This window comes from Metopolophium dirhodum, chromosome 4 (assembly GCF_019925205.1).
Source record: "Metopolophium dirhodum isolate CAU chromosome 4, ASM1992520v1, whole genome shotgun sequence".
In the NCBI taxonomy this organism is placed as follows: domain Eukaryota; kingdom Metazoa; phylum Arthropoda; class Insecta; order Hemiptera; family Aphididae; genus Metopolophium; species Metopolophium dirhodum.
In genome coordinates this window covers 22,676,162-22,820,340 of record NC_083563.1, presented here as the reverse complement: position 1 = coordinate 22,820,340, position 144,179 = coordinate 22,676,162, and the positions used below count along the sequence as shown (strand labels likewise).

General features: G+C 29.7%; 6 protein-coding genes across 12 annotated transcripts; 3 read left to right on the top strand and 3 right to left on the bottom strand.

Annotated features, from left to right (window-relative positions):
• Positions 1-46,242: 46,242 nt before the first annotated feature.
• Positions 46,243-83,508, bottom strand: LOC132942551 (atypical protein kinase C). 4 transcript variants are annotated; one of them, XM_061011083.1, is made up of 15 exons: positions 83,317-83,508; positions 77,546-77,596; positions 77,346-77,467; positions 73,991-74,080; positions 71,033-71,083; positions 70,856-70,941; positions 69,911-70,085; positions 69,733-69,843; positions 69,506-69,675; positions 68,361-68,595; positions 66,744-66,924; positions 66,312-66,430; positions 66,077-66,246; positions 65,857-65,972; positions 46,243-48,409 (listed from the first exon to the last, which is right to left on the bottom strand). In XM_061011083.1, exons 2-15 carry the CDS (start codon positions 77,593-77,595, stop codon positions 48,322-48,324), a joined length of 1,764 nt encoding a protein of 587 aa, XP_060867066.1. In that variant the 5' UTR covers position 77,596; positions 83,317-83,508; the 3' UTR covers positions 46,243-48,321. The 4 variants fall into 4 exon arrangements, with proteins under 4 accessions (XP_060867066.1, XP_060867064.1, XP_060867063.1 ...); XM_061011081.1 differs by lacking the exons at positions 73,991-74,080; positions 77,346-77,467; positions 77,546-77,596; positions 83,317-83,508 and adding an exon at positions 72,131-73,955 and having other exon boundaries at positions 69,506-69,672; XM_061011080.1 differs by lacking the exons at positions 73,991-74,080; positions 77,346-77,467; positions 77,546-77,596; positions 83,317-83,508 and adding an exon at positions 72,131-73,952.
• On the bottom strand, positions 80,103-83,284 carry LOC132942554 (5'-AMP-activated protein kinase catalytic subunit alpha-2). The gene has a single exon (XM_061011088.1). The coding sequence runs from the start codon at positions 82,921-82,923 to the stop codon at positions 81,337-81,339; it is 1,587 nt and encodes a 528-aa protein (XP_060867071.1). The 5' UTR covers positions 82,924-83,284; the 3' UTR covers positions 80,103-81,336.
• A 91-nt stretch (positions 83,509-83,599) lies between the features above and the next one.
• Positions 83,600-92,294, top strand: LOC132942552 (xaa-Pro aminopeptidase ApepP-like). Of its 2 annotated transcripts, none has more exons than XM_061011085.1 (13): positions 83,600-83,878; positions 84,305-84,422; positions 84,482-84,650; positions 86,329-86,565; positions 86,659-86,754; positions 89,745-89,941; positions 90,055-90,205; positions 90,272-90,398; positions 90,488-90,637; positions 90,722-90,851; positions 90,915-91,092; positions 91,800-91,972; positions 92,036-92,294. In XM_061011085.1, the coding sequence occupies exons 2-13, from the start codon at positions 84,309-84,311 to the stop codon at positions 92,156-92,158; spliced, it is 1,845 nt and encodes a 614-aa protein (XP_060867068.1). In that variant the 5' UTR covers positions 83,600-83,878; positions 84,305-84,308; the 3' UTR covers positions 92,159-92,294. The 2 variants fall into 2 exon arrangements, with proteins under 2 accessions (XP_060867068.1, XP_060867067.1); XM_061011084.1 differs by lacking the exon at positions 83,600-83,878 and adding an exon at positions 83,904-84,077.
• LOC132942555 (cholesterol 7-desaturase nvd-like) lies at positions 92,148-118,288 on the bottom strand. Of its 2 annotated transcripts, XM_061011089.1 has the most exons (7): positions 118,118-118,288; positions 102,897-103,067; positions 100,902-101,097; positions 96,405-96,596; positions 94,533-94,960; positions 92,525-92,695; positions 92,148-92,447 (listed from the first exon to the last, which is right to left on the bottom strand). In XM_061011089.1, the coding sequence occupies exons 2-7, from the start codon at positions 103,059-103,061 to the stop codon at positions 92,286-92,288; spliced, it is 1,314 nt and encodes a 437-aa protein (XP_060867072.1). In that variant the 5' UTR covers positions 103,062-103,067; positions 118,118-118,288; the 3' UTR covers positions 92,148-92,285. The 2 variants fall into 2 exon arrangements, with proteins under 2 accessions (XP_060867072.1, XP_060867073.1); XM_061011090.1 differs by lacking the exons at positions 96,405-96,596; positions 118,118-118,288 and having other exon boundaries at positions 102,897-103,186.
• On the top strand, positions 111,310-131,793 carry LOC132942553 (cytochrome P450 307a1-like). 2 transcript variants are annotated; one of them, XM_061011087.1, is made up of 4 exons: positions 111,310-111,395; positions 119,023-119,994; positions 128,963-129,814; positions 130,932-131,793. In XM_061011087.1, the coding sequence occupies exons 2-4, from the start codon at positions 119,562-119,564 to the stop codon at positions 131,279-131,281; spliced, it is 1,635 nt and encodes a 544-aa protein (XP_060867070.1). In that variant the 5' UTR covers positions 111,310-111,395; positions 119,023-119,561; the 3' UTR covers positions 131,282-131,793. The 2 variants fall into 2 exon arrangements, with proteins under 2 accessions (XP_060867070.1, XP_060867069.1); XM_061011086.1 differs by lacking the exon at positions 111,310-111,395 and having other exon boundaries at positions 118,761-119,994.
• Positions 131,794-136,475: 4,682 nt separating this feature from the next.
• On the top strand, positions 136,476-143,910 carry LOC132942919 (uncharacterized). The gene is made up of 3 exons (XM_061011633.1): positions 136,476-136,645; positions 139,439-139,678; positions 142,289-143,910. Exons 2-3 carry the CDS (start codon positions 139,442-139,444, stop codon positions 142,547-142,549), a joined length of 498 nt encoding a protein of 165 aa, XP_060867616.1. The 5' UTR covers positions 136,476-136,645; positions 139,439-139,441; the 3' UTR covers positions 142,550-143,910.
• The last annotated feature ends 269 nt before the right edge of the window (positions 143,911-144,179 follow it).

The following is a 144,179-nucleotide window of genomic DNA, read 5'->3' as shown; positions in this document are numbered from 1 at the left end:
ATGAACTAATAACTAAGTAATAAGTAATAATTACCACGATAATATATACTGAACTATTTTTATTATGGGATATACATCCTTTCCACAAGCTGTCGACATTTTTAATTTTTCTTCTATTCAAAGAGATTTCCTGATTAAAAAGAAAATCTTTAAAATTAATTTCAGATTTAAAGAATAATTATTTATGATACATAAACATAACATTATATATATTATGCATAGATTTTGTCCCAACGGATGGATTATTATTATTTCTATAGAGTATATTATATATAATTTATGAATAATAATTATTTAAAATTAAATCAGGTTATACTAAAACTTTTTAATAATAATTTAGTATCCAAAACTTTTAACCCCGTTTTCTCTCTCAATTTACATATTTACAATTTTCTCGCCGTTATTTATAATCTTTTTAATAAAAATTCAAACTTCATAAGTACCAATGTATTTTTTTACCTCTCGTTTTAAAACTATTTTATAATTATTTTTCTATACATTTGTGTGTATATATTATAAATACACCTATTATATCGAATAGAAACTCGAGTAACTTATTGAGTTACAACGAGAACGATAGGAGACGATCCGGTAAGTATTTAGATTTGATATCTATAGGTATACCTACTCGGCGATGAAATAAGTCTAAATATATATATAAGTATATTCTAATAGAATAATGTAGTTATAGTGAATAATAATTATCGAAAAGTAACCACTTCGCGGGTTACCCATATTTAGACTTTCACCAGACATACGCAGACTTACGATGTTTCAGTCTTATACCTATTACCTATAATATAGCTATATGTATCACTCTGTACTCTGTATAGTCTGTATACAATACATGACGTATAGCAATGCTTTCCTTTCAAGGTATATTTTTAAGAGCACAAAGGTACGCAGCTATTCAGTGAATATAAAAAATGTATCGATGTTCATTAACCGAACGAAATCGATAGAATATTCAACGCGCCATCTATAAGTAATAGTTATACTTATATTATGAATGTTTTTGCGATTAATCGATTCGTCGCGACGAAAACGGCCGCGACATAATATCGGCATTGGGGCCATTGACCATTATAATAATAGTACAAGTACCTATGTATAATATAGGTAATATTATTATCATAATCATTGATATCGTCGATATTACCCTTCTTATTATTGTTTGAAACGTATGTCACAAGTGTACTGTATAGGGAACTGGTCAGCATAAATACACCCAAGAGAAAAGTCATGCAATTTAATGCACGCCATAGCTGTTGTAATCTCTGTGACAGTTTATAATCAGAATTTGGAAAAAAAATTTTATCTCGATTAAGTGAATCTCGTAACAAATGAATAGCGATTACAATATATTTATAATCAGTATATGATTCATAATATAGATTTTTAGGGTTAGTAAATGAAACAACTGATAATACAGTTTATACCCTTAAAGGTACTACTGCAGTACTATAGCGGTAGCTAACTACCAGTGCCGGATCTTGAACTCTGAGGGCCCTGGTGCAAAAGAAAATTTAGGGCCCCCTTTGAAAAACAATTTACAGTACTGTACCTTTATATGTATATATTTTTTTTATAGTTGTAAACATAGATAATATAAGAATGGATAGGACATGTCTATACCAGTTTTATATGGGGCTGTGTGCTTTTTTGGGGAAGAGAGAAAGACGATATGGGGCTTTTTTTAAGGTTATGTCCAAAAACTGTTTACAATATTTGTCAATTTCTAATTTGTATTTTGATTGTTGTGCCTGAAAATGGAAATTGGAATACTCAAATTACTCTAAACTTTTCGTACATAATTTATTGTAATTAGAATATAGAATAATATAGATCGTTAATTATTACTAATAAATCATTAATGTTATAAATTATCATATCAATATTTGCCCCATATAACATAAAAAACGTTTCACTAAATTTTCTAGTGATAAGTTCTTATATCTTAACCATTCATATATTATCTATGGTTGTAAACAGGAGTGAACCCTTTGACAAAAGATAGAGACATCATAAATAGACACAAGTTAAATCTGACTGAATACAAAAAATAAATAACATAAAAAAATAATGTTTAAACAAAAAAAAATTAAATTTAGAATAAATTACAATAAGTATATTATATAACATTAAATGAATAAATTATGTAATACAATGTGTTAAGGCATAATAAACATTCCATTTGAAAATTTCACGAGACATAAAGAAAAAATCAACAATATTTTTTACTACAAATCAAATTGTATTATAAATTTATAACCATATTTTAAAATATAGGTAACAAAATATTAAAAAGTAGTCTTAAATAATAAATTATTTATTTAACATAATTATTACATGAATATCTAAGATATTCTATTATAAAAAATATCTTTTCTCAATTATTTACTCAATATTTAGATTTTTAGTTCGTTCTTTTTCTATATTAATTGATATTGCTATACCAGCTGATGAACGCACTCGTCCACATGCGTTTCTTCAGTAATTTTTTATTAGTTTTAGTTTAGAATATTATCGTTCTGCGCTCCTGCCACAGTGATTGCTGCACTATATTTATATTTATATTACTGCATAATACGAAAAATGATGCAAGCTCTTAAAACGTCTGGAAAACTACCTAGGTTTATGAACTCAATAAATCGTTATTTATACTAAAGCTACCCAAATGTCTTATTATTTTTAGTTTTCATCTTTTATAACTGTTTTTCAAGTTAACATTTGTCGTGGAAAGTCAGAAATAATAACATCATTAATTCTTTATATGTTGAACCAAAATCGTATGATGATTTAATACCTAATATTTTCATCCAAACATCATTTTGACGGACGGCGTAGTATTTACCCGTGTGCGTGTTATCTTAAATTAATTTTTCTGTCTTTTATCACGTTTTGAGGCAGAAAAAATGTCACCACTCGGGTAAACTTATACTCTCACGTGGCCAAAACCTTCAATGTATTTTATTGAGATTTTGTACGTAACAAAAAAATTTGTTGGTTAATATTCTTTGTGGGTCCCACGTGAACACGATCATGTTCAGTGGGGCCATTATTCTGTTGAAACAAATAAAATCGTACTCTTTTATACGAAAAATAAGGAACATCATTTTACTGCGATAGAAGAAATAATTTTATTGCATAAAATCTTATGAACGATAGAAAATTAATGATGTTGGTGCTTTGAAATTTTGAACGCCGAAAAAATAAATATATGTTACGTGATACAAAAAAAAGTAGCAAAAAACAAGAAATAATAATTTAAATGAAAAAAAAGACATTGGACAAGACGAGGCGATGTGGGGGGGGGGGGCCCGTACGTAATGGCGAGTGGTGCTGATGATGTTGGTAACTGGTATATGGCCACTGGTCACCTCTACACCGTTCTCACGGCCGGTCCTGCGGGGTGGACGAGAGTCACGGGCGCGTTTGCTCGGGACGCGAAGACGACTATAGCAGCGGACGAAGCCCGGCCATGACGGCTGCTATTTAGAAAAGGTATACAATAATATGTACACTGTACAGTACTGTAGGTCTAGCATTATTATTAATTTTTTTGGATAGAATTAAACGTATTTTTGGAAATGTAATTAAAAAATTATAACAAAAACGATTGTATTAATATTATATAATTTATAGACATCACATAATAGTACGTCACATTTCAATTATATATATATTAATAATATACACAATACAGTAAGTTTATTCATATTAATTAAAACTGCAGCCCTTTGAATAAATGAAAAAATTAATTTATACGTTTTCACTTAAATAATCCTACTCTCGACAGTTGACAGTACCACTATACCAAAATAATATAGCTGGATTATCCAGATTGTACATAAATAAATTGCATAAAAATGATGTTAGGTAGGTACCTATATAAAAAATAGAAATGTATAGTTATCATACACTATATCATAATAAAAGCGAAAGGGGCCCGGTGGTTGGCCTCAGTCACTAACGAATTCTGAGGCCTAGCATCGGCCGGCGTCACTAGTTCCCGGATGGGTGACCGCCTAGGTTTTAATTGACCTCGCCCCACATACACAAGTTTCTCCATCAATCATAACCCCCCTACAAAATGCTCATGTCCATATAGTTGCCGATGCTTAAGATAAAAAAAAAAAGCAGCTAACCTAACGTATAATCTATCGGATACCAATTATTCTATATAATATAATATATGTGCAGAGACTATAATATTATAGAGGTACATCGTACATATTATAAAGACAGAATAAAAATAATCCAGAAACTAGGCCCAGAACTCTCGCTTATTGTAAGTGAATTGTAAAAGGAATTTATCGAATTTCTCGTTTGTTATTACTTACTAGTAAAAACATCATCAGTAAAAAATGAACAAGTGTTAACTCCTATAAGGACAAAATAATCTAAAAAATAAAAACAAAATTTGATTAAAAAAGAAACGTAATGAAATTTTAATGCGCGTCTGACGTGGAAAAATCTTCGTTCAGCCTCTCGACCACTCGAGTGTAAGATGATATTTTTTTAAATCACGCCTTGCGTGATAGGCAATTAGATGATAATATTATGTAGTGCAGCTGGTAATGGACACGGACAGTAAGTTTTCTCACTGCGTGGCGGCTACAGCAGCTACTAATCTTCTACCTTTATAGTCCTCCAAGTCAGAATCAGACGTCGATATAATAATACGTTAAAAAGAAAATTGCGAAAGTGTTTGGAATGTCCATATGGTGTAGGTACATGCAGTATAAATATTATAATACGTTATATACTTATATATACATATTATAATTAATAGTGGTCGATAAAAGAGAGATTGATATTTCGGTTGTTCATTGGTCCATATATTATTTATTTTACCACAAAAAAAAAAATGTTTGTGATTACCGTTGCCGTATAATATTTTTAATAAATAATCCTTGTACAAAGTATTATAGGTATATATAGGTACCTACCAACAATCATCGATCATTTGCACAATCTGCAAAAGCCCCGTAAAAAATCAGTTCAGTGTGGTAAAATTAATCTAAAGCTTAACCTCCCCCTCTTAAGTTAACAATATCCATACAGTTTAACAAAATAAACATCCTTTGTAGGTCCTGTGCAGGTACGAACCGTTTGGCTCACACCCATCGTCCATCTGCCATGCAAGATCACAGGGGTGGATTTATGGGGCGGGCGACGTGGCGATTACAATCCCTTAGGATTATTTTTCAAAAATTGTTTTAATTAGTTAATTTTACGATGTAGATACTACGGTGTAGAAATTTTGATTTCACCAACACATTGAGCATAATAATACTAACATTTCCAAAATAAAATATACCAAAAAATCGGCTGGGAAGTAAGCAACATTCGTTCCTAAGTTTTAATGCGTATAACAGGTTCACAGAATTATTTAAAGAATCGGCCTTCATATTGGCCTTCATTGGCGCTCCTGGTGGCTAATTCCCGCATTAAATTCCGCAATATAAAGACTCAATAATTTATTAATCAAAGATCGGAAGTGACCACGCCGTATTATATACAACGTGAGATTAACTAATTTAAAAAATTAAAAAAACATTTTTTTTGACCGTAAATTACTAATTAAGTTTGAGCGTTTTTATTTGAAAGTACCATTAAATTGAAAAAAAAATCCAACAATCGCTTGAAAGCTGAACTGCATTTATTACAAACATAATGTCTTATACTTTTGGATTTAAAACGCGATATTCTTGTGTACTTATTCAGAAAAGTCAGATTTATAAACTGTAACTAAGATTATTTAATTAATCATATTAATTACAATAATATTGATAATCAATGTTTGTTCAGAGTATTTAAACAGAATTTAGATTCTCATATGAACTCATATAAGTTAATTATTAATTAATATAGAAATATAATTTTTATTGTACTATATGTATCACTCAAAAATATTCCTACACGCCACCTCCTTAAACAAGCTTCAGATACGCCCCTGGAAGATCATATATTAATATAAGCATAATACTACAGTGCACATATATTGTTCGGATTTCTGTATATTATGTGCATTGTAGATGTTCTTGAAAATGTATCGTCAACACGCCAACACACGCACTAAACGCTAGTGGCCGTACGGCTTGTTGTTTTAATTAAAAAAAATTATAATCGAGCACGCGATGGTCTGGTATAGTATGCGTTACTGATGTGGACCAGAAGGGGGTGGACCGGTGGAATGCACAAATAAGTTAAAAACTTGTACAAAACATAATTATATACTCCACCGTTTTTTATTGGCACTAACGGTCGAATATTCCGCTTACTATTATTATTATTAATATTATATACTAGGTAGTTCAGATGTTCCCAAACTTTTCGTGATGGTCGACTCTTTTTTTATCATTTTTTAATTTTTGGCGACTCACAACATATTTATGACTATATAGGGCTTAGATTTAAATGCCCTTAGAAATATCGAAAAATACCATTTTAAAAAAATGCATTTTTACCTAAAAAGTCTAAAAAATGCCCTTAAAATAAGGAAAAATGTATTTATGATCTTAAAACCCAGAAGTTTACCCGGTATATCTTCCAGAAATCAAGATAAATTTGTAAATCGTTTTATTTAAAACCAGATTACCTTAATATGTTGTTTTAGTACAATATGTGTACCTATTTATATATTATATTTTAAAATTTTTTTCGTTATATTACCAGGTGAAAGATGGCCTAAAAATGCAAAAAAATGCACCAAAATGAGTTCGTTGCTAGCGCATAGTGTGTACTTGAAACACATTTGTATCTTGAAAAGCATTGTGTTAAGAATTCTAGAAAATAGATACAAATGCATCGTAATCCGAGCCATAATGGCCTTTTTTTTGCTAATTTATTGTTGCTATATATATTTTGGCATCGTCAAAGTGGAGTATTGCTATACACTCGTAATGATCGCGCGGATAACGATTAATGATAAATGATAAAACTAAATTTGGACATCAACGAAAAGTAATAAAATGTAAAATATATAGTCACGTGGTATATACTGTAAATTTTATACGAAAATAATACGTATAATATAAAAAATATATATTATATTTGATGATATTTTTGTGAATAACGTAATTTAATTACCTATTTACGTGGAACCTTGTTTTAAATTTTCAATCCTTAGCTATAGAAGTTGAACATTTTATACATTTTTAACTACAAAATAATTATTATATTTTAAATTTGATAAATATTGTCAAATATCGAACTATGAATGCTCATAAAAAAAATTGTGATTATTTATTTTTAATACTTTTCAACTGCTATTGTAACAGTATATCAGAAGCCTTGTATTAAATTACCCAACAAATAAAATTTTATTGACAATTATAGAAGAAATAACCGTTTTTCCTAAATTTTTTCTTTGTTTTTCTCTGTGCTTTTAAAAATTACTGTGAACCTCCAATGCACCAATTAGATTCACTTTCCCATCAAACAAGATATTGAAGTTGAAAATAGAAGCACTACTTATCGTGTAAACAGACACAAATAAAAAAAAAAAACCATACATCATTATAAAATCAATAGGTATCGCTCCGCTCAGAATCTAAAAAAGAAGAATCAAACTAAAAATGTCATCGATGGTTGCTGATTTTCACAAAAAAGTCCTGAATACTGTATACTGTATAAGTATACATAATTGTCCCCTTACCATAATATATAAATGTTTAATATTTTAAATACAGTGTAGAAAATAATAAATTAATCGTAATAATAGTTACCTACTGGATAAAATAATTTTAATGAATTTAAAATTTAAATACAAAGGTAATAATCTCAATTTTATATAGATTAAAACTATTTCCACCAAATTATATTCAAAATTGTGTAAACAAATTTAATCGATACATAAATAGATAATTTTTTAGTTCTTACTTATAACGCGTATATTATAATGTACGATGTGCTTATTAATGTATACATACATCAAAAAGGAACCCTGGGAACCGTTGTTTGAGTGTAACAACTAATTATGTAACCTTTGATTCAGTTTAACGATACACATATTATATCTACCTATTGAATTAATACAATTAAGGTTCTAAAATAGGTAAATTATTGTTGTGAAAAATAAAAAATTAAACTACATTCAGAATCATATACTTACCTGTATATGTTGTCAAGTCAATATTGGCAGGGGCTGATCCGGAGGGTGCGATTAGGGTGACACTGTGAACAGTAACAAAATATGAATGTAGGTACCTAAATAAATACTTTAAAAAGGACTACCCTAAATGATAATTATTTTTAAATTAATTTTATCCATATCATGAGTGCCCAGTGGCGTCTTTTCAGTTTTTAATAGAGGGAGCAAAAGGAGTGGCCGAGCGGACTAAGGCGTCGGCCATAGGCGGCATTTTGCTTCGGGCAAGTCACGGTGTCCGGCATAGGCGCAATTTGGAGGGGGTCTAGGGTCAATAAGCCCCCCTAAGTTTCTAAATATATTCATTCTTAAATCCACCTAATTAAAAAATTATGCGGGTCTGTATTAATTTTATAAATTTAGCCCCCCCCCCCCCCCAAATCAACTGTCCAAATTGCGCCAATGGTGTCCGGAGAACAAGTGCCACCATCACCCACCCGGGCATAGCAGATACCTACGGGTGCCCAAATCAAAAATTCTGCCAAAACAAACACACACGTGTTCCTCCCCCTACCAACAAAAAACCTACAAACAAAAAACAAAAATAGCTAATGACCGGAGTTGCCGGGCTCAAGCTCAATAAAAAAAAAAAATAAAATTTATCCTGACTATAATAGTTTATCAATTCTGATATTGTTTTGTATAGTAATAACTAATAAGCATCATGCTTCACTATTTAAGTTAAGCATATTCATATTTCATTACCTAGGTATGTATTTTAATATTTGTACTTAAATATTAAAATATCATAAATACTTTCAACAACGATATTGTTTTGTCTAAAAACTCTTGTTATTAAAATATAAATTAATCTTATATTATGTTAATTACTTCTGTACTGTGTATACTGTAAATTATTAGTAGGTAACATTGAAAAAATAAAGCAAATATTAATTGTTATAATAGTATAATATACTTAAATACGACTTAAGCTCTAAATCTTAAATCCTAATGAGTTTATATTTTTTTTACCTGCATGCAACTTTCATAGTTTCATATTATAATACTTACACAGTATCAGTTCAACATTAAAAATTAATCAAATTATTTCCTTATAAGAAGACATAAATAGATAAGACTATACGAGATTTAGATATAGTCATATAGATGTAGTAATGTAGATGAAGTTTACTTCGTACTCTCATGGAGACATAAAAATAATATCTCAAGGTTCGTGAAAATTGGATAATTTCCAAATGAAAATTTCATGTGAATTATTTTACACTCACGACCCCAAATATATTATAATACATTAATAAAATAGACAGTATTATATATAGCAATTAACTATGTGTATTTTTTTATGCAAGTGATTGTAGGTATAAATTAAAAAAAAATAATACAAAATATACAATTAAAAATACTGTAAACTGGATGTATAAATCAATTTTTATATATAAATGTATATCTTCTGTAAACACCAAGGCACATAATGTTAGTAAAATTAACATATTTAAACGTTAGGAATTTTATATTTGAAACGAAGGAGGAAGTACATTGAACATTATCATATTTATCAGTGACTTATTTACGGAGTGGGAGGAATTTGGGGAGGCGGGATAGATTACCCTTGGCTCTAATAACAATCATTTTAGAGTATATTTTGGTGGTTTTTCAATTTTTGTAAATATAGTAAAAAAAAATTAATAAATTGATAGGTAATAACCAAAAATGTAACTGTTACTGCGCCGCCGCCGCAACCGAAACTCTGTGACAAGCAGGCCTTACTTACAGTCGTAAATTTGTAGTATCAAAACAATATATTTTTAGACTAAAATACCAAAATCACAATATAGGTATATTATTGAATAGTTTTATAGTGGTATATTGCACGTAATCAGTCTCTGTCGGCATTCTTTTTTATTTATTAAAAATAAACATCGGCAACACAGGCTATCATTAGTTACATAGTATATTTTACGCTATAGTATTATGAATACATAAGTATAAAACAAATTTTTTTTTTAAATACAGATAGACAAATTTGTTTGTGTGTGAAAATTGATTACGTATTATCATCTCGTCTAGGTTATGTTCATGATTGGGTCCAAGTGCGGTGTCAAGGTTGTTGATTGTATTTTAGACAGTCTGCGATTATGTGTTTAACGGAAAGTTCGGTTGTTTGGCATATTGGGGTTCAGGGCTCTCTGGGCATCAGGAAACCGTGAATATATCTGGACATTAGGAGTTAATAGTAACATTGAATTATATTGAGTATTTCAGTATTTGACAGTAATGGATCTGTTAAATTAGAATTCATTAAATTATCCCCTCCCAACTACCAACTACAGATCCAATTAGCTACCAGAATCTACCATCAAAGTTTGAGATAGAAACATATTTACTGATCCAAAAGACGATGAGTCATCACTGATGACAGGAACAAAAAAATATATATAAAACACATAAATGTAAAAAGTAAGAATTTTATATTATAAGTTCAACTCAGTCTATAATAATTTTCAATAGTAGAGTACTATAGACACAAATACACTATATATTTAATATATTATGTACTTTTAACTAATTTATAAAAATATATATAAAAATCTATAAATAATATTGTGAAATTATTTTTGTAAGAATAAAAAATCCATTCGTCTATATTTATAACGTAACGACGATACACCATAAATTAACAACACCTGCTTTAATTTTGAGGTACCTACATGAAATTCTTATCTAGTCATAATTAAGGCTCTGCGATACGCTGATGGTATACTCTATTGGCTCCGTGGACATTTCTGAATTAAATAAATTTAAATAAAATAATATTTGGTTTATCATGTTTATTTTATTAATAATAAGTAAGTAATAACACACATATTTTGTTTCGTAGTCGAAAACGATTTTCGGTGCGAGTTGGTTTGAAGGTTATGGTGCTTTTACCTTTTATATCGTTTATGATCCAATTATAAACAAACACATTGATAAAAAAAATCTTTTACGCGTAATTTTTCATGTATATTTTATGAGCATTCCAAATTTTTGGGCCTCTGTATAATTTTCTTAGTAACATAAAGGCTTTGCGAACAAATTAATTTGAGGACCATTATATATTGCTATAGAACATAATATAATATGTAGTAGGAAACTATAGGAAACCTCAAAAGGGTGTTGGGGGCAAAGCCCTTATGCAAAGCCCCCCCACATCCACGTACGTAATTCAATGACTCATCCCCTCCCTTAAACAATTCATAATTACGCCATTGTATAGTACATAATATCTTAAAAGCTAATACATTTCTTGAATAAATAAGAAAACCAAACCTTTTAAACAGGAAAGTTTTGAATATTGTTTTATTAAAAACAAAAAATATTTTTTAGCATTCGTTTTTTTATTAAACCACCCAAAGGCTTTTTTTATTATAGCGATCAATAATCTTTAACAATACATATCAAAGGTGTACACAAATATTAATGAATAAAAGGCATTAATAGCGTTGTTTTTTTTTTAAATTTATATTTCAATAAATTTATACAAAGTTACATAAATCATTAAAAACAACTGAGTAATAATAAAATACTGTACGGTCTCATCTAAACTTCAAAATAATATTATTTTTATTTTTAATCTAGAGTTTATACAATCTGTACATAAAAAAAAGTACAATAAGCATAAATGATTTTTTTGTTAAAATTATAATATACGTAGTAGCTTGAGTATCTTGAGGGAAGAACCAACCAGCGAAGGCACTTCGGTTCAAATAATATAGTTAAATAATATGCGTCAACGCTGTCCTCTGCCAAAGTCAATGTTAAGCACATAGATTATTAGAACGATTATGAAATGTATCTATACCCATACCTACTTATAGTATTTGTTAGAAAATTGAATAAAAATGTTTACAACATTCCGAAGAAGTACGCAAATGTAACTACTAAAATCATAATTTATTGTTATAAGGTTATTAGGATGTGGCGTACTAGTTCAATATAATCAAGCACTGTCCTACGTATTCCTGTATAGTCATATCCAATGGAAATAACCAACAAGTATATAGATACGCATGGTTATCATAATAATCATACAGAATACGAAATATTTCAAAAAATATGTTTTACGACAGTATTGGTCGTGTGCCATGGTGATTCTCAAGTCTCAAGTATAATCATGATTCACGAATTCGTTTTTAATTCATTTTAATGAATAATGGTATTAAGGTTGTTAAATCGCTTTTTTATACTATCGTTAGTACCGTTCATATAATATCCCGACCATAGGCGCAAATAGAGGGGGGGGGTATTTATGGGCTTATCCCCCCACCCAAATCTCAAACGCTATTAGGGCCCATGATCCCGACAGAAAAGGAAGTCGTATAGAAAGATTATTTAATAAAATAATAAAACGTTATTGATAAACATATATTAGATATATATTGTCGTTTTATACGATGAGTAATAATTAACAAAAAAAGGAATTATTGAACTAATATAGTTCCATCAGTGTAATAATAATACATGGCGCTTAAAACATAAACCTGATAGTGAAAATATATGAGCAGACACGTCATGAGAGCGCAGATGGGGTCGACCCTGTCCGCTAACTTAGTTAGGAGTGTGTGGTTTTCATAGAATCATAACAATGTTTGAGAGTAGTTAAAGCTGCTCCTTGAATTTCTATTTTTCGCAACGTACCGATTGGCCGACCAGTCAATTTGCCGACATCCGACATCCGACACACACACACATTATATTTAGTTAAAAATGAATTATACTTAAAAATATAATTTTTTTGTTGTCTTAAATTATTTGTATAAAGCACTAACATTGTTCAAGTCAACTATTAACTATATACACAAATATACCTAACCTTACGAGCTTCTGTTTACTAAATGAAAATCAGAAAATGCAACATTATTGTCAAGTATCCCAAAATACAAATCGTACCACTCTGCAACCTTATAATAATTATAAACGTTGTAAGAAAAAAATATATAATTTTACGTCAGTCAAATGTATAAATGTTATACTGTTCTTTTGCAAATGATAACCTTTCTTCTAAATTTCCATACATACATTTAGTTTTCATCTTTTGTTGCCGATTGCCGTATTTTTTTGGCCTATGAGGTGAAGTTCGAAGTTTGTTTGATGGTTTTTAAACTCTTTGAATAAAATAAAATGTTTGGCTTTAGTCTACCAACAGCTTTATTAAGAGCTGCATGATAAGAGATGCTAATGTGTAGTTTTATATTTTGATTATAGATTGTAATATGCTAGATTTCCACACACAAATTATTTAAATATATATTTTGTGAAATTAGGATTTGGAACTTTTTCCATTTTTCCCGGAGACCGAGTTCCGTGTCGGCGAAACGAGTAGTCGGCTAATTAATTGTGTGTCGGCAAATCGGACCTTAATCCCATTTTTCACCATCGTGCGTCCTTTGTTGGAAATAAAATTTAAAAAAAAATAATTTAAATTAAATTAAATTTTTATTTCGACCTATTTTTACTTTTTATGGTGCTCTAAGTCACTGAAAGTTGTAGCGATGTAGTGATACAGTGACTATACTTGACTACAGTGGCGTTATTTGGCGAGGGGAGGGGTTCAGGGTGTGCATTTGCATCAACCTTTTTTTAAAACGCCTTCTTTGGCCTGCTAACAATAAATATAAGCGCCGATATACTTCAATGTTTTATACATATACTTTTTTATATTTTTTTCAGTATTAAAAAAAAAAATATATTGTCCGAATGTTCAATTTCCAAGAATGTTTGATGTGGTTTAGTGGTCCCACAATATCATCATTGATAAAATTATAACACAAACATTGTGAAGAAGGGTACCCATAAAATAAATTTCTGGTTTTCTTAAGCTATATTATATATTTTGAGTATGCAGGGAGAAAAAATGTGTAGGTTAGGTTCGGTAATTTATTTACTAAGTGTAAATACCACCGTACACTGGTATCCACAATATAAAATAAATACATTAAAAGTACCTACACATACCTATATTCAGTCAAAAATAGTAACAATATAGTGATATTTTCATACTAATATATAAGTGACATATTAAATAAATTATACAAATATTCTACAGTTTGTGTCCCCCCCTTGCCCCCCCCCCAAAAAAAAAAAAAATTGAAATGACGCCCCTGATTGACTATGTGAACGTAGGTAGATTAATGGTTGATTATTATAACGTGTAGCTATGAAGAAACCGGTAAGCCTGGTTCTAAGCCCTAAATTCAATATTGCAATAAAAATATTTGATTATAGGTACTCGTCATAATATGCACAGTGAAACCTAAAAATAATATACTGCTCTAATTCAACAAAATCCCCTAGTTCAAAATCATTGATTTACCCGTCACCACGGAAGTAGAAAACGCTTAGAAATTATGGTCTTGCTCGCCGCAATAAAGTTCCGATTGTAATGAGTCGTTTCATTGTGAAGACTGAAGAGGGTGAAGAAATTAAAATTGATTATATATATATATATTTGAAACTATATTAAAACAATATCTCTTGGGTAGTAATATATCTTATGCGAATATGCGATTAAACTTTCTGAACTATACAACTACAAAGTTTATAACTTCATAAATATGTAAAAACGGTAGAGAATTAAGAAAAAACGAAATTCAAGCATAAATTATGGCAAAAAACCCATAATGAAATTGAACGCTAAATTCTTAAGTGTCTGTGTTACAATTATAAAAAAAAATGTATTCTTTGAATTGGCACGAAACATCGATGAAAATGTTGAAATCAAATATCATGTTCGAATGTTTTACACAAATATACAATACTTGACGTTAAAAAATATTAACTATACCTACAGTATGGCAGTATTACAATGTGTATATACATATAGTATATATCCATAGGCTATAATACATTTATTTTATTATTCAATTAGAAATTATACACATAACACGTGTAACTTGTAAAAAATTAACGTTTGATATACTATTATGCGGGATATTGTTGAATTATTATACATTGGTATGTTGTTTAATACGATATAGCCACCGATGTGTAGGGCATTTCGGATGGTTTATTATACACGCTTTGGACTGAAATAGTTTGGAAATGAGAAGACTGCCTCAGTATATACGACCAGTATAATAAAAGCGGCAACATATTGTTCACATCAGAGAAAAAAAATATCGTCGTCAAGACAAAGGATACTCTATATAATATACTAATCTACAATTAAAATCTAAAGCAGTCTTCTATAACGTATGTGTAATGCTAAAATTATATATTTTTTTTTTTGCTACGACATACGATCATTGAGAGCTCAGAGAAAGTCAAGAGTTCAACCCCTTAAATATGTCTGTTCTCAGGGTCGTTGCGTTCATAAATAAATTATAATTTGATGTGTTAAACATAACAAAATAGACAACAGTGCTATCAAATGTAATTAATAATTATATGATAATTGCGTAGTATAAGAATAATTGCGTTTCACATAATAATTTATAGTGTATATTATATTATAGCTACCTAATTAATGATTTGTCGCTTAATTAATACATATTTTTGTTTAAGCATGAAATTAAAAAAAAAATGGTAAAACAGTCGTATACATATTATATAAATAACATTTATATTTAGGTAGTACAGGGAAAAAAAATCGTCCACGCACAATTTTGAAGTATTTATAAAAAGTCTTCAATATTGCTTATGTTGAAAAACAAATGGCTGATGAGATCACTATTCATTATATATTTATACATAGTATAGGTACGACCAATTAACATTCTTTGTTTGAAATGGAGGATGTTAATGCAGTACAACTATGTATACACTGCAAAACGCACGATAAATAATTATTTTGCTGAATACGTATTATTTACTTATATGATTTCCATCGGCCATCTCCAAGGACATGGCATTATAATGGCATAGGTAGGCAGTACTTACGATAATATTAACTTTAAGTTCTAAATAAATATGAAATGTATACAGGATGATTCACCAAGCACGATCACCCGAATTTTTTAATTTAATGATGAATTTCGAAAGTGTCATCAATGGGTAGCTTTTTTATTCAAATTGTTCATGTTTTCTTTTTATATAGTTCATACTATTGTGCCTGCTGGTACAGATTGTGTATAAATATTAAATAATAATAATAAAAATAATAATAAAAAAATTATGAATTTATTCAAATTATGATTTTTAAAATTTTCAAATATACTTAAAGACCAAATTTTAAAATTCTCAAGATACCAAAATGAGATCGATTTCTCGGATATTTTGGTATGGTATTCACGTGTGTATACTGCAGTTGTTACATCGTATATATAGTGCGGTGTGCAAAACGTTTTAAATTGTACTACGACAAAGTCCGGAAGAATTCATCTTTTAATATCTTACAATATTATATTATAATATAAACGTATATTACAATATTATTGTAGCTCACACAACAATCGAAACGAAAAACAAAACATCTTGAAATAACCGACCTCTTTTTTTTTAGACGCACACGTGATACACCGCGCATTTGTGTACCTAAATATATCTGGCCGCATCACCGACGACGTGCGATACTTAGGTAGAGCGGCGACAGCCGACAGGCGAGAAAATCACTTTGCACAACTTGTATGCGTATAAGTACCTCGTAAATTGTCTTTAGACCGATTCTGACCAGCGTATCATAATTTATAATACATTGTACTACGTCAACCAATCCGAATAATTGCGTATATTATTGTACTCAGAATTCCAGAGGACTGACATAGTGACGTGCGTTCTATAAACCAGACCGGATCGAAGAACAATAGACGAGCGCCATAATAATATAGTGTTCTGTGTAATTATTAATATACATTTAAGTACGTCAATTCTTTATTATAGATAATAATTATTATCTATAATAAAGAATTATTATATACCTAATTATTATATGCGCATTATATACCTACATATTATATATTATTATGTACACAATATAATATAATATATGTTACGTGTGTGTAAATTACGTTTTTCGTTATTCGCCAATTTCTGAGGAAAAAATCATTGTCAATAGAATATTAAAATATACACTTCAGGGTATAGTTGGCATTTTGAGAGTGAGGAATCACAAGGGGGGGGGGGCAGTTATAATAGGCCAGAAATAATATTGAGAGGAACTATTATCATTTTAAATGGGTCAGTAAATTGTGATTAATTTTTGCCCCCCCCCCCCCCACAATTAGAGCTAAGTGCCGCCTATGCACTTGAGCCCTCCCCCTCCCAACACAAATATCTATTAAAAATTATGATTTACGAGCAATTCAAATATTTTGATCTTAAGAGTTTCTTGACAATAGACTTGGTTAATTAATCTTAGTAATCTCCAAGTTGAATTCTGATGGTTTACGATAAAATGGTATAATTATTAAGTCATTTTAGCCGCTTAGGTATACATTTTTGGGTATAAACGAGTTAATTTTAACTTTTTTGAATTTCATTTTCATTTACTTAGTTTTTAACTTTACTGATTTTTATTGATATAAAATTAATAAATAACGAGTTATTTTTGATCAAATCCAAGTTACATTAATTTATAAATAATTACATAATAAATAAAACACAATTATTATTACTTTTTATTATTTTAAATCATATTACTGAATATTTATATATTAAAACATAAAAATAATTAACTTAACTCAAGTTAGAAAGTTAATTGTGATTGTCCTTATAACTTAACTGAGTTAAAATAAAAATTAGGATAACTATTAACTTTAAACTTTTTCAAATCAACTTTCTATCAACTTAACTTTACTCAATTAAAAATTATCATTAACTAGCCCAGGCTTGCATTTTTGCCTCTAATATTTACTCTTCATATTACATCAATGGCATATTTCACGTAGGGGTGATAGAACTGATTCTATGAAACAGTATAATACATATTTTGTTTGACTTTATCTTGATGATAAGCATAGATTAAAATCCAATTACACAATGTTATAAATTTAAAGAACCCAACACACATTTTTAATTACAGTGATCAATGAAGTACAAGGGAAAAACAAGAGTGCCAAAGACTCCGAGTCCACAAGTGGCAATTTTACTGTGGGTTTGGATCATCATCATCGTGGATGCATTAAAAAAATCACAATATCACAATGAGAATCATACATGCAAATTCTTAAAGATTTTATAGAATTTGCCGTTTTTTCGCTCCTACACCCCTTTCCTACCCCTTTGCAAAGAAATGTGTCTAGAGATGCCACTGATTCGTATCGTATTATTTATTCGATGCAAATAGATAACTAGGTGAGGTAAATACTCGAAAACGATTGCGGTTGTGCCTACGTAATATACACTCAGACGCTCTTAATATAATATATTATATGCATTGTAGAAGGGCGCCGTTCGAAACATGTGTGTGGTTTTTCGCTTTTTTGTTCACAAGTCGCAGAAAAACGAACAATGCCTATCCGCGAAAAACTGCCGCAAATGAAATGCGCAAAAAAATGTATAAATAAATATATCGAATCTCGAAGATATACACGTATATTATATGTCTATTGTTATATATGTATATAATGCGTGCATTGTGCATATAGATGAAATACTTTTTGTGATATTCGCTGCACAGATGCCAAGTGCCAAGTGGAGTTGCCATAATTTATAGCGTGCCGCCAACGGAGACTATTCGGAAAAATATAAATAAAAAATAATGTTCTCATCGCGATTTATATTAGTGCATTAATTATATTATACGATATAATATATTATGCCTTCACCACGTGTAACGGAAAAAAAAATTTGAATACAGGAAAGAAAGAAAAAACATCCGATAAGTGCTCGCGACTGCCGACCGCGGTCTGTTATAGTGATCTACGTTGTGTTGTATAATATTATATTATTATATCGACCAGTGCGTATAATACACGCCCACGCGCGTATGGCGTATTATATTATAAAATTATGTAATTACGCTTGCCACGATCGTGAGATCGTCTCGCGACCAGGCGGCGTCACCAGGGACGTGCATTTAGGATGGGTAACATATCTGTTGGTAAATAGTTTGTTAAAGAAATGTATATTATTGAATATAATTTTAGACCTGTATAATATTATAAATTTTGGCCATAACCACATAACTTAGTAAAAATGGTATTCCTAACGTTAACTTTTTGACCGTTGTTCTGGGAACTTACACATGCTCATCACAAACAACGAGCTCGTAAAACATTAGTAATTAAGTACGCACCTCGCGGGGTCTGCTCGCGGGATTGCCCACCTGAAAATATACTGATTGCATAATCACAAGCCAGTCTCGTGGGCAACGCCGGTCAGGATGGCTATAATATGATATATATAAACGAACGTGTCCTGACTGACTCACTGACTGATCAACGTAGAGCCTAATTAATGATAGCTCGAGGCTTGCAATTTTCACGGTATCTTTTATATTATATTAATCTCATAAGTCTAAGATATTTTTCGGCAAGATATTATAGACGGGAAATAGTGATGCACAAATATTTTACACTCGGACGAAGCCGGGCTAATATATATACATATATAAATATAAATGTGAAATGAGTTTTACTAATGGCTAATCTCAGAAGCTACTGAGTACTGAACCAAATTTAATACAATTTATATCAGTAGATTCCTTGATACTCGGGAGGGTATTTTTAACTCCTTATTTCAACACCTTTAGTGGCCCACACGCACAATTCGTTTTGGTACACGAAAATCGAATAATTTTTTGTTTATATATATAAGATTGCAGGCTGCAGCCATTAGTAATATATAAATAAAAGAAAAAAAGACCCCCTCACCATGCGTTGCTGACATTTTTACATAAAAGAAAATAATATTTGATTCATTGTTTGTATAGTTTGTGATTCAAATATACAACAAAAGACAGTATCCTTATGTTTGTATGGATAATCTTATAGACTCAAAAACTACTTGTCCGATTTTGACCAAAGTTTCAGAGATTGTTCTTATACGAGAAACGAGGAAAATGTTGATAGTATAGTTGTTTGAACAATTCGAAAATACATGTTCAAATTTATACGTAGTGCTATATTGTTTATATTATATAATCCACCACAGCCCACAAGCAGATTGCCCACCGGCCCCCGGTAGTCAAATAATTCGAATTAGTTCACAAAGCGAGGTACACCGATGCTGCAGATTTGTCTGTGAACTGGGGTACACAAAAACCGATATAGCACTGTATTTCATGTATGTCATTTTTTTCTCGGGTGAGGTCTGGTATATACAGCTCGAATATATTATTATATTATTATGCAGTAGGTAGCTGAGGTGCCAGGTATTGAACATTTCATGGGAGCGAACTATTTTGTAAACATATGTACTGCAGTTTTACCTAAATCTTACCATAATATATTTCCTATTTTTATTTTCCTTAAATTGTTCGCTAAACAATTATTACTAAAATATAGTTATTTGTTGTTTTATATGTTATAATACAGCGATGGCAAACAGGATTTGTTCAACGTGCCAATTTATGACACAATTCAAAAAAAAATTTCAATTTCATGCCACTTATTATATTTGCTAACACAGAGAATTTGTATAAAATATAAATGAAAAATAAATGATAATAATGTAGAAAAAAATTATTAAAAAAATCAACTTTTATTGATTGTTAGAAACATTTTAGTCATTTTACTTCATATTACTTGAAAGATTCTTTTATGTCTGGTTGCGCCGTTGCGCCGTTGCGCTGTTGCTTTCAAGGTATATAAATATATATTATATAGACACATGAAAGTCTTTCAGGGCCATCGACAATTTCTCTCGTGCCACGCGTGCCACTTATTTGTCATCCCTGTTATAACATTTATAATATGAGAACTATGGGCGGAGCTGAGCTCCGTCTTATCAAGTTCAGGGGAGCCCCAGAGGCCCCTGTACACGGTGCTGGTAGCCGTTAGGTAGTAGAGATCGCGATAGAAACTACATAATGGCGCTAGTATAGCACGGCAGCTATTGTCATAAGCCACCATTTTGCGCGTTATCTTCGCGAATGCAATGATATAATATTATATTAAAATACTGCACATAAAGATTTATTATTATGTATAATATTATTCGAAAAACGTGCCACGTGAAATTTTGGTTTTCAAGGATAACGGGTTTAAAGTAAAATTTGTGGGGAACGAGTTGTGAAAAATAATATATGTATCTAATGATATGTATATGAAAAAAAAATCGTGATTTATAAGAACGTCATTGGGCATTGGCTCTGGAAACATGTCAGTGCATTCGTATGTATACATATATATATATATATTATACAACACATCTATACACAACTCAATGTTATTGTAATACATCGCATACAAAATATGCGTATATTATTGGCCCCTCGATTGTGTTATACATATACGTATTATTTACTAGGCCACCGCATGCGGTTGCAATAATTTACGCTGCACCGGCTCATTAAAATGGCACCGCGAAAGAAAAAGTAAGACAAATAGATATACCCACACACACACACAAAACATACTGTATATAATGTATGTATTATATATATTATTATGCGGGTGTAAATAGTAAATACGATGGGTCGGAAGTTCGAAACCACAATATAAGTATATACCTACCTACATATGTATTATTATATCATACTTGTGTACGCTGCGGCGACGGGGGGACACGTGAGACGTGAATTATAATATATTGTTGCTATTATTATTTTTGCAATCATATTATATACACCGATTGCACCGCCTCTGCACGTATAAATGGTATTTTGCCGATCACGTGGGTATAGGATATGCATCGCGTATAATTACTCGTAAGTACTATATATTATGTACCCAATGCCGGAAGTATGGCGCAGAACTTGTTTATAGACGCGAAAATCACGCCCCTCTTCCATATTCGACGACGTGTATACGGACCTGCAGAGTGCAGACGGTATATTTTGGTATATTTTCGCGTTTACGCTGCACACGATAATAATCTACAGTATAGTATATTAATACACCTTATATATTATGTACACAAATGTTATATGCACTGAGTGATTCTTAAATGTAAATACTCGTTTTCTCTTTCAACGTTCTTGGAAATATTGTTTTTTTTTTATTTATATAATTAAAGTTATAATTTTAAAAATATATTAAATTGCAGTATAGGTAGGTTGATATTATAATATATATTATAAATAATTAATTACTTGTTCGGAAATAGTTTTATTTATGTGTTGACATTTATAGAAAAATATGCCGCATCAGAATACGAATTTAAATATGTATGCTAGCTGTCATTAAAAAAAAAAACTTGAAACTTATAATATGTTAAAAAATAGTAGCTATACCTACACAATATTTTAGAAAAGGTTTTACGACATGCGTGATTATAAGATAAAAAACTTCAAAACAATTAGAAAAGATTAGTGTTTACCTTTAGAAGAACCACCTTGAATATTATAAGTAATAAGTAGCTATATAGCTATATAGCTATATAGCTATTTTAGTATTTTCATAGGTAGTCTATCTATGATACCCACCGCGGAAGTCCTTTCATTGCAATATATATTATTATACTTCCATCTTAAAATGCACCTAAATTTATGCGTTTGCGTGATAAAATGTGTAACGAATTACCAACTGCGCTCTATAATATAGGCAGTAGGTACCTGTACACTGTGCAGTACCAATATATTGTACGAGCGCTTTTTGCCACTTTGCTGCAGTAATGTCCGTCGTGTGCAATGAGCATTACTATTGTATAACACGTATAACAACGTCAAAACAAAATACCTACGTGTATACATAGATTATTATGTCAGTAATTCGTCTGCACAACTTAGGACACACGACAGTGATAATATTCTCGTGTCGAATGTCGATATAGATAATAATACCGCTGATTATATTATATTACACGTATAATACGTACCTATACCTATATGTGATGATACTTAAATACGATTACGCATATTATTATATAAGTACTGTTAACTTAATATTGAACCTATGTCCTAATATATAATCACGTTGATGTGCCGAACGTTAATACGCGTAGGTAATATAGGTTATGAATTATAATAATGTGTAGAATTCAAATGTACATATAATAGGTATATAATGCACGGTCGTACGGACATTGCAGCGCAACCTATATACACGGAAAATTGGCGTGTGTCTTTTTATATTTACGACTTCATCGACTATAATAATTGTAGATATAAGTATACAAGTACATTATGTTATGCGACTAAAATGTATTTTTACTTTTGCTTTTTAAATTTTTTTATTATTTAACAATTTTTAGAATTGATTCATAAAAATAAATTTATAAGGTATTTAAATAACATACGATAATAAACAATAATATTATATGATTTAATTTAAATTTTTTTAAGTATTATTATTAATAAAAACAAATTATTCAAATAAAACAATATGATATAATACATGAAACATAGTAATATTATATTTTATGTGTGATATAAATGTAAGGATTTACTGGGAGTATAAAACAATTAATATTTTTTTATCATATTAATTACCTATTATTATTAATATTAGAGATGTGGCTATAATAATATTTACCTATTTATTTGAACACATGATTTAATAGAATGCTGAATGACATTTTGAATTGCAAAGAAGTCTCGCTCCCTGCATTTTTACTTTGACATTTGTTTGTTTTGGAAAGTTAAGTACAAGTGCAACGATCGTGTATCCCTGTATGACCCTGTCCTTCAAAGCTTGGGGTATGCAAATGCTTTTTCTCGCAATGAAATTGAAGATTCCGGTACATCGTGCATACATTTTTCTTTACACACTGTGAATTGGTTTTTGCTGTATAGTTGTTGCAGTTTTCCCTCAGTCAAACCATTTTCATAGAATTTATCTTTCACTGAAATACAATTCAATATATTTATATAGTTATAAGACGATATTAACCTATTAATAAATTATTATCTAAGAGTATGACGCTAACCAACACACCGTAAGTATAACTTCGTGCTCTATCTACGTCCGGAATTTCAACTTTCACTGACTCCTCGATATTTTCATGATAAAATAGTTTTTTTTAGACATTTCCGCCACTGATTGTAGTTTTTAATTTTTTTTTTAACGTTTCCTGTCTATATTTGCTTAATCAGTTGTTTTTTTTTTTTGATTCTGTATGTTTTTTTTTTTTTGATACCATATTTTCATCAACTTTATTATCATTATATCTACTTTATATTAGATATATAGGTACAATGAAGAAATATTATATAATATTATATATCTTTATTATATTACGTTAAATAGTAGGCTGGCGATACTAATTGTCACAATGATAATAACTCTAAAACTAGATGGTATTTATGTTGGTTATTTAGTTATATGTACCTACTGTACATTATCACAATGAAATTAGGTAATCAATTATTATTTCAGTTTGGTACCTATTCAGCCCGATTGTAATCACATGACGAATTTTAAAACGAAAAAGGTAAATTTTAATTCTGTGAGTAATTTTTATCCGTAAATACATTTAATATTTGCCATTTGTAAACTATATATAGCTAACGTTGTAATTGTTAACTTGAAAAATAACTAGTGTATTAACGTATACCTATTTTGGTGGGTAATTTTCGTTGGTATTGAAAAGTATTTTAACTCATTAAGTTAATTTGTTATCAAAAAGTAGATCGGGGTTCGTTATTGAAAATTAAAAGGGGCTAGTTGTCACATGTATTTAAAAGGTTCAGCCTAAATCATATGTTTACATTTGTTAAATTTATTAACTTATAGTTTTTTATTTATCTACTAGTTGATTTGTATCGAAAAATCCTAAAATTGACACAAATTTGACATTGAAAACTATAAGTTTAATTTTAATGTGGTTTATTGATTTACCTAGGGCAACTAACCCCGCGTGGTAATGATGTGATCACAAACCCGGAATTCTGGGAGTAATTTGTCACAAATTCTTTTTCTTTTATTTTTTTAACAATTTAAAAATGTATTCCAACTTAATATTAGAGTTTGATTTTTTTTTTGTTTATTTTAAAGATAGTATTTTGAATAATGTGACAAACAGCACTTGGAAAAAAAATAGTTTTCTTAAAGAAAAAAATCAAATGGTAAAAACTGTGACAACTGGCCTCGGTCTCCCCTGAGATTTATTGGCTCTATAATGCATCTTGAAGTTCTTCTTCGGTTTTAATTTTGAAAATATGTTTTTAGGAAGTAAAAAATATATTCAATCGATTTTATTATATTTTATAACATTATTAATATTCTTAAAGATAAATTGTTTGTTATTTAATTTTTTTTTTTAATTGAATAAATTATTAATACATTAATTTAGGAATAACTATAAAAATTCTTATATAATAAAAAAATTGTATTAATTGTAAAAAGAAAACATTTTTTTATTCATTGTTCACATTTCTTGATATACCTAATGGTATTATTAACGTAATACGTTTTGTGTGCACCTACCTTTTTTTCTTCAAATTACGTACCGCAATTATACGCATCGGATGACGAAATACGCATATATGTACAACTGTATAAGCCTTGGCATCTTATTGGATTTTTTAAATATTTAAAATTTTAATTTAAACGGGTTGCTATATTTCTACGAAAAAGAAACTCGTCCCATCGTCGTCCGACACGTGTAAAAATGACCATGAAGTAAATTCGATAAAAAAAAAAATCCGTTCGCGTGTTTGAGGCGGCCGCGTATCGAGTAACTGCTCTTATAGATTTTTATCCAATAAAATTCAAAAACAGTGCTGCAAAACATAAAACGATGTACCTACGGATGATATTATTCTATTCTTAATATTAGTCCTCAATATAACTTCTTTGTCCGTTCTAAAAAAGGAAAATACTACTTTTTATGCGGTAACATGATTTTTGTTTGTGTATTTTATAACCTCGTGCCCTGTACCTTAGTCAATACTTTTTGAAGAATTCTTTGTATTTCGGAATGTTTTTAAATCCAACAGTTTATTTTAAATTTTTTTTTTTTATAACTTGTTTTACTGTACTTTACCAATGAATATTGAAATCACCAAGATAATATAATATACCTGAATTATATTTGTATACCGGGTATATCTTATGTCATGGACCATGGTTCACATGGTTTTTTAATAACTGGATCCAAAATGACAAAATATGGAATTTTAAAAAGATGATTTTTATTTTTACTTTTAAAATCGTTGTACAACAGTTTTAAAAATGTTAACACCCATTTGTACCAATAGCAAAATCAACTTTATATTTTATGAATAGTAACAACTATGTTTTTGATGGATTCAGGTATAAAGTGGTCATTTTTCTGCAGAACGTTTTATTGTCAAATCATCGATTTTGGTTCACTTTTTTCCCCAATAATAACTTTGCATATAGGTATCTACTTTAAATAGCTTAAATTTGAATACTTAATTATGTGACTTAGGTAAAAATATTATTTGATAATATACATAAGTGACATATTTAACACGTGCCAATATGTTTATTGCAAATTATTATTTTTATAGAATGTCGGACAGTTGTACCCGAATCATGAAAATCCAAGCAAGTGATATCGGGCGTTGTAGACTTATTGAATGACTTCTCCGAGTTCAAACCACCATCCACCTGATTTATACCGATATACTTTTTTCCTTGAGAATGAATAAAAAATAGTTGCTTATTAAACTCTTAACGACAACATATACCAATGATGGACATATACAAAAAAAAAAACATTATTTGATGAGTTCTGTAAATTGTAATATCATATTAGGATAATTTTATTTAAAAAATATTCGTTTAAGAAATTTAAGACTGCTTATTTTACTACCTAAGAAGTAAATAGTATGCAGTTTGAAAAACTGAATTTAAAAACTAAATAATAATAATTTTACTTTTTATTTGTGTAACCAATACATTGAATTATCATTACTAATTTAATTTAACTATTTTCAAACCATTTATAAATGAAAAAAAAATAACTGAAAAAAAATAGTCAATACCAATATATATATAGGTACCTGTACAATGTGTTAATTACAGATTTCAAAGTGAGTAGATTGGCTACATGGATTACAGAGGTTACATAGTATTGTATTATCGTAAGCTCTTATACTTATATAGGTGTGTTTAGAACTATTTATCACATTTAACCATGTGTAATTTTTTAAGAGATATTATATAAAAATATATAATTAGTTCCTCCGCTAAATAAAAACAACTAAAAAAATCGTTTCCAGTTAATTTAAATTCGCAGGCCTACTCATTGCCAGTAAGTGGCTCAACACGTAAATATGTATAGCAGGATAATATTTAAAATTTTGTAGCCATCTACCCAAAAGATGAATGAAATGTTTTATAAAATGTTTGATTTGAATTTATAAAAAGTTATGAAGTCATATTAAATTAATATAATATAATTTAAAAACAATTTATTTAGTCCTAGTAAATTCAGTTTATTGCAATTATTTCAATTAAACTGTTAATGAACTTACTAAACTTTAGAGGGCCCTAATTGCAGTGAATCAAAATTGACAATTTGACTATAATATGTACAAAAATATTCTGGACAAATATGGCAATCAGGATCCAATAAAAATACTTATTACCATGTATAAAAATATTTAATTTTTATGTTGGTACAAGCGTAAAACAACATAATAATATATACACCCTGTACACACCTCATGTATCGCATATTTGTAGTTATATGTGTAAATGGGCCTTATGCCCCACACGAACATATTTATTAACATTATTAGTAGATAATGGGCTCCATCATTATCTACTTGAAAAAAAAATGAAAAATATATATGTTATAAACACGCCATGGATCTTTATTCTTTACATAGAATAATATATTGACATTTCGAGTCGATAAAACAAAAACACAAAAGTATCTTATACGAGTATACGACATCAGGTTTTACTAGTATTTAAATTGTACTGTTGTAACTAAATCGTTATGCATTGTGCGACACGTGTATAAATAATGTACAATGCACAATATATTATGAAGTTTGTTGCGGTGATCTTTATACGAGAAATATCAACGGAATGAGGCTATTGGTCGTCCAAAAAATACTATATATACGTGGGCTGCGTAAAATTCCGTATATTAAATAGTTTTTGTTTAGTGTTTTCTATGTATTAGATTCTCAAAAGGAGAAAAGAAAAATGCGACATAAATAATAACGAACGTGTCAGTCCGTCCGTCCAAACGTCAATGATGGCGAACCGCTTCGAGGGTGGTGGTGACAGTGTACGCACCACGTAAATCGTTTTCTCCAGAAGGGCTGCAGTGAATGTAATATTTTGACGCAAGAACCCTCGACAGCGCACATACTCCGCAATTTTTTTAGACGAGAAAGACGACGTATCGTGGCGGACGGTCGCATATTATAATATTGTACATGCGATATGTCGACGACGTCCTTAGAGTACCTACTTACCTAAATATATATAATATATATATAAAGGAAAAAAATTGTTTATAAATGTACATTATACCTATATAATAATATATTGTGCGAGTATATTATTATTTTCGCCCCTTTTCCGCTATGCCAACTCGAGACCGGTCGCCTTCAATTTACCGTCGTAATAATAAAACTACCTGTGCAGTATAATAATATAGTATTCGCACGCGTATAATACTTGCGAAGTATAGGGTATAGTGGCGCGGAGTGGCTACCTCAAGTCAAACAGTAGGTACGGTATATTGCGAGACGGATTAATAACGATTTCACGTCATCATCATTCTCATCAAACACAAAAAATACATTATTCGAGAATCGGGATTAATGAAAAATGATTTAGTAATAGGATCCGACGACGTCAGTGGATAGAGACCGATCCCGTCCGATGCCCAATTCCTACTATATACACAGGATGATTCGCCAAGCATGTTCACCCCCATTTTTCTTAAATAGTGCAGTTTTTCAACTTCTGATTTTTGGAAATTTTAAATATAATTAAAAACTATATTTTCAAATGTTTGAGATTTTTTGGTACTACTACGAGAGGGTCTTGTAGAGATTCAAATATGTGGTTTTTTTTCAAATAAGAACCGGAGCCTGTTTGTCAGCCAAAGATATTTTATATTATACAGATATTTGATATTATTACTAATAATACGATGGCTGTAAGTTGAATTATTATTATTTGTATTAAAAAATATACGTCTTGAGAAATCTACGATTCTGATGAGCGAAAACGGTCTGTCAGCCTATATTACTAAGTATATTTTATGATATTATTGCTGTTAAAGTATATAATTAATTTAATATTAGTGATACAGTTATAAGTTAAATTAATTTTTACCGAAAACATTGTATTTGAAAATGTCATTTTGGGTATAAAATAAAATAATATACTATAAAAGATTCAACTATCTACGATTTTTAAATTACAACAAAATAAATAAAATCGTTACCTATTCTTTTTTAAAATAATATCTAATTTATGGTCTAAATTTTAATTTAAAATGCCAATAAAAAAAAATTGTGATAAGAATTTTTTTTAGATTTTATGATTACAGTATGAAATACTTATGATACACCTTGTATTACATTTTCAAGCCTTATAGATATGAATTGAAAATTTCATACATTTTTTACTAATACTAATACCTTCTAAATTTATACGATTTTGAACTTCAAATGCTATAATAAAAATGTGTGCTAATATATCTTTAATATTTTTAAATTCATAAAATAAAACTTAAAGAACTTTGTGTCACATTTTCAAGGCTTTTGACCAACCTAAAAATTATTTATCGACAAAAAAATGAAAAAAACTAATAAAATTCAAAAATTGCTAATACCATTAAATAGCAAAAAAAGACTCAAAATAATTTCGTGTACAGAAAATGCTATTATAAATATGTTTTTAAAAACTACTGAGGATTTTAATTATTTAACCTCTCAATAGTACCTACCAACTAAATCCCCCCCCCCCCCCCCTAAAAGATACTGAAGTTGAAAATCGATGAATTTTTTTACTCGGAAAAATGTTAACAGGCAAAAGAAAAACACACATCATTATAATATCAATACATTCAACAACGCTCCATTCAGAATCTAAAAAATAGATATGAGGATTTTAACATTTTAGAAAATACCCAATTAATGTTAATCTATTAATCTTTATAATATTACAGTAAAGTATAATAAATACTAGATCCAATATATTACACATATTTCATACTTAGGATTATTATTCTTAGCTCGTAAAGACATTTTAATAACTGAGAAACTATACTTAAATTGGTACATCTTGAAATATGTACCTGGTACACCAACATTTTCAAAAAAAATTATGTAATAAATAATTTTTAGTAAAAAAAAGAAAGGGGTTGTTCTCATTTTAAAAACTCCTTTAGTACTAGAAATCTCGAGAATTTTAAAATATGGTCTTCGAGTAGGTAACTACCTAGGTATGTTTAAATATTTAAAAAATCAGAATTTGAATAACTCAAAGGAAAAAATGGTGAAGGGGGGGGGGGGGTGGTTTGAGAGGATGAGCCTGCCTTATGAATCACCCTGTATAACAATAACAACAGCGCAATTAAAACGCAAACACTGCAAATGTATGTTCTGTTATATTTATAACGAAAAAAATGATAAACACACCAAAATTCACATCGAATGCGCCGTATATATGACATAATGTCTATACGAAAACGACACGACCGTCTATAATATGCGTGTAATATACCGTCCGTCCGTCATAACAACGCGATCGATATATGCGTGGTGTATACCTATAAACGTTCACCAATAGTGTCATTACAACAGCCACATAATATCCGTATGGTCTACCGATGTGCGTACTGCACATTGTTTTACGTATATTATGTGATTGTGTGAGTGTGTGTGGCCGGTCAAATTTAATCAAGATATGTAACCTAAATAGCTTTGTCGACGCAGCGTACAGTGTTGTATAATATAATAATATTATAGTTGTCGTGTAGTCCGCATTTGCAAAAACGCATAAATTTATTGCAATTGACAGTAAACACTATATTATTATACATATACGTTGTATATTATTATACATAAACACCTACTGCTGGTGGTGGTGCTGTTTCAAGTATTACAACTGCTGGCGGTAGGTAGTATTTGGAAAAATGAAAAACTCTTTCGAAAATTAGATACCATAAGGCCATAATTTTCTCCTTCATACTACAAAATATAACCTATCGAATATAATGTGTAATGAAATACTATATAATATAATATAGGTCAACGCCGGCATACGCGATCTAGCGGCAGAGACGGAGGTGTTGTCCCTGCTGCCGCGCCCGTATATATTATATTATATTGACGTGAAGCCGTGAACATTGCCCGGACGAATATTATCATTTCGTTTTCATAATCTTTTCTTTCATATTTTTCGTATCGATCGCGTACCCGGATAGCTGTTGATGCCACACTATGCAGTATGCACATAAAATTTCGACGGGATTTTGATGGTATAGGTATACCTATTATAAAATATTATCGTTGCACGCCCACAGCAGTTATTTTGCGCATCGTATACAATCGTTGGATATCGTTGTTTTGAGAAAATAATTTGTATTATAATATTATTATAATTTCACACGGTGTATTAAAGGTAATGTCCTGCCGAGCAATTTTTTGTGTACAAAATAAAGTTTATTATACATTACTCGCATCTTTATTTTTTCTGAAACTATATTAGCACCGCCTTTTCCAGATTATTGAATGTATAGTTGCGTATACTGTATGATGATTTCAGGCTAAAAAATATAGAAGAAGACCGTTAAAAAAAATGGTTCATATTGCATAATATAAGTATACCCCCTGCGCAGTATTCAACATTTCAGCATATGCAGCCGACGACAAGACGACAAGAGATATCGCCGTCGTCGGGACCGGAATTAGACACGCTTTTTTTTTATTCAAATCAATAAACATCCACACCCTATCTGCAACATATATGACAAATCACGCTCTGCACCATGGAACACACGTATATAGTATATTATATACATTATAGAAGAATGCTCAAAATATGAAGCTTGGCGAATGGGTACAAACTACACATACAATATCGTGTAATATTATTCCCGCGGTGTAGGGTGTATCTTATATTTATATTGTATCATATTATATATAAGTACGCGTCATATATAGAGAGGCGCCTGAAAAGAAATGAAATCAATCGCGTAATATTAATCAAGAGCTGCCGTCAGGGGTGGTTTCAGAGACTTGGTTGGGGGGGAGGGCTAATAGTTATAATTTTCACAAAACTTATAAAAACAAATACAAAACAATAATTTCTACAACACAAATTCAAGTCTTTTTTACTTAACTAGTATTCTTGTAGTCCATACAGATAGCAGATACATGCTACAAGTCATACACCGACGTACCTCCAATCAGTGGCGTAATTAGGAATTTGGTTTGGGGGGGGGGATATACGTTTTTAGCAAACATGAATGGTCATTATCAATACTTTGATCAAAATGTTAACGGTAAAATAAAAGTTTGGGGGGGGTCCATCCCCTAATCACCCCTTAATTACGCCCCTGCCTTCAATAATTACATACTTTTACGTGTCTATAATAGTCGATACTATAATATGTTTTTTTGTTAGCAATATACAATTTTTTAGAAATATGGGTTTTGGGACTTGGGGGGGCGGCCCCTAGCCTTCTCCCTGGCCACCATTGACAGATCATTGAAACGGTCAGGGGAAATTTATAAACACAGAATGAGCGAGCGGGATGATACAATTTTTGGACGGATCAAAATGCCGCCACTGAATAATATTTCATGGAATGTATAACGAAGTTTCCTGGTGACATATATTATTATTATTATTATACAAGTACGAGGAACATACTATTCGGTGTGACGGATATACGTATGGACGATTGTAAATTCCATAGATTTATAGGTAGTTGATTTTAGGGTTAGATTTATAACATGTAAATTCCGCAGATATACACGAGTGTATAGGTAAATAATATAATATTATATTATATTATTCAAGTTTTTCTTCCGCAGCACGGTAAGACTACACTCGCCAGTCAAAGAAAGAAATAGCTCATATATAAATATATATAAACGTCAAATGCACAGAGCCCTATTCAATGGGGAGAGGGGGGGGTTCTAAGGAAAGGCAGCCCCGGGCCCCAACATAAATGTAATATAGTCATATACGTTTTATTTATACCAATTAACATTAAATTATTTATTTATATCTTAAAAATAAATTGAATATAAAAAAAGGCGGGCAAGTGGATGTCGCTCTGCTGTACAGTAGGTTACAAGTGGGTCACTGTAATGGATGATGTTAAATTTGAATTCAATGATATAATATTTAAATCATTGTATAAGAAAAACGATTCTGAGCGAAAACGGTCAGTCAGCCTATGATATTACTAAGTATATTTGATGATATTATTGTGAATAAAGTAATTTATATATAACCTATTTTGAAATCTTGTTTTAAATTTTCAATCCTTAGCTATAAAATGTGAACATTTTATAAATTTTTAACTACAAAATAATTATTAAATTTTAAATTTGATAAATTTTTTCAAAATTCGAACTTTAAATGCTTATAAAAAAAGTTGTGCCTATGTATTTTTAATATTTTTCAACTGCTATTGTAACAATATATCAGGAACCTTGCATTAAATTTTCACGCTTTTTTACCCAACATATAAAATTTTATTGATATTTATAGAAAAAAAAACTAAAAAAATTGAAAACTGACTATGTCTGTAAACAACTCAAAAAGAGTCAATTTATTTTATAAATTTTATCGTGTATAGAAAATGCTAATACAAACATTCAGTGAAATTTTCAAGTATCTACAGTCATTTGTTTTTTAATTACAACAAAATAAACGGACCCCCGAAATCCATGCTGCAGGTCGATTAATAATAATACGATAGTTTTTACTTGCTGGCTACTAATAAACGATGTTTGTTTTAAACTATCGGCGACGGCCTAGGACGAAATTCGGAATCGGCTCATTTGCAATTTATTCTGACTACCTACACGCGAACAATATTTACCTGTGAAAATGGCTGAATCGCATAACACCGAACAAACCCAAGAAATCGAGAAAACCGTAAAACACGTCATCAAGTATATCATAAACCACATCGAATATGAAATAATGGAAACAGAACTTGGCGTATTCGACAACTTCCAAGAAGAGCCTACGGTTGAGGATTTGGCGGGCCTGTTGTATTATGCGACCCAGTTCGCGGGCGGCGACTCGTCGGAAACCCTTCAACCGGACGAAGATTCCAGTACTGGACTGGTTGAATTGATCAACGACGACGTGGTCGCTGTGCCAGCGATACAGGCGCCGGTAGAAGCGCCCAGTGACGAGGCGGAGTTCGTCACACCGGTCAGGGGAGCTGAGGTCAAGAACAGCATTGGAGACTTGATCGGCGGGCTGGACCCGGGGGCAACGCTAGAAAAACGCGCAGCTCCGCGCAGACGGACGGCGGCGAGGATCGCGTCCGCTGCGTGGAGAGGTATCACTAAGACCGTACGCGTTTTCTGCTGTTGTTCCCCGAAGTGAAACCGTCCGAAAGTTCCCCCCTGGCCGAGGGCAGCGGATAAGGTGAGGCGATGACATGGGGTCGAGGTTTAGGTACGTGACAGTGCACTTTGGGGTGTTCGGCGGTAAGTCATCGATACACGTTCTCCAGCCACCGGCGGTAGCGTGACGAGATCGCGGACGTCGCGCGCTCGAGGTCGCCGACACGCGAGACCCTCTGGCGGCGCGGCGGGCGCCCGGCTGCTTCGGTCCGAGAGCGACGACGACACGACGGTGGTGGCTAGCGGTACCGACGCGGACATAGACGCCGTCCGACGGTACCAGTGACGACTGCTGCAGTGCTGCACGAAGACGACTCGTGGCGGAGACGACGGAGACCACAGAGCCCACGGTGGGTGAGTGATGGATGACTATAATTACAGGGTGGCCAGGACACGGACGTCAGCATCGCCGGGTTCGAGGAAACGATACGTTTCAGAGTTTAGCGGTGCGTGACTCCAGGGCGAAAACCTTGGAGAGTATTAGGATAGCGGTGCGTTGCTGTCCGCCGATTCTCTCCTCTTTTCGCTCAACGGTCTGATCCCGCCGGCCGATATTATAGTCTCCGTCGCTCGCTCCGAGCTTTGGTCAACGTCGTCGCCGGCACATCAGTCGTCTTCAGCGCCTGCAGTACCGTCAAGCGCACTACATCGCGCACTAACCACTCGTCGCAAATTGTCGTCGTCGCTCTCGCAGCCGTCGTGGCCGGACTTCGCCCGCTGCCATGGTCGTCTTCGCGTCCCGAGCAAACTCGCCCGCGACTCTCGTCCGCCCCGCAGGACCGGCCGTGAGAACGGTGTAGAGGTGACCAGTGGCCATCATCATCTGTATCACCACCCAATCGCCATCACGTACCCCCCCACATCGCCTCGTCTTGTCTGATGCCTTTTTTTTTTGTTAAAATAATTATAATATTTATTGTTTTTTTGCAATTTTTGTTGTATTGTATTTCATTTTTTCGGCATAACTATTATCAAAATTGTAATAATCACTCATTCATTCAATATAAATTGTTTAATAACTTTTCATTAAATTATAATGTAATAAAATTATTCTGTTAACACAGTAAAATGTTGTTTCTTGTTTTTAGCATTAATATGTGTCGATGATGACGACAACATTTAACATTTAAAGAAAAAGAAATTGTAATTAAAAAATACTACTTCTATACGCTAATAACGTATTTTTTTTTTGATTAAGGTATACAAACTTATGGATAATCTTGTATTACATTTTAAAATCTTAGATTTAAAGAGAAAATTTTTCATGAATTCTCAACTCAAACTAATTTGCTAATTTTCGTGATTTTTCCGTATTTTGTCAATATTTTAACTTTAAATGCTTATAAATAAAAACTGTGACTAAGGATTTTTAATATTTTTCAAATATCATAGTAACAATATAGTAGGAGCTTTGTATTAAATTTTCAAGCTTTTTTACCCAACAAATAAAGTTTTATTGACATCCATAGAAAAAAAAAACTAATAAAAATGGAAAATGGAAAATGAAAATGTCAGTAAACAGCTCAAAATAAGTCAAAATATTTGGAAAATGTTATGGTGTATATAGAAAATGCTAATGTAAACATTCAGTCAAAAATTTAATGTACCTACGGTCATTTGTTTTAGAGTTGCAACAAAAACCAAAATTGATTTTCTCGAAAACAGATTTTTCGTAAAAATTCCCGTTTTTCCTTAATTTTTCTTTTGTTTTTCATGTCGCTTTTGAAAATTACTGGGAAGTTTTTACTTTTGACCCCCCAAACTACCAACTAGATTCACTTTCATATCAGAAAAGTTACTGTTGAAGAAAATCCAAGCACTTTTACTGTCCTAAAAGGTGATGACAGATTCAAAAAAAATAAAAAATAAAAAAAAACACACATCATTGTAAAATTAATACATTCATCGCTTCGCTCAGAATCTAAAACTATATAATAGGTACAGGGTGTAACAGAAAGAACAGACTTTTGGGAAAACTTTTGTCTTAATAAATATTTTTAAAATTTTTTTTTATATATTATTTTTTAACCACTTGCATTACACGTGTAATAAAAAAAATTATTTAAATTTTTTAATACTGAAAATAAAAAATTTTAAATTAGAATTAAATTTTTTTGAATAAATTCAAAATATCCAATTTGTGAATCTGATTATAAGAACAATTTGGATGGTAAAAACATTTATCAAAGTTTATTTTTTAGAATTTTTTTAAATATCAATATTAATTGTTTGATTAAATTAATTTGGAACGCAATAACTTTTTTAAAAATATTATTTTTGGAAATTTGCTAACATGGGTTTATTTCTTAAACTATTTACTAATCATATAATTTTATCAATTTTTATCATACATTTAAGTAGCAACATTATTTTTTTTTTTTTTGGTTAATTCTTTCTGTTATACCGTGTTTAGCAAAAAAACCAAATTTATAATTTAAGTTAATGGGCCCCAACAAAAAATTATCCCCAGTTCCAAAATTCCTAAGTAAGGCTCTGAATATGCTTATATAATAATATGAATTGCGTCCGTTAAATAATATATACACATCACGTATACACGTCACATACATAATATTATTATGTACGCCTGCAAACATATTATACAGAATGATTCACCAAGCATGCTCACCCCCATTTCTTCATTTTCTTCATTTGTCAAAATTTTAAATTTAAATGCATATAAAAAATGATCGTGCCTATATCTTTAATACTTTTGACCTTATATTAACGAAACATATAAGAAACCTAGCATATGATTTTCAAGTTTTTTTACTAAGTGAAAATTTTTTGAGAATAATATAAAAAAATGTCTCAGGGCTATAATTACTAGCTCAAAAAGAGTCAAAATATTTCAAAAATGTTACCTTTTATGAAAAATGCTAATATAAATAATATTCCGTAAAGGTTATTAATTTTTGTTAAAACCAAAAAAATAAAATCGATGTTTTCAAAAATTGGTTTTGCGTAAAAATGACCACTTTTTTTTGTTTTTCTTGACGCTTTCTAAAAATACGTGACATTTTTACCTTCCTAAAGTACTAACTAGATTCGAAAATCAAAGCATTTTTACTGCCCAAACAAAAAAAAAACATATATTCTTTCACTCTGCTCAGAATCTAAAATTAAGGACCTTTTAGCCATGTTAAATATAGACTATATATCCTTGGGATAATGTAATTTTCTGATGGTAAAATAATTTTAAAATCGTTCAAGTAATTCCAGAGATTACCCCGAATAAACAATTTATCATCTTTATATATAACCTATATAGTATAGATTAAAATAAATGATATAAGATGCTCAAGGTTTCTAAACCTTCAGTTGTGGTCCTATTAATAATAGGTACCTACTTATTAATTGATAACTAATAAAGTAGGTACACCAAGTTGAATTACTAAAAAACTACTCATTCAAATTTCAATTTTGATACCTACATCAAATTTTCAAAATAGTGATTTGATTCACTGGAAAAAATGACGGTGATTCTCATTTGAAAATACAAATTTATATCGCCAAAAGGCCACAACTAGGACTACATTTCTTGAATGTTATAAAAATGCTAGATGATTGAAAATTGGGTTCTTACCTAAGTATACCAACTTATAATTTATATTTACCGAAAATCATAATTACGATAAATTCTTTATCAAAGGGAAAATTGGGGATGAGTATGCTACGTGAATCACCCTGTATAGTGTATAATAATATTTTATAATATTCGTGAATAAAAACACATCGGGGTCTTCGTGTCTTGAACTATTTATATGTACACACACATATACACATATTACTTATAAATTATAATAATATAAGAGACGTATTGTTCCGATATACATATTATTATATATTATTATATACAATAAGGTATTAGTAAAAAACAAAAAAAAATGATAATAATAATAAACTAGAATAAAAAGAATGTGAAAAGAAAATGAATGAATAAATAAAAAATTACGACTCTGGGCGCATATTATGCATACATAATATAATAATATTTATAACGCGTAGGGTGCTGGCGGATGAGATGAAAAGGATCACGTCGCACGGAATTTTTTTATATTTTTAGTATACTAATATATATATTGGCGGAGAATGTACATATAGGCATTATCGTGCGCGGCTATAATAATATGATATGCGTACCTATATTATAATAATCTACGTTTTAGTTAGGTATATTATGTATCATATCATGTGTATATACGCGCATAGGCCGCGATGATATCCGTAGCCCCCTTATTCGGGCGCACGTAAATTACACTTCCGGCGTGATGTTTATTAGCGTCGTAAACTCGTCTACCCCACGTGCAGCACATTAAAAACACAACAAACCGGTGGAAATAATGTTTGGGAAAATGTTCGCGAATAAAACGTTTCATTATTATTGCTATCATTTTTTTCCCCACTCCTTTGTTCCTCGCGTCTTTTTATTACCACCAACCTACATACACACACACACACACACACACACACATATACATACCAGGACACGCAAAAACTCGGCTTATATAGGTACTTACTCATACCACCCCTACGCTGTATTTGCGAGAGGGTCTCGACTCCTCTATTTTCTATGCAGCAATGGCAGCGCAGTCATTTGAAGTAATTACACACGTGATATAGGTACTGCAGTTAAATACGTCACGATCGGCCAACGCGCCGTCGTCGTCGGGTGTTTTGACGAGATGACGATTTTTATTTGAATACTATAATAAATTATATTTTGTATATATTGTATTTAATGTATACACGTCGCGGTTGCCGGCGGATAGGTAACCATACAACCCCATGGGCCACGTCATTAAACGACCTGTCGACCACCAAAGAAAATATAAAACCCTGTCTGGATCTCGGACACCTTTAATCGGTTGTAGCACATTTCTACCAAAAAGATAAGAAACTACCTTCATCCTGATTTATAGTCAAAATACGCCGATTTAGCATGCAACGTTTTCTCAAAACCCGCCTTTGACGGTTAAGAAAAATTGGTAAAACGTTAGTAGTTTTTGAAATAATATAATAAGGGCCTTACGTTAGATGAATCACTCTGTGTGTACATAAAATGTACGATAGTTAGCGCATAATATTTGTATGAATAAATTTAAAATAATTAATGAATATAATATTACTGGCAGGATAATACTCAATACCATAACAATAAAATATGTAAAATAAGAATCACTAAGATCTTTTATTATTTTTGTATATTTATTTATTTAAATATAAAAAAGTTTTATAAATACAAAGTATTGGGAAAAATATTAGAGTAAATTAGTTAAAAATGTAATTAAATAATATAAAATTTACTAAGGAAAAATTAAAATGAATATAATACTATACTATACTATGTTACAATAAACATTATACACTAAAAAAAATCATAAATATTAATAATAAATAATACAAGTAAACAAATATAACTATAAATCAATCCTCCTAAATTTAAATTATGCATTTGTTTTAAAAATATTCTTCCCTGGTAGTCTGATAGTCTGATTTGCATTACACTAGCTATATAACCCAGATTCACTAATGGAAAAAATAAAAACCGTGAAATTATTAAAATGCATCAACGTGAAACTTTTGAAACTATTGAAACATGGTTTGTATGTCTCCTCCCCCAGACGCACACACACACAGACACACAAACAAACAAACAACGGGGATAAGACGACGAAGATATTTACAGTTATTTTAAGTTATTCAAAATGTTCATCGGAATACATTTTTAAAAACTATAAATAGATATTGTATCGTCAGAAACAATAATGACGTCTCAACATCACGGTCAAGTTAGGTATACCTCCATTGATTACAATTATTTTTAAATACAATGACATTTTTATTAATTATCAACGAAGCTAGTTATTGGAGGCTGAGATAAACAAAATTGAGAGTTAAAGTGCTTATATCATGATTCCGTACAATTTGTACGTTGTAGTAAATACGAGCCGCGAGGTGAATTATAAGGGTTCAGCACAAATTTACCGTGGACATTTACAAACATTAATATTTGAATGATATAACTGGTAGGAATAAGTAATATTATTTGTATTTATAATTATTTAATATGACGTAATCAGAACATTCCGATAAACACGCCGAGTCAAAATTTGAGTTGGGTTGATGGTAAGTACCTACATAAAAAAAATATTAACATACCTACGTAATTTGAGTTAGAAAAAAAAATGTGCAAGTACCTAATCTACAATTAAATGGAATATTACTCCATGGACTATTTATTCTGTGCTTACTGCAGAGAAAACCCTTTGGTAAATATTTTTTTCCCCGATTACTACAACAGTTTATAGTATATCATAACATACTCTTATAACTACTTTCCAGCGGATCGGAATCGTTTAAGGCTGCAGGTAAAACATCTCCTCAGTAAACATTATTACTTTTTATGGAATTCATTTCATCACCCATGACCCATCGACAATTGGTCTTTTTGGAGAAACACTGCAACCGCGAACTTCAAATCATGACATAATTAAAGAATTTAGTGATTATCTCTACCACACAGCAATAAAGAAGTCGAAATTCTGACGGACGAGTAGTAACGAATCGTTTCCAAAATGAATAGAATATAACTGGCTTTACTAGAAGTAAGATGGCCACGGGAAATAAATACGAAAATAATAATAGAATAACTTTCTAGGAAAAAAAGAAATTGAAGGCATAAAAATGGAGTAGAATTACGTAAAATCTATTTCCCAGCAGTAGCCAATAAGAGATTGTATTTACTACGTACTTATAACGGGTCGCATCTTCGATATAATATTATATATATTTTTTTATTATTTATGAATACGGCTTCAACATTAAAGTCATTAGCCGGGAACAAAACATGTTTACAAGTTATTTACAATCATCATAATATTTAAATAAAGGAAATACAGTATAGTAAAAGTATAAGGTGATAATGGTATATGTAACAATAATATATAACTATTTAGATTCTATTATATAGATTGGTTATTTTAAGGAATGTTATTAAATAGTTAAAATTGTATATACTTAAAATATCTCTTAATGTTAGGTGTGGAAACATTTTTCTTTGTTCGGTTAGATTAGGGAATTCTAGGAGTAGGTGTTCGAACACGGCAGAACTTCCCGCCGAATCTACCAAAGTCCAAAGGCTTAACAAGTCACGAGATCGGCGCGGAATGTTCGCGACGAGTCGTTCCCCCTCCATGGTGTCCGCCCGCCGGCCGGCGTCCACGGCTCCCGTGCCGAGGACGGTTTTTTGTCCTTTACCTACGCTCGAACTTGGCGGATCACGCACCGCCGGTTCGCGTTGCTTCGTGTGGCTGTGTTTCGACCTCGTGGTCATTATTATTCATTATTCATTATTTACGATTATAATTGGTGCACGTCTATACCGTCGTAAACTTGGAGACAGTCTAAGTTTGACGGATTGTGTCACCGCGCACCACCGAATTGAGTTATTATACGTGTCAACGCTGGGCCGTCGTTCAACTGCGCCGCAGGGCCGTATTGGTTGTTAACGAGGAAGACGCTGTCGCATTTCCAGCGAGGACCGTGCTGACCAGTGACCTGCCCCCGAGGTGTCGATCAGGTCATGTTGTAAAATTATTATTACTTATTGTTTAAATTATTATTATTGTTTAATTGTTCAAAATATTATTATTATTATTATTGGTGTAGCGCGTGTCAAATTATACACGACGCCTACCTTGATTATTATTGTGTAAAAATATATATATCGCGTCATTACGCATTAATCCAATTCCATAAGACGTGTACGAGGTAATATATTGTGAGTTCGCCCCTTTCCTGTCCACAGCATTGCGCGAGTCGTTGTCGCTAACCGCGATTTTTAAAAGTAGGAGCGGCACGGCGCACAGTAGGTGTGTTATGGAAATCGGGGCGTTGTTGCAGAGTTCGCAGTTTGGTCTCGCCTCTCTTCTCATTAAGTGGACGTGTGTGATGTTTGTGTGTCCAATTTTTATCCGTGTCCATATCACTTGTTGTCTTCTCGTACTTGAGGGAAGATTCGGGTTAGGTGACAAAAAAGGTTTTATTTGGTATAACTTGTTGTTCAGTTCCTGGTCCAAGAGTCGTTGGTGAATCTTTTTGCTACTTTTTAAGGCGTTTCGGGCCCATAAATTATATACTATTATTCACCAAAGTAGGGTAAGAGAGATGATACATTAAATATATTTTACGAAAATTTGAATGGGATATTTGATATAACACAACAGAGATAAAAACAGGAGATTTGATGGTAAATAATCAGGCAGATAATTTGGTGACTAATGGAAAAGAAGTAAGGAAAAAATATAAAAATACTTTGAACATTTTTCAAATAAAGCACCGACTATATCATATGGCGAGACATACTTCCATATGGCCCTAATGTTTATGAGAAGATTCCCTGACCTTACTCTCCTTTACACATTTTAGAGTTCCACAACGCACCTCTCTTTTTATTACGACTTTTCATGTCCCTCTGAATAGCATCAATTACTTGTAAAATGAGCCTATAAGACGTATGATGTCTAATGCCAATACTGAATACGGACCACACTTCTAATATTTAACTACCTCAATTTCATAAGTCAACGTTTCGTTATATTTTTCATTTGTAAACTGTTTGTTTTTGTTGTTATACCTATAAAACTTTATTTTTATTTCTCGATCTTTATTTCTTTGTTTCTTGATATATTTTATTTTTTGTAATTCATATGTTTATACCTATTATTCTTACTTATATTTGTACTAAAGGGTTCTATAGGTCACTTTGTACGTTCGAGCATTAAAAGTGTGAAACACGGACACTTTGTATGGTCGGGTAAAAAGGTACATTTCAGAACGAGGAAACTTTGTACTATTATATACATAAAGCATATATATTGTAAATATAAGTCATATACTTAAGTAGTAAGTATATATAATATTGTAATGTAAATTATTAAAGTGTAAAAATTAAAAATTAAATAAAAAGTCAATTAAAAATGTTTTAAAATATAGAATATTAACAATAGTTAAGATAATCAAAGTATTTTTAATTAACTGGTTAGATAACAGCCAAATATTTCTTGGTGCTATAATATATTTATAAATTCATTTGGGAGCTCGATGACCTAAAAATCTTGAAATTATCAAAATAATCAAATAATCAAATTTGATTATAAATTATAACTGTATTATATTATTATATATTAAAAGTTATGTAAAAAGTAAATAAAAAATATTATCGATAGGTAATATCCCATGATCCCTCCTAATTCCTATTTGGAATACATAAGATACTTAGATTTACCATTATTAAACTTAATAATATAGTCTAGTCATGACTTCTGACATGTTTATATTAAATATATACTTTATGTATATAATGTACAAAGTGTTCGCGTTCTGTAATCTAAAGTTTTACCCAACCGTACAAAGTGACCGTTTACAGTACTAAAGGGGCTCGGCCTATATATATTCTAAACTAAAAAAATATAGTATGGTTGAACTTTATATTGGTAATTCTTAGTAAATAGCTAAGTAAATATGCTTCAATAAAGAAATTACAAATAACAAGACTCCAGGGTTTAATATACAAACAAAATTATCGACGAATTATGAGGAAGAAGTATAAAGTGTGATAAACGTAATATGGGAAAAAGAAAGATTACCAAAATGGAATAGTAAGGATTTTATATCCTATTATATTTAAAAAAGTGATATGTCCGAAATGAAGAATTATAAAGGAATATCCTTTTTAGAAATATGTTATGAGGTAGGTACTATCATAACTTATCCTTTAAAGAACTACTCCGTACACCAAAGATATTATAGGACAGTACTATTCTGTCTATACTACTAAAAAAAAACATGGTAACTACGAATCAGATATTTTGACAAGTTATGAAGAAGCATTATGAATTTGATGAGGAATTATTGTCCCTTGTAATAGTGGATTATAAATAGTGTTAGTAAACAAAGAAGATTTAAGGAGAGCAGTAACAAACGATAGGTACTATAGCATATGATGCGAATAAGTAATTATAGGGAACAACTAATAAGATGTACCACAAAAAAATATCTAACCTCTTTAGAATCGGTGAAAATATGGGAATGAGTTTTAACTAAGAAAAAACTAAACGTATGATTCCCCCCAGAAGCGAAGGTAGTCGACCTAGGTAGTTTACGAGCGGATAATTTTACGTTTGATAAAGTGGAAAAAAAAGCTTTAAATATCTTGGAATTATTATTAAAAGTAAGCCTGAGTTGCATAAGGAAATAGTCGAAACAATATCTAGTGGAAAAAAATGTTACCATAGATCATCGAGCATCAATTAGCTATTAAAATCGAAACTGCTACCGAGTAATTATAAATATAATTTTAAACTATAGTTATGTTGAGGCCAATAATAACATATATTATGAATGAACGATTTGGCCTACAATAAATGGCAATAAGAAACTTGCGATATGTACTTGATACAAAAACCTTTAGAAATATAACTGACCCACTATACAATTACACTTAAAAACAAAATAAAAATAAAAATATGACATATTATATGCGTTAAAGAAAAACAAAATATCCTGTCATAAAAGGAATATACTGGAATGGTAGGAAGCGTATGGAGGAGGAGGAGGGCCGAAAACAATAAACTCAAAAGGGTGGTAATTGAGCAAATAAATAGGTATTCTTTGGATAAGGTGGAAATATGCTGCAAGTAGTTAAAGATATCAATTTGGTAGATCGTTGAGGAAATAATAATATGACATGTATAATGTATATACAATAATATACAGCGCACGTGTACCTATACGGTTATCGGTTTATACCTAAACTAGGTACCGGGCGTCGTTTCAGTGCAGAAACACATCTAATTTATTACTTTTTTTTACGGTTATATCCGCTAAATTATCAAGACCTTTTCCACACATGCACATAATAAAACCACACTGGTATGATAAAATATGACATCTCTCGATGTATGACAATAATAAATTGTCACCATTGTTGTTGCGGTACGGGAGAAGACGTCACTGCGATATTATAATAATATAAATGTCTTCGACGTTTTCGACACGTCAATGAGAACCGTGTGATGTGTGCTTACTACTTCACACGGACGACTGTAAAATAATTCGCTCGCCAGTCGCTGGGTACGAAAAAAAAAAATAAATAATAATAATGGAAATTGGAAAGGAACCTCGGGACCGGAAATCTTGTCGACGTACCTAGGTAATGATTTGTAAATATTAAACGTGTTATATATTTATGCTTTAGTGCACCACGAATACGTAGATCTCAGTCACTGAGGTGACATAATACGTAATATCAGTTGCGGTCAAATGAGTTTGTCAATGGGCGGAGGGGGTATGGCAGATTTTTTAACATTTGATTACTAAAAATATCATTTATGATTGTCAGATCTTAAACATTGAAAAAAATATCACAAGGATATATCTCACTTATCACCACCGTTTGACCGCCACTGGTAAACTATGTTAATACTTGGTTGTATTTCAACGAACAAGGGAATAACATTTAATGGAACGTTACTTCTGAGGTAAAGAAATTAGTACAACGACGAAAAAATAATAAGTTTTATAATTTTCCTAAATAAGATAGCAACCGTATATGTATGTTATATATAATAGTAGTAGTATAATAACTCTCGGAATCGTTTTAGATAATTTAATTATTTATCATTCATAATAATACTATATATTAATACGAGTACAATGAGGTACATATATATATAGTATATATATAATATTATAATTCTAGATATAATAACAATATTTAATATCTGTTAAAATTTGCAATACCGATCAACATCTTAATCAAATATAATAATTTTCGTAAGAATTTCAAATAATTATATCATATTATATTCACAATAATAACGTGCAAACAATTTTTTTTTCTTAAATAAAAACAACAAACATCTGTGTGTGAGGATACAGTTCGACTATATAGAAACGGTATTGTTTATACGTCCATTCGGACGTAATAATATAATATAATATAATATAATAGTAATAATGTATGTATGATAAAAATTCACTACGATTGGCCGGAAAGTCAAGAAAAATACTTATGTAAATAATACTAAAGATTGAGTAAAATAAATAAATAATAGTACAAAAGTAATAATATTTTCTTGTATAAGAACTTAAAAATAACGTACTAAATTTTAGGTTAACATTAATAAAAATTCACGTGCGTTAATGATTAAAGATACCAAATGCATTGTATTAATACAATAATAATATAATATGTGAGTGCGAACCTATGTATAAAATATTTATCATTTATATAAATTGTAAATTTAAATAAGGAATGTAATTAGATCATCTAAATATTTTATTATTATTATTATTACTATTAATCATTGAGCATTGTAGGATACCAATTTGCATAATATTATGCATTGTACCCATCTAAACGCGTCGTCGTGCGTAACAAAAAAAACCGGAACCCTGGTCGTTTATCGTCAATTTTGATTTATGAATTTCGCGGTTCAGGGAGATGGATTTTCACAATATTTAGCAACCGACGACGATAATGAATGGATATTATAATTTATAAAAAATCAAAAACTAAGGGGAGGAGGTGAAAATTTTTTTCCATTCCTCGCTCTTTATCTTTGTATATTATATATTTATACATATAAATCACGATCCACCGCGATGGTGTAGATCAGTCAATATTTGTATGCGTGTGTTATGGATGGGTCGGGTAGGAGGTGGGAGCCAGAAATTTTTACACAAAACTTGTGCACATTAACAAAACTCTTCTGTGGACAATGCTGGCTGGCGGCGGCTGGCGTATACAGCGGGGTACAACACTTTTTTCCGACGAATAGAAACATGTTAAAACACTAATAAATAGTAATAATAATAATAGTAGTGGAAGTAATAATAATAATAATGTTAGTATGTGCTACACGGTTCGTTAAATCGGCGAGTTAATTTTTTTGTCTGGCCGTCGTCGGCGTGTAAGTGGGTGGGTGGGAGAGCTCATATTGTTTTGTCATATCAATAGACAAGTGATAACGATGTTTGTTTTGAATTTATTAAACATACGTGTTATAGACGAACGAGGTTTACGGTAAAAAGTTGTATCCGATACACACACGAGATACGGCAACATATACTACATCTTATATATAATATATATTATATACGTAAATATAACATATGTATATTTTTTTTTGTATACAATGGAAAATTAAGCGAGTAATATGTGTCGAAGAGGAACTAAAACGTTTTAGAATTTGGTTTTGAAAACAAATTTAAGTAAGTTCAAACCGAAAATGATAAATCGTCAGAATAAGTTGAGCCATTGAAAACCGTCGACGCCGACGACGGACACGCGAGTAACTATATAATCAAAGAATTAAATATTTATAATAATAATATATAAAATAAATATGGCCGTCGTCGACGGCGGATTTTTATTATTATAATAATCACATTTTTTTTTTTTTTTATGAGTGAGTGGGGGGGGGGGTACTTATCGGAGCGGTAAGCAGAACCATCCCCTAGACGGTGGCCTGCCGTTGTCTGGGGGCGAGTCGATGGTCGTCGAACAGGGACAGTCGGCTTCGTGATGGTAATGCTGCATATTGTGGGGTGCGGCGTAATCGCCGCAGTCCTCCTCGTGTCACACGTTGTCCTCTTGTGACATCAGCAACGGGTTCACGTATTCAAAACCCTCGAATTCGGACTGATCGATTTTTTCGATGACACGCCTGAAAAAATTCAAAAACAAACAATCATTAACAATTCAATTTGTTTGAGTCTATGACATACCTTATATCTTGTATTCATTTATTATTATAAGTAAATTATATATATATATATGTTTATCTTAATTTTATATTAAGATATTCAGTGGCGGGAAAAGCTTTTGTAGGTCACCCACAAATAGGTTCTATGCAATCGATTAAGTAATACATACTAGGGGATCCGGAGTTAATTAGTATTTATATTTTATCTTTTTAAGTACCTATTATTTATGTTCATAACGTAAGGGAAGAAAACGATATTATATTAATCATTGCATATAATATATCATTGGGGCTTTTACGACTAAATCGTACAAATTTCAAACTTCTATTATAAGATAATAATTTAAAATTGAAATGTAATGTTTTTCAGGACAAACCTGTAACTATTACAATATGATAAAATATAACAGACCACACGTATATATTACGCTTATCACTCCTCAGCTCTACCTTATCAAACGATTCACAAATAAAATTGTATACAATATTATATTATAATATTATTCATTAATATTTAACACTCTATACATCAAGTTTTTCGTTAATATACCCTACACTATAAGATAATATTATGTAAGGAACTTATTAATTCACGTCAACGTCGTAGGATACTATTGTTTTTAGACACTGTAATATTAACCTAACAAAAAAAGCAATACGTGTTCGTAAAGACGTCAAACGTATTTCAATAACTAAATTATTATTTTTATGAGTACAACACTTTTTGAATTCAAAAATAGTCCAGGATCTTGATTCGAAGGGTGATGTATTCACAATATTGATAAAATTTATAAATATATTTTGATTGATTGACCGTTTAGATTTGTTTCAATTTGGCAACACATATTTGTGCATAGATTTCTCATTAAAATAATATTCCATCTATTTCTTAATTTTATTTAAAAAAAACTTCCGTCGTTAAGGTTTTTTGTAAATAATTCTCGTAATTTATTAAAAACATTTAAAATGAGCACAAATGTGGTACCTAACAAACAAATAAATATAATTTAAACATCTAATTAGGTGCGTTTTAAATATTAATATACTTCAGAAAAATAAAATTTGATCTATATGAATTTAGTTTTTACTAAAGATCAATGATACTTTATTCGATTCATCGATCCCTGGAGTATCATTTTCATATTTTCAGAATTTAAATGTTCAATGGATATTGATTTTAATACTTAATGAGAATAATATTACACTGTATAGGTATGTTTAGTGGTTTATATATTTTCTTCACCTTATGAGTTATGACAATAAAGTGTATTTATATTTTATATACTAATTTAGAAAGGCGGACAGTTAATATACGTGATTAACTTGAGTTAGTTAGTTAAGTAAAAGTCAACATAAGAATGTATCAAATTATAAGTTATCAAACAATAAATTTAACTCTTAACGTTTGAAATTGATGTGCCATATTTATTCTAATTTATTAAATATATAGGTGATCCCGCACACTTCGTTGCCCGTAACAAATGGCAACTCTTAAAAAAATTGTGATTGTTCAACTCTTTTTGGTTGTAACTCACTGCAGTAAGTGCAACTCAGTAGGCTCTAGGCCTAATGGCCTAGTACACAACTACAGAATTTAACAACAATTTCCAAATTAAAAGTGCAAGCAGAAGCAACATCATCGTCGGTGGCAGCGGGCTATTAAAATTATAATTTGTCTCGTCGTCGCAACTGCGGATCTAGGTTTTTTTTGTATATCACAGAACAATGAATATTTAGTTGGCAGATTCAGTGGAGCACGTTGCCCTGTACTACATACATAATATATGTGTATATCATATTATAGTTAAATTATAATGAATAATTGAGAATCCTAGTGTACTTGTAACGAGTGGTGTTGTGCTTTTTTTACGGCTATAAAATACACCGTTATTAAATCTTGTAAACCCCAATTCAGTCTCCTTGCCACGCCAAGCCCCAAAAAAGGAAATGTGAAGAGGACGAACTTGAGCTCGGATGGTAATCGAAAAACTTCCCTTTATTTTTTTCTCGCATTTTTCATTGTATTGTACGTAAGAATTACTATATACGTATATATACAGTGCGTGTCTGAACCCTATGGCCAGGGGGTTGATGGATCGTAAAATTTCTCGCGTTTTTAAGGTAATGCTCGGTCATAAAAATACGCTGTTCATCTCCTAAATAGTAATAATAATAATGATAATAATAATAAGGGAGCATACTGTCTCCGCAGAGACTCTTCGTGGCGAACGACGCGCACAGCGCAGTATACGAGTATAGAAGTATAACCTCCTCCTTCTTGTTCTACTCAGAAAGGTTTTACGACTATATTTATGTTTTTCGACTCTTCGTCCTTTTTGGAACGTTCAACGGCGGGCGCTATAACGCTATATATATTATATACTGCCACGCACACGATCGTAAAACCAGATCCTAACTAAAAAAATTCAACGAGATTTTCCGTTACTGTTTGGCAGACCATCATTATTATTACTGAATAATAATAATGGAAAAATCTACCCATACTATAGATAACCTACAATAAGGAAGAACCAACTTAAAAATATATCCCATAATATACTACATTATAATGTGCAGCAGGACTAGTTCCAAGAAATAGGATTAACCGTTTTAACTGTTGTACTTTAACGTGTTATCGTTTATTCGTCATATCGTGGCGGAACTCTGCTCCTACTAATAACGAATTTCAATAGTTATTATACCAGCTCTTGTATAGGCGCACACACTCCTCACATAGTCACATAAGTAGATACTGTGCATTTGGCGGCGTGTACCTATATAGGTTTCTGCGGTGCACTCGACAGGGTATTTTATCCGTGTATTGTACATTATACTACAATTCTGGAATTCTCGACTCTGGTGCGTATGTACGGCGGGGACCGAGATTATTTTTAGAGAACGCGAATATTTGCAGATAATCCGTCAGATTTTGGCTCAAAGCCCTGGAAAATACGTTCAGTTATGACTTATACTAATATATAACGACACCGAGTCAAATCTTTATTATATATAATATTATATACATATATATAGTTTTACTACTTGCATATGTTGTTTCCAACGCCCCTGGGATTCGTCTCTATAAATAAAGTACCAGATACACGCGCAACAAGCAATCATCACAAACACACACACGCGCATCTCGAACCGCGGAGAGCGTGAGATGTCGCCAAAACGCGTTGACCGGTGTGCATATAATATATTATACAGTATACACGACGTGATACATACACACACTTCTCTTATACTATGTATAACAACAATATTTTAGTGGACACGCATCATCATCATCGTCATCGCAAGCGGTGGCGGACAAATGGCCCTCCTCTCCTTTAGAAAATATGAGCGTACATATTTTTCATTCTCTGAATGTTTTTTGTGTGTCCGTGCGTCTATCACGATATGCTAATTCAGGTGCTAAATGAGCCGTAGACAAAACTGTTATAATATATATCATAGAGGAGGGTTCAACAGGCGGAGAAGACCGCCGCGGAGAAACAGGAGAAAAACAAGCGATGAGCGTGAAGGAGAAAAGAAACGGAGAATAAAAAAAAAACCTAGATAATGAACCAATAGGTAGGTGTCAAACGGAGGGAACACCACCACGGCTATCTCACGCCCCGGGGGGATGCATTTAATGGAAATGGACAGGAATAATAGCGTGGACAATGCGGCGAAGAAGAATTTGAATAATTGCGCGTGTCCTGACAAATTACACGACGTGTCCCTTTGACCTTCGCAAACCGTTACACTAAAATATTGACACACACACGCACATACACACGGGTGGTCGCTTTTCAATTTGTAATTTAAAAACCGTAAATATGTCAAAACGGTAGCGCGCGACTAAAATAATATTTTCATAGCCTGCTCGGCCGTGATTACTTAATCTCGGTTTGTATATACATATAAGTATTTACATTACTACACGGATCCTGGATAAAGTGCAAGTGCATTGGGGAAACTAGAATATTGTAAAACAGTTTAGTTAACTAGCTCCGATTGTACATAATACGAGTTATAATACCAATGCGTGAATATTATGATAACAATCAATACACTTTACGAACACAAATATATAATATTATAACACATAAGTAATTTTTTCTATTACCTACCTATACCTAATATATAAACCATAAGTTGTTGAGAATTCTACAGCCAAGTACAATAATGTTATATTTTAAAAAAGTGGACGGCGACAGCGTTAGTACATTAAACAGAGTGTAGTAGGTAGGTTTAAACATTAAAAGGTAGGTAGTGCATTTTAGTTTTTAAAATTATATACATTGTATGTTGTAACACGCCACAGTTCTATATAATATACATATATAATAATATGATTTTACAATTGTCGGTAATCCGCGAAGATGAAAATAATGAGTAATTTGTGTTTTCTTGCAAAATGAAAAACGGTAAATTTAATTTCGAATAACTATAAATTACAATACCATAATAACGTATACACCGAGAGTATAATATTGACAAAACCAAACAAAAACATCATTAGTATGGCACGAGCACAAGAACAACGCTCTATAAAGCGCGAGGGGGTTGTGTCTGTGTGTGTGTTTAAGTGCAGTACACAAATTATTAATTCTTCGTCCTCCGCAGGAAAAGAGGGCATGTAAATACAGCCCAAAATAAGTAGGTTAAGTATTTATTAAATATAAATTCAATTTTGAAAAATGGGTCTTATAATAAAATATCATAATGTTTACCTCTTACAACTCAAATAACTAAATTGTATGCCTATGAGTAAATGCATCGAAGATAACAAACAATTTCTTGTGATTTATTATCTGGTTATTGATCAAGATGTTTAATAAAAATTATATTTAGTTTGAAATAGACGTTTAAAAAAAAATTATTATCATTAATGTTTTACTTTGTTTAATTATATAGTATATATAGGTACATTTTTATCATTATTTTAATACATTTATTTGTTATTATTATAATAGGTACCTTTTTTCAGCCTTCTTTCCCCCAATAAAAATGTATTCCGCTAAAATTACCAAATTTAAAATATTATATTTTAAGGATCTAGTCCACTGAGATAATTTGCGCTTTTTGCACCAATGCCAGTGGCCGGTTCGAGTGGAATAAAACATATATACAGCGGTAGCAATATTATATTAAACCCTTCTAGATTAGAATATTCCCATAACACGGTACGGCGACGATTTTCGGGAAAATATAGATGGTAATATATTACATATATAGTGTACTGCACCGCCGTTATTAAAACGAAGACGCCGGGTCGGAGCCGAGAGCTATTTGCCGTCTTACACACGATGCATATAATACATGGCAAATGTCGATGATTTCCGAGGCTGCTGAGACGACAATATCGGATCCCTAAATCGTCGCCGGAGACAAGAAAGCAAAAGGACAGCATACGTTTTCCATCTGTTATTTTATTGTCGTCGTCATCGTGCATTATTATATTATAACGGGGCGATTGGCCCGCACGAATTAAAAAAAAAAAAATACCACAAAATAAAACGATTTAAGGGGAAGGGGGATTCGTATATTATATCATGAGTCGTCTTCGTTGTCGTTTGGCAATCGTCCCGCGGGTTTATGCGCTGCCGAATATTTCCGATTTTTTGGCACGACGAAACGCGAGATTCCTCCCTCCTACCACGGGCTATTGTCTACGACAACGAGCGAATACAGCCGAGAAAACTTAAAATACGAGCTGGATTTATCATTTGTTTATTTTCCATGTACACTTGATTCCCGCGGCGACATGATCAAGTACACGTGTATGCAATTGTATACTTTATAGTACCTTGTACCTATATTTAAGAACAAATAAATTGTTCATTGAAAAGCGTTTTGCATGCGACCATGCGGGGGCAAGAACTACTCAAGCTATAAATTATATAATGCAGCTAGTTCATAATCCATATTTTTACCAGAAAATAGGAGGACCTATTCTGTGTGCAATATCGATATTATAAATTGGTAATACACATCATCAACATACATACAAAAAAATGTTTTTAATTCATTATTGAAAATTCGTATTTTTATTAAATTATATTTATATAGATATACTTCACTTTGGACGGTCGCGGGATGAACGGCGGGCATAGGTAATTGAGTAAATTATATTATTATTACTATGAAAAAAGCGTCACCGCATGGCTATGTATGTATAACATATTACAGCCTTGCCGCGGTACATGATAATATTTTATTTCCTGTTCTCACAAATTAACAGATACGGATAATGCGTATTTGCATTTTGCAGACTTTCATCATTGTCTCTCCAGCGTTTACCGGCGCTCACGTTGAGTAAGTATATAATATAATATATAGGATGAGAGTAGTTACGTTGTATAGTAGTTATTGCGGCGGAGTCGTCGCAGTGTTGTTATTTTCGTTTTTTACATTGTCGAAATATGGCGGCAATAATTTAGGATCGCACATAGTTTTTTTTTAAACGATATAAATCAAACGCCAGAAATGTTGCTGTTGGATTAAATAATAACGATATTTCAATAGATTGTGCAATGTAAAAGTGAATTATAATACGCATTTGAAAAGAGTTAAGGGAAAAAAAACTAATTTAAGCGAGACCACTCGCTAAAGTATACAGTGCGTGTATGTTTGATTTTACGACTCTCGTGTGGTTCCTATAAAATATTTTTAATTGGCACTTGACGAAAAACAAAAAACAATAACCGAAAAACTCGCAAGAAAGATGTAAAAATACGTATATAACACCAAGGAAGTGGAACATAATTTACAGGAGTAATCTACAATAATACAAAATACATATACTAGGTATAGTATATAAACTATATTATAGTATACTATACTCCTATATTTTCTCCAATTAGTGCATGCAAATGTCACTAAATCAATTTCATTGTTACACGAATTAACATAATTATTAATTAGTATAATATGTATATTTTATTATTAATACTCTATATTCAAAATATAATAATATATTATAATAATAATGGAAAAACGAACTATACGAGTTATATAAAGAATTTATTATTCATTGCTATAAATAACTTTAGCTGTCAAAATATTGATGCCTTAAAAAACTAAATGATATCGTACTACTAATATCGATAACTCGTATTATTGTTGTTGGCATAACTGCAAGCATAAATTAATAAGTTAATAAAATATATTATGTGATTTGAATATAATCTGTGTAGAATATAGTTTGTGATAAAAACCAATATATTTTCAACTTTAAATACATCAACTTAATTTTGTTTTTTAATGTTAAGATAAAAAAGGCGGAGGCTTACACTTAATTATTTTAAAGGTGTTTATACGTATTATCGTTTAAGGTAATTTGTGAAAGGAGGGAGGGGAGAGAGTTACCTCCTTCATTAAATTATAATATTTATAAAATTAGGATTTAAAAGTTTTAAGTCATGAGATATCAACGTAATTATATAATTACAATGACATAGTCGGCCCAACCCCGTATATTTCAATAAATAAATAAATAAATAGTACGTAATGGACTTATTACAGTAAACATAACTACTAAATACCAAATCAATATCATTAGGTATATGAAAAGAAAATTAAGTAAGAAGCAATATAATGTTATGTCGACGTAAAATGTTAAGAAGTATATTGTCGTAAATATTTCCCAAATTTAATTTACATACAACAGTTTTTTTTTACTAAAAAACCTTGAAAAATATATCAAATTAAATAACAAATAATTAATAACTTTATAAATGTATAGGTAGGTACATATTATAATATTAAAATCGGGGGACGGAGTGGCCGATGGACTAAGGCATCGGTTGCGACGCGCACCGACGCCGGTTCAAAACCTCGGCTGCGGGCGGCATTTTCTTCGGGCAAGTCACGATGTTCGGAGAGAAGCGCCGCCATCTCCCACCCGGGCATGGCAGATACCTACGAGTGCCCACTAAAAAATCTGCCAAACACAAACACGTGTTTAAACCTACAGTTCCTTTCCCCCACAGTTAAAAACCACCCAATGACCTAAGTTGCGCGGGTTGATTAATAAAAAAAAAAAAATATTAAAATCCTTTTGGAAAAAATATTTTGTAAGCAAGTTAACGAATATGACAAAATTTAGAATCTTACACAAATAACAGAAACTAAAAGTCCGAAAGTCATGATTTATATTCGAATTATAATATTATGTTGGGCACTGTTGTCTCGATTCACATAGTTCAGAGCAGGATGAGTAATATATTATTATAACTAGAACAGGGATTAAAAATGCAATTTACATTTTATCCTAAGAATAATGGTAGCCAGTGGCGTAAACGGGGTTTTATGACGCCAAGTCGCCATGGTGGAATTTTAAACCACAATAACATAAAACAAAAATTAAAATATTTATAGTCACATAATAATTATACCTACCTATGTACTATATTATGTTATATCAAGGGGATGAAGATTGGGTAAGTACTGAAATATATCCTGGGCATCATGGTTTATAAATGTTCACCACACCGCTTTATGCAATACTCGTTTTGGAACAATTTTTTCGTGACATATTGAGCTATTAAATAGATATGGGTAGATATGGGCGGCTTATTTCATTTTTCAATTTATCATTATAAATTATGGAGGGGGCGATGAATGTTATGATTTTACAATGCTATCTATTCTTTATTTGTATACATGAAGATTGAAGACACTTTTTATAAAAGAAGAAAATACTTACATTTTCAACTTCAATATTTTTTGTGATAGAAAAGTAAATATAGTTAGTACATTTGGGGTAATAAAAGTAAAAAGTTCCTAATACTACTTAATTAATAATATTTGGGAAAAAGAAAAAAAGAGGAATTTTTACGCAAAACCAATATTTGACAAAATCAATTTTTTATTTAGTTGTAATTAAAAAAAAACATATATATTTGAAATTTTTACAATATATTTTTTATAGCATTAATATAATATGTGGTTTAAATTTCAAACTATTATAAGTATCTAACTGTTTTTGAGATATTTATTGACATATGACATTTATGACATTTGTTTCAATAATTATCGATAAAAAATGTTAAGATACAAGGTTCCTAATAATTTGTTATTAAATATATTAAAAATATATTACACGTAGGCACAATTTTTTTTTTTAAACATTTTATGATCAAATTTTGACAAAATTCATTAAAATCATTAAAAATTGGGAATTATTTTGTAGTTAAAAATGTATAAAATGTTCTACTTGTTATATTAAAGTCATTTACTTGATGCGTATAATAATTAATAAATTCTATTATTATAAAAAAATGTGAGTACATTATTTAAATATGCACAAGATCAATTTTGCATTAGAAATACTACTTAAAAGAAAAATCTCAAGAGATTTTTTATAAAAATTGAGTAATAAACATTTTTTGTTTAAAACTTGTTTTAATTTGATCAATACTTTTAGAAATATTGATAAAAAACTATATTGACACTTTTTTAAACTTTATAGAGCTTAAAGAAAAAGCTTCAGTTCCATCCACGGGAACTTAGTATGATGTAAGTTTTTTCTAAGTTGAGATTTTTTTCTCTATTTTGCTTTTACAGACTGGCCAATGCTGCTTATAAAATATTAATATGACTTTCTGGTAAATTTTTTTTTTTTTGAGATAGAAAAACTTATGTTGAATCTTGAATAAAATTTTCAAATCTTAGATATAAAAAGAAAACTATTATTAAGTTTCGACTCAAAATAATTTGCAAATTATTTTCGTCATCTTGACGAATTTTTTCAAAATTCTAACTAAGACACGCTAATAAAACATTATTATGAATTTACTCCCAACTTTTTTTTTATAATTACACTAGTAACAACATATAAAAAATCTTGTATTAAATTTTTAAGTTAGTGACCGAGTGAATAAAAATTCACTTTTAAAACTTGGGCTTAAACGATGGTTTAATGGTCAATTGCAGCTATACTTTATTATTCTATCGTTTATTGTGGGCGTGCATTAACTCAGTCAGTCAGTCCCACGACGAAAATACATAATACAAATCATTTACTCGGATGCTCTTGAAATTTAAGACATTAAAGGGACACAACGCTTTTTGTAATTCTTGCGGTGTAGAAAGATGAGAATTGTCGATATCGGTAAACTACGGATAAAGTATAATGTCACGGAACGCAAATAATAACATCGCATATAGAGCACACAACAGTCTTTCTGGATTGGTATAGATTTTTTCTAATCCTCTCCGTCAGTCCGATCCCATACGAAAATAATGAAAGCAGAGAAAGGAGTGCATTAAAAAGAGGAAAAAACTAAATAAATTCACCCGCCAAAGGAAATAAATATTACGAAACCCGTACTTGTTCACACATATTATATTATGGGTACAAGAACGCGGAGGCAGTGGAGGGAGACGTTTTTTCAGCAGCTTGACCTCGGGTGACCACCGCGACGTTGAGAAATAGAGCTCTGCGTAGTGGAGCAGCTGATTTTTTTTTTTTGACCGGGGTAGCAATTAAAAATGCAGGAAACAGGAGACGTGTCTGAAACGGGACTGAAACAAGGGGGGGGGACAAGTAATTATAATAATTACTCGTCAAAACAATGCAGTGGTACCTATATCCTTATACATAGTTGTGAGCTCCTTAGAACACAAAACTACTACGGCTTGTTATTATTATTCCCCATTTAGGGTCCTCAATCGGTTTAAATATCAGGGTCACCCGTCGGTAAGCGTCGTCATCGGCGCGACGGCCACCGCCGTCGTCATTATAATAATAGCCCTTTTGTCGTGAATTCCAAACAAAACGTTCACGTTATACATAGGTACGATTAGGACAAGGAAAAAAACATCGAGTGTGTTATAGTGAACATGGAATAAGATCGCCGTTCATTTCATAAAAGAATCACGCACTAACGGAGCAAATACCGTCAGCAATACTAAGTTTACATCAGCAGTTTATTTAAATATATATTTTTTTTAAAGATCGCAAAACATGGTTAGACAGAATACGTCACAAGGGCTGGACGAAGAGCTGTGTTTCCTACATAATTATCATAAATTTGAGTTTAAAAAAATAAAGTAAAGATTAAAAATATGTATTTAATTTATATACGAGTGTTTTCAATAAAAGTTATATTAATAGATTTCTTGAGACTCGGAGGGGGTTTATAGCTAATTTTTTCAACCCCTCTAGGTTTCTAATTGCCATAGGGTGGCTACACATGATTTAGTTTTTCACTCACGAATTTTTTGTTTATTTATAAGGTTGTCATTGGTTACATATTATATTACTATTATAATAGTAGAAATATGGTAATATACATATAAAAAAACGCCGGGCAGGACAGCTAGTGCAAATTTCAGTACAATAATTATTACAAAAACCAATATTTTAAATTTTCTCAAAATCTAGATGAAAACGAAATGTTCAATACGATTAACGTTTTAAAATTTTCAACTAATGAGATCTATCAAAAGTTTGGACAAACGTAAATTGCACCCAACGAAGGGAAAATATTGTAAATTGCACCCAATATTTTTCAGGTATAAATTTCTATGTAGTAAATTGAGCCTAATTACGCCCAGAAATATTATTTTTATACCATTCCTCTGGAAATGTCACCACGAGAAGGTGACTATCACTGTCCTCCAAAAATGATTTTTTTGTTTGCTTGAAATAAATAAAATAGTTAATAAAAATGGCAATTTTTTTTTTTAAATAATATAATTTGGGATTAAAAAGTTCTTTAAATTGTTTTTGTTAGGTTAATTTATGCAGTAAATAATAATACAAAAATGTAATAATACAAAATCAGGTAAATTATATAATATTATATATAGTTAATAGTAATTAGTAAAACAATTATGAGTTACTTGGAAACCCAATGGCCCATCATGTTGCTGTGGGTCTTTATATATTATAAAAAAAAAAATTTAAGTTATATAATATCAATAGTATTTAAAATATATATAATATATATCGATTGATTCAAGGGCACTTATATAGATATTTTGGGCGCAATTCACATTACCCATTTTAGAAACGGGAACAATTTACTATGCATATTTTAGAAGCCAAAAACTCCCGAGCGCAATTTACTATAGTATTTTTATTACCTGCACAATGTGGGCCCAATTTACAAGCACCCAAAAGTTTTGTGGTTATATTTTTGTAGACAAAATGTTCTCGTTTCAAATAAAATTTTCAACTTTAACTATAAACTACGTTTTTATGTGTAGGATAGCAAATAAACATGAATTCAATATTGAAACCACAGTTTAATAGTTATGATAAATTTAATTTATTTAATAGATTTAAATAAAAAAATAACATATATTTATGTACATGTACATTGTGCATACTGCCTAATATTTGCCATCTAGTAACATTAAAGCTGTAATTATAAGTTACACAATACTGAATACCTACATAAAATATATATTCTTATATATATAAGAACATAATATTTATATTACAAAATATCAAAAGTAAAGCGTAGAGCCACAATTCACAAATCTAATACACAAAGAAAACACTGCAATAGAGTGAAGAATTTCGAATGAAAATAAATGCAGTGCAACTCCAAAAATTCGAGGCAATAATCGATAGATTTATGGACATAGTAACCGAAAGTTCTTGGCCTGCATGCTTTAAGGACGGATATACATGTGTATAGAACAAATACAAAATACGCAATGCCGTTAAAGAGATTTAAAAGGGAAATCTTATATTATTGGCGTGAATATATGTCGGAAAGATATAATATATATTATAACTTTTGTCATACAAACCACTTATTTTTCATGTTACCAGTACCGTAAAATAGAAAAAATTATATTATTTGATAATGATAAACATAATTCAAATTTGACAGACAAAACAACAAAAAAGACCTTAAATCTAACTTCTTCGTTATTTATAAATATTGTGGAAAAACTTTTTATGTATATCCCCGTATAACAGATATTATAATATTATGCAGTTTTTTTGTTATTGAAATTTGAAATGATTGATTTTGGAATACTGCAATGGTTATAGTACCCCTATTAAAGATATATTGACCATCTTAATAGGCATATTGTAATTTTATAAAATTAATAACAAGAGTGCTTATATATTTTACGAACAAAATGTACACATTTCATTTTTGCCATCCACGAAACTTAGTACAAATAACTAAAACTGTATATATATATTATAGTAGTTATTACAATAGGTACCTAATAAGTATTCGTAATATTTAAGTATATTCTGTGATAAATATGTATTTATATATATATAAAACAATAGTAACTAGTTATTTATATTGCAGAACCGAATACATGTTACTATAACAAGACATAACGATAAGAAATGTGATCCCTAAAAAATACTTCGGGAATCGATTATGCCAGTCAAGTGGACAGATGTTTTATTATAATTTATAATTAATTAATACCAATTGGTTAATTTAAAGTGTGGATTTTGGTATATAATATAAATATACTATATAGTGCAGGATAATAGAAATTCTTACACCACACTATAAAATACTGATCATGTTTAGTGGATCATTTCATAGATATTAGATATATCAAATGTGTGTGAAAAATATCCGAACAGAGTATTCAGACACCAGGTGTTAGACACTCGTTACACTTTATTCACTAGATAGACCATGGTTTTTGACGTATTATTATTATTATTGTAGATGCTATTATTATTAATCATATAAACCATTTGAAAGAAATGATGGTGCATAGAAAATGAGAAAACATTCATGTGTCTACAGTTATTCGTTTTTAAATTACAACAAAATAACAAAATCGCTACATGTGAAATTGAATGAATATCCAATCTTGTAAAAATATGAACTTCAAACGCTCATAAAAATTTAATTTGATTGGCTTGTAGACATTTTTTTTTTTTTTGATAAAGGTAGACAATTTTATGAAGAATCTTGTGTTACATTTTCAAAACTTAAATTTAAAAAGAAAAATTTTTAAGAATTCTTAACTTAAAATAATTCGCTAATTTTTGTGATTTTTCAGTATTTTGTCAAGATTTGAACTTTAAATGCTTATAAAAAAAACTGTGACTAAGGATTTTTAATATTTTTCATCTTCCTTTGAAACAATAACCTAGGAGCCTTCTATTAAATTTTCAAGCTTTTTTACCAACAGATAAAATTGTATTGATATTTAAAGAAAAAAAAAATTTAAAAAATGGAAACTGAAAATGTCTGTAAACAGCTCAAAATATTTGGAAAATGTTATGGTGGTGTATAGGAAATGCTAATATAAAAATTCAGTCAACATTTCATGTACCTACGGGCATTTGTTTTAGAGTTGAACCAAAATCGATTTTTTCAAAAACAGATTTTGCATAAAAATTCCCGTTTTTTCTTAATTTTTCTTTTGTTTTTCATGTCACGTTTGAAAACTGCTGAGAAATTTTTACTTTTGATCACACAGTACGATGCAACATAAGAATAGGTAGGTAGGTACGCCAATAAGGGTACTTATTTAAATATAATAAAATAATATATAATATTATGATGGGCCATAGCCCATAGGGAGCGTTATATAAGCTTGAAGCTAATATGTAATAAGCAGATAAGCTATACACAACACGCACATTTCTTCCGCGAAAACTATGACCAATATTACGATAAATTAGTACTAGGTACATCCACGTATATTATATTATATTAGATTCTGAGCGAAGCGATGAATGTATTGATTCTACAATGATGTGTGTTTTTTTTTTATTTTTTTTTTTATTTTTTTTTTTTATTTTTGTGTCTGTCATCACCTTTTAGGACAGTAAAAGTGCTTGGATTTTCTTCAATAGTAACTTTTCTGATAGGAAAGTGAATCTAGTTGGTACTTTGGGGGGTCAAAAGTAAAAATTTCCCAGTAGTTTTCACAAGCGACGTGAAAAACAAAAGAAAAATTAAGGAAAAACGGGAATTTTTACGCAAAATCTGTTTTCGAGAAAATCGATTTTGGTTTTTGGTGTAACTCTAAAACAAATGACCGTAGGGACATGAAATTTTGACTGAATGTTTATATTAGCATTTTCTATACACCATAAAATTTACAAAATATTTTGACTCTTTTTGAGCTGTTTACGGCCATTGTTAGTTTTCAATTTTTTTAGTTTTTTTTTCTATAAATATCAATAAAATTTTATCTGTTGAGTAAAAAAGCTTGAAAATTTAATAGAAGGCTCCCAGGTTATTGTTTCAAAGGCAGATGAAAAAAATTAAAAATCCTTAGTCACAGTTTTTAATTATAAGCATTTAAAGTTCAAATTTTGACAAAATACGGAAAAATCACGAAAAATAGCAAATTATTTTGAGTTGAGAATTCATAAAAATTTTTCTTTTTAAATCTAAGATTTGAAAATGTAATATAAGATTACTCATAAGTTTATCTACCTTTATCAAAAAAAAAATGTCTAGAAGAAACTTAAATTAAATTTTTATGAGCGTCTGAAATTTATATTTTTACAACATTTGATATTTACTCGATTTCTCATGTAACAATTTTCTTATTTTATTTTAATTAAAAAACGAATGACTGTAGATACTTTAAAATTTCACTGAATGTTTATATTAGCATTTTCTATACACCATAAAATGTTGAAAATATTTTGACTCTTTTTGAGCTGTTTACGGACATTGTCATTTTTCAATTTTTTTAGTTTTTTTTTCTATAAATATCAATAAATTTTTATTTGTTGGGTAAAAAAGCGTGAAAATTTAATATTAGACTCCTGATATATCGTTTTAATAGCAGTTGAAAAATATTAAAAATACATAAGCACAATTTTTTTTTATAAGCATTTAAAGTTCAAATTTTGACAACATTTATCAAATTTATAATTTATTAATTATTTTGTGGTTAAAAATTTATAAAATGTTTAACTTTTATGGCTAAGGATTGAAAATTTAAAACAAGGCTCCACGTTAATAGGTTATATATAAATTTTTTTATTCACAATAATATCATCAAATATACTTGGTAATATCATAGGGTGACTGACCGTTTTCGCTCAGAATCGTTTTTCTTATACAATGATATTATATCATTGAATTCAAATTTAACACCATCCATTACAGTGACCCACGTGTAACCTACTGTACAGCAGAGCGACATCCACTTATCCACCTTTTTTTATTATTATAATATAATAATCATTACCCATTAATTATTTTAAACATTTTTTTTCTTTGTAAGGATTTGGGTTTTAACTACGAGCCTATAAGGAGGAGCTGAAAAGTAAAACCTTTTAGGGGGGCTAAATACTAATACGGGAGGGCTAAGCACCACGTGACAAACCACCAGTCCCTAATAAAATTTACTGCAAATGAGGAACGAGTTGAAAAAAGTAAATAATTATGCTCATTAAACAGAACAGAACGCAATCACTGTATATCTTAAAATGGGCGTGCCCATCTTTCGGCCTATGGGCCAATTTCATCCGGTGGACGTATTCCAACCGGCCCGTGACCATTTAATAAAATAAGAAATTTCTAATAGACATAAGCATAGATAAAATTGAAAATAAAAATTATAATTTTTAAAAAAAATTTTATTGTAATAAGCTTTTTAAAATTACAAAATATTTTACAATTTTTAAGTATACATATTATAGTAGTGAATATTTTATCAAAATTAACCGGTATATACTACCCGCAGTATAAATATAAATGTCAAATGTGGCCAGTCAGTTGAAAAAGGTTGGGCACGCCTCTTTTAGAGCATTAACTCACCAATTAAAACTACACAATGATCCAAATGCTTATGTAATGAACTAAATTTGCAAAATAAAGTGTGGTTCTTATTCGTTTGGTTTACTTAAGCCATAGACTTATAAAATAATATATAAAAGTATATTGGACATTATGTATAGGACCAAGGTGTCCCTAAGGGGGAGGGGGAGCGAAGGAGGCGACCGCCCCCTCGATAAGTCGTGAGATGTTCTGTTTTTGCTAATAGCTAAATACATTTTATACATTTAGTTAATTGTTTAGCAAGCATATAGATTTTAAGTTTTTGTTTAACAATGCGGTATTCAAGACTAAAATGTTTTTGCCCCTCCCATGGAATTGACATGAATACTGTATAGGACCAATATTGTTGTAACCGCTCTAGTCTTATTCATGTATACAACAATTTTTTTTTGAGAACGCTATAGCACTATAGCTCCAATTGCCAACTCCCTCCCTCTTTTACTGGAACCGCCAACGGTTATACAAATATACTATTCAATACCTATTAGGTATGTAGATCACGTTTTTTTTTTTATAAAAGTTAATTTTATCGAATATGTGCCAGTACTAACCACTAAATGGTGTGCCAAGTGTGACAATGTCACCATGAGCTATTTATTATTATTTGAATCAATATGATTTTTTTGATTTATTTTTTAAGGAAATGTTAAGACTACTTACAGGTCATCAGGTGTTAAGTGAACAGGTTCATCCGTAAATTCTGGTGGGAAATTGGCAAGATCACGATCAGAATCTAGTCGTGGTTTATATGGAGGACTAACTTGCTTTTGTTCTAACTAAAATCACATATATTTTTGATTACATTTTATTAGTATTATTGTAATATTAATTATTTAAAATAATAAATGATGATATGAAGTTAGTTATAATGATGATTTACCATTTCCCAATCAATAGATTTAAAGAATGGGTGAGTTATAATATCATAGAAGCCAGTGTCTCGATTGCAACCCAAACGATCTACAGGATTTTTATTCAAAAATCCTTTCAAAACTGATGCTGCTTTAACGGAAAGTGATCTTGGAATACGAATAGTTTTTTCCAAAATAACTACAAAAAAGTTTAAAACAATGAGAAAACTATTTTTAAAATGAACTTTGTTTGTATTATATTACCTTGGAATAGATAGTCTTCAGTATTTTGATCGGGATTTTCTGATGCTCCAGCAATATCAAATGGACTTCTGCCAGCCAACATTTCATACAAAAGAACTCCTAAAGCCCACCAATCCACACTGAAAAACAAAACAGATTGAGCTTAATATCAAGTATTTAATTTAATATATTATAGTATAATAGTAATATTTTTAAATACTCTTTCCGGAAAAAGGAACACACCCAACAAAAATAAGATCTTCTGTGCATCCCCACACAACACTCTACCATAGTGGAACTGGTCTTGATGGCAGTGTTGTGTGGGGATGCACAGAATTGGCTTGTACAGTTACTGGACATAGTAAAGCTTTAAGTATAGAACATAGTCAACAAGAAATCAATAGTTATTATTAACCATGTCTAGATCAAATTTAGTTTTAAAAAAATGTGTACCTAAATCCATAATCTTCTCCTCTTAAAATTTCTGGGGCAATGTAATTTGGAGTACCGCAGAATGTACAAGTTGTATCTCCAGGCCTTATTCCTTCTTTACACATTCCATAATCCGTCAATTTTATATGGCCTTCGTGATCAAGTAGTACATTATCCAATTTTAAATCTCGATATATTATACCTGAAATAACATTGTAATAATGAAATAAAATAGAACATTAAAATATAATATATACATAAATATAACTTATGAATTATAGTTCACTATACAATTTTGCACTAATTGTGAATAAATATACGAAGGGGTATTCACTATAGAAAAATAATAAATAATCATAATAATACTAAGTATTTATTCAGAAAAATTAACTATTATATTATAATATATCCATAAAAAAAAAAAAGTTAACTTAAAACTAGAATTATACAACTTAATTAATTCCTAATATTTTTTTCATATTCAATAAGTATTTATGACTAAATTTAGATACCTATTATATTATAAAACTCTAGAAAGTGGGTAATATTTCAAATATTATTAATTATCTCCTGTAAGTGCCCGCAAATTGATAAAAATAAGTGAAATAAATTGGAAAAAAAAAATCAAATTTGATAATTGAAAATTGTTTTAAATTAAAAAAAAACTATTTATATGCTATTTATAGTTAAAAACACAAACATGAACATTAACGGCCTTCGGGCAGTTTTAAATTATTGCACCAAAACTTGTTAAATGTACACTAAATACTACATGGCAGGGGTATATATAATTGACTTGGTGGGAGGGTGATGACATATATGGTGATAATTTCAAGTATATATAATGTAGATTCTATAGAAATACTGTAGAAATCATATGTTAAAGACTAGTGTAGTTTAAATATTCCCTATTTCCGTATTTTTTTAACATTTATTCCAGGTTATTTTGAACATACTAAACATTTTTCACATTTGATTGATCCTCAAAATCAAAAAAAACTTAAAAACTATATCTTAAAGAAGTTGAATAAGAACTTAAGCAAGTTAAACAAGAACTTAAATACTAGATTCTAGCAGAAACCATTTGAAATATAGAAGCAATTATTTTTTTATTTTCAATTTGATGAAATGCTATATGCTCAAAAATGCTTTAATTTTTTTTCTTTATGTATTCCAAGTAATAATGTAAAACTAGCAATGATCATACTTAATTTCTTATGAAGTAGATAATAAAATAAAAATGCAAATGCATGGATTCACAACCTTTAAAATGAGTATGTATCAAAGCACAAAAACGCATTTGTTCATGAATATAATGGGTCAGTTTGGTAAAAATGAACTATCTGGACAAATACAGATAGTAGGATGTACATCAATTTAAATTATTTTTAATGTTATTTATATACTTAATTATTCATAATAATATACTATGTTCATTGAAAAGTGTATTTGATGATTCTTGTAGTTCTTTTTTTTTAACTATATCAATAGGTGTGGTCTTTTCACATATTATCATGTATACAGATTTGTTAAAAAAAAGTTACTTGATTATAAAATATTAATCATATGACTGTATCAACGATTACAATTAAAAATTAAAAATTATTGTATAAATTATTAAGAAACAATTTAATATACCTTTAGTATGCAAAAAATTCAAAGCTAAACTAATTTCTGCTGCATAAAATCTAGCATGTTCTTCAGGCAGTCGTCTTTGCCTTTGCATATGAAACATTAAGTCACCTCCACGAACAAATTCAATCACAAAAAATAATCGGCTGGCAGTTTGGAAGCAAGAATGGAGACCGACCAAAAATGGATGGTTAGAAGCAGTCTCAAAAACATGTTTTTCTGTTTGTACCCAATCAATATCCTAAAATTAAAAAATATATAGTAAATATGTTATATATACTATCAAACTAACCAGTTATATTATATTTGTGATATCACAATCTTAGTAACATATATTTTTATTATATAAACACTAATAACATGTAAAAAAGTGCTGTTTGGAAGTGTATATTTTAGTTTTAAAATAATGATAAATTATTGATTTCATTATGTACAAATTGATTTATACAAAAATGGTTAGTTTGTAATTATGTTATTATTTATAATTTATAAATAGAATTAAGTAATAAAACATATTTTAGGAGTTATAATAGTTAATAGACATTAACAAACTGAGAAGAAATTTTTTTTATAAAAAGTAATGATGGGCATAATCGATTATGATAAATATAATTGAATAATCGAATAATTTCAATTATGAGTAATATAATAAAAACTCTTGTGTCTTTTATTTAAAACACTTATAAATAATGCGGTATTAATAAATGGTTATTAGTATTCCTAAATTATAATTTAAATAATATTACACCAACAAATGAAAAAAAACAAAATTAGATTATTTACTATGAGTATGTTCATATTTCGAGTAATTTTAACGATTTTTTCGATGAGTATAAATGGTCGACTGTTTTTATCAAATTTTAATTTTGAGTGATTTTTCAAGACATTCTTTCGACTATCAAAATTTCTTGATTAGTAATCATTCGATCATTCCCATCACTAATAAAAGGGGCATATAATGTTAGATGATTGGCTGTTGTTCGACAATCAAACATATGGTAACATACACATTTCTTTAATTTAAAAAAAATATTGGACAATATTATAACAATTCAATGTTTAGTTGTAAATAAATATACTGTGAACTTGTTTATTTATTATCAATATATATTATGATTTTTAGCTATTATAAATTAAAATATATTAATTACTTCATCATCTGTAACAAGTGCTTTTTTTATAACTTTCATAGCATAGATGCATTTTGTTTTTTTGAGTTCAACCATTAACACTTTCGCATAACTTCCACGACCAATAACCCTAATTAGCTCAAAGTCGGCAATAGAATATTGACGTGAAACTCCAACATCTTCATCACCTGCTATAAATATAATTTAACATAAAATTATATTGTAACAATACTATTGTGAAATATTACTTTTAGCTTGTGGATCTTCAATGGGTACAGAATCAGCTGATTGATCAATAACAGAATTTTGATCAGAATATTCTTTTAAATCCGGTAAAGCCGTATCAGAGCTAGGTGTACCTAAACATTAATAGCATGCTTATGAAATAAACGTTATAATTTCAATAAAATATATTTTTATAATTACTTAGAGACGTCTGTGAGTCACCATTGGTGTCTTCATTACCTATAGGATCATTGGTACAAGTTTTTTTACCTAGCTTATGACATTTTTTGTGGATAAGCAATTTGCATTGAATACATTTGAATCCTTGTCGTCCTAATCCCCAAATTCGATCATGACAGTATGCACAAAATGCTCGCTGATTATAAAAAAATAATAATAATTAATTTTATAGGAACATAGCATATTAAATTGAAACAAAGTGTTTAACATCACCATTACTATTACATACTAAATTATTGTCATGTACTTGATATTTAGTAGAACAACTGCAAAATATTCCCATATTTTATAATTTTATCAAAAAACAATGAATAAGTTTTTAAAATAAAGAACGCAGAACATAATGTTCAAACTTATCTTATTTGTTAAGAAACATATATAGCCTTCTAAAATTAATTATTATTACTATTTTTTAATAACTAGTTGATATTTAATTAAACGACAACATACTTTTTATCTTATTTTTATTGTATACAGAATACATATACACTTAATAACTTAATAACCTTAGACCTCTTTCTAATGGAAAATATAGTTAGTATAATTTAAAACTATTAAAATACATTAATTGCTTAATAACATATAAAATAATACAAGTGAATTCAATGTTTTACTGAGAATATTTGTATTTTGTATTATCTTAATTATAATACATTTGTAAACTATATTATACTGATTCAATAACACAAATGTAGTCAGTAGCACCTACTATAATTAGTTATATAGTAAATTACAATATTCTTTAGATGTACCTTGTTTAAAAACTTTAAATATTTTGATAAAATTTAATTATAGAGTAATTCTTACAAGTCTAATTAAAAATAAAAAACCGTTTTAAATTCGCTCATCATCTCAAAATGGAGTTTAGCAACACTGAAATGAATAAAATTTATTTATTACACATACCCTGTTAAATCTTTTAGGTTGAAAAATATGTCCATTCACACGATATAATTTTCTCCACCTTCTGGCCCCACGTCTGTATATACTACCTGCAAATTATCAATTTATTTTTTCATAATAGGATAAAAATCTATATTTTATCTATTTTTTTTTTTTAATATTTTAAATTTATAAACTTACGATCTTCTCCTTGGCAAGGCATTCCTGGTGCTTGTGGTACATTAGGAAAAACTAAAGAAAAATATAAATGATAAATTATTATATGATATTATTATAAGTAATTTAAGAAATGTTATGTATTGCAAATATTAATATCAAATAAATTAGTCTACTATCTCACACATTCCAAATAGAATAAGAGCAATAGTTATAAAATCTGGTCATATTATTTGAATTTCAGGCATGATATTTAAAAGGTACTAAATATTGATAAAAATAGATGAAATTCATACATGTATTATACAAAATAAAGAATTTGATAGTAATGTCTGATTTGTACCTTCTGTAAATGTCCTAAATTTTACAATAGATGTTTTAAATTATAATTCTATGCTTATTATATTAAATATTATATACAGAGCAAAATATATTCAGAAAAATTAGATTTCAAATTTAAACATGAATCTATTTCGTTGCCGTCGTGCAAAAAACTACTAAGTCAAAATGTTTAAGATTTTATTTTTAAGTTGTATTACTCCATAATTATTAAATTATTTCACTTGGTCCATTTTTGCATGTTTAAATTACAACTTAGTTGCCATTATGCAAAAAATCAAAAATTATGTAGTTATACAAATCTCAAATTTTCTTGCACAACGGCAACGATTTATTACTCAATCATAATTTAGTAAATTAATATCAAAATATATTTAGTTATAATTTAATTGTTAACATGCATAGTTTGTGCTTAATGGAACTCAAACTTTAATTCTATGTCCAACAAACCAGCAATTTAAACTATACCAAATTTGTCAAAACAAAAAATTAGGGGCAAAATATTTAATATAATATACTTAAACCATCAAGTTTATAGCTTTTTATTTAAATGAGTTTAATATAATATAATCCAGTATAAGTATATCATATTAAATATTATCACAAGTAAATTTAATTATTGTCAAATAATAATAAAATAGAATTACTACTAATTAAATACTTTACTAACTGTTCACTAATATAGCTACTACTACTACTACTACACATGAATACACGCATACACACCCACACACAACATATCCGTATATTTACAAACGATTATGATTTTTTTGGCAACATTACCATTGTATTTGTTACCTGTGGCGTAAACATGGTCTTCATCATCAGATATAGAAGGAGATGGTGATGGGTCATGAACACTGCAAGGATAATGTTGTACAATAGGAGTAGATTGGTAACCAAAACAATTTATGTTTTGTCGCATAGCCATTGTCGATCCACACGAATCTGGCAAACTTAGCGAAGTAGGTGGAGCATATAAATGACGTGGTGGTGGTGTTCTAGGTCGAGAAGGAGGAATAGCTTGATTTAACAATAAAGATAATGAACCCGGCCCTGTGAATTCTATATCTCCAAGTGAAGGACGACGGTAGAATGTGGATGTATGATGATAATCATCATCTTCTATAGAACCAAAACTACTAGTGCTGTGCAAGGACTGATGTTGGTAGTACGATGTAGATGGAGGAGCTGGGGTGGAAATAGGTACATGATGGTTATAAAAACCCAAAGATGACGATTGTCGTTTTGGTGACTTGCCTCGGTCAGAAACAGTAGATGCACTCCAGTAGCCCCAAGCCATAATAGACTAATTCTTTTTTACTTTTTTTTAGGTTCAAAAAGTTATTATAACACTTGTAAAACTCAAAAAAGATGTGTTCAAAATTAAGTATAATTAGGTTTTGTCGAATTAAAAATGAGGTAAAACGTAAATCTAATGAGTCGGCAAAATTTTTCTAGATTTTAAAATATGGTTATAACAGGTAAGTGAAAATAAAACCGTAATTACTACACCTTAAAAATGTATTATTAATTCGTGAATATATGTTAAAAAAAGAAATATTTGCATATAATTGACTAATGACTCAAGATAAATAAACTAGAATAGACTATTAATAATAATTGATCCGATCATCCATGAATGTCAATTTCATTGACTATAATCAAAAATTGGATGAACATGGGTGGCAAGTTTATTATTATTGATGATGATATATATAATAAATAAATATAGTAGATAAAGTCACTAGATTTCGCTAAGTATTAGTATGTTTTAATTTAAACAAAAATGTAAAACGCGTGTAAAGAATTAACATTAATTAGATAATCTAGATAAGTTATCAACGAATACGTAAACGCACAACCCGTCACAAAAATACGAACGGACACGTTGTACGCGATACGCGAAAATATTCATCAACCCGACGACAAATTGAAAAATCAATAATAATAATAATAATAATAGTAGAAAAAACCTACTCCACCGACGCCCTACGAGAAGCGCGAAACTGTTTGCTTTCAACAATTATTATTATTGTCATCACACCGAACGCATAACGAACGAATTAGTATTTCTACCGTCGACATAATAAACCACAACGCGATGTGTATTGAGCTTTTTGGAGACACAACAAGCACTTCTTGTACCACTGGCGGCCGTACGGAGGTTCCACCCTAAAATCAAAACGCCAGAGCGCCGAATCCGCCGTAACGTACGGTACGTCGGTACTGCCCCCGCTCCACCCGTTCTCTAAGCCATCGTAGGGGTAGGGGCGGTACCCCGCCTGATTCCTAACACCCTCGCCACAACTGTTCACGGGGTACCCGTGACCCATGTACGATGTACCTAACCGGAAAGTGGTGGGGACGGGGGGACACGAGTGCTGAGGGGGTGAGAGCGGCACAAATAATAAGGTTATATTGTAGTTGCAGTTTTGCCGCGTTTGGCTGACGACAACGAGAGACTTAAATTTTGAGTACCATTAGCATGCACATTATTGCTATTATACATAATACCCATACATCAAGATTATTTTCGTTTAAAATAATACCCTATGTGGCTATGTGTCAAGGGACATTGGGAAGAATTTGATTAAATTTGTCGAGTGATTAGTGGAAAGTGGGGGGAGGGGTTGGACTTACCGTGTATCGTTAATTCGGAATCTTTATTGAGTTCGTATAATCGTACGGCTTCGTCTAATTCCATTTGAGTAGATAATATACACGGATCGCCTAAATATAAAAATATATATGACAGTCAAAACAAATTCAATTTTATTTAAACAGGCTTAAGTCTTTTAAAAATACAGTCAACATTGATAAAAAAAACAATTGTGAATTTAAAATTATTAATATTGGATATATAGGTACACAACTTATCTATTTTAATTTGTGATGATCATTATTTTTATCATTAATATTCAATACATGCAAAAAATATATTTATTGCCTATCTGCCCATGTGCTAGAGCAAAAACATTTTTATGGAATTACTTGCTTTATATTTTAATTTTAATGACATTAAATACGTCATAATTTTAACTTAAAAAGTGTAATACTTTCAATTTAATATAAATCAGTTTAGAAATACATTTCGCGACATATAACAATTGTATTGGATTTGATGAATGTTTTGAACTTGTCCATACTATGATTATGATACCTCAATACCTCATACATACCTGATAAGTTGAAAAATTAAAATTAGGAATAACAACAAAAAATATTATCATACAATAATTATAATACATTAAAGGTACTATTCATGGAAAATTAGTAACTAATGAATAATGAGTAGGTAATGTCTAATGAGTAATGACTATTGAGTTATAGTTAGATACAGTTCCTGATTCCTGACATTTTAATAATAACATAAGAGTAATATGTCAATATGGTTTGGTTTATCACTAATAAATAATAATAATAATCAAGTCAATTATATATCTTTTTTTAAATATTCAACAAGATATTACAAATAACTTTAAATCAGTTAGTTTTAGTTGCACAGTGTAAAAACAAGAAAAATAGTTAAGAAATAATATAGAAACTACATGTGGTTTTTTTTTATTATTGGTCTTTTAGGGTCTGCAACAATGGTCATTAGCTTTTTGTGGGGTTAAGGTTGGTTGAGGAACACATATTTTTATGTGGGACAAGAATTTGTTGTCAAGAACCCGGTAGTTGTCGATCCGAGAGCCAGCAATGTCTGTCAGTGCTTGATCCGCAGCACACATTTGTGAGTGTGGGCTACCACCATCCAACACCAGGCCAGGCATGATATGTTTGTTTTTACTTTTTGTTGTTATTTAATAAATTATACCTTAGTATTTATATACATAGAGAAAAATATACCAAAAAAGTAAATTATAATCGGTCAATTTAATATCTAATTAAAATATTTTTTAAAAGAGCCTGGGATGATGATTAATTAGTTTGAAACATATTGGTCTACTATACTTGATGGCTGTTAACAATTTTAGCACCCCCTAAAATGCAGATCCTAGCATATGCAAATTGTAAATATTGTGTGTATAGATTGTTACTCATTTTTCAAAATAAAGGTATTTCTCAACAAAATGACAAACATGATATTTTTAAATATCAACACTTAAATATTTTTAGTGAATAATTATTGTTAATCGATTAAGCAATATACTTATTAATGCCACACTCACATGATTTGGTTCCATCTTATAAATGTATATATGTACAAATTATATTACAACCAATTATATTTGTTAGCTTAAGTAGACGCCACACCCACATACTCGTATTATGTTCTCTCGGTCTTCCATAAATGTGCAATATGGAACATTTTTCGTTCACAATAATCCATTTTACCATTATTTTAAAAATTAGAGAGAATTGACCAACTATACAATTTAAAGGTAAGATTATCTAGGGCAGTGGTCTGAAACTCAAATTATCAATGGGCCATATTTATACATCAAAAGTTTACTTATCTTAATACTAAAACCAAAATAAAAAAAATGAATAAATACAACATTTATTTCTTCTATTTATAAATAGATAATACTAGGTATTACAAAGATGTACATACCTATTTATTTTTTGTTTAATAATTATTTGTTTTTATTTTCAAAATTTTGAAGAAATAAATGTTTCTTGCTAGCCACATGTTACCACTGATCTAAGTTATCTCTGAGGATTTGACTGATATTTTAATTCTGAAGCCAGTTATGAATAATTTTTAATTTTACAAAAAATGTATCAGTTTTCACTCTAATTTTAAAAATAATATTTTTAAATAGATTATTTAAATCGTAACATTTGCTATGTTGTATGTTTTTAACAAGGAGACAATACAAGGCGGGTGTGGCTTCTCTAAGGTAAGAATATTATTTAGATCTAAAAGCCAATAATTTTACAGTTTTTAAATTTTAGGTGAGTTATGAGCATTTTTAAAATGCAATATTTTACATGCTTAAAAATGTATATATTGTAAAAACCAATCTACAAACAAAGATAATTTTAGATTCTGAGCGAAGCGATGAATGTATTGATTTTATAATGATGTGTGTTTTATTTTTATTTTTTATTTTTGTGTCTGTCATCACCTTTTAGGACAGTAAAATGCTTAGATTTTCTTCAACAGTAATTTTTCTGATAGGAAAGTGAATCTAGTTGGTACTTTGGGGGGTCAAAAGTAAAAATGTCTAGTAGTTTTTAAAAGCGCAGTGAAAAACAAAAGAAAAATTAAGGAAAAATGGGAATTTTTACGCAAAATCTGTTTTGAGAACATCGATTTTGGTTTTTGATGTAACTCTAAAACAAATGAACAAATCCATGAATTTCCAATGGTTGTTTATATTTACATTTTCTACACACGATAAAATTTTAAAAATATTTTGATTTGTTTTGAACTGTTTAGGAACATTTTCAGTTTCCAATTTAATTAGTATTTATTTCTATGGATGTCAATAAAACTTTATTTGTTGGGTAAAAAAGCTTGAAAATTTAATACAAGGCTCCTACTATATTGTCACCATGATATTTGAAAAATATTAAAAATCCTTAGTCACAGTTTTTATTTATAAGCATTTAAAGTTCAAATATTGATAAAATACGAAATAATCACAAAAATTAGCAAACTATTTTGAGTTGAGAATTCATAAAAATTTTGCTTTTTAAATTTAAGATTTGAAAATGTAATACAAGATTATCCATAAGTTTGTCTACCTTTATCAAAAAAAAAATGTCAACAAGAAAGTCAAATTAAATTTTTATGAACGTTTGAAATTCATATTTTTACAACATTTGATATTCACTCGATATCTCATGTAACAATTTTCTTATTTTGTTGTAATTAAAAAACGTATGACTGTAGATACTTGAAAATTTCACTGAATGTTTGTATTAGCATTTTCTATACACAATACAATTTTAAAAATAATTTGACTCTTTTTGAGCTGTTTACGGACATTGTCAGTTTAACAATGTCAGATTAACAATATAATATAACACGCAAATGAATTACCTTCTTCATCAACCCATTTCATTGTGAAATCTTGATCAGATGAAAACCGACAAATAACCATCATTTCGTATCGTAGTTGCTCGACAGTTATTTTTGGATCTATATAAGTAATCATAACTTCCCTAAAACAAATATTTTAAATGTTGGTAACAAATTTCTTAGTTAATCAAAAAATATATTATTATAATATATTAACTTACCCATTGAAAGCCGTTTTTACACGGATTTCGGGTACATCCACAGTAGGCATCCTAAACATTTAAATATACAGAAATTATTAAACATATATTAATTTTAAGAAAATAGAAAAATATAATATTATTTATAAACACTAATAATTATTATTGTTTTTATGAAATGTAATCCACCGTAATATCATATATATTATGCATTAAAAATATTATTTATTAGTAAAATAGATTTTTACTCCAATCTGGACTATTTCAATAATTCTTTATCTTAGCCATAGCGTATGTAATATTTTCAACATTATCAATGTGTTAGCTAAAAATGTATTGTAATAAATATTAATAAAAAATATTTGTCGCTTTCAAACAGTTATATTATTATATTTACAGTCCCATTGTTCCATTGTAAACTGCATACTACACAGATTATTATTGGACATTTTGTTACAATAATAATCTTGGTCATAGTTATATACTTATACATTGGCGTATCTACGGGAGGATAGGGGTCATATCCCCCCAGAGTTCAAATTTTGTACACAATACAACATGTATATAATATTAATATGAATATAATAATATATGTATACTGAATGTCTATTAAAAATTGTACATCTCCTCCTTGAAAAAATCCTAGCTATGCTACTGCACTTATACCATACCATCAAAGAAATATGTGATGAGTTAATAATAATATTTTATAGAATATCCTATAAATTAAATGAGGTAAAACGTTTTCCCTAAACTACTAAAAACCCATATAAAATATGTATGTTGGTTTAATTTTTTAATCAAATACACATCCACCTGAATACATGTAGCAATCATAACTCAAATGATATATATAGTTCAATAAGGTGTCACTAAAGCATTTATATATACTTAAGTAAACATTTATTTTGTTGGCCTTTTGTCCTAAAATAAAAATTGTAATTACTACTCTAGGAGATAATTGACAAATTTTCCTAATTTACAAGGTATAACAAGAAGACTTGAATAAAAAAATGATGCTACTTAAACGTATGTCAAAAATTGTGGAAATTATATAGTTCATAAATAATTTAAAAAATATACTTAAGCCAGGAAATTCCCAAAAATTATATTTTGAAAAAAGTTATTACATTCTAAATTAATTTACTCAAAAAAATATTGATATTTTAAAAAATCCTAAAAAATAAACTACTCAACTTAGATAAATGTTTTTACCATCAAAATTGTTTTTATAATCGGATTTACAAATTGGCTATTTGAATTTTACCAAATTTTTTTTTTGGAATTTTCAGTGTTAAAAAATAAAAATAAATAATTTTATATTATACGTGTTATGCAAGTGACTCTAAATTATAAATTGTAAAATTTTACATAATTAAAAAATTTGCTTAAAAATTGCAAAACTGAACAAAAAAAAAACTAACGTACAAGCATAGACAATATTATTATTATTAGTCAATTGCCCCTAACATTAAGAGGATGTCAGCGCACTATTTGTTTTCTCTCTCTAGACAAAATGCATTTGCGCAGAATCGTTTTTTTCTATGTTTTTAAGTAATCTCAGAGTAAAATCACTCATTACAAAAAAGATGGAGAATAATATTTTTGAGGAAATTACATATCGATTTCTCTAAATATTGTTTCAAGACAATTTAAACATAATTTAAATTTACAACATTTTTTTGTTTATTTTGAAAGTCGAATATAAAGTCAAATAACAATAAAATATAAAATCGATATGTCATTCCTTCTAAAATATTATTCTCTATCTTTTTAGTAATGGGTGATTTTACTCTGAAATTACTTAAAAACATAGAAAAAACCGGGGAAAACACGATTTTGCGCAAATGCGTTTTGTCAATGTTGCGCGTGGGTCAGAGAGAGAAAACAAATAGTACGCTAACATCCTCTTAACGTTTAAATCAAAAAATTGATGTTGTAAATGTTCTATAATATGTAGTATGTTATTGTAAGATGGAGAAAACACGTCATGTGGATGTGACGTCCTAATAATGTAGGTTCTCTTACTTTATTTGATCAAATATTATTTCAAAAACAAAAACATAGAAATATCTGACTAAATAAATAGGTATGAAAATTATAATTTTGTGATACGTAAACCACCCTTGATAATATCCTATTGACAATGAAATGTGGAGAACTACGAGCAATGGTTTTGTGTGTAAAATAGTGGGAAGATGCGCAAACCAAATGAAAACGGATTTTTAAAATCATACCTATTCATTTAGTCATGGAAATATCCTAAAAATGTAACTCTGTATTAATATTAGATTTATTTTTTTTAAATAAAAATTAAAATATATTAAATGATTTATTGCTATGATAATTGCTCAATGGGAGAATGGAATGTATTTTTAATGAAGTTCATTAGTATTTGATTGTCACAAGAATAGCTTATTTAACATTGATACTTAATATTAAGTAAATAAAGTAATAAATATATTTTAAGAAATTCAAAACAAATAATTATAATAGAAAAATTTTATTGTAAAAAAAAAATATTCCTACAAAATATAACAATACATACAAATATATTATTAATATTATGTAATTATACATTTTATATGTAAAACTTGAGGTTTAGGACCTATTAAAAAAATCACACCTTAAGGATTTAATCAAGTTTAAAATATAGGTAATCACTTGAATAATTATTTATAAGTTATAAGTACACTATACAATATTTTTGATCCAAAATTAATTAGTTAGGATACTATATTCCAATTGTAACCAATTTTGTAAGCAGATAAAATATAGTATACGGAAGTTAGAACAAAAAAATGTTTTTTGTAATTGAGTCTTTTAACAGTTTTATTCTTTATTGATTAAAAGTAAAATATAACAGTGACAAAAAATATAACTTAATCAATAAATAAATTATTTATTGAAAAACTATAAAAATTAATTTAATGAACAATTGACGACTTATCACTGAGTAACTATTACAATCTTACTCGACTGAAGCGCAGTAAAAATTATGTTGTTTTACAAAAATAATGAACTATACTACTAATAAAATAAACAATATATATAAATTGTTGTTTTTCTTCATTCTTTACATGTCTAAAAATCACAATACATAATTGATTTTATTTTATGTTGACAAATTTTAAATGATTTAAAAATCTTAACATAAAGCTTTTAACTGTATATTAACTTTCAAGTATAAATTATAAAAATACATCTTTAGGGCAGCTTATCTAGTTATTTAAAATTTAAGATTTAAACATAACTATATTTCTCTCAAGACAAACATAATATGAATAAATCTTGAAATAAAAGTACATACAAATATACAATGTGTTCTTATTAGACTAATTATATAATATATAGGTTACATAGGTACAGAATCATTAAAATGTTGTGTTACTTTGCTCTGTCCCACAAAAAAACTTATCGGCTACGATACATCTCACATTGCAATGTTGCCTATAATGCGTTTCATCGAATTTTGATAGAATGTGAGGGTGGTATATGGTAATATGTAATGACGTATGGTCACATGGAGGGGGATAAGACATCATAGTTGACCGACAAAACCCATTCTACATGTATAATTTAGTATGTTCTCTAGTGGGATAGACTGGACAGAGTATAAAATGGTCAAGTTTACTTTATAATGCAAAATGTATAAGGCCTTGTACATATAAATATAATGAGACATTCATAGGTACAACAAAAACGACTAACAGCTCTCTAAGGATTACATTTACTTCTTTAACAAATTGGTATAAACTTACATTAAATAATTAAAATAAATACTTTTACAAATAGATACTTGTATTTACTAATTAATGGGCAAGTTGAGTAATTAAAGATGCACACATTTCAAAAAACTCCATTGTATGGTGTCCTGTGCACTTTCTTTGTGGTAGTGCAACAACATCTTGTCTTGGAGATTGATTTTCAACTTCTAAAGTGGGTGGAGGTAAATTTCCATTTTCTAACTGATCATTTGTTAAACTCTTAAAATCTAACAAATAGCTTTTGTAGTCCACTTGATACAGTTGCAGTGAGATCATGATATAATTATCAGTTTTTGGATTCATGTGTCGTACTTGAACATGGTAAGGATTTATTACTTTCCATTGAAAATTCAATGCTTTCATTGCTCTATATACTTCATTCATAATATCTGTAGGTCTACTTTGAGATCTTATGCCTAAATGCCATTTAGCTCTTTTCATTGGAGATCCCCTGGCCCCTTGATCTATAGATTGAGCACGTTCTCTTTGAGATATTATTCTTTCAGGATGTGGTTTGACAACTGCATTTAAAGCTGATGGCTCCAGACTTCCTCCTGTTGGAGGTGGACTACTAGCAATATAAAAATCTTTTAACTCTGCTTTAGCTGCTTCATCGGCTATTCGTTTATTATCTATTATTAAATGGTAGGCAATACCTAATTGATCGTGTGGATCACCACTTAATAAAGCATTGTGAACTTCTGAGTCTTTTACACTAAATTTTTCACAAACTTCATTAACGGCATCTGTATCAATCACTGAAGAGTCTCGGTCAACTGGTGAAGGGAAAAGATATGCAGGTAGCTCGTGCTGGAACCATTCATGTTTTTTAATATCTTCAATAGATGCTCTTTTCATTGGATCTACTTGTAACATATGACATAGTAAACTAACAACAGATTTGTTCAAATAATCTGGTATAGGAAAGATTCCAGATTTAATTTTTCGAAATAAAGTTGGGACATGTTCATCATCAAAAGGCAAAGAACCACATAATAATGCATATAAAATAACACCACACGACCAAATATCTACTTCAGGTCCAGCATACAATTTTCCTGAAATAACTTCTGGTGCAGCATAGTTAGGTGATCCACAGCTTGTTCTTAAAAATTCTCCATCCATCATCATGTTAGATAAGCCAAAATCAGCAATTTTAACATGTAGATTGTGATCTAATAATAAGTTTTCTGGTTTTAAATCTCTATGTACAATCATATGCCTATGACAATAGTCAACACCAGATATGATTTGTTGAAAGAAACGACGAGCTTCAAATTCCTTAAGTTTACCATGTTTTACTATATAATCAAATAGTTCTCCACCAGACACATACTCCATTATCATGAATATATCAGTAGGCGTGCTGATAACTTGATACAATTTAATGATGTGAGGATGACGGAAGAGTTTGAGATTTTGAATTTCTCGACGTATTTTCCCAACAACATCCAGACTTTTTATCTTCTGCCTATTGAGTATTTTGACAGCCACCTTGTGTTTGGTGAGCTGATGTTCACCAATTTTCACCTTGCCAAACGTACCAACGCCGAGTGTCTGTCCAAGTATATAATGACCTATTTTGACGATTGGTTGTTGTTGACTGGTGGCAGCGGGTTTAACCTCGGCCATGTTTCCTGATGTTCTTTTATATCAAAGCAACGACGCACGCAATATTTCTCCAAACACTGGAGATAAAAAAAGACACTGCTACCCGATCGTAATTTTACTCAATTAAAACATGCGTTCGAGGGATCAAACTGTGATAATTTAAGGACCGCGGAAACACAATAATAATAATTGCATCGGAATATTTTGAAGGCCGATCTCGATCCCACTTACATTCGGAGAAAAAAAAATAAACACATAAACATTACATACACACGCAGACAAGCGCGCGCACATAAACGCAGTGCCTATGTCTTGTAATCAAATCGATTGTATTATGAACTCAGAACTACCAGCGCGCATAACCTCATTGAGGCTCGGTGAAATTTTACCAAAATAAAAAACCGTATAAATTACCTGTATCCTGGGGGTTGAGCACCAACGGTCACCGAGTCACACTCGGATCACTCGCGACGATCTAGACCGCTGCGAATTTTAATTACAATCCCGTTTTCATTTTTACACATTTCCAAAACAAAACACTCATCGAAGAATCAAAAAAAAAAAAAAACAAGTAAAAAATGCTTTTTATCTACTGCAGTGTTGACGTCGTGCAGTGTTGGTATGTGGTCGACCCGGTCCAGGCACTTGTACGCGGTATATGGTGTGGTCGGCATTCATTCATTCTCGGGCATGCGCACTATGCATGATGTTGGCAGTGGACCGATAACGCGTGTGATAATATTTTACGGCGTCGACAAAACAGTGACGATAACAGTTTCACTTTTTACGTTTATATATTAAATTATTATTAAAATAATTCATTACGAATTACGATTTATTGTTTTTCGGTTCCCGATCAACGACGACTTTTAATGCGCGTTTTATAAACACGAAATAGTCATTACTCCACTCATACATAAGTGTATTTTTTTCACTTATATAGCTACTCGAGATTACAACGTAGCATAATATTAAGGTACGTAATTTTCTGCTGTTTCACCCGATATTACTCAATTTGACCAACTTTTATGTGGTATTATTTTACTGTGTTACATAGTATTAGAAATCGTATTTGAAACAACATTCTCATCACTAGGTTTCTAACGCATTGTAAACGTCCCCAAACAGGATTGCTACAAGGTCTTCTGTGTATTTTTGATGTACCCAAGTTGTATGTGAGCAGACGTCATTTTTAACTCAGTTTTGTTCACCTTACAGGATTGATTGATCTGTTCCTAATATTTAAAATTATTTCTGATCCATAAATATTTTTTTACACAACTGTTGTTTTTATTTTCCATTAATTATACTGTTATTAATTTATAATGCATTGTTTTTATTTTTATAAATATAATATAATATATTATTTATACATTCTTTGTGTGCTTATTAATGTTAATAGTATCATGGCAGTGCGTAGTACCGGACCTCTTTTGTCGAGACTGCGTGACCTGATGAAGTTAAAGTATTTAGGTGAACCCATTCAAGGTTATATTGTTTTATCAGAAGATGCTCATCAAGTAAACTTCCATTTCTGTACCTCTACCTATGATATTATTATAATTTTTTTTTTTATTAGAATGAGTATATTTCTGCGTGCGATGGACGGCGAGCTTTTATCACTGGTTTTACAGGTTCTGCTGGTGTTGCTCTTATTACACAAAATGAAGCCTTGTTGTGGACAGATGGTCGTTACTTTGTACAAGCCCAACAACAATTAGATGATAATTGGACTTTAATGAAAATGGGTTTGTGTATAATAATAGCTATATTTAAAAAAAAAAAATAATAAAATATTATGTTCATATAATTTAATCATGATACAATTCTAATTGTAAATTGACATAATTATGTAAATTATATAGAACAGTACAATTAAAGATATTTATATTAGTTAAACTGGTTATTATTTTTAATTGGCTAGTAGTAAATTAATTGGAAAACTAGGTAGCCTAATATGAAATAAGAGAATATTTAAATTTATATAAATGTTCTTTAAAAAAAATGTATTCTTATGATGATAAGTGCCTTAGTCATTAGGAATAGAATAATCATGACCCTAAGTAAACTTAAGATACAAATTTGAAAACCATCTTTGAAAAAACCCACATTTGTTATCTTATAAGTGTAAAACATCAAATTTACATTTAATTTTGTTGGTATAACAAACCTTTATTTAAAAGTAGAAACACTGTCTAAACACAACATTAGATATAGAATTTATATAGAATACTGAATACTGAATATCTTTACCCTCTTCCCCACCATTAAAAATAAACAACCTGTCGACGGTCAACGATTGATGCTATCCCCACCACCAGTAGCAAATCTAGAATTTTTCACTGGAGGATTTAAAGATTTTAATAGACATATTCAGTGTACAGTGTACACATATATTCATATTAATATTATATACATATAGTATTGTGTACATAAATTGGTCTCCAGGGGTGGTATATGACCTCATATCCTCTCTCTCGTTCATACGCAACTGCTTACCACTATATGGCAAGTACATTTTAACTGGCTAACTGTTGTTTGATGTCTAGTATGTGCTTCAGTGTTCTTATTGATCTCAAAGATATTACAATTAGGTTTGAATGTCTTTTTTATTCAATATTTCAAATATAAAAATAATAATTTTTGTTTGTATACATGTAACTGTGAAATCATAGCTATTATATCCATGTACATGACATAAATTACAGTTTTATCAAATTGAGCTTTTTACAGCATACCACTAGAAAAAAAATAGTAAATTTAAACATTTTAAACCCTGTTCCTAGTTATAAGCATTTTTAAAATGTAATATTTTCCACTGCCATATTTTGTTATAAACTCACTTTAAAATTAATATACCGAAGAAAAAAACCCCACAGTTAAATATTTTATACATTACATATTCCTAAATTTTAATTTGCAATATAAGTTATTAATAAAACCAACTGTTAATTTACTGTTTTGTTATTTTATTATATTTATTTGTTTGTGCTTACTGGTCTTAATATTGACCATTAAGTTTTGATAAGCTTTTAAGTTTAACCTTTCAAAAATAATGTTTATCTGAAAATGTCTTTGTAGATTGTATATGTGACTAATGGTTAATACTATTAAAAAATGTTTATTTACACCTTGTATTATTATGTTATGTAAAAAAATGTGTTATATTAGAGATAAGTATACTTGAAAACGATACTTTTACAATACCTGTTTATAATAGATAATATAATACTATATTAATTAATGTTAATAATATCAAACAGTCTGTATTATTTCAAAATTTAGTATTATTAATTCAAAACTCTTACCTGGCTTAAACTTAAAACTATTTTCACAATAATTGTGTGTAGACATCCAACATCTAATCTTTTTTTAAAATCAATAAATTGTTAATGTTAAAATTACATAATTATTTATATCTTTCAGGACTACCAGATACAAGTACATTGGCTGAATGGCTAACAAAAAATATGAAAGCTGGTTCTAGAATTGCTGTTGATGCTAATCTAATAACATACAGTGAATGGCGTAGAATCAATAAAGAAATAAAATATAAGGGCATTAACTTGGTTCCATTAGATACCAACCTCATAGATCGCATGTGGTCTGACCGTCCAGCTATTCCATCAAATCCAGTTAAACCGTTAAACATTAAATTTACAGGTAATATGGATTATTATTATTGTTATTATTTTATATACAAACAAAAAAAAAAAAAATATGTAGTTGTTATTAATAATTATTATCTTGTTCTAGGAAAAAAATGTGGCGAAAAGGTTGAGGAAATTAGACAGAAAATGACTGAAAAAAATGCTACTATTTTGTTAGTAACTGCTCTTGATGAAATTGCATGTAAGTGTGAATATTATACTAATGTCTTCATCATAAAATCAATTATAACTTTGACATTTTGATATAATATACAAGGTGATTCTTTTATCATGAAACACTTATTATTTCAAAATGTATTTATGTTTTTGAATATATTATAGATTCTGAGCGAAGCGATGAAAGTATCGATTTTATAATGATGTGTGTTTTTTTTTATTTTTTATTTTTGTGTCTGTCATCACCTTTTAGGACAGTAAAATGCTTGGATTTTCTTCAACAGTAACTTTTCTGATAGGAAAGGGAATCTAGTTGGTACTTTGGGGGGTCAAAAGTAAAAATTTCTCAGCAGTTTTCAAACGCGACATGAAAAACAAAAGAAAAATTAAGGAAAAACGGAAATTTTTACGCAAAAACTGTTTTTGAAAAAATCGATTTTGGTGTAACTCTAAAACAAATGCCCGTAGGTACATGAAATGTTGACTGAATTTTTATATTAGCATTTCCTATACACCATAACATTTTTCAAATATTTTGAGCTGTTTACAGACATTTTCAGTTTCCATTTTTTTTAGTTTTTTTTTCTATAAATATTAATACAATTTTATCTGTTGGGTAAAAAAGCTTGAAAATTTAATAGAAGGCTCCTAGGTTATTGTTTCAAAGGCAGATGAAAAATATTAAAAATCCTTAGTCACAGTTTTTTTTATAAGCATTTAAAGTTCAAATCTTGACAAAATACTGAAAAATCACAAAAATTAGTGAATTATTTTAAGTTAAGAATTCTTAAAAATGTTTCTTTTTAAATTTAAGATTTGAAAATGTAACACAAGATTCTTCATAAAATTGTCTACCTTTATCAAAAAAAAAAAAAATGTCTACAAGCCAATCAAATTAAATTTTTATGAGCGTTAGAAGTTCATATTTTTACAAGATTGGATATTCACTCAATTTCACATGTAGCGATTTTGTTATTTTGTTGTAATTTAAAAACGAATAACTGTAGACACGTGAAAGTTTCACTGAATGTTTTCTCATTTTCTATGCACCATCAAATTTGGAAAATATTTTGACTCTTTGAGCTGTGGGCATTGTCAGTTTATAATTTTTTTCTATAATTGTCAATAACATTTTATTTGATGTGTAAAAAAGCGTGAACATTTAATACTATACATTGTTACAATAGCAATTGAAAAATAGATAGGCAAAACTTTTTTTTTATAAGCATTTAAAGTTAGAATTTTGACAAAATGTATTAAATTTAAAATGTAATAATTATTTTATAAAATTTAAAAAATTTATAAAATGTTCAACTTTTATAACTAAGGATTGAACATTAAAACAAGGTTCCACATAAATAGGTTATATATAAATTAGTTTATTCACAATAATATCATCAAATATACTTAGTAATATCATAGGCTGACTGACCGTTTTCGCTCAGAATCGTTTTTCTTATACAATGATATTATATCATTGAATTCAAATTTAACACCATCCATTACAGTGACCCACTTGTAACCTACTGTTCAACAGAGTGACATCCATTTACCCACCTTTTTTTAGATAGTTTCAAGTTGTTATAAAAACAACGTTTTTTATTAAAAAATCATATTTTTTATCTTTATATTTTTTTAACTTTTTAACTTTTTTGAATGAAGACAGAGTTTAGTTTCATATTCCAAAGCCAAATATTTTTCTAAGCATTTTGATACATAAAAAACAAATTTAGGACGAGTAGTTTATGAGTTATAACATAAGTAGAGACGGGACTTTTATCTTTTTACATATGTTTACTGAGAGTAAGCAGTTCCAATTGGTTAAGCTTTCTCGACGATTCATTTACCTATGAACTGATAAACAAATTTTTTTAGTGCATAAAAAAGAATATTTTGTGTAAAAAACATGTTTTAGGAATATATTGCCATATTGGGTTCAAATTTGAATATTTTATAAAAATTTAATAGATGATAAAAAAATTATTATTTTTATTATTTAAAACTTGTTATTATTATTATTTTTTTGAGTTCATAAGGTTGAATTCTTTAGGTTTGAGTTATTTTAATACATAATATTATTTTTTTTTTTAATATTATTATTTTTTGAATTTGTAAGGATGAATTATTTAAGTTTGAGTTTGAATACATAATATTATTCTGTTAATGAACCATATGCAATTATTTTTTATTTTAGTATTATTATTTTTCGAATTCATAAGTTTGTGTTACAACAGTCAAATATAAGACATAAGTACACCAGTATGGCAGTATATCACCATATTATAGATTAAATATAACTGTTTATTTTTATAAACTTTTATTTGTTTTTTCAGTGTTTTAATACATTTTTATGAAAAAGATTATTTTTTCATAAAAGAATATTTTTGCATATAAAAGATTATTTTGATGAAATTATAGATCATAGAAGTATCTTATTTTCAAGATTTTAAGCGCCTATAAATCCAGTCTCTACTTATAAGTATTTAAAGTTTAGACAAGTGTAGTAGTGGACAAACATTTTGTGGAGTAAGCCCATACGGCCTCTACGTACCACTCCACTCTGCTGATATCTAAACTTTAAATACTTATTACTCATAAACTACTCGCCCTAAATTTATGAATCAAAATACTCACAAAAATATTCTGCATTAGAATATGATATTAAACGATATATATATATTCAACTTTGCGGTATCGTTTGGTAACTGTGGTAACCGTGATTATTTTACACGATATGGTGTGGTGTAAACTCGGCTTAAAACTCTGTTGTCATTCAAAAAGTAAAAAACTTAAAAAAATTATAAGGATAAAAAATATTTTAAAATATATATTTTTAATAAAAATGTTGTTTTTTTAACAACTGAAACTATGTAAAATAATATTTTCAAAAACATTAATACTTTTTGAAATAATGAGTGTTTCATGATAAAAGAATCACCCCGTATTATGTCAGTAAACAATATATTATATGCATACCTATATAGTGTTGTGTAATTTTTCATATTTTGTTTTCAGGGTTATTAAACTTGAGAGGATCTGACATAACGTATAATCCAGTATTTTATTCATATGTAATTGTCACACACACAGATGTTCATTTATTTGTTGATGACAAAAAACTAGATTCAGCAGTATCGGAACATTTTAAAAGTGAAAACTTGTCAGTCATTATACAGCCTTATGATAAACTACATACATTTTTTAATGATATTGTAAGTATGATTTAGATATTTTTTTATTTATATTATTATGTAAAAATAAACTGGTATAAGTGAATACTGAATATTATTTATATTTATAAAATTCTTTATGTTCATAATTTTAGTTGGCATCAGACAATAGTAAGACTGGAAAAGTTTGGGTATCAGACCGATCTAGTTATAACTTGGTTAATATTGTACCAAAATCAAACCGCATTTCTAAACCTACCCCCATTCCACTCATGAAAGCTATTAAAAACTCAGTTGAAATTAATGGTAAAATAAAGTCATTATCAGTGTAATGCAATACAATTGATCTTTTTTTTTTATTATTTTTTTTAGGTCTTAAAAATGCACATATTAAGGATGGTGCTGCATTGTGTTCATATTTTGCTTGGTTAGAAGAAAACATATCATTAGGAAATTTGACTGAAATATCAGTTGCTGAAAAATTACTATCATTTAGAAGGTAATTATTGTTTAAAAATGTTATTTTTATTTAATTTTTGTTTATTTTAACTATAGTTAGTGATAAATGTTAATTATTGATTTTAATAGTTTGCAAGAAGATTTTGTGGGTCCAAGTTTTGAAACAATTTCTTCGTCTGGTCCAAATGGTGGAATAATTCATTATTCACCAACTCCAGAAACTGATAGAAAATTAAGTGTAGACGAAATGTATTTGTGTGACTCTGGCGGTCAATTTTTGTTAGTAATATAATTTTTTATTACTAAATTATGAAACAGTTACTTTGTTTTAATCTTAATATTTAATATATTTTTTTTTAATAGGGATGGAACTACTGATGTAACTCGTACATTACATTTTGGAACACCGACTGAGTACCAGAAAGAATGTTTTACTAGAGTTTTTAAAGGTCAAGCGAATTTAGCAATGAGCAAATTTCCTCACAAAATCCTAGTAAATTTTTGTATAAAATTGTATTTTTATTTACTTATGTTAATATTGTGTTTTAACTTTAAGGGTAATTGTCTGGATTCATATGCACGTAGATTTTTGTGGGACGTCGGCTTAGATTACATGCATGGTACTGGTCACGGTATTGGTTCTTACTTAAATGTACATGAAGGACCTATGGGAATATCTTGGAGAGAAATTCCGAATGATCCTGGCTTACAACCTGGAATGTTTTTATCAAATGGTAATTTTTTGTGTAAAATCTGATATGTCCCTTCTTAATGTTTTGTATATGAGTTGTGTCATCTCAAAAACCAATTAAGTGTTAATTTTTTTCCATCTTACATGCATAAGTTGTGTCAACATTATATATTATTTATAAATGTTGTCTTGAACTAACTACAATGAAAATTGTTTTATTCTACATTCAATGACATTTCCCTTCCTGCCTTGTAGACCTTCAATTAAAAACTAAATACAATTTTATCTTCTAAGAGCAAATATCTTACAATATATTGTTGATGAATAGAGCGCAGATTTATATGCATTAAAAACCAGCCAAATATGTGCTAAGATCTTAAATATGCATATAAAATATATTTTTTGAACATTTAATTAAAACATTATATTAAAAATTATGTCGAAGGTCGTAATTGATATTTTCTTATCTTGGTATACTTATTTTATTTCACCGATTATTGATCTAAAATCTTTTGGAAAACCGTTTATATGTACAAGTATACCTATTAATTTATTTTGATATTAATCGAAACTATAAAAATATAATATTTTTTTCTTATATTACAATAGTATATATTTCAAAAATGTCTAAAAAGAAACGTCGAAATTTGCACTTAAGGATGAAATGTAGACATAACTGATTTGACACAACATACTTCTAGTTTTTTTTTTTTTTATTATTATTAATTATAAAATAATATTTATATTCAGAACCTGGATATTATGAGGAAGATTTTGGTATACGCATTGAAGACATTGTCTTAGTTAAAGATACAACAACTGAATATAAAATGCCACAGAAGCCATTTTTACAATTTGAAACTGTTACTATGTGCCCTATACAAATCAAAATGTTGGTGATGGATTTACTTACAGATACAGAAGTAAGAAATTCAATAATAATTGTTTATATTAATGCATTTATTAATTGTTTTAAAATTGATTAGATTAATTATTTAAATGAATACCATCGTAAGTGTTTGGAAGTTCTGACGCCATTATTAGAAAAATTAGATGACAAGAGAGCATTAACATGGCTGAAAAAGGAAACACAACCCATCAAGCGATAAATTAAGTGTATATTTCCATTATATAATCAATTTTTATTTTCATTTGACAAAAATTCTTAAAGTAAAATTTAATATTGTAATTTAGTAATACTTTTCAGTTATGTAAAATTAAAATTAATATATTAATTCACCAATCCATTGTTTCTTTTCTGTTACTAAATTGTATACTATTAGCACTATAAAATTGTTTGTACCATTTTCTATGTGCCAAGAGTGTTGATTCTTGTTTTGAAGCTAAAGGCTTTTCAATGTAACTCTTGTGGTTCCAAATGACTACATCTCTCTCAAACTGTAATAACATTAAATACATAATTTAGTATTCATTAGTGAAAATTATAAAACAATAGCAATTGACACTAAACTAACCATTGCAGCTTCCATGAATAAAACTATTGAAGCATAGAGTGACAAATACACTGGACAGTAGATACGATGTACAACTTTTTGAATCAATGGTTCGACTGGGGTTACAACTTGTACCAATTGTATGGGCCCAAAACTGGTTTTAAAATTTAAAATCACTAGTCCAGGACCAATCTATAAGCAATAACAATTTATACTTCAATATTTTAGTATTGTCATTGTACATTTTTTTTTCAAGCACAAAACAAATTTGTGTATTACTAAAATAAATAAACAATAAACATGTTGTGTATCATAGATGTACAAATTTAATAAACATATTTTAATACCATAACTGGTATCTAGTAATAATATAATATATATACTTAATATACTATCCTATTTTGAAGTAGATAGGTACTTCAATTTATGTAAATATAATATATTTAGTGTATATTACTCACAGAAGATGTGTGTAAGGCTTAACCAAGCCGGACTAAGAAGGAGCCATGGCTCCTTGTCAAATATCATTGTTTTACTCAGATTTTATACAAAAAATGTGTTATGTTATTAATTTGTGTTTGCATATTAGTCATATTTTAAGAAAAAAAATGTAATATATTAATTAAGTATTTATATGGCTATATATTATGTGATATATAATTTATTATAACAATAAGATACCTACATAATTACTAAATTACGACAACCTCCTCCAATAGATAAAGGATCTTCATCAGTTTCACAAACAAATTAGCAATCATAATATAGCCATATAGGTATTGCATATAAAATTGGTGTATTGCATTCTCGCAATAACAAATTTATAAAGCAACAAAATTATTTAACTAATAAAATATAAAAGAATAAACTGAACAAAATTCTTAAGCAGTGCTTTAAAAGAATTGAACCCTGAAGGGATGTGCTTCTCTAAGTAGTTGACTAAAAAATATATAAGGAAGGTTTTTTTATAGATATTTTAATTTTTAGATTCTGAGCGGAGCGAGGAAGCTAGTGGTTTTACATCAGTTTATTTTTTTTTTTTATCTTGTATACAAAATTTCTACCAGAAGGAGTGCTTTGATTTCAACATATAGTACCTAGTCTTTTGGCAAATTAGATCAAGATAGTACTTAAAAGAGGTCATTTTTCGATTTTCTCATTAGTTATTTAATGCCACAGGAAAAACTACCGTCAAATTACGAAAACCGCTAAAAATGGGATTTTAATTTCTAACGCTTTGCTTATCGCCAGAGCAACGAATAAAAAATAATAACAACATTATAGTATTAAATCAACTAACAGGCTATAATAATTAATAATAACAATGCAGATTGACAAACCGTCTCCGCTCAGAATCGTTTTTCTTATACCATGATATTATATCATTGAATTCAAGTTTAATACAATCCATTATACATTGACCCACTTGTAACCTACTGTACAGCAAAGCAACATCCACTTACCTGCTTTTTTTAAATTTTTTTTGTGATCAACAAATATTTTTTGTAGGGATTTGAAACTTTTACGAACCTATTTTATTATATTTTATGCTATTACCTATTTATATTTTATACCATGAACTTATTCACACCGTTCTTCAATCTTCTGTTAGTCGGGTTTGACCCAAAAGTTAATAACAATAATAAATTATATACATTTATGTTACCTTTTATAATAACTAAATATTAACAAATAATTATATAAATATATCATAAAATATACTTAGTGGTTAGTAATGTAGGCTGACAGACCTTATTTACTCAGAACCGTTGTTCGTATGTATAAATATGTAATTATTTAATTATTTATTTACTACGATTTACTCATTGTCCATTGACGAGGTATACCTACTCTAAGTCTACCAGAGTGGATACCTACTTTCCCCCTTTTTTCTATTTAACTTGAAACTTTCTTAAGTTAACAATATAGCAAAAGTTACTTTTTACTTTAAACTTAACTTTTGTTTTTCTATATTAAATCAACAACGAGTCAAACGAATTTGTGAGGTAGCTTTATTGGTACTAGGTACCTGTTGCGCTTCCACGTTCATTTTGAAAACGACGAACTTGCCGAACACCACTAGCCCGTGCTGCAAATCGAGCGTGGACACGTGCCGCCCGCGGGTGCCGTCCGCCCGCCATGCGGCCGTCCACTCGTGGACGCCGAGCCACCTCCACAGCGACCGGTCGGCCTGCGCGGCGTACTGGCCGCCAAGCGCCATGTGGCCGTGCAGTGCCGGCAGATGGGCCACGTCGGCTCCATTTTCCGGGATGTCTTGGATGTGCGCGTTCACGTAGTGCTCGCTGCGGCCGCGGTACGTCCAGCCGCGGCCGGCCATGACGTCCCTGGCCGGCCGCCACGATGGCGCCTCGTTCTCCGCATGGTACCACACGAACACGAACCCATTGGCTTCGCAACACTCCCATCTCCTCACCGACGCTGCTTTCGATGACACTCCTGTGGACAAGTGCAAGCGTTTTCGGTTTTTCACAAGTATCGCAAATCGATATAGATGAATCATAAATGAGTAAATTACTTTTCGATTCCGTCAGTATAAGTACCTATAGTCAAACAACCTATTGATTCCTCTAGTCGCCAGTACTGACTTCCGAATTAACCTGTGGCCGTCCTGCAGATTACCTACTCCTTAACTTTATTAACTGATCAAAAATAAATTACATTTATTGCATACAATTTTTATTTTAGGTATGCCTATAGAATAATAATTATTATATTATTGTTGTTAATTTGTATACACATCGAAATATAGGCGAGGATAATAAATGAGAAATAGCATTATATCAAACGTAGGTTTAAATTATTGGAAATTATTTCTCATTTCTATATAGGTATATAACAAATATATATTATTTGTGCAGCTATGATATCTTTTATCAAGCAAATTCAACCAAACAATGAATTAGTATTATATTATAATAGGAATAAAGCTCAGCTTCGGCAGGTGCAAAAGCATATCTTTGTACTTTTCTTCTGCCACTTAATTACGCCACTGGTAAAACCAAAATGTTCATGTAGAATAGTTTAAAAAATAATATCTTAAACATTTACAAAATTATGAACCAATACTTTATTATTAAACCAATAAAACCTATGTATGTTATCAATTGTGACTTTGTAAATTAAAAAAAAACAATTGATGAAATTGGAGTTTATAATTTTTGTTCGAGAAACTTATTTTCCTCATACCTTTTTTAGACTTAGAATTTCTAATAATTGGCGGAATCGATAGTTGTTTTTAAAACTACCTGTAAGTACTGACGGAATCGATCATATTTCTGAAAATCTTATACAGTTTGCCTATAAAATATAAGAATATAAATAATGTCTATACTGTTCGTTTGCCACGTACCTACCTATGTATAATGGTTGCATATGTATGAACAACTACATATTATTATCTGCATCAACTAGGGGGGTGCAAAAGTCATTATAGCGTACCCAAGTTCTAATTTAGCAACCCTTGTTTTTTTAGGTCTATCATTATTATAGTAAAATACCTACCATTAATTTTATGTTTTTAAAATATGAAATGTTTATCGAAAAAAAATCAAAATTATTTTGGTCATTATGACATAACATTGTTAATTTGTTATAAATGATTACGTATACGTGTATAATGATAACTGATGGATGATTAGCATTACGATAAATATTATGGAAATATGGATTGCTTACGATTAATTTTTAGCCAATAAAAAAGTCTTCGAGTACCTATTGACTATTGTAGATTTATGACTTGTAATATTATGTAATTTTGGTAATAGGAGGTGTGGGAGACTAAGCCCTCACTGGCCAGTCCCTGCTCTGTGAGGCATTTACAATTATGGCACTTTTAGAGGTCTATAATTGCGCCTATGATTATCTGTATACGAATTTTTACCATTAGAACAATCGTTCGGAATTCGGACGCACTTCCCACTGGTACCGTCAAATGTCCATCCATGAAATGGACATTGAAGACAGTTTCCTTTAACTATACCTCCAATAGCCATATTAGCACCCAGATGAGGACAGTAAGCATTTAATATATTGACGTCACCGTTGGATGCACGAAACACTGCGAAATTTTCTCCTAAAATTAGTAAAATAAATATGGTATTATACAAATACTTATAGTACCAATTATTATATTATTGTATAGTTGTAAACGAATGTATCTATAGTAGCTTGTAGCTATAACCTACTCTGCACTAGTGGTGGATCCAGGGGGGGCAAGGGGCCTCACCCCCCCCCCCCCCACCAGACCTCTTTAACAGTTTATTTTTACTTATACAAGTGGCAATTCCTAATCTAGCCATAGTAAAATTAATAAAATTCCCTTAATAACCATTTCTTTCATATTTTTAGGAACACGTGAACTACAACATTATAATGTAAATATATGGCTTAGAACTTAGAAGCAGGGATCGAAACCGTTTCAAATTTTAACGATTACGATTTCGGTTTTTAAGAACGGTTTTCTACATTTTCTGGTTTTGGTTTCGGTTTCAAAAAAGGTTTATCAAATTTATTGGTAACAACTAACAAGACGGTTTAGATTTGAAAGATCAAACGTATCTTGCACTCGAACTGCTCAGTGCTCAGAGAAAAAAAATTAAATGTGTCCGAGGTTAAAACCTGCAACGATGCACTGCAGTGCTTCTCTAATCTCAATCCCGCATAGGCCATAACAAGGCCGTAACTGGAAATTAATTTCGGGGGGGGGGGGGGGGGGAGTTGTAAGCCAAAAATGTGTGTTCTAATTGTATTATAATATTGTGTAGGTAATTAAATATGGTTAAAAATTCATAATATTGTAGAATTATAAATAGTATTTATTAATGAAATTCACATTAAAAAATTTTTCAAATTCATCATAGTGTCCTTTTTCCATTTCAAATAAATAAATTAAACACTTCGTAAATCGTAGCACACTAAAACGTCAGAACGTAAACCAAATATCAACTAAATATTGGAAATGAATATTGCCCGTGAAAAAGTTTTAACTATTATCAAAGACTATTAAGATAAGATTACTAAAATACTAAGAAATAGTTCTTTGTCGATTACACATTCTGGTGGTAATGTATTATACATATATACCTATGTAGTATGTACCTATAATATTATCTAGAAATCCGGCTGATACACCCGAAGTGAATTTATCTGGTACAAATTGTTATTTTTAAGTTTATAACGTAGACCATAGCTGTCATTCGTATATGCACGTATCAATGTTTATCGATTATTCTAGACTGAAATAGTTATTTTATTACGACATAAAATAACGCGAAAAATTTCGGGGGGGGGGGGGTTGACCCCCCCCCTAGATACGGCCTTGGGCCATAATGCATATATGAATGAGAACGGTGAGGCAGAAGAGCAGTGTAAACAGCAAATTGTAATTTATACTTTAAACGGTTTATCAATCAAATCTTTAAACTACAACATTATTACCTTAAGTAAAACATTAATGTATTTTTAAAATAATTGAATTTTTACGATTCAAAAATGCAAAATTGATATTCTGTTTAATAGACACAGCAGGTATCAAAGTATCAAACAGCATTAAAAATAGAAGTTTAATAACATTTTTTTTACAGTGTAGGGTGTGCGTTGCAGCGCACCTAATGGCTAATAATGAATAACCTTTTACCTATACATCTGATTGAAAGTGAATTTTATTTTTTTTTCTGGTTATGCGTAGTCTAAGAGTCAAGGTCTTGTCCACTTTTTAAATTTTTTTTTTTAATTTACTTAAACCAGACAGTGCAGTGGCTTGAATAAATTAATACTGTTCAAGTTAAACCTCTATAATAGATTTTCATTCCTGTACCTATGCGTGTCAAAAAGTCACAAAATAACAAGCCGAAAATCCAAAATATTATCTGCTGCTATAATAATATTATAAATTAACTTTTAAGAGCATGCACCTCTAGAGAACCAATCTTAGTATGAGTTAGATCATATGTTAATTATAGTTTTACGATAAATTCTGTAAAATAAATTGATTTATTAAATTTAAAAACTCAAAACATAGTTTTTAAAATATTAAATAATTATATTTGTATACAATTTACATTTTACATTTTATAAAATAGGCAAAAAAACACAAAAAAACTTTTACAGAATTCCATAATTCTCTGACGTCCACATGTAGGTACGATGTACCAAGATTATAAAGAACTCTTTATAATCGTGAGTCGTGACAATATGTACCATGTACGCAATTATCACGTGAAACTATTATATTGTATCAATAATGAGTAATAATATTTTTTGTTTTGATTTTTTGTTTATCTTATAAAATACATAAAAATTATAGTAGAAATGTAGAATGTATTTATATTTAAAATGCAAAAGATCATTATAGAATCCGTTAAATTGGTCCGTAATTTTGTAGATAAGTACTTCAAGTTGGCATTGCATGTGTAGCATAATCTTACAAATACACATGGGCGGTGCTAGGCGAGGGCCCAGTGCCCATGTGCCCTAGCAAAAATAGTTTTTCCTTAGGCCCTACACGGAAAAAACAAAACAGTTGTTTGTACTACAATACTAGTAGGATTGACTGTACATTATAATTGCTATAGGGCTAAAAGATTAATCAGATTTACTAAAATATTATAGTCAAGTTATTATAGTTATTCGAACTGAAATATGGTATTTTAACTATATTTTTTAGTTAAGTCAAACATTAAAAACTGCATTATCTATAAAATATAGTAAACCTAATCATAACTAATAACTATATTTATAAAGTAATAATAAATAAATCATTTTAGTTATTTTACCTATTAAATAGTTATATTTACTATAATTTGTCTAACTATAATATTATAGTAATTTTTTTTCCGTACTCCTTAGAATTTGAGTAACCCAGTTTAAAAATTCACGTTCGTGTAATAATTATATTTTTTTAACTAGGAAGCAACATCAAAGGCTGCCAAAGTTGATTCAAAGTTACAAAGAAAAAAATAATTTAAAAATATAAAAACAATAAATAACTTAAAATAAAGTTTTTAGGACGTATAAAATGGTGTTTTCAAAACATTTACTTTAGGTAAAATGGCTGTATAATAATTCCACCATCAAGTGCTGAGGTAGAGCGATTTAGGTAGACTATTTCAAGTCTTATACTAATTAAAACCTATTTGATGAACCATTCATCAAATAAGAAATACATTTCTATTGCTACACTGGAAATTATTGTTGACAAATTTACTGATTTCCACAATAACAGAAGCATAATACTGTCATAATAATTTCAAGTAGAATACATATATAGCAGTCAAAACATATACTATAACATAATGTTTAAAATATGAAGACCTCAGGAAAAAAATATCGCATAACCTGAGCTACTATCCAAAATCCTGGGACACGGCGAAGAAAAAAAAAATTAATAATAATATTGTTTAAAAAAAAATAATGTATAATCACATAGGTAAACGGTACGCTAATAACCATTGACATTAAAGCGTTATGCTCAATAAAAAAATAATAATAATAGTTTCATATTTATATACCTAATAAGTAATAAGTAATAATATATTCATTAAATTATTACAATATTAATTAATTTTATATTTAATAAATAAATAAGACACATTGTAATCGTTGTGTACCAATAAATATCATATTTTTTTTTATTATTGAGTTAATAAGGCTTGACATAATTACACAGATAAGGTTAATAACACTTAAAGTTATTAGCCAGGATAAATAGAAATCTGTACTAATTTCTTGTATTTGTTGAAAAGTTCAGGTTTCATAATAGTATAATACATAAACTCTAAAACACCTGTTGTGGACTTGTGGTACCAGATGCTACCAGGTGTGGTGGCTCAGCATCAGACACCCCAACTTACGTAGTATTAATGTATTATAATAGATATTAATATATTATTCATATTGTACCTATACTCATATATAATCTAGACGTATTATATGTGTGACGCACTACTAAATTATTAGTACTAATAAACATCGAAGTACGGTTGGTTTGAAAACTAATAACTTGTAAGTAAGAACCAATATAGGTAATCCAATAAGTATAACAAATTCACGAAATCAGGGAGACTTATTCATTAAACAATTAAATTTGAACCATTATCATGAGGCCTTATAGTATTAACCGAACTATGTGGCAAGAGCCATTTGATGTATTTTGTTAAGTGTTTAGGAAGAAAAACCATTCATATAAAAAAATTATTTCGCACCAGGCCCCGCAAATCCTTGACACGCATTGGGCTCGATCAAGGGTCAGTGGTTACTCTAGTTTTATTTGCCCAATTTTTGCCTAGGATATTATGGACTTGCAATAGTCTACACTATAATATAGGGTGTAGACGCGTTTTAAATTTAATATTTCCGAAAATATAACACTGTAACTTACCTAGAGCCGTCACGTACTTAACTTGATTGACGATGACTTGATCGGAGTCCAGGAGCGCAAACCATCCATTCGGATAGACTGGCGGCAAAGTTCCTTTTTTCCTTAGTCTCATCATGGATCGTATCAGGTGTAACTTATCCTTTGATACCCATTGCTTTTGTGTGAAGTGCTGTTCGTAACCCACGTCAGCCAATTTCTTTTGTTAATACAACAGAAGTAACTTACTTAAATTATTTGGGTATTTAAAACATATACGATACACATATTTTATAAATATAAACTATAATAATATAAGGAATGTTAATCCGCTAGTCAATCACGACGAATCGGAATCGTTTTCAGAGTGACAATATTACAATTTAATATTATTATCATATTACAGTCTGCAGTACCTTGCAGTGGTATAACCAGCCGGGGCCCGCACGCTTAGGAGCCCAGAGTGCAAATTTTTTTCTTTTAATAATGTAATAGGTATTTATTACATTTTTCTTTTAAGATTCAAAGCATATATTTTCATTTTAAGAACATGTGTCTACAATTATAATTGTGTAGTAGCACGTATGAGCAAGGCCGGATTAAGGGGGGGTCTAGCCGGGGCGGCAGCCCCGGGGCCCTCTCGAATACCCAAGTGAAAGGGGCCCAAACAATTTTCAGCCGATACACAATTTTCAGTGATTTAAAAAAAAAAGTTTTTCTATATTTTAAAAACCATTTTTTTTTATCGACAAAAATAACTAAATAGTACTAAGACATAATATATATTATATATATCTTATTTCGTGCATTTTATTGTTATTAATTAATATTTTCATTGATATAAATAATATCATCAATAGATAATAATGTTATAATTTATGTTATTTTTATCTCTGTAATAACATAGACATATAATTAGAAAATAATTACAAGTATGTTGTATGTGGGTAATATTGCCAGTATTGGTGGAATACGGGAAATCGCTCGCGCTCTAGTATTGTACGAGTATATCTTATCTCGATTCTCGATGCATGTAAGTTATTTTTAGTAGCCCGTAGTGCTTATGATATATTAATCTTGACGATCTAGTATCATTTGCCATTTTCGGTTTAATATTATAACAGACTTTACAGTTCATATTTCTTTTGTGTGCAGTGTATTGTATTATTTTTCATATTGTGTTAACATTAAAATATCCGGATAATCTTAATTTTTTCTAAAATGATGAAATCAAAAGTATTGAGTGGATCAATAAATTTAATAGTTATTATGAAAATTTGTATTTACTTTTATCATAATAAAATGAGTAATTTTATAGACATAAATTGTACAAACCTATTAATTTAATAATTTAATATTGCTATTGAGAATTTGTGAAATAGTTAAAAAAATGTATCGTTCTGCGAGCGTAGCGAGCGGCTTTGTAAAGCATGTTTTGTCAAAAGGGCCCATGTAAAATTTCAGCCCCGGGGCCCAATACGTGCTTAATCCGGCCTTGCGTATGAGTTTTACTAACGCAATGTTCATACGTGGTGTAGGTAGGTACGGCGGTCGGCGAGGGACGAAAGTATAACATTTATGATTAGACACTGCATATTTAAATTGTTTACGAAAAACCCTAAGTCTTTATGCATGTTTTTCAAATAGCATTAAAAAGGTTGGGACACTTAAATTAGTAAAATTCCATGACTTTTGTGACGGTATTGCACAAAATAATATGTATTACATATAGATACCTACATTTCTGTCACCTCATTTGTCTTTCTAGAAATACATGTAATAAACCATATAATAATATAAAAACAATGTATGAAATGATTTCAGCAAGCGAAGGAACCCTCTTGAGATATCTTGGATACATGCCCAGATGGGGGTGTGACGTTAAAAATATTGCTCGCGGGCCCAAATGTTGCGGTTACGACACTGCAGGTTGCAGTTATATACCTACTTATATTATATTATGCTATAGACAATGTCTAAATTAAATACGCAGTATAATATCATTTCATATTCGTTTACCCTTTGTATGTCCAATGGTCTGATCAAAAATCGGTAACCGTACCACAGTCCCAATGATGCACTAACTCCTGCGACCATGTACTTGAAGCAGTCGCTACCGCAATAACCGTGAGCCAACTGAATCAACAAACAGGCGGCCAAAAATGAAAATATTGATTTTTCCATGATTACCTATACAAAGAATATTGTAATATTTAAACATCAACTATAATATTTCACTGAATTTATGTCTTCAGAAATTGTACGAAAAAACAAAAAGACACGCCGAAACCCACGCACAACGCACGTAAACCACCCGTGTTTATGAACTGAGGCCCCTGCAGGGGTTGTGGGTGGCATGAATGCGTTTAGGTAGGTAGGTAGGTAGGTAGGTAGGTAGGTAGGTATAAGGTATACCTCGATGTTATTTGGCGTTTACCTTTTGTTTTTTTTTTGACTTGAACGTTTCTTATTGGATTACATATTTTATTGTAAGAGAATATTTTACGTATTATTCATGATCGAGTAATGTATTGTACATTCAATCATGATTCGTGACATACAGAGTCGTTCAAAACATAGCTATGTCACCAGAAACCAATCATTACTGCAGTTTTAACAACGACAATGAATAACCTAATCCAAAAATGATGGTTTGTGATTTTTTTTTTTTTTGATATTATTATTATCATTATTCAAATAATTGTTATTATACACTATACATTATAAATGACAATATTTAATATTATATTATTGTATATTTGAGATGTAGTTCACCTAAACTTTGATCAATTGTCATATTTTCGTTTATCGTTTATGGTGTTTTTCTACAATACTTTTTGACTGATTCGTGATAGTATCATATTTAAAACAGGTACATTATGAATTCAAATCGACTTTTGATTTTTGAATGTGAATCTGCAACATTAAAACTTTTTTTGTTTAAGTATATTTTATGTCATTTAAAAATTATAAAGATTTTTTGGAGAAAGATATAGGTCAAACAAATAAGTCAATTTTTGGTATATTAATTATAAAATACCTAATAATTTTTAGGCATTATTTGTATAACTATATAAATCGAAGGATTAAATATTTCTTTGTCGGCGAACCGTCAATAATAGCTTAAGAGAAAAAGATGGTAGTATATCTAATAAATTTATACTTATATTATATAGGTTTAATTTTTAAAACAATATACACTCTCTGGAGTGACAAGATTTACTCGTTATTATCGTGTTGTTGGATACTATTTTTCTTTAGGTTAGTTAATAATGTATTCATATAGAGAAGACTGAAATATTAAATATATATATATTTATATATGTATATAAATGAACTTGTCTGACTAACTGATTCATCATCGCCTAGCCGAAACCACCGAAGCTATGAGTATGACATTTGGCCAGTAGTTTCGTTTTATGGTGTAGAGACTAAGTACACTAAGAAATGATTTTGCAAAATGTGCATTTTAAAGAGGTCCTTGAACAGATATTTTGAGATTCAGAGGGAAAATTGAATTTTTGTTGTTGTTTATAAATAATTGCCATTGGTTACTCTGGCAGATCAGATAGAAACTTGCATCAAATCGTCCCGATATATTTAAATTATAACGTGATTTAAACAAACTATATTATCTTAAAAGTTAAAACCAAATGTATATTTCAATATTTGTAGCTTTTATACTAAAAAATCACTCGATTAATTTTGACGAAAATCTCAGAGATTGTTTTTAGAGGTATCAGACATCTGCAATCTAATGCATAATAATAATAAATAATAATGGTAATGAATCATTACCTCATAATTACTAATGATCTAAACTCTAGGCAATATCTACCTGTAATATAAAACTGATAAAAAAAGTTATAACGCAAAAAAACTGCACACGCGCGAGCGAAGCCGGGTTGTTCAGCTAGTTGTATCAGATACTTATAGGTATAATGGAGAGAATATATAAAATAAGTAATATATAAACAAATATAATAATATATAAGTCTGGTATTTTAGGTATTATAATTAAAGTAGTCGTTGGCAAAAAAAAAAAAAAAATGTTTAAGAAATTGCATTTTGAACCTGTTCCACGTATTTTATGGCAATTCGGCATATCGAAAAAGAATGCACTTAGCATAACATAGATCCACTAGTGTCATAAATTTATTAATTCACGTCACATATTATACCTGAAGGTATTATAGCCTATAGGCCATATAATATACGCACATATTATATGTTTTCAAGTTAAACATAACGCTTCTTTCAATAGGAGAATACTATAACCTATAGCTATATATTATTTACACATAAACGGCTAACGTGACAATTTGAACGACTCTGTATACTTGCCGACCTTTTATAAATGTGTTGGCATATATATACATATATATGGATAATGTTTTAGTGGTCAAGACTGCATAGTAAAGTGACATTGAATCTTATCGGTCCGCATACAAATATGTTGCATGTATCTATTTATATATCTATATACATATACATTTATTATAATATGTATATCCTATCTGTAATCCAGTACCTATGGGCCTATATAATATATATCTATAAGAAGGCGTGTTAAATGGTTTATTCATGACTTTGACCGAGTAGAAAATTATGTATGTGTGCACCAAGCTATATATGTATGTATAATGTATATATATATATGAATACTGATAGACAACGTTGATAATTTTGTTTAGAAAAATATTTAAGTTGAGTCAGAAATTTAATAATATAAGATAAATTATACATAATAATATTATATTAGATACATAAGTCATAAATACAATTAATTGAATCATTTATTTGATGAACAATTTGATGTACTGTGAAACTTTGAAGGTAGGTACTAGGTACTATATAGTTAGATGATTATAGATACATGTCTTGTAATGTGCTAGTAGGTGGGCTGTGTACAAATATTATAACAAATAAGTTATCGTCATTACCAAGGAAATTTTTCTAAATGCATTATGACCTGAAAATAATGAACATTAACGTTATTGTCTAGTCAAAATCGTATACTGTCTAATTTGATCGAAAATATCACGAAAATATCACGAAAATAAATACGTTATTGACTAGTCGTTTTTAACGTTAATTCCTTAATTTACATCTTTTCCGGTAACATATATTATATAATATATATGTTACCGTAAATGCCCGATCACTAGGTAAACCTAGGTTTTACTAGTTAATGCTAGGTTTTACTGTTTGTACTCAGTAAATGCTGAAATTCTTAATTTTATTCGGGCTTTTACTAAACACGTTGTGTACATCCTAGGATATACAAATTGACTTAGTAAAAGCTGATCAATATACGACACATAACATTTCAGCGATAAGCTATAATTATATATTATTAAAACAAACTACTGACATTCAATAATAAAATAAAATTAACAGAAATTAATTATTAAACAGTATTACATTAATTGTTTTATTAAATTTGGTTGAATAGGTATACTTGAAATGTTTTTTAATTTATTAATTTATACAAGATATACTTTGAGGACAGTATGACACACATACTTAGTTGAAAAATAGATCTTAATCTTTGCAATTACATTTAATTGTAGTGCAATTAGATTTACATGTTCTTATATTTATATTAAAGCTGCAGGATCACCATTGTTGATTAATCTAGGTCTGTATTGTAACATGTTCGTATTTAAAGAAATTTATAAAATTCTGTGGCAGAAGTCTCATAAAATAATTAATTTTATTGTTATGGTGTAAAAAAAATTATAGGTAATTATACAGGTAATAATTAGATTAATTTTGATGGATGCCTGTGATGGGACAGTTAAGTTTATGTTTTGTTTTGTTTTTGTTTACTAATTTATTATGTTTGGACCCGACATTTTATGTAATTTCATCTGTTTTTTTTTTATAGTTACCATTTATTTGGATAATGTACGTATGATAGCTGGTTAATGTACGAAACTATGGTTTTAATGGCCGTATCTGTTAATAGTGTTAATATTCCGAATAACATGCACATTGACCACAGTCCACATTTCAGACTTAAGCCGAAAACATATACATTATAATGATTAATGAATTTGATACTAAATTATATGTATAGGTATACCAATTGTACCTAAGTAGGGAATTCAATATACTGGGTATAACTGTATCTGTATAAGACAGGAATAATTTTATCATTAACTAGTAAATCTATGCAAACATTTCGATATTTCGTTCTATAATTAAGTAATCATTTAAATGTAAAGCTTTCTATATTTGTACCATTTTTCATATTTATACGTTCTATGATATGTAGATATCTACTATGCATGTTGTAGTTACTAGTTTCTATTGATTTTCTATTTATTTTATTATTTTTTAATTTTTTATGTACCTAATTATATAGTTATAGTTACACAATATATTATCGAATTATATTGGGTCAATAGTATTATTATTTATTTATAAGTCATAACTTATACATTTATTTAGATAAATAAGGTTTGGACAAATTTTAATCAACCCACCTTGCGTATATAGTGATTAGTGGCTATTATAGCTCCATAGTAGTGATTAGTGCTTACCTGACATAAAAGCGAAATTTTGTTTTACTACACTATAGGCTATAGCCTCCGCCCTCCGGTTCATAAAAAACTTTAAATACTACTAAACTTATGTTTAGTAATAAAAAGAACTATTATTATATTGGTTCAATCGCAATATTCATAGACCAGACATAAAAATGTTCTGCTTGAGAAGTTGAGAATATGAATTTAAAAAATATGTAATTTGCTATTCATAAAAATTGAAAAAAGAAAAATATCCAAAAGTTAATGCTACGAAAAGAACAATTTTAAAATGATTAACAGGTTGGTAAAAAAATATTAAATAACCATAATCGAAATCCCGTAGACCCTTCAGGGTAAATCATTAAAATTAAAATGTGGAAGTCCTATTTGTCTGTTATTTAAAATATTATTTGAATTAAATACAGTATACACATAATAATTATTATAATTTTTATTGCAAATAATCCTTACATCAAATTACGCTAAAAATGACTATTGAAACAAATTATGGGTTCTAGTTGGCGAGCTAATAACTTGCCTTGTAATAACTTATTGTTGAGACCTAAATAAAAGAATCTAAAAAGCTAAAAAGGGGTTCCACGATAAAAGTTGACATAAAGAAGGGTTACACGGGTATACAATTTAAGAAACACTGCCGTAGACAATTATAGGCCGATGATAAAGTCAGTACACTGAGTCTGTGTATAATAAATTAATAAAAATCCATTTATATTATAGGTACATTTTACTTAAATGTTTCGTTGAACGCACGCGCGCTTATTTGATGAACGATAGTAAAATATTAATTAAAATAGTCAGTTTTTGCACTCGTTGGCGGTAACGGCAAAACACGTTTGAAACGTTAGCGGTCAAGGGTAAGGACGAAGAGTGTTAGGACGTTAGAAAGAGAAAAGAAGAAGGTGAAGAGTAAAAGAAAGAGAATTGGCATCAGTGGCTGCGCCTTCGTGTTTATGCATTATTATTATATTTAATTATCCGGCTTCTTGCACTAATCTTCGAAACCAGCTGGTGGTCGGCCGTCTCATCGCCGTAGGCATCATGACACCTACCTATATGGCTATATATATATATATATATATATATATATGCTTATAATATATATAATATATACACACAACACACCTATCTACCTAGAGAACAATAATATAATGGCTTTATTATTATTATTATCATCATCATCATCATCATCATCTTCACCATAATCGTCACCGTCATCGGCATCATCTACACACAATTATATTTATAACACACATGCGATCCGTCTATAGAGATGGTTGTAGCACTATAGGTTGTCTTTTTATTTTTCACCACACGTGGTCGACGTCTTCATGAAATTTCCTATTGAATAATATTACATAGTACGTAATTATTGTTCTGTGTTGTGTGTGTGCGTATAGGTAATGATAATATTATTATTGTGATTTATAACAATAATTTTGATGCAGTCACGCTAGCTATTTTTAACTGTGCATCGCTGCGTAGTGAAATACGTCCGCGGGTAAGTACATATAATACAAAATGCAATTTTTCGGACAAGATTATATAATATATTTTTTATACGACATCTATGGAAAGTAACCAACGGCTAAATGGAGGATCACTCCCTTAAACTTCTACTTCCAATATATTTGTCCAAGGTAGCCTCGTTTATTAAATAACCAATATTTTGTACGAGGAATTTCGAGTTTCTTGCATTTGGGGGTTTTATACACAGATGATTTCCAAAATTAAATTTGTTGTTTGATGACTTTAAAAAAACTGTGACCAAATATGTGTGCTGAATGTTTGTAAACATTAATAATTTGTTATTGAAATGGTTCACTGTCAAATTACCAAATAGCATTTATTTAGAAAAATACAGATAAGATGATTCTGTATGTATATATATATATATGATATACTAGTGTCTGGTGTAAATGTATAATAAAACATTAAAAAATATATACTACTGGATCATATTGTTTTTAGAATTTGAAAATAATTATTAGTATTTACTATTTAGTTTATTATTGTCATTGAGTGTACGGAGAGTTGCAGTACAAGTATACAGCGTGATTAGATTAAAACAATAAAAAAAGACCTACGTGTTACCTATAGCTATAGGAACTTAACAATACTAAAAATTGATATTGTACAGATATTATGTTAGAGATCAATTTATTTTATATTTCAATACCTAACATATTTTTTACCGAACAAAGTGAATGAGTATTGGCAGTGTTTTTTTTTATTAAAAATTATAATGTAGGTACAGTTGTTAAAACTAAGAACAAGTCATAAACAATTTTATAATTTTGTCAAGCTACCCTTCAGAATACTCGACAATTTTTACAATCAACTATTAAGTTACATTTTAAAATTAAAATAATGTACAGTGATATAATAATATTCTTTTTTACATTCACTAATCACTAATAATACACGGTATTACTAAATGATTTCAATTAGCACGAATGGCTAATTTTTTTGTCATCTATAAATGTTATACTTAAAAATGATTAGGCCATTATTATTTACACTAATTCTATTCAATAATTTATACAGTTATACTTAAAAGTTTAAATGTAAATATGCATTTATAATTTGACTGTATGGTTGTATGAAATGTAAAATATAATTTTACTGGATTTCTTATTTTATTTTCGTTTTCACGTGAATATAGTCGACAATAACATTTTTGATGTAAATTCTTTTTATCCATGACCTCTAGGGCTCTTGCCATCTACAACTTAAAATATTAGAGATAGAAATTTTTTTTAATAAAACTCGTTTGGAATAGTTTAGCATTAATAGGTAGGTACATAAATATTAGTTTACATAATATGAACATTTACATATTACGTCATATGTAATATATATATAGATACATTTAGTCAGTAAAATATAATAACATGACCAATATTAAATATACATATTATACAAGCCATCTAACGAGCTAACTAAATATTCCAACGAGTGATTTGGTAAAAATGTAAAATGTATTTTCCATAAAAAAAAATAGAAAATTTTAATCAAAAACCATTTATAAAATATCAAATTATATAAACTGTAATAAAATATATATATGTATAGGTACTAGGTATATGAAAGTTAAAAATATAAAATGCAAATGTATTAGACTATTTTTAAATTGTAATAGAATTTAATTATAATATATAAACATGTAACAATTCCATATAAATATTATATTAATGTTATAATTTAAAAAATATTTTACGATTGCATTTAACACGAACTTTTTTCGATAAATAAAACGTGTAAAACCCGCATAGTATAGTACATAATAATAGGTAGGTTCCTATGTATAAAAGTTTAGCTAATAGCAATTATTATTTAATATGTATATGAGAATTTTTCGTTATTGAATCGATGATTGTATTTGCAAGTTTAATATTAATATATAGTATACGTTGCTGTTAATAAGTTAGGTATCTTCTATAGCTATACTATGTGTATAGACGTATAGTACGCCCAAGTCGCTCGACTCGATATATATTATATATAGGTAGTCTGTTGCAGAATGCGTACGTTGCAGCGTACTATGCAGATTGATTATTTATTATTATGCACATTTTTTACTTTCACATAACTGTACATCGTTCGTATAAGTGCTGATGATTCGTGAGAAACATTATCTCTACACTGATGTTCATAAATTATAATATACTCGTACATAAATATCAATGGTGTACACAGCAGTTTAATACAATTTTAGACGCGTATACACATTATTGTTTTGTATGTGTATACCTATATATTATAATATATTCTACCATCAATATCTAGGTGAAAAAGTGTTCAATTTCACTGATGGCATTACATATCTCAGTCACCGTCGAATATTAGAAACAAAAATCATTTAACAAGTGGTTGTCCTTGGTTCCACTGTTACAGTCCACAGAGTGCTGCTCCACAACACGCGACCTTGGCCACCCTTCGGCAACTTGATTGATGGTAGCCACTGGTCAGTTTTTTTCTTTTCTTTCTTTTTTTTTTTTTTTTTGGTAATAAAGCGATGCCTGCACGTACCTATACCTATATACTCGTTTATATAGGTAGTAGGCAGTATATATGAACATCACATATAACATGTATACATAATAATATATATTGTATAGAAACCTACCCTCGTTAATGCACAATCTTCTTTGTTTCCCCAATTGTTGTTAGAACCAATTATTACTCGGCATTATTGAAAGTTGGTGGTGTAGTTGTAGCTAGGGTACGTTCACACATACGAAATTTGTAGTTTTTATGGTTTCACTACCTATGCATAGCCGCATTCAAACCCCGTATTCGTTTTAGCCGCATACGCATGTATCCAAACGAAATCAAGGTTGTCAGTATTTTGACTCTCCAGCAATAAATGAGTGCTCGCGTATTCACGATAAACAAAAAAAAAATTCTGAAACACATTTAGTATAATATGATCTAATAACTTCGTGATTTTCGCTGAACTGCGAATTAAATACGTATGTAGAACGTGAATATTATAACATAATATAAAAAAAAAATTTGCCATTCAAAATACCTAAATTAGGGCAAATCGATTGTAGAGAACAATGTCAACACTGTTGCACTAAAACGACCAACGGGAGTCTCTATTTTGCCGATATTGTTTAAACTCTGGAACTCTCAAATTTATAGACTGTAGTATAATATACCTTCAATCCGTGGCCGAATGTTTATACAAAATTAAAAAAGTTATGTTCATTGCAGACTATATAAAGATAAATAATGAATATATTATACAACAATAACGATACACGCCTTGAAAAGAAATGCTTGTGATGATTTCGTGCAGATACGGACGCCTGCAACGAATGGCGGTGACGTTAAAACACAGTTTGAGGCCAAGTTCAAGGTTATGCAATGAAATGCTTTCATATGGCGAAAACAAATTGAATCATAAAAACGTAATAGATCTTTCAATCACGGTTAAGGTACCGTTATTCGGTCATGACCACCTGTCGGTGGATAAAAAATTAAAAAGTAAATTGCTTACTGATAATAAATTACGCAGTGCAAAAAAAAATTCGCAGAACCGGAACCATCAACATGCTAAATTTATATGTGAGCATAATATTATAATGACGTATTTACAATTTACAATCATAAATATATATTGTCTTTTGATATTCTGCAGTGCAGTATAATAAGACAGTTTTCAAACTCTTCTAAGAATAACATAATAATAAATTGTTTATTAAAAATGTCATTATTGGAATCATTTAGGCTAGGCATCTAGGCCGTATGGTTAAAAATACTTTCGATCAACATGTTTCTATAACTATCGGTAACAAATTTTGTCGATTTCGTTGCATATTGAATATATAGATAAATATTGATACTCAACTAAAAAGTAAAATTAAATTTTATTATGTAAATCAGTTCAACTTAATTCTTAAACAACGTATGTAAATAAATACTATCGTCGTATAATATGATATTAACAAGTCTTGTTTGTTAAAAATAATTTTCAAATGTATTCAGAATACGTATTTAAATGCTTTGTGTCATTTGTATTTGAAATACGGAAATACGTATTGGAATACTGTCTTTCAAAAGTATTAGAATATTTAAATGCAAATACATTTTAAAATTATTTCAAAATACAAAATTCGTTTAAAAACATTTATCACAAATTTATACTTAAAATTATTAATATATATTTAAATTAAATAATTAATATATAAATACATTTTTTAAATAGTTCAAGAATTTCAAATGTCAAATCCCTATTCTATTATATTGTCAAGTTAAACTTTAGCAAGGTAGATATGAATTTTAGGTATTGTGTAATCTGAGTATTTAATGAAATCTTAAAAATTCTTAGTAGCATTATAAAATATCATTTAAGACCATTTTTTAAAAATATTGTTCGTTGAAATACAACGGTATTGAGACAAAAAGTATTTTGGAATAAAATACAAAGAAAAAGTATTTTGAAAGCATTTAAAAAGCATTTAATAAGTTTAAAAGGATCATAATAATCAAAGCAAATCTAACCAAGACACTTTTACATCAAGTTCATCTGTGTTTTACATGGATATAGGTAATAAATTAAGAATTTGTACGTCACTGTAACATAATTTTAAATGATTTAAAATTATTCAGATTAGTTAAAGAGTGTTTTTTAAATATTCGTAAAAATTAAACTGAAAAAGTGTGTAAAACGTTAACACGATTTTAAATTTTTAATCATTATGTTTGAAATGTGTTATGTCATTTCGTATTCGTATGTTATGTATAGTTAATAAAATGTTTGACATACAATAATAAAGCATTCTTATTTATTATTCTTAATTTACGTAAGACATTGAAAAATTAAGTTATGCTCTTTATTTAAATATCTTACGTAAATTAAGAACAATAAAGAGCATAACGTACTTTTTCAATTTGAATATACTACTTATACAGTAGGTACGATCGTTTCGTTTCTATAAAGGGTGTAAACGTGCCCTTATAAACGCCATAAAACTGGGCCACTAGTCCGTGGCCTTGGTGTAACCCTTCGGGCATTGTTCACTACCAATCATTATCCAGCGTGTTAAATAAAATATATACAGCGAGATAATGTTTTTTTTTTTTGTTGTTCATCTCTGGTCGAGCGTATGCAAAGAGGATACAGGCGAAACAGTCGTCTGAAGGAGTAACAAACAGGTGTGCTGATTGCCTACCGGTTTTACCATCTGAATAGAACAAGATTTTCATTTCAGGATCACGACTAATTCTTATGTAAAAAAAAAATAATAATAACATACGAAGAAAGAATACAAGTTAATTAAAAAAAAAAAAAAAAACGGACTCGTTTTTATCTACCTGTTACTACCCCTACGAAAAATACAACGTCCTATAAGACTACATGTAATTTATAACTATACAATACTTTATGCTAAAATGAAGTTTTTAATCCTATTCAAAAGGTTTATTAGAAAACATTCAGAACTCGATATAGGTATTATAGTGGTACACTGTTTATTATTTTCATTAACGTTAACAATTTTTGGTTTTGATTAAATCTCTTTAAACGATAATGCCTATAGGTAAGTAATACCCATTATCTTAGATGTAACATCATGCATCGATGAGACAGAGCAAAGCAATCAAATAGCCCAATGTATACATTTCTTACTAGTAATCTTGAAAGTGTATCTAATTATTTATGAAATAAAATTATCAAATCTTCATTATAAACTTTATAAAGTCAAAGATGAGAAGTGAATTTTATTTTATAAAATCACCTTTTTTTTTATTAGGTACTATTTATGTAAGATATATACTATAAAAATTGTCATTAAAAGATTTCGTCTTGGTTAAAAAAAAAAGATTTAATACAATTTAAAATACGCGGGTTATTATAGTAATGATTAAAACTTATAGAAATAGTACGTATTTGTATATCGCAAAATATCTATTTTAATTTATTTTTCCATATTTTATCTATATAATAAAAATGAAAACCTGTTCGTTGGTAACCACATCAATCGAAAACGGCTGGACCGATTTGGCTCTTTTTTTTTAATTTTTATAATATTTAGAAGAGGTTTCTACGGAAACAAAAATTGGAAAATTCGTGAAAAACTGAAGGGTCTTTTTTTCAATAAGATTTTTGTATAGGTATTTGTTGGCGGTTACCATTGGTTGTATAATATTGTAATATAACAAGTAATATTAGCAAGTTAGTAGAAATTAGTTACTTTTTTCTATATAAATGGTTGTTACAGCCCACAGGTTATATGATATAATATAATTGATTGGATATATAAATTCAGACTTATAGTTTTATTATTTGGTCACTATAATATTTTTAACCCGCGTTGGTTTTTCCGAAGTTAATAGACTCAAAAACCACTGGACCGTTTTCAATAAAAAGTTATACCAATAGTGATATAGGTAATTAGAGAGTGTTTATAGTTTATTTTTTCAATCCTTATGCCCAGGTAGCTAGAAGATAGCTCTCGAATAAAGAATATTTTTTTGGTTTATTAATAGAATTTTATAGGTAATAGGATATAAGAATTATCTCAAATATGTTATATTCATTTTTTACAAATAAATTTAAAAAAAAAAAAATAAATCTTTGTCTCTGACAACGCCGTGCGGGACAGCTAGTTTGAAATAATACTGTTAATAGAAGAAAAAAATGATTAAAAACTATGATTTGTTTTCAAGTAAAATTTGTATTTTAACTGAAAACAAATATAGATTTTTGTTATAATACATAGACTTTATTATGATCATAAGACCTTTCAATAATATTGACATGTTTATTCTGTCTTATAATACGCGTGTTTTTATGTGATTTACGTGATGCCGTGGTAATATATCGCTTGTTGTATAATAGGTATTATAAACCAGTAAATATTTAAAATTTAAAAATTTAAAAACAATTTTTATACACTATAACCGCATATTGACGTGTAACTGCATATTGTGTGAAGTGTAAATTCACCTACGCAACGAATTTAATACGTCTATAGAATAACATAATATAGTCCATGACGTTTTTCCTCGGTGTCTATATAATTTGTATTGTTCTATTTCTACTGGAATCGACGAAAGTGTAAAACACCGTGGTTTGATTCCAGGTCATCAAAACGAGTCCATATTGGTTCAAAAAAATCCAATTCAGCTGAATTATTGAACCATTTATACAAATCTTGTGTAATGTTTAAAACAATTAATAGGATTCTACGAACGGAAATCGAGAAACATCGCATAGTACATATTTTGTAAACCTTTATTCGCGTGACTCGTACAACGAAAAATAGTATATTATTATATTATTATAGAGAAGTATTCATGGTACATTAATCATAATATTATATATTATATATTATTTTTTCAAAATTTCAAACCTTTATGATAATACACAATGTGTTAAATTAATAAATTATTATTGTATAAATTTCGATTTTATACTATCAAATATGTATCAATACGGAAATATTGCTCATTTATTCCTAGGATTTTGGCATGGAGCAGAATTCTTGTCAATTATTACTGTTTCGTTGATTCGACTGAATAAACAAATACGAACCTTCAGAGCAAACAACATTTACTTACGAATTAACAAGTATAAAATATGCACGTGTGCAATATATTATATTATATAGATATTTAATATTACATTTTACAGTCAAAACTAAGATGGATGTGAATATAGTTAAATTTTGGTTTTACTAACCGTAGTCGGCTTAGACTGAAACTTTAGATGTTTTAACTTTATTTTAATAAAAATTATTTATAGTTAACGTATGTGTAAGGTAGTTAGATCGTTTAAGATGAAATAAAAGAATTAAATATACATATTATATCTACACGAGTTTGTTTTAGAGAAATGTGTACGTAAATAGTTTTTGATTATTATTATTAGTTTTTATAATTATTAATTTATACAAAATTGAACATTGTCAAATCTTACACCCATGTATGTTTATCAGAAATGGTATATAGTTTTAACTTATGGAAAGTCGATAAGCGTGTCCCATATAATATCAATCAGAGGCTTGTTAATTACATGATATTATTATGTTTGTGAAACCATAAATGTTTTTATTTTATTTTCGCACACAACCCTCCGACCCCGGTCTCAACAGAAGTAATGCGGAACTCTCTTATCCATCTGCCAAGTCAGCGATCCAACTCATAATAATTATGTATACTTGACTAAACTTAGGTTTTACATATTATGTCTATTAATTAATGTACATAAAAACCGTTTGTATCTTTAGTAGGTACCTACTTTCACAATTCCATCGGATATTTGTATATTACAAAATATGTTATATAGAAAAATATACTAATTTCATATCAATAATATAAAGTATTTATAATAAAATATTAACGGGTGACATATACATGCGCCCAAGTCTCATACACAAATATTAAGCATATTATATACTATCACACCGGTGCAATATTGGAATGCCACTAAAAATGGCTGGTCGTAGATAAAACCGCGATGTGGTTTAGACACACGTCATCGGTATTCGGTATCATCGATATTAGTCTGGGTACCTGTCGAAATTTAAATTGTTTTATAACGTCAAAATAATCATTTATATTTAAATATCGTCAACGTCTTTACCGTCCTGTACAATATACATATAAACGGTCTCTGTCCGTATACATATAATAATAATAATAATAATATGTATAGGTACCATCCAAATATATATATATATAAACACTTTCAGCGACAAAACTCCAGACCAACATGTAATAATAATATTATGTAAGTAGTGGGTACCATCCAAATATACATAAACATACTTTCAGTGACAAAGCCCCAGACCAACATATTTTTAACTACGACCATTTATATTTTATAACAAGCGTGTTAAGAAACTGGTATCGTGTGGTACATATTATGTATAAATAAATCTGTGAATCTTATTATAATATTATATAGATTTTTACGGCCGTCGCAGGCTCCGACAACGGTATACATACATAGGCGGGTGGGGTATATAATATACAATTATATATATATATAGGGAGGTGGGTATATAATGTATTACAGTGTGCATCGTGTTATGTATAGGCAGGTAGGTATATAATATATTATAGTCACCATAGTATGTATAGCGTGTGCATCGTGTATTATATTATATTATATATATACACTATGCGCGTACATCGCGATACGAAGACGTCGTAAATGGTTAGGTTAGCGCTTACCTGCAGCAGTGCAATATTCCGGTTCGGTGGATAGATGAACAGAAAAAAAAAAAAAAAAACGTAATTGGCTAGGTATATATATATAAGTACATAGGTATATATATACTAGATATAGATGGAGCGACGACGGGGACACGCGCGCGGGGGTACGTGACGACCGAATGCCAAACGATATTTTACCTATATCGCGGTGCGGAAAAATGAACGTTATATTATTAGGTTCCAACGATGCAAATAACATTAAATAATAATATATTTATTACGTTACAACGCGACGCGCACGCGATACGATAACAGTATAATAATATTGTCGAATAATATAATGACGAACAATAATTATTACGGTCCGCGGGTGTATCCGTTTGGATTTTCGTTTTTTACGAGAGCGCGCGTTCTTCCTCTTCTAGTTCGATTCCCACTCAACGCTATATACACACACACACACACACACACGCATAATATATAGCAACGAACATACATATATATTATATACTAGTATATGGTCGTTGTATACATACGATATTTATACTATATAGGCGTGCAAAATAGCGCTGCGCTGCACGGGGGGCAGGGAAGGGGCATCGGAAAACCGAGTGCGCTGCTATAATATTATACTGTACACATATACAACAATAATATGACCGAGACCGATGTCACCTATATATAGCTGGGTCCACACACGGACGCGCGTTATTAGTATATTATACGTGCGTTTTCATTATTTTGTCGGGTGCACGCGACTCCGACACGACACGATTTTTTACATAATATAATATATTATACACCTATAGGTGGTTAGATACACACAGTAAATATTATTATTATTATTATTATAATATGTTGTACGCTTTTTTGTTTTCGGGATAAAAAAAAAAAACAAAACAAAAATCCCCTTCGCCGATCAGCCCAGCAACTGCACCGCCGTCACAACCCCGCCGCTTGCTTCACCCGTTCCCGTCTTCATCGTCGTCGTCGTCGTCGTCGTCTACGAATTACGATCACCATCGCCGCAGGAGAAACCCACACACCAGCCGCAGAAGAACATAATAGAATAATAATATTTTAATAATAAAATATATTATTATCAACTACACACGCGCGTAATATTTATATTATATTCTACGGCGTTTAGTCTCTTCTCCTTTTTCTCCTGCGCCTCCGTATCCTCCGTCTTCTCACTTTTTACAGTGACTCCGTCTGCCACTCCCTCACTCTCACTCTCTCACACACTCGCTCACCCGTCAACGTGCGTACTCGTAATAATACTCTGGGCAGCGTCTTTGGGGTGTGGAGGGGGCGGACGGCCGTGGCCTCAGCATCTGAAGGTGTGTGCGCGCGCCGCGCAAGTGTGTGTGCTCCTCTTCTTCGTCAGGCGTAGTCACCGGGGGCGCACTCGCGCACAGTACACAGCCGGCGGACCGCGGGAGGCTGAAGCAGAGTGGCTATGGACACCGCGAAAGGGGTAGTGGCTGCTGCTGATAACGTAACCGTAGTGCTATTGCTGCTGCTTTCCGTCGTGCTCCTGATATTGGCGGTCAAGTTGGCTCGTGGCCGCAAACCCTGGACAGCGCGCCGTCAACCAGGCAAATCGACAGCCGCCGCCGCCCTCACCGCCGTGCCAGACGGCCCAACGGCGTACCCGGTCATAGGGGCGTTGCACGCCATGGACGGACACCGGGACAGACCTTTCCATCGGTTCACCGAGCTGTCCCACAAGTACGGGCCCGTATTCTCCATGACCATGGGATCGATGCCGTGCGTGATCGTCAACGATTTCGATTCCATCAAGGAAGTCCTCATCACCAGTGGTTCTAAGTTTGGCGGCCGGCCTGACTTTAGCCGGTACAATGTGCTGTTCGCCGGAGACCGAAACAATTGTGAGTATACCAATGAAAAGGCCTGCTCTTTAATCATATGTTATTAAGTTACGCCGTGGCCTATGTAAATTCGGCGAGTCCGACGATTTCTATTCTGATCATGCTGTTCCGTCGCAATTCGATGCGACCGGTGCGACGATTTGTATTTACAAACTGTTTCGTTTTTTTTCGCATTTGTCGGATTCACGTAGGATACGGCGGTAGGGTATATAAGTAATCTGTGACACTTATATAAATCCTACTATTAAAGATTCATTTATTAACAGAGGGCATTTAAGTGTTATTACGATATAAAATCGCAAAATATTTTAAATTATCTATGTTTTTTGGTTACAAGTGATTTTTTAAAAACCAAATTGAATTCCCAATCAAAAATAATAATTTAAAATATAGAGTGTATCCGCATGGGCCATTTGATCACCCCTGAAGTATAATTATTAATTTTATACAATACGTTATATTATTATATATTACTATAGACGATTTATTTTTTTTTATTCTATTTTAACAATTAATATTCGCACCGCGCTCGAAATTATTATTATAATATTATTATAATGTTACGATGAGCATAATATTCTCGAAAACAAATTTATGGACGAGAATTTCACGGAACGAAATTTATTGTAATATCAAGTACCTACAAATTATTTATTTTATTTATGTTAAAAATGACAAAGAACTAACAGTTTTTAAAAAATATGTACTTATTTTTAAATAATATAATCTACTTATACATCATGTTATTATTTTCAACAAAATATTATTTATTATTTATATGTATTATGTATATATTGAATATATTGAATTAGCCTCTGTTTTAAGCTGGAATATCATCACGCTTTACATTTTTTTCAACTTGTTGACGTAAGTATTTTTAAATATAATGAATCTAAATCTGAATTTTAGCTTAAAATATTGAAAACGTTCAAATGCTGTAGACGCTAATTTTCTATACACTTAAATTGATTACGCTCTATAAAAATTGCCAATTTGCATGAAAATATCATATAATATAGGTACATCATAAGGTAACAATTATTTTACAAGTAAATAATCTAATACAATAATAATATGTACATCGTATAACAATATATATTTTTTTGAATGTGTGTATATATACAATTAGTTAAGTACATATAAAATATTCGTAGATGAGTTTTTAGATTTTCGCGCAACGATAAAACTGAATAATCTCAATAATCTTTATAAATAGTTATTTAATTCTGAGCCAAACGATGAATGTATAATGGTTTTACAATGTGTAATTTAAAATTGTTCATATTTAGTGTATTGTAAATTTTTTTTACGTATAAGGAATGCTTAAAAAACGACAAGCTTTCTGCAATAGCCCTATATGCTTACATATAGATTTTTAAATCTACATGTAGGTATTATATATATATATAAATCTTATTTTGTCAATACTAAGAGAGAGATTGTATTTTGACCTGAGATATTCATTAGTCATTACATTTCCGAAATCTTCAATCGTCAATGCTTTTCACGAGTAGATGACATACATTTTAAAAATCATTCTATAAGCCCTGATATACTTATATAACCTATATATAGGTATTAGGTGTTCTACCTATTTTCGAAAACGCAAATCCCACAGTAAGAATAGTCTTTTCAAATGTTACGATTTATAATCATCGTACTTAAGTGTGAAACAATAACACACTATCACTTTATTATTATTATTATTATAGGTACACAAATATTTTGAACCTCGCGATGAGCAAAATGTGTACACAAATATATAAAATCTAGTATCTGTATTCGATTAAGATTTTGTCCCATGCGCCTACCGCAATAGAAAGTCTAGAGTGTTCCATCTCTATTATTAAATCATATTCGAATTCGAATCGATTCAATGACGTAGGTATTTATATTTCTTTCGTTTTAGTTTGTTTATTTTTAAAACTGTTTATGTAAGTAGTATGAGTACCTCACTCGTCACTGAGTAAAGTAAACATTGTGAATTATGAAATATTTGTTTTTTTACGGGTATACACCTATAATTCTTACAACTAACAAGAATCCCAACACATCAATATAATATTATATAATTAATACTCATTAGTTTTCTGAAATATTTTACGGTTATTATTCATATATAGCCATGTAGGTAATTATGAATCAACTAAATTTATTATTGTAAGCGTTTTTTTAATGGGTACTATACTGACATAAATATGCGTGATATGCAGTATATTACTTTCATTATAATATAGGTACGGGTGTCGATTTAATTGCTAATCAAATTACTTGTTGAACGTAAAAATAAGGATTTAATACCTATCCTATTATTTTCTTCACATGAAATTCAATACTAATTTGGAAGTTCAATTGGGTTCAAATAATTTTAGACAGAGGTTAATATACTGTATTGAATATCATATATTATAAAGGTATTGAACTTTGCACTGTGGTATATTTTGGCTTACGAAAATATAAATATGAAAAATTACTATTGTACATGTTATAGGTACTTCAGCCACTTTTTCTTCCTCTGTGTCACTGTGCCCTTTATTTTTTTCCCTACCAAATATAGTCACAGACAATTCGTGGTCGAACAAGATGATCTCGTTTTCATAATATATACTTTCCAATATAATTTATCGTAGTAATAATTACTAATGGCAGCTGATTGCTACAGGTATGTGACGTTTAATTATTGTGCGATTACCGTATTATAGTTGCAACTCATTTCCTACAGGTAAATTGGTAAACTGTTTCATTTGTTCAACAAAGTTCGTCAATTGTTGCGAAAGGCCACATTTTTTTTGTTACCAGGAAATATTTGTAGGGGCCACAGAACCAAAATACGACTCCTTTAAAAAAATCACTCACCAATTTTCGTCTCCACACCCTTTACTAAGCAGTATGTTTAATAAAACGTTAGTTCAAATAATCAGACAAAATAACATTAAAATTGTATTTTAAAACCACTTTGTAGTTCGTGTCAAATACTTTTTTTAAATATCACCACTAGATTCAATGTTTCATTATAATACCATTTTTCAAGTTGACAATAATTAGTTATTATAGGTTTTAAAGTTCTAGACTTAGCTCTTTCCAATGAATGAGTAAATTGAGTACGAATAATATGAAATTGTAAGTGACTATTATTTATTATATTATTATCACTAATTAGATACTAAACACGCGGTAATAGTATAAAAATATTACGGCACGAAATATTTTTAATGATTAATAAGTAATGGCTAATGAGCTTTATCAATTAAATAGTCAATAATCTATAATACCTATATTATGGCTATATTATATTACCTACTTGTAAATAGATAAATACGTTTTTACAACTTTAAATTTATATAATGTACCTATAGACGTTTCGATCAAAGGGTCCCAATGGATAAATACTGGTTTAGGGGCCCACTGAATTTATATCGTAGAAAAGATTCCAAAAATACATAATATTATAAAGTAGGTATATTCAGTATTATTACACTAAGGGGTTTGAGTATAGGCAAACATGTTACATTAAAGTCGTAAAATATTACGAACGTCAATATAACATGGTTTATGTTTATGAGAAATAGAAAATAAACTTAAATTATTTTTATGTTTACAATTATAGTTGAATATAAATAATTATTTTTTTCTCACCTATATTTTATACAAGATTTTTTAACCTAAACATTCTCACAAAATAAAACAATACGTTTGTCAGTTCTTATTGTTACGGTTGCTTAACTAAACAGGGAAATCAGAATTATGTTTCAAGAATTTTTATCAGACATCAGTACATCACTAATGTTTTGGCGAAGGCAAATGAGTTATTGTTTATTGTTATATATAATTTAATGACTTAATAAATTGTTGGCTCAGCTCCCATAGCCTCCCCTCTCATATTTGGTCCATACTAGGTTCATGGTTTATTGGAGTTTATCATCAATATAATCATATATGTAACATAATAAATATAAGTGTTAATTCAAATAAAATCTCTTGTTTAGTCTACAAAAATTAAGGATTAATTATTCAATTAAAATAATTAGTTCACTTTTATCTAACTGGACAAAATAATTACTCAATAATTAGGTTTGATATGTGACCATCAAAGAGTCAATTGAAAGTGATCTTGATTATTTTCTAACGATTTACTAAAGATTAAAGAAACGCAATAATCAATAATCATATTAATAGTCGTTTTTCAACCTTTATACTAGTACAATGTAAATTAGGTACATTGTATAATGATACAAATGTATGTATAATATCAAAAACGTCAGTCACTAATCACTATATTATATTATAAACAGTACCTAACTATCAAGTACACCACATAGCTACATTCTGAAATATTAATTGTAGAGATAGATACATATGTCACTGTAGTTATACCCTAAAGTACAAACTATAATATGTATAATTTACTGATTACTGTATTACCCACTTATAAGCAAGGCTGGGCAAGCTTATGATTTTTTTTTAACTCAGCTAAGTTAAATTAATATGCACCTATTACAAAAAGTTAAAAGTTAAAAGTTAATTTAACTATAGGTTAACTCAGTTAAGTTAAAAGTTAATACACACTTTTTTTTAACTTTTTATTAAGTTAAAAAAAGTTAATTTGTTTATACAATGATAGCGTACTTAATTTTTTTCCAACCCAAAACTAAATTATAGTTTATAGTGTTTATACTTTATACAGTATTTCCATATAAGTTAGATTTGAATGATATACATTTTTAACTTTAAACAATTCACGGTAAATATTTTTTGACATCAAAACGAAATAGACTAAAATAGTGAAATATAATTAAATTAAAAACAAAATAAATTAACTTAACTTACTTCTTAAAATGAAAAATCAATTCATTCATTTTACGTTAATTTAAAAAGAAATTTAGTAAGTTAACAGTTAACAGTTATAAGTTAATGTAAAGCCAAAAGAAACTAGTTAAGTTAAAAAGTTAAAATAAAATTAACTTTTTAACTTTTTAACTCGTTAATGCCCTGCCTTGCCTATAACTTATAAGTACGGTTAAAATAATTTTATTTATGCAGTTTGTAAAAACAATATCAAAGTTAATTAATAGGTACATTTATACCAATACACAAATCATATTTATGAATATCTTATTACTATATTAATAATATTTTTAGGTATTAATCTACCTGGAAAACAATATCATTCCATAAATACAATTTAAATAATAAATAAGCCACGATTAAAAATATAATGGTTGACCGACGGGCTATGTCATGACTAAAAAACATTCATGATCGCTAGAAATTAGAATATTACTGCACGCATATTTTATACTTCCCCAGACTTGGAAAAAAAAACTAATATCATGGAAAAAATTAAAAAAAATGTTATTTCCACTACAATTATTTAGGAATTTTACTGTTTCTGCTAAGTCTGGGGAAAATGCATAGTGATAGGAAAAATTGGCTTTTGGTGATCATGACTGTTAATTATTTAGTAATGGGCTATGTCATAAGCGATATCATATGGTAATTGAAATTACTTTCAGAATCAGCTGCTTAACTAACCACAAGCGCTTGTGACATGATGTGTGCCAATCATAGACCTATAAACTAATGGATAGCGCATTCCACTCCGCCCTGCCTTCAATGCTTGGCGATAATATTATAACCATATAACTGAGAGAGAAAGAACACAAAGTAGTGAAGGAGCATAAAGCCCGCATATTTGCATAAGGAACTTACAGTATACATTTTACTACTTTGTTTTTTGTCTCGCTCACTCTATATCATACCCCTGACTCATTTCTCTAAGCGCTGTCCATTAGCTTATAGGTCTATGTGTGTGCCGATATAGAAACAGAATTTATGGGCTTATTAGCTCATTAGCTTATTGCTCTAAGTTAGCCAGCTAAGGGCCTGTTTTACAATCATAGTTTAAACCTCGGTTACGCCTAACCCACTGATTTTACCGCCTGAATTCGGTGGTTTAACCTTAGTTTAACGATTGTAACTTTTGGGCTACAACTCGTAGGCACACATATATGTTGGCTACCTGTGACGAAAATCTCTAGTATCAGAACTCGTTTGCTCACACATTTTGCTTCTCACTAGTCACTTTACAGGCTGAGGACTGTCTGCTTCAAACAGGCGTGATTAAAAATCTGCGTGTGCGTTACATAAATCGTCATATTATATCGTTACAGTATAGTCAATATAAATATTATCTAAAATTTGAATATCCACTCATTAAAACACGATATTCACTAAATTTATAATTATCGATATCAAAACATCGTTTTCCTCGCCGAGTTTCAAAAATATTAGAAATGTCTACGTCCATAGTAAAGAGTTTACGTCGTCAAAACCCTAGTACTTCACTGTGCTGAACCATAACTACTGAAACTGTACTAAAAGTAGTTAGGTACAGAAAATCCAAAATTATGATAAGATAATATTGGTATCAAATATTTGATAATTTTTACTGCAGTCTGTGACGATATATACATGTGCAATAATTGTGCATAGAGTTGTTGAATAACCTGTATAATCGTATAAATCGTATATAAATCGTATATAAATCGTGTATAAATCGTAGACGGAGGTGATAGGCCATAGACATATAAATAAATATCTATATGTCTATGCGATAGGCCCATAGACGGAGCATGCCTGGCTGTGCCACCGCGGCCGTGGTCGTCGGGGTATGGGTGGTGAGGTACTGAGGTCATGGCAAACTGCGTTATAGTGATGCATTATTCTAATAAGTCAATATAACGAAAACTTTGAAATCAAAAACGAGACTACCTACCTATTACTCATACTTAATACAAGTTAATTCAAAATTCGTTTAATTTAATTGAAACTTGTAAGAAATATACACGAATCATGATATAATACGATAATTGCGTGTTTATGCTGTTTTTGTTTTAAAACGATGCACAACCTAGTATGTTTTTTGTGCATGCGCAGAAGCATTGAACAACGTGTGCCGCACACGCACGCACTACACGATTTAAGATATCAGTGGCAGATCGTTAAATTACCGGCCAACATACAGCGGCGAACAAGCTTCTAATAGATGGGATGTGGATTGGTCGACGAACGCGATGCGTATCATCAAGTTGCTGACATACCTATCTATAATAAAATTATTAAAGTATTTTGTCATGCACACGATGTAGATAATACGGTGTGGACATTCGGCGTCAAATAGTGAGTCGTATTTTTACGGCATTTAATATGCGAGTATTGTCCGTCAGGAACGCTAAGAAGGCCGACTCTTTAAATAATTATATGTAGCGATATACGCATTAAGACTTTAGGAACGAATGCAGTTTACTTCCCAAACTATTTTGTGAACTTTTTTTTATTGGAAATGTTGGTATTTTTATGCTCAATGTGTTGGTGAAATCAGAATTTACCTATCTTACTTACTTTTTATGTTATTGTTAATAAGCCACGTAAAAATTCAACTAATTCAACCTAATATTGTGTATGTAATATATATATATTGATATATATTGTAGCACCAAATAAAAAATTATTACAATGCAAAAGTGCCAACTGTAATTCTTGCTATGACAAAATCATTAACTTTTCGTGTACCAAAAAATAAGTTTTGTTGTCTGTTGAGTAACCTGTATATCTTTCTTCTTGGCACCCTATTTTGACCACGGAAACTACCACCATGCCATAGCCCTAAAAATCTTGTCTTTTTTGAAGTAAAGATTGGGTATAGGGGATTATAAGTTCTTTATAGGTCTATGCTATGAACCATGAACTATACAGGAATAGACACTACGAAGTTGAAACAAAATCGCGGACACGAAGTTGTACGGGATTCGTACACATGTGATGTTACTGCTTTCTACCTGTTAGTAACACAAACTACGTTTTTATTCAAGAATCATACATTGTAAAATTCTGATAAGATAACCGATAAATAGAAAACAAAATATTATAATACAATTTATATACCTATAAACTTCCCATGTTAAAACTGTTTTAATGAATAGGTTAATTAATAGCGTTGCGTCGATACTCGATATGCACTGGTAGCGTACAATTTTGGGGCTGTCCTCCTACCCACCCAAAGCCTACAGTATCCAGTCCTGTGTAGTAGTAAAGCTCATGGAATTCATGCTATGAACACGTCAACTATAGTTCGCGAACACATGGCTAATAGGTGGGGTAAGCCATGCGGGTCACGGTAAACCGGTTCAATCTTCGTATCGCGGACTATAAATAGTAATACTATATATAGACTATACATGTATATTATAATAATATGTTTGTCTATCGGTGAAGCAAATTAACAAAACTCGCTCCGGTGGAAACAATTTGTACCTTGCGATTCGGGATATAAGGATATATGTAGTTTTATATTGGTTATTTTACTTTTTCTAATAAATTAATTTTGTTATTGAAACTTTATACTCTTCTGGTATACCTAACTGGTATATACGTTGGTAAGTATAATTTCTACTAATATTATCAAATACATTCAAATACACTTCACTTAAAGCAAAACTTATACGAAATGTCGGGAAAATACATACAAGCTGATAATAGTATCCAGACTCCACGTAGGGGCAACCCGCCTATAACCATCAGTACGACAGGTGTCAACAGCGCTCCCGATGTTAATTTGTTTTGCCAATATTATAAGCTTTATAGGCATTTAAAAATAATATTATGTTAGTAAAACAATTATTTTGTATTTTAATTTGTAATAATTTAGAATTTCTTCCTATGTTATTATTCTAAAAATACAATGAACATTTCAGTACGACGATTTTTGATTAAATAAAAGTATTCTTAAACGTGATCTTTTAGGATGTATAAATATAATGGAACAATGGTCCAATTAGATAAATCATGTATAATTGAATAATTAAAATAATCAAATATTATATTATATTATTCAATGACTGGTGACTAGGTACATCATATACGTATAAGGCAATCGGACTAACTGTGATAATTTTTTTCTTTTCTTCAGCATTGGCTCTATGTGATTGGTCATGGCTTCAAGAGACCAGGCGGAAGATAGCTCGGAAGTATTGTTCCCCGAAAGTGTGTTCATCCAACTATGGTCTTCTGGACTCTATTTCGTCCGATGAGCTAGACGTGTTTTTGGAGTCGTTGGCCGCAGTCGCCATCCGGGGTTCCGAGTGCGAGGTACAATTGAAGAAACCGTTGTTGATGGCCTGCGCCAACATGTTCATCCGGTTCATGTGTTCGACGCAATTCGAGTACGGCGACCCCAAGTTCCAGAACATGGTCCGGACGTTTGACGAGATATTCTGGGATATCAACCAAGGTTACGCCGTGGACTTTTTGCCCTGGCTGAAGCCGTTCTACGCGAATCACATGCGAAAGCTGTCCAAGTGGTCGACGCAAATCAGACAGTTCATAATGGACACGGTCGTGTCAAAGAGGAGCAGTTACACAAAGGCCGCGGCGTTAGACAGCCCCGGTGATAACAATGACTACGCTGCCGACGACGACGACGAACAGGAACCGACAGACTTCACAGATGCCTTGCTCATGAGCCTGCGCAAGGAGCCTGGGCTCAAAATGAACCACGTGCTATTCGAATTGGAAGATTTTATAGGCGGTCATTCGGCCGTCGGCAACATGATCATGCTCGCACTGTCTATGGTGGCTACCAGACCTCACGTGGCTCAAGCAATCCGGGATGAAGCCGAACAAGTCACCGGCGGACAGCGTTTGGTCCGCCTTTACGACAAGCCGGACATGCCGTACACCGAAGCAACACTCTTCGAGACTCTGCGCTTCATTTCGTCACCCATCGTCCCCCACGTGGCGACCGAGGATACTACCATCAAAGGTGAGGAAAACGATATGGTCTCAAACGATAGTTAAAGAACTCACGGGCAGTGTTGGGTAAATTACTTTTAAAAAGTAATGAATTTATACGTTACTCGTTACTTCAAATATTTTTATTTAAATTACATTTTCGTTACCTAAAATTATTTTTATCACATTACATTACTTTTTCATTAATAAAGTATTGCGTTACAAATAACGGTACTTACTAATTATTATGCATATATTTTACAATCATAGACCTAGTGATAAAAGACCTATTATGTACAAATGTACAGTCATCTCGTCTATATGGCTATATTTATAGTAACAAGTCATAAATCATAATTAATTTTAATTAAATTTTATTTTTAAACCAAACTGTTTTCTTTCTGCTAATAAAGTGATTTATTCCTGGAATGTTTAATAATATTGTTAACTATTATCGGAATCAAAAATAAATATAATTTATTTTTTATTTTTCCTGGAATATCCTATTGGCTTGTTTTTGTAGTACATTCAAAAGTATTATTTTAATAACGTGGAAAATAACGTATTAGTGCGTTGCTTCATAGAAACTACTTTTCAAAAGTAATTTTGTTACAATTGCGTTACTTTAAGTAAAATGTAATGAAATTACTGCTGCATTACTGAAAAAGTAATTGCGTTACAGTAATTTGTAATTTGCGTTGCCTACGTAACGTACGTAACCTACCCAACACTGCACACGAGATCTGTTAAAATCGTATATGAATTTCAAAAAAATCACTCACTTGTGATTTCGATTTCATAAAAAGGTCGATATACAAAACCTTAAACCACACACATAATCGAATCATTAAAATTAATATAAAAAAGCACTCTTAGTGCGAGTTTTTACCGTACAATATTTGTAATCTACAGACAAAATGTATCATGAACGATGTGGAGGATAAAATATGTAATCAAATATCACTATCAGACATAAAATAAATGCCACTTTTGGCGACGTGAAAAAAATTTAGAATAAATCCTTGTAGGCGGTTGCGAGTCGTGACTATTTATTATAAAATAATATTATACCTATTATTCAATATGTGTTTTTTTAATATGGCATAAGCACCTATATTTATATTTTGTTTGCGTTCTTGTACATTTAGGATTCAAAATATCGAAAGGCACGTGCATCATTATAAATAACTACGAAATCAACACCAGTCCTGCGTACTGGGACAACCCGGAAGTGTTCGATCCCAATCGTTTCGTACACCGCGAGTCCGGCGCAAAGCCGTGCATCCGGAAACCGGAATACTTTCTGCCGTTCAGCACTGGAAAAAGGACATGCATTGGACAACAATTGGTTTCCGGGTTCGGGTTCGTACTGCTCGCCGGAGTACTTCAGAGGTACGAGGTAAAGGCCACTGCTCAATTGGCGATACCCGAGGCGCGTCTGGCTCTACCACCTGACACGTACCCTCTGATATTGAAACCTCTCGATGGATCTCGATAGAATCGGATGTCGAATATAAATATCAAATATATTATACAATCTCATCGACATCAGACTAAAATGACAATCATTATCGTTGTACATTAAACTAGATAATTATTATACATAGGTAATTACACAAACACAAATAATGTATTTCATAAGTATCGAATCACAAGACTGTTTGAATTACAATTTATTCGTATATAAGAACATAACATTAATTTTAACCACAGTGTCCACGTCGTTATTCGATTGAATAGCGTATTGTTAGGTATATATTTTTTTTCAAATAGACTGAAAAACACTGTTTAAGATACATTTAGTATCGGTCCAAAAATTGTATTGTACTGTAATATACTAATATAATATACAAAAAAATTATAAGCATTTATTCCAATTTTATATCAATTTCAATTTCAATTTCAATATACATTTTTTGATTTAGTATAAATATAGATCTTTTACCAAATTGTATTATTTTTTATATATTATAATATATTTGTTGAATTTCAATTTCAATTTATAATTTATATCATATGTATTTTTTTTAATTGTTAGTTAATTAACTATTCTACACTTAAGATTATATTTCCTCTGACATAAAATCATACTGTTCTAATAAAGTATTAACAATAACAGTTACCTAGTACTCCCAATTTTGTCCACATATTACTATCGTGTATATAAAATTAAAAATAAATATTAAAAAACAAACTATAATATACTCAAATAAAATGAATAACCGAGATTGATAAAATGTTTTATTATTAGCCTAAACAGTGATATAAAACATTATGTTTTAATAATAATATGTAGTTATATCGACCAGTAGCACACACTGCAGGATTTTTTTCGGAAGGGTTTGTGTACCTAAATAATACTTTTCGTACGATTACATATCGTTGATTAGGGATAGGGGGCATTTTCTAGAAAACATTTCATGAAGGAACACATTTCCATGTGTAACGAATTCGGAACCTATATACGATATAATATAGGTACTTACTACCTAGTTATCATTGTGAATTTATTGATTTTGGATATTATCAATGAATTTTATTCTGAATTCAAAATAAGTGAAAACGAGAATACCCTTTTTTCATGCTCGTGTTGGAGAAACGTTTCTGGGTTTAGGCATTGTGGAAAATGTGATTATACCTTGATAAAACGATTTTACAGTAATGACGATTTTTTTTTATGCCCGTTATCACTAGTGTTAGGCCCACTTCATGCCCATAAAAACCTTAAAATATACATTTATTTATGCCTTAAAAAAATATACATTAATCCGATTAATGTACGTTCAACGTGGTATAAAAATTAACTAATTAGTTAAATTTATATAAATAATAAATTAATTATTATAAATGATCCCGGTGCGGAGACTAGGATAACACGACCCACAATAATTTCTTTGAATATTATTTTATGTAGATATACCTAGGTACATTCATTTTTTTTTTACCAATTTAAAGAAAAATTAAATTCTAATTAAAAATATACACTTAAACTGAGAATATAACAAAATATGCACTAACACGTGAAAAAGAGTAAAATATGCGAAATATGCAAAAAAAAAGTTACTGTAGACTCCTGGTATTATGAAACAGATTTCTATATTCTATGTCACTAAGCTATGTTTTGAATGAATATTAGAAAACATGCAAACTCCTATCATGGGTCCCTGCCCTAGTCATCCCTTTTGAGGCAGTACAGTTAGTACAGTAGAGTCTAGTAGCTAATTGGATCTATTTGTACTTTAAAAGGGTCAAAAATAAAAAAATTACTAGTACTTTTCAAATCAACCTAGAGAAAAAAATTAAGAAAAAGTAGGCATTTTTATGCAAAACTAATATTTGAAAACATGAAATTATCACAAAAATTGTATATTATCATTTTCTAATATATTGAAATATACATGATAACATTTTCAAAATAATTCAAATCTTTTTAAGCTTGGCACGAGGACAAACTATGGTTGTAAATATAACAGCAGCTGTTCCATATGTTGATACAGTAATGGTATATGTATGTATGATAGTACCAAAAAGGAGCCAGTATTGACTATTGAGTATATAGGTATCTATTACCGTTATAGTATATTTTAAATATATTGTAAAAACTGTGGTACAAACATAAACGTATATAACTTGCATACGATGTACACTAATAAACTATATTTGCAACGTTGTTCCATGCACAAATTATTATGATAAATATAATAAATATTACTGTTATAAATGTTCTTTTGGTACTCGGTAGTTATAGTCAACACTTGAACACTGTAAATATTGTTGGACACTATATAATATTATAGTCCCTAGGACCACAACTTTTAAAAGTAAAAAAAATAATTCATATTCAATATCAAATTTAAGACACATCGGCGCTTTTTATTTTTGGCAGGCCAATGAAAGCATTTTACAAAAAAAATGGTGCAAATTCATACCCTCCCCACCAAATGACACCTCTGGACCTACTCAATGGTGAGGTACACCCTACCTAGATATTAGCTGATCCCGTGCACTTAGTGGCCCATTGAATGTACCCGTTTGTACATTTGTCACACGTTTCCCGTTAAATGTACCATTATAAAACAAGTATTAACATGTTGCTATCAGGGACGGCCTGGGAGAAAAATTCAGGCCGGGAAAATTTATTACCCAGGCCACATATCAATGTTTACCTTAAAGCATATAGGCATAACTATAGTGGCGGTGGGGGGCAGGGGATGGCTGAGCTTATGTTTTACCCCCTCCCCACCAACACTACCAATTTGTTTTATAATTATTTATTTATCTAATTATATTATGTAAGAGGGCATTAAAAAAAATTGACCTTCAATCAGTATCAATATTTTAGTGAGACTGTTCATCTCAATTCAATTTCCTTGAAGCCTAAAACCCTAGCCTAACCCTTGTTACACCTATTTCTATGACTCTATGTATTATCTTTAAACAATTGAACAAAAAGTTAAATTAGCTACTATATGCTTGAATTTTTTATAACAAATTATACTTTATAAACGCTAATTAACAAATCAAAATGAATATTCATTAAATTAAGCTTTTATAATTAATTTTATATTTTAAATATAAATAATAAGTTATGACATTTTAAAGACATTTTGAAAGAAGCTTACTTTTTTGTGACAATAAATCAATTATTTGATCATTATCAACATTTATCAACATTTCTTTTTCAACTGACATTAACATAAAAGCTTCAGTATTTTCATTACTAAGTTTACTTCTCAACCTATTTTTTATGAACTTTAAAGTTGAAAATGATCGTTCACAGGCAACTTGGGTAACAGGAAGACACAATAAATACTTATAAGCAACTGTTAATACTTGATAAGCGTTACTGTATAAATTGTATTTTATCAATAACTTGTAACAACACAGTGTACAGTTTCTACAACTATTACACATAACTTGACTTATTTTCTCAGAGTCAACTTCCAAATCATCCTCGTTATTTTCAACCTCCCAATTCATTATTTCATACTCATCTGCAATCGACATTTTTAAAAATTCCTAAAGATTCAGGTTGGGTAAAACGTTGGAAACACATTTGACCTCATCCAAACGTTGGCCACCTATGATACATAGGTACAAAAATAAAAATAAATATTATAAAAGTACTTAGGTACTTCTATGTTCTGTATACTGTACTAGGTTAGAATGGTTAGATTATTATATTTTGTTTAGACTCCTAAATAGAAAATAATCTACACACCGCTTACTTGGGCACTTGGCTATAGGTTTACTATTCATTTAGTTAACTGTTTAATTTGGATTAATTAAATTTAGATTAATTTGGATGACTAGATTACAAACTACCAACTAGAGTACTTCCTAAATAATAAATATAATAGTTAATTAAAAAACCTGAAGTATCAATTGAAAAAAATGAATTTAATTTTACACATTTCTTACTGACTTCCAATAACTGCTTTTTCTTTTTTTCTTTTTCTCGAGCAGCTCCTCCTTTTCTTTTTACTGGTTTCATTTTAAATAAAAAGGTTATACAAAAAGGATTGTATAATATAATTTAACTTTTAAAATGAGTTTCCAACTACAGCGGACTTTATTCACGATGCAGAGCACAAAAGTATCCTATACATTATTAATACACTCCAGGTCTCCAGCTTTTGAGCTAGTATAACGATTAACGATTAACGATCCATTTACCATTATACAAAAATAGTAATGTTACGAAGTAGTTGATGTGTGAATATGTTTCATTTTCATAGAATTATATTATTGTAATAATTGTTATCGGTTATCGATATAGTTGGATCGGACTAAAAATAGAGTAGGTGGTATGGGCTATGAATAAAATTACTATTTAGATAGAAATCCCAGACCCGCATTCGTGTGCGTGAGCCGCGAAGTAGGTACCTACAACTCTGACGAAAAATACAAAATAATAATAATAAATAATAATGCTTTTATACATCCCAAAATACCCATATTACATGAGGAATTCTCTATTACGTCTTATTAGTAATAACTAATAACTTATATTACAATTTACTTTACGGGAATACGGGCTACGGGTGTTCGAATCGGGATGTTTATACTGTAGTATAGTAGTTTACAATTAATATTAATAATATATTTTTTTTAGTATGAAGAAATTACCTAATTATTTAAAAAAATAATGTGGTACGGCCGTCAGGCCAATGACAAATCTCAATAGGCCAGGCCACAGGGAACCTCCCGGTATCCCGGTGGGCCAGGCCGTCCCTGGTTGCAATTACTAAATACTAACCACGTATTGACTATATATGCTCAGTACTGACACATAATAATATTTATAAATTAAACATAATAAAGAATAATACCGTGTATGTAAGTAGTAAGTACTGAAATAGGGATAATATCTGTAGTTAATAATATTATTAATTACACTATTAATTAATTTATTAATGTAGGTCAGACATTGGAACGCACCTGTCCAATGGTACCCATTATATTATCTCTTAGTATCCCCTTACTCCGACAGCCGATTGACAATTATTATCATAAAACAAAAAAAAAGAGATAATATTATGCTAGGTAACGATGATTAAATTCCTTATAACTGATAAGCATAGTATAATATTGCTTAGTGTTGATATAGTGATTAGGTGCTGATTACTATACAATAATATTATGAGACTGTGTGGGTGGGTACGCGGACTAAGAATAACAGTTTTCATAGATCAGTAAATCAGTCGGCGCCCGTTGTTCATGCACGAAGTGTCATTTCATACAAAATTTCAATTTCAAATAGTATACTGTTAAAATAATATCTCTTCTATAGTAAAAAATATTACACCAAAACTATATAGCAGTAATATTCTATATATATACAGCTTAAATCTAGAAGTTGGTAAGTATATTTTGTTGATTTTATTCATTCAATAATCTCTACTCAGTACCTACTCTGTACCTATGTACAAAATATTAACTTTACTAAATACTTTTATCTAATTAATTGTTATCATCATTATATTATATTCTCATCACTACATATACTCAAACTATTATAGTTGTTTGGCACTGAACAATGATGATAAAAATGTAGTAGAAGCATAGATTAGCTAATTAAAGTACTTTAATATTTTGTATAGATATTGTAGAGTTTTGGTTTTTATTTAATTAGTAAGCAGTGTAATAGAAAATTTAGAAAGGCTTTGATCAATATAAATTATATGTTATGATAAATTTAAGTTGAGAAAAAAAATTTAGTTTAATATAAAACCAGATAGGAATTAAAAATTGACATAAAAAACTGTTATTTACTGCTAACCATAGTATAATATATAACAATACCTGTATAATTATTATAGTAACATAATATATAACAACAATAAGGTGGATAAAACCCCACAACAAAATAATAATAACGATAAGTATGACAATAAAATATAATATTATATTATAATTAATAGCCACTTACCTTCTTGTTTTAGTTTAAACACAAAAATTGTTTAGTTATACGCTTATACATGCGGCATTAGGTATCTAAATTACATTTTGCATATTATTCATATTATAATTGACTAGGTCCAACAGAAATAATAAAAGTAGCTACATTATATTCTTTTCGGAAAATTTTTTAGTTTTATTTTTTCGCCCTTTTTTTACCATTTACTTAGAATACTAATACATTTACTCATTTGGTAATTTCCTTGACAACAAACAGTAGGTATATAGAAACTGTCACTATTTTCCGTGTAAGCTGTGTGGTTAACATTACCATAATATACTAAATATTTGACAATATTCAACTACCTCACCGTGTGATTTAGCGGTTATTAAATGTGGATACTGGATACAATATTATATTATTTAATTTTGTGTATAAAAAGAAAATTCTGAACACAGTGATAGGGAAACACACAACTACAACTGAAACGTACCTAGATAACTGAAAACGTGCTTTGCCCGTGACTCGCGAGATAAATGTTAGTAAAAAAAACAAGTATTTATTTAGCAATAGCAAATATTGAAATATTTCTAGTACTTATGTCTAACAATAAAAAATAAGTAATAATAAATTACTTCATTGTCTTACTTCATACAAACATAAAAACATTTCTTTTTCGAAAATGTATAGGATTGTCATTTTTAATATTTATTTAAATTAGAACGTCTTTATACGTAATTCGTATTATATGCATAGAAAATATATTGCTTCAATAATGTCATATTAAAATATTATAAAATATTTTTTTAATAGTTAATACTAATAACTAATAACTAGTCATATTTAACCATTTATCAATAACAATTTCATTCCGTGACAACTGACTGGATAACATCTGGACTGGATGGTACTTATTAATAATTATTTATCATTGATTCGTTTTTAGAGCTCTATTAATAAACTAATGACCCACACAATTTTAAATTTAGCAAAAATTCATAATTATATAATATATTATATCAGAGATTAGACAATACCAGTTCTGCTTTTATCATAATAGAGGGTATCCAACGATTTTTACTGAAACCTAATAACTTAGGGTTTTTTTCAATTGATTCAAACAATTCATTAGATGTCTCATGTCTCAATACATATTATTTATTAATTTACCAAATAATATTACGGGCTAAAATCCCTACAATTACAAGCAACAGATTTTTTTATATTATGATAATGTTAATTTTTATAACGACTTATAATTTATATTTTAAATTAAATGAATAAAAATATAATTAAATAAATATTTAATATAATTGTTGTTTAATGTCAGTTGACAATTAATAAATGTATTGCTTATCTACTTAATAGTTAATACTAATAATATTATAATAATAATATTTCTGTCTACAGCATATTAATATTTTAAATATTTCTATTGGCATATGATTGTTTTAATCAAAAGATAGAGACCAAAAGTATCATAAATTATTTAAGTTCGGTTTTAATTATTACCTATTAGCAATTTTTAAGGATGGACACACAGTAAAGTCTAATGATAGATTTTACTAAATTTGTGTCCACTAAAGAATAAAAAGTAAATTGTAGTAACTAAGAAGTAATAACTATAATATATTAATAAATTAATTATTTTTTAGACTCTTCTTCTTCTTTATAAAAAAATATATTCCTATTTATCATTCTGATCAACGATAACAGTAAAATATATTTATTAGTTAATAGTTAGGTATTACTACTTTTTATCATAAATAGTAATTGGAGGTGTGCGGTAGCGCGACGTGTGACCCTTTTAATTCTGTGTAGAAATAGTATTATTTCTATCATGGGTATTTTAATCCAACTGTCAGGGGAGTAACTGGAGAGGCCACTGAGTTAAGAAAATTGGGTCTTTCTACTAGGAAATTTATTTTTAAGGGATGAAAAGTGAACACGCAGTGGTTTTTCACTAAAAAATGGCCTGATGGGGTGGGGGGAGGGGGGTACATGCAAAACCCCCCTGGCTACGCCCATGGAAACTGGGTGCCACTCAGAATCGTCGTTCAAATGTAATAACTAATAACACACGTTCTAGTTCCTCTCCAAAATAATATGTATGATTATAACATCAAAATAATTTTATCAAAATATAAATATCGATATGCTAATATTAACAGATATATATATTAATTAATTGTAGATATGTAAAATGAACAACATGTTGCTAAAGTTAAATTATAATCAACCATTCATTTTCAGATCATGACTTCCATGCTGTCATTTGTGCTGAAAAACGTACCTAGTGATTGGGAATCAGTAAGCACATATAACAGCAGTTATATATTATTTGATGTTAATGTCCTTAGTAGAGAGGCAGAAAATGTAAAAGCAATGTTTAACTCGACGTCATTAAACATAAATACCATTCGAAGAGTCCAAAATCCTTTTCAGTATGGTCGTTTTAAGTTGAGACAAGAAATGTTAAACTCTAATTCAGTGGTAAGCAAAAAATATACATTTTTATGATATAATTATTATACGTTTTGATTTAAAATACAGTTTATTATAGTGGTAGTATATAACCAGTTTAAGAGGATATCAGGGCACTATTTGTTTTCCCTACCTGGCCCACGCGCAACATAGACAAAACGCATTTGCGCAGAACCGTTTTTCTATGTTTTTAAGTAATCTTAGAATAAAATCACCCATTACAAAAAAGATAGAAAATAATATTTTTGAGAGAATGACATATCGATTTTTCTAAATATTGTTTCAAAACAATTTAAACATCATTTAAATTTACAAACTTTTTTTGTTTATTTTGAAAGTCGAATACAAAGTCAACTATCAATAAAATATAAAATCGATATGTCATTCCCTCTAAAATATTATTTTCTGTCTTTTTTGTAATGGGTAATTTTACTCTAAGATTACTTAAAAACATAGAAAAAACGATTCTGCGCAAATGCGTTTTGTCTATGTTGCGCGTGGGTCAGAGAGAAAACAAATAGTGCGCTGACATACTCTTAACACTCAAATATCGATAGATATTAATTTAATAGTCAATATAGCCGATACAGGACTTTTATAATAATTCACGTGGCTAAATGTTTTTATTTTAATTATAAACAATCAATAGGTAATAGTATCTATATGTTATACTAAAAAAATTATCAGTATAGAGTGTAGTATAATAGTGACTCATATACTAAAATTAGATTCATGTACGAAAATTAAAATATGTGTACAGATAATATGAACATTGAACATGATACAAAAATCGGGTGCACGGCTAGATCCAGACAGATATTATACATTATATATGTATGAATATATTATACTAGGTACAGGAGTTGATGTGATTATAGACATAGGTATTATAAAAATATAAATTAAAAATATTCAGAATCTGTACTCGGAGTACTAGGTAACCCCCAAATCTGCCACATATCTTATTTCGCTATCATACATTTTATTTCAAGACTAGTTTTTATTATTTTATTCCACCATTTTGTATCTATATGACTTTATTCTAATATGTACATTGTACATTGTCCTGAACTATATTTTATGTTAGTATTCCTGCAGTTCAAATGCATTTTTAAACTACCTACAAAAAACTATCGGCAATCTAATTATACTATTATACTATTATACTAACTATACTAATTACTATTGTACTATCTAATCTTATTATAATTACTCTATTAAGCTGATAAAAAACCATGTAAATATTTTAAATAGAAACATTTTGAAATTACTGTGATTTATGTAAATTTTCATTATACTGATGAAACTTTGAATGTATCATATAACTTATGAGTTATGATACATAAACTACTCACCGGAAAAATAGTCTTGTCAAATTATAAACTATACAACTATGAATTATGATACGTGTTTACTGCATAGTGCATTTATCAGTAGCACACGTGAACAGAAGCCGTGCAAAGCTATGACAACCAAGACCATGGTTCATGTTTGTATACACAGCCTGACAGACACTCTGCACTCGTGTGCCCTAGGGGCTAAGAGGTTAGAACGGGTACACTCTTGTAACCATTCCTAAAAATTCAATAAGTACTTACAAGTTACGAGTTACCTTCATAAATCATAGCCATTTACTTATCATTTATCAACTTCTCACACAAATACACTGCATGTCTGGCGTCTGCGTAACCCACAAACATAATAACACAAATTGTCTAAATCATTTAAATAATAAATATAAACAAGTCAATAACTGCTTCCAATAAAAATAAAAATATCCTTACTTATTATTACTTGATAAAAAAGATTGTATTGTGTGCGTATAAACACGATTTTCGGAGTTCAGACTTTGAACAATCGATATTTGTATAGCATTGACTTCATAATATTTATATATCATGTTTTCGTCGATTCAATAATAGTAGATTAATTAATATGTTTGTGAAAAATAAATATTTTAAACCTAATGACGTTACTCATGTTGTATATTTAATATTTATATGACATTCTAATCTATATGGCATTGAGGCTTATCGCTTAATAGGATGTCAGCTCACCGTATTTTGTTTTCTCTCTCTGACCCACGCGCAACATAGCAAATTTACGTTTATCAGAACCAAATTAGAGTGAATTTACCTATTATCAAACTTCAAGTTAAGAACATGACCTATGTCTCAACGTTGTCTATTTTATGATATTTTTATTTTTATTTAAGTTATGAACGTGTAAATTATTACAATTTGAATTTTGAAAACACTTATATAAATTGTATAAAACTAAAATATCGCCAAAGATACAACGTATAGGGACAGGTAGATAATGTTCTTAGCTTAAAGTTTGATAATTAATTAATTCACCCTAATATTAAAAGTAATAACACAGGGTTGGTTCTGCCGGTTCTGGTAATCATAAATTTGCTATGTTGCGGGTCAGAGAGAGAAAATAAATGGTGCGCTGACATCCTCTTAATGATTATGAATTATGATCATTGGTTTATGACTATATATTCCGTGGTATCTATACATTTTAATACCTAGTGTTATATTTTACGGTAGATTGTAGACGGTAGTTAACAACTTCACATGTTATCGTATTTCATACCAATCAATTTTCTTACAGGACACAGTGTTTCATATTGTACACCCAAGTGATTTAGAAACAGCTCTGAAGTACACATGTGATTACAGGAGATATAAAAACGGACATAATTCTGAAGGTGAGAATAAACATCCACGCTTTTATCCCAATGTCCAGAACGCTGTTGTCAACCGGCCTGCATCAATGATAAACGATAGTTGCGTATTAGTTGTCAGTAAAATATCTGGTAACCCCAAGACTCAAAGTGATTATTATATCCAATACGTTGTTGATTGTAAATAAACTTCACTAAATCTATTAATATTTTATATTATTTTACTTTGTAACTGTACTTATGTAGTTAGGTATCGATACACCAATATAAATAAAAAAACACATTTCATAATATAGGTATTTACATTTTAATATGTCATGATTATCTATATATATTAATTATTTTTATTATTATAAAATGTAATGAAATGATAACTATTAAGTAAATATGTAATAGGACATTAATTTTAATTTACATGTTATAACACATAATGTCATAATATTATAAGTAGATCAAGTACAATTTTAACTATGAACCAGGTACCTTTGGTAAATGGATATTTTCCCCCCAATATATTTTTGATGTGGACATTTTCCCCTCATTTTTTTTTAAAGTTTATAATTGCCAAATAATATTGAATTTAATAACACAATATTATGAAATTATGAAATTATTTTTTTTAAATAAAAAAAATATATAACATTTATTTTTATAAATATAATAAATTATAAATGTATATTATGTTTCCACTCAACTACTTGAAACAATAAGAAATTTTAAAAAATAAGTATAAAATAAAATATAATTAATAATTAATAAAAATGGCCAAAAATGTCGACACAAAATGATACATTTTGTAAATAAATATTTGATTACCTACTGATTCTTTTGTTATTTCTAAATAAATATTTTTTAGCCGTTGTTCATATTTTTTTTTTTTAGTTAAAATGTACCAGTTTGGTTATTTAACAATTTAATAATTGCTTTTTAAATTTGATTCAAGTAGTTCAGCTGATCAAAAATATACATCTATAGGTAATTTATTATATTTATGAAAATATTCGAAAATATTAGACAGTAGGCAAAAAAATTATTTCATATCAAGTAGTAAACTTTTAAAAATAATGGGGTGGGGGGCAAATGTTCGGGGGTAAAATGTCTGCGATTCGTACCTAACTCTACTACCTATACCTATAGGCTATAGACAGCTATACTAGAACTAGATGGTATCTAACATAACGAACTATAACTTGTATAACCATTTGAACCTATCACAAAATCATTATAAAAAATATGCTAATCAATAATAATTAGTGTTCTACGTAAAATATTGATCGATAATAATTAATAACTGTCTTAAATATTCAGTTCATTGTTCATATGAAATATTAATTGAGTAACAAAAATAAATGTACTGATTTTGATAAAATTAATATTGTGTATTTACGTGTTCCTCAACAACAAACAATTATTAATTTTACACTGACTCCATTGCTAAAACTTTTTTTTTTTTAAGAAAATTTAAATATTTTTAACTTATTGTAATATAGATTAAGTACTTAACTATTATAGTATATTTAATATTATATTATCAATTGTTAATTTTATGACCTACTATATTTTAAATTATAATATACTTATAATATATTTATTGTTTATTAATAAATAATATAATATTGAAATACATAATTTAACATGTTTATTGTTGTGATTGTTTTTACAATAATATCCTCTCAATCTTTCCAGTTGGATAGTGTTGGACCGTTTTAAATTAAACTGAAACAATTTCAGTAAGGTATAACCTACTCTAAAATATACTACCTACCCATGTGGCATGTACATGTGTTTTTTTGGTTGCTTTAAAGTTGTATTGCTTAC

What these genes read in the sequence shown, in the direction of transcription:
- LOC132942551 (XM_061011080.1), bottom strand. Translation starts at nt 72,650, where the DNA reads ATGGCTTGGGGCTACTGGAGTGCATCTACTGTTTCTGACCGAGGCAAG. An exon ending in GGAGAAGATTATGGATTTAG is followed by an intron (nt 66,431 to 66,743) that starts GTACACATTTTT and finishes TTTGTTTTTCAG; the next exon opens with TGTGGATTGGTGGGCTTTAG. An exon ending in TGAAGACTATCTATTCCAAG is followed by an intron (nt 66,247 to 66,311) that starts GTAATATAATAC and finishes ACTTTTTTGTAG; the next exon opens with TTATTTTGGAAAAAACTATT.
- LOC132942554 (XM_061011088.1), bottom strand. Translation starts at nt 82,923, where the DNA reads ATGGCCGAGGTTAAACCCGCTGCCACCAGTCAACAACAACCAATCGTC.
- LOC132942552 (XM_061011084.1), top strand. An exon ending in TTGGACTTTAATGAAAATGG is followed by an intron (nt 84,651 to 86,328) that starts GTTTGTGTATAA and finishes TATATCTTTCAG; the next exon opens with GACTACCAGATACAAGTACA. An exon ending in TGCTCTTGATGAAATTGCAT is followed by an intron (nt 86,755 to 89,744) that starts GTAAGTGTGAAT and finishes TTTTGTTTTCAG; the next exon opens with GGTTATTAAACTTGAGAGGA.
- LOC132942555 (XM_061011089.1), bottom strand. Translation starts at nt 103,061, where the DNA reads ATGGAAAAATCAATATTTTCATTTTTGGCCGCCTGTTTGTTGATTCAG. An exon ending in GACCATTGGACATACAAAGG is followed by an intron (nt 101,098 to 102,896) that starts GTAAACGAATAT and finishes TATTAACAAAAG; the next exon opens with AAATTGGCTGACGTGGGTTA. An exon ending in TATTCATGGAAGCTGCAATG is followed by an intron (nt 92,448 to 92,524) that starts GTTAGTTTAGTG and finishes ATGTTATTACAG; the next exon opens with TTTGAGAGAGATGTAGTCAT.
- LOC132942553 (XM_061011087.1), top strand. Translation starts at nt 119,562, where the DNA reads ATGGACACCGCGAAAGGGGTAGTGGCTGCTGCTGATAACGTAACCGTA. An exon ending in CGCCGGAGACCGAAACAATT is followed by an intron (nt 119,995 to 128,962) that starts GTGAGTATACCA and finishes TCTTTTCTTCAG; the next exon opens with CATTGGCTCTATGTGATTGG. An exon ending in CGAGGATACTACCATCAAAG is followed by an intron (nt 129,815 to 130,931) that starts GTGAGGAAAACG and finishes TTGTACATTTAG; the next exon opens with GATTCAAAATATCGAAAGGC.
- LOC132942919 (XM_061011633.1), top strand. Translation starts at nt 139,442, where the DNA reads ATGACTTCCATGCTGTCATTTGTGCTGAAAAACGTACCTAGTGATTGG. An exon ending in TGTTAAACTCTAATTCAGTG is followed by an intron (nt 139,679 to 142,288) that starts GTAAGCAAAAAA and finishes ATTTTCTTACAG; the next exon opens with GACACAGTGTTTCATATTGT.